Raw genomic sequence first — 107,645 nt, forward strand, 5'->3', positions numbered from 1 at the left:
TTCCAAGTCTTGAATGCAGATCTGGCACTTGGACTCATGGGTGCATGACAGCATTTGGATCTGAGAGCCTCTTTCAGTGTGAGCAGAGTCAGGTAGAAAGAAAGATAAGTGGAGGTGCCAGCACCAGAATACAGGTTGACAGGATACAGAAAGCTGTACAGGATAGTGCATTCCTAAGTGGGTAGAAATGGTAGGAGTGGAGATCCCTGCATGGAAGACAGCATCAAAAAGCACTTCAGAGTGTTGCCTGGTGACGTGCTGTGGAAAGAGCTGACCACCTGTCTAGTGAACCTCTAATATGGGACATCTTGCCTGGAAAACAAGGCAGAAGTACAAAACTAGGAACTGTTGTGTCACCTGCAGCCCTATGGTGTCTACCAGAAGAGGACTATCTGCTTGCCATGCCTGGCACTGAAACGTGGGTGAGGGGAAATGGTTTCCAGTGAATGACCTATTATCCTGGTAAGTGATATTGAGGGTCATGGCTTGGGACAATGACATCATTCAGGGATGATTTTATCTCCAATTTGTATTTTGATCTGTCCGTTTCATTATTCTTTTCACTATGTAGATTACCTTGGCATCTGCCTGAAATGAACTCAGACATTCTTAGCAGATTCTGAGGATATTTCAGGGCTGCTTTGAAGAGCAATTTAGAACAATTTTTGCCTAGCTTTTCTGAAGTAATGAGACAGAACTCTGACTCTGGTTACTAAAAGAATTATACTGGCAGCTAGTAATACTTCATTAAAATCTCTGATTGACAAAAAGAGGTTTTATTTAAAATACTCTTGGCGGGGTGGGGAGGGTTGACTAAATCCCAAACAAAGATTAAAGACACATATGTTAATTTTTTTTTTAATTAAATAACAAATGTTTGTGGATCACTTAAATAACAGATGGGCTCTTTAAATAGATTAGCTATTTAAATAAATTACTTTTAACTGTTCAAATAATTATTTACTTTAGTTATCTCTTGAATGTGTAAACTCCTAGGGTTCTGTTGCAAGTACAGATTTATTATTTTGGAAGACAAATCTAAGTTCATGGGAAGAGTGATTTCTTTTGTTCCTCTTCTGATTTCACTATCATATTTCTAGCCAAAGATGTTAGTTAAGGCACTGGACCAAGAGTGGCAAGGACCTTCAAAGAAATCCCTGAGTTCCGTGGACAGAGTGCCTTCTCATTCCACATGTGTACAAAAGTATATATCTAGAAAAACCTGCTGGGAATAGGATGACACACTTGACAGATACTGACCTTTAGTTGCCAGTAATGGGAGTAGATATTCAATGGACTTGGGCCTTTAAACACATCATATGAAAATAGTAAAGGCACATCTGTTTACAGCTACCTTTTTTCTTCTCAGTGTCTACAAGACAAGATGCCCCTTGGAAGGATTTTTAGGAAAGAATTAACCCCTGGTTTATTTATATCCTTTCCACAGCTAAAGAAACTGGTGAGAGAGTTGGCATGATACTTGAGTGCCTTGCTCTAAGCAGGCAGAGATTGCTCTTGTATCTCCAGTACTGCATGGGAGAGCTCTAGGTCTGTTTCCTCTCCCAGTGCTCTTCTATTTTCTTGGCTGCTCAGCCACAGATCTCTGCCCATTGCCCTCGTGATACCTTCCTGAACAAATGGTCTGTAAGCTTTGCCTGGCAGTACAGTCTGCTTTTTCCTCCTTGGCAGATGGGGAACCCGAAAGAGTTAGGGATTACATCATTACCCCGTCTTCCCTTTGCCACCATCCAAAGGGGTGACTCACATTTGTAAAATAAGAGCAGTTTGTTCTGTCTGCTCCAGAGGAGAGAGCTGGTAATAATTAATGCCTATCTTTTCCCAAAAGAGAGCTTGGAACATTTTGGAGAGGAGACTAGGTGGCCAGGCTGTTTTCCTCTGTGTAGGTGCAGGGGCATGTCACAGGCTGCCTGGGGGCTGAGTCAGCACAGAATTCAGGTGCCACAAGTGCCAAACCAATAGAGCAAGAGCACTGTCATCCTGCTGAACTGTGCAGACTCTCTGGGCATGGTGATAGCTGAGAGCTCCCAGGGGCTGCAGGGCTGGGTCCTGAGAGGAACATCAGCAGCGCTGAGCAGGCAGGAGGAGCCCTGAGGGGCCAGGCAACATCAGGCAGGCCCAGTGGTGCCCTTCCAACCCTCACACAGACACTAACATGTTTAATGACAGGGTGAAAATGTCAGTGTAGAGGCTTTGAGATTCAATTGCAGAATCACAGAACCTACTAGGGTGGAAAAGACCTTTGAGATCATCAAGCCCAACCAATGTATCTGTCAATATTGGTAGTGTGAAGCTGGTTGGCTTCTGAATGGTATTTTGTGCCTGCTGTTTTGCTGTCTAGTAGCTGGGTGAAGCTGAGTTTCCCATGTGATCACACACATCCAGGTGACAAGGCTTTACAGATTCTTGATGAGCTTGACATTTCTGAGACAGCAAAAGTGTAAACATAGTAAGCCCATGCAGCGCAGAAACTGAGGGTTTAGGAAATAGCAGATTGTGTGTATCTTTCCTGGTGCCAGAGGGAATACAGCAGATCTTTCACTTTGAAGTAACAGAACCACAGGATGGGTCAAGTTCTCAGGGACCAGAGTGGGTCATCTGGTCCAGCCTCCCTGGGTAATCAGGGTCACCCTAAAGCACATGGCACAGGATTTCATCCAAACAGTCCTTGAATATCTCCAGTGAGGGAGACTCCACAACTTCTCTGGGCAACCAGTGCATGCTCACCTGCACAGTAAAATAGTTCTTCCTTATTCCTTTTTCCTCATACTTGGGTGGAACTTTCTGTGCCTCAGTTTCTACTCCTTGTCCTCTTGGCCCAACCCTTCCCAAAGCTCACTGCAGTAGTTGGAGAAGGTTCCACTGATTGCAGCAAGTTTTTCTTCCTTTCTCAGTTATATTCCTGTAGGGCCTTAGATCTTTAGCTTTCTGCTCAGTCCATTTTCTAGTGGGAGAATGGCAAGGTCAAATGAGGCTGGAAGGGTCTGAGCTGCAGTCCATACCTTGAGCACAACTGTGGGAAATTACTTCCTCTCCTACTTCACTTGTTTTCCTTTTTTTGTCTGAGGAAGGTGTTGCTGTAGAGTTGTAGCCCTCAAACCTTTCATTGTAGAACATGGAAGGTTCTAATCAAAAACAGGGAAGGAAATCTGCAAGGATGTGTTCCCATGATAGGTCTGTCAAAGTAATAGTCAAATCTGTTTGATAATACAAACAGCATAAGTGAATCCTACAGTAGGGAAATCTAACAGTTAAAAGTGAAATATGAACAGATCAGTACCATGTCTTCTGTCTTTCTTCTATTCAGTGACTTTCCAGAACATTTTGAAGACAGATGACTCTCAAGAGCCAGCAACAAATTTTAGAGTTAAATTTTGCATGACACAGAAGGAATGTTTCCCCTTAAATTGCAATGTCCTAACAAGAGGACAGCTTGCCTGCTGAGGTCCAATGTCCATGACTCCATAGCCAGCCAGCCAGCTTGCTTTCCTCTTATTGACAGTATGATTTCCTCTCCCTCAACTGGTGGTTACACTGCATGACAAATTCACTGCCAGAAGCTCCAGGCAGTAAGGCACAGCATAGCCTGGGGAGATGTGAAAGCTTTCAGTCTCCAGGAGTGTCTGCTCACCTGATGCCACCTCTTGCTATAAAGCATGAATTTGCTGCTTAGAAGGAAGGGAGAGAGCCACGGTATAGCATGGATATCTCCTAAGGGAACGAAAAACCAGCGAGTGTTGTCCTAACAAAATTATTTGCATTGTGTGTCTGAGAAATAACCACCTGTAGATAGAGTGTGATGTGAGGCAGAGGCCTTGAGCTGAGAGAACACTGAGAATTTGAGGAGAAAATTCTTTGTGTTTGCTGGTTCTGTTCCTCTGGTTAATAGCTGTAGGAAAAAATATACCTATGATATCACATGAGATGTTTGAAATACCTATGGGGTTGATTCCATGGTTGGAATGAAGATTCCTAAAGAAAGCAGTTTTTCCAAAGAGGTCAGACCAATGCATTGTTCAGCAAGATTTGAGATGCCATTTAATATCCTGGAGTGTTCATGAGATATTCTCCATTGGAAATAAAATGCATATAGTTTTATATCATGCCACTGTTCTTGTAATGGTAGGTCAACAATGGCAAATCTGAAAAGATTTCAGTCTTTGAATGAAGTTGAAAGATTTTCCTGTTTTTTTGGAATGAAGTCAGAATTGCAGAGATTTCCATAAAAAGAGAAGGAAATGCTTCTTCTGGGTAAGCACATTCCCTCTACCAGTGGGATTACTTCGCAGGCAGTATGTTCAGGGTTTGGCCTTGATCCTTTGGGCTGTTGGTCATATTCACATGGCTTTTGCCACAGTCCCTGACTCAGGTGGCTGGCATTCATCCCAGCATTCCAGCAAAGAAGACCAGTGGTATGCTGAGATGCTGGTGATGCTTTGAGTAGAGATCAAACAACTACAGGTGTTTGAATTCCTGCTTATTGCAGAGCAGAAAAGCCTTGCAAAGTGAGGGCCTTGCTGCCCTTGTAAAATCCTTGCTCACTTCTGTTACTTTGGCTAACTAGAAAAGCATTCTGGGAATGACTCACCTAAACTAGAGGTGAAAAACAAGTTACATAATTGTAAAAAAATTATTAGAACCAATAAGTGCCCACACCGTGGGGCTCATAGTTAGTTACATCTAATGACTGTTCCTGTCGTAGTCTATGGTGGTTAGTTTAGCACATTTCTTGTGGCTCACAAGTATGTAAACTCATAACAAACTAACAGTTTTAGAAACCCTGGATTTTTGCAACAAAGTGTCTTCACCATACCATCCTAAAAATCATATGTTTAACACCGAAGCTGCTATGCTTCTCTGTGAAAGACATCACCTATCTAGCCAAGAACTTGGATCTCATGCTGTGATTCCAGCCTATTTCCCATGCTAGGAGATCACATGAGTAAACCATAGGAATGTGATTGGTGCCTCTGCCATATACAACATATAGAATTACTGTTTAGGGAAGGCATGTATCTTTCTTGGGAACATAATCTGAAGCACAATAGGTTATATCAGACTTTCACCTGTAATTAATCTCGGCAGGTTTTCCTGAGTAAACAAACTGATTTTCTACTGATGTATTCTGCCATAGGACTAACTGTAGTGTTTACGGCTTCTCAGAGCAGGATTTCCCACTCCTTTTCTTTTCTGTCTCATTGATTACCTTGTTTTCTGTTATTTTTGAGACAATGATCGGCACAGCTTATTTTTAAAAAGACCACTGCAAATTGGCATTATTGTTTTTCCTGGTTTCATAAACAAAAAAGCTTTCAATGTATCTCGTTCTGTAGTGCTACTCTTTTTTGTTCTTATTGACCTCAGATGGATTGATTGTTGCATAGGGGGTGCTTGGTTAGGCCACTGGTCTGAGAAAAGCCAGCACTGAAAATTGATGTCACTTGGGCTAGATACCCAAAATCCCAGACCAGCAGCCCGACCAGAGGAGCATGTCACTTGCATTCAGCTGCTATCACTGGGGAATTGTTAGGTCCTACACCTTTAAAAGAAGTGATTCCAGGCTTAGCTATTGGATTGTGTTCTTTCCCCTTGCTTCCAGATCAAATAAATCCTGTGAAAAGTGTTTTGCTGTCACAGCATGAAAAACAATGTGCTTTCGTGGTCTCTTAAAATATCTCAGGAAACACCAGCTCTCAGCTGCCCTGAAGGTATCTGCATGAATAAGAAATCTGAAGTGTGTGTCCCATTGATGCTCTGGATCCTGCTTATCTCATCCTGAAATAAATTTCATCTTTTAAATACAGAACTGGAATTTTCAAGTTTCATCCTCCTGGCAGGAACAGATGTTTTTGTGTCCTTTGCTGAGATATAATCTAACCTTTTTTGTACTAATTATGATTAAACATTAAAAATGGTACCTTGTAGGCTACTTCCCCATTTTTACAATTACAAGATAAAACACACTGGAAGGAGAACCAAAAGAGAACAGGACATGTCTTTACTTTGGCTGTGAAGCTTGTTTACCACTTCACAAGCCAAGCCTATTGTATGAGTGAGAATAATCCCTATGCCCTGAATAGAACTCCCTGCCTCTAAATCTAAATACAATTTGCAGAAGACAGGACTCCTTTGTTGCTGTGTCACTGTGGCAAAACAGCAGCACAGAGTAAGTGACTCCTGTGAGGTCACCAGCAGGACAGAACTGCCCTGCAGTCTCCTGGAGCTCAGGCTAATGCCCTGTACAGTCAGATGGAAGCATGGGACCAATGCTGGAGTTTTGTGGTAACCAAAGGATCCCTTGTAGTACCTGACTCAAGAAGGTGCTTCCTGTGGTGCAGGAATGTTACCAGCTATTGCCTCCTTCATGGTAAGAGGATGTAATTAGCTCTTATTAAAGCAATACTGAATCCTCTGTGGCTGCATATGAAAGAGTCTGCAGGGCACTTTTGTTCTGTACCTGCCTATATTGCTGCATCTGAAGCTGGTAATGGAAATGATGTGATCATGTTTGGGATATTTTGACTCCCCTGCTCTGCTGCATATGACAAAGGTAAAAAGTAAGGATGAGCTGTTCTGTGGGGGAAAGTCAGTGGAACGACATGAAAGCTCTTATCAATTTATGCTGCCTGGGAACTAAAACCAAAAAAATTTTTAGAGACACAAAGTTCACCCTTAATTTCAAGTGTAACAAGCCAGAGAAATGTCTATATTAAAAGGCAGCCATAAAACCTAGAAAGTTTCCTGATGCTGTGATTGACTGGTAGTTCAGATGGGGGTGGAAGAACCAGCTCCCTTTTGGAATAGTTTGGGAGGATTCTGAATTTGGATTTCTGCATCAAATGAGGATTTTTAAAGCATTTTTAAAACAAACAAATCTTTTATTTGTTTTAATGTGTTTTCAGTTATAAGGGGATCTCAGTTTTGGTTTTGCCTTCTCTCCCTCTTCTCTTTCTCCCCAGAAGTTACCAGAGAGTTGATCTGAACTGTGTTCCATCAACAATGAGAACATCTGTAAATTTCGTAAATGTTTACAAGTACTGTATTGAGTCTACCCAAGCCTTCTCCTATTAGTTTAGATTATTTCTGGTCACAATCATGCTCAGTATCTGGGCTCTGTCAATTAGATACAATACAAGGAAAGACAGAGAGATCAGGTTTTAAAATGTACCTTAAAGTATCTTTTGCACTGAAAAGTATCAAAGATATCTGTAAAAACCTGCTATGGATCAATAACTGGCAATTTGTCTTGTGAACTACTAAAGAAAAAATAATGCTGTTTCTTGTTCTATTGCACTCTATTTTGAGTCTCAGAAGAATTTTACTCTTTGAAGTTTGTGTACAGACTGATTGTAGTGTGTGTGTGGACCTGGAGTTATTCAGAATCAGGGGGCACTTGCTGAGGTGCAGGCAGCCTCCACTATCTTTCCGAGCTTGTTTATGTGTGTGGTGAATAATTTGTTTTGAGCTCAGAAACAAACTACAACCTCTTGCATGACTGTTATGTTCTTCTCTGAATTTTCCAGGAGCACACTGTTCCTACATTATCAGTTAAAAAAAAAATTTCACTTTCTATGCTAGTAAACATTTCAGTGCAAATTTTCATCCTCTGAGAGCTTATTATACAGCTGTTATTTATTGTATGTTTGAGAGAAAAAAGAAGTGACACTTTGTTTCTGGTCTTTAAAAATAAATGTAGCTTTTTTTTTTCTTTTGAAAAACAAAAATACTTTACAAAAAAAAATTTAAAAAAAAATTAACTTTCCAAGAACATGTACACCTCCTTTTATCAACAGACTTCTTTGGACAAGATGATTTAGGTAGGCAGTTATTCACTATATTCAATGGAATTGAAATTCTATTCTCCCTCACTTGGCTGTGTGTTTAGGTGTTGCCTTCCCAAAGCAAAAGGGACTTTACAGAAGATGCTTTGGGATCACTTGGGCTGGAATGTAACACATGGTGTCTATATTTGGCACAACAATGCTAGGCAACAGAAGACATCTTTCCAGTCTGCTATCATTACTTCAACCTACTCCCTACATCAGAAACAGGCTGATTGAACCCTTTTTTGTTAAAGCTCCAAACCGTGACTTGATTTAACAGAGAAAAATAAAAGCGAAGGTAGCTAAAGAAAATTTAAATAGCTGATGGTTTCCATTTGGATGGCTTGTATTTTCAAACATATACCTGCCTCAACTGTGTTGTGCTGTGTTCCTTGTATTTGGTAGATTATACTTGATGATCCCTTGCTTGTTTTTGTGGACTACTTGTTTACCTCTCCTTCCTCTAGCTGCAAAGCAAATCTCTAAATATATAGGAAGCTGACATCACATGCTCTTCCTTTTATATCTGTGTCCCTATGTATTTACATAATTGCTGGAAGTTATTAGCAGGAAGGATTGCCTAAAGAAGATTTTTGTGCAGAGAACACATAAACACTCATGGCATATTTTGTGGGGAGAGATCTCTCCTGTATAAAACATCCAGTTAAAGCTCTAAAAGACATTTGGATGGCTGCTTCTCAGCACCCAGATATTTGTACTGTTTTTTCTGTTAGTGGCTTAGATCTTGATGAGTTACATCTTACCAGGGAGAGGCCCCATACTGATGATGCCTCAATCAGGAGAGCAGATGATAACATACTTAATATACTTACTACTCTTTACATGGACAACTTAGTAAACTCCTGCAGCTGTCACTCAGAAATTATTGCACTTCATTCAATGGGTTGAAAAGTATCACCTGGCTGAGAATAGGGTCTCATGCTTAGAGATGTTCTTTGAGATTTATAGGCAAAAAACACTGCAAAAGGGTTAGCTATTTTTAGAAGATAAAAACAGTTTAGAATAATCAACTTTCTGGTGGGAGAGACTTTTGAATCTCCGCAGTTCATACAGGTTTATATAATGCCACATTTCTCTTTAAAACCACTTGGAAAAAAAATAATTTCAAGAAATTAAAGTAACTTTTCATGAGGGCTTTATTTTGGCTAAAACAAACTTAATACAAGCAAAATAATATGCTATATGAAATGTTCTTTTACCCTGTGTTCCATTGACACCAGAACAAATTCTTACTGTTTTAAATGCTATGTGTTCTGAAAGTCCTTCTTAAAGAATGTCATTATTTGTTCCATAATGGCAAAACAGCTGTGAGAATAAAGAAAATCAGACATGGAAAATCTAGTGGCATTTCATGCTCTTGTAGTTACACTGAAGGTAGTCAATCACCCTTTTTAAAGGTAGGTAAGGAAGTTTCCCACAGAAGGAAACGTATCTTATTGGATATTTCTACTGCTTCACACCCTGTTAGTCATTTACTATGTATGGCTTTGCGTCAAACTCCTCCACTGAAACACAGACTAAGGGTGGGAAAGTGGAGAAAATCCAGTCAGTTCACATAGTGCTTTGATTCTCTGATGCCCCTAGCTGATGCCACATTCTGAGCTGACTCTGTGAAGGGCTGCAGGAGTTTTCATAGGCAGCTGCTGGTCATGTTGTGCACCATCAGAAGAGAGGCCTGCACCTGTGATGCTGACTGACATGAAGACTGATATTGGCATTTCTATCTGCCCTATGTCTACAGAGTTGTGGTTTATAAACATTATTCACAAGGTATTTTGTGTACACAGTGCTCATTTATGTAAGATAAATCCTTGACGGAGGAAGAGAGTTACAAATATTTACCCTTTCTTCAGATACTTCTATCCTTGAGACAAACATGTGAATTTGTTTTTATAGTTAATGTTCTATAAAAATCCATTTACTGTACACTTAATTAATTTTTTACACCCGCTACCCAGTGCTAGGAGGCAGATCCTTCTTACTGACTCCAAAAAGCCATTGTCCCTTGAGGTTTCTGAAAGCATGAGTACCGCCCTCATCAGCATGAAAGCATGTGGTTTGAGGGGTGAGCCGGGGTTTGCTCCATATCTGCAGTGAGCTCTACCAGTGAGCCCCACCAGTGAGCCCGCTTTTCTTGCTAGGAATGATAGAGGGAATATCCACTACCTGCTGAATTATCCCTGCAAGACTAGTGCAGAGGATGTGGCTCTTACCTTGCAGCTTCCTGTCATTTGCACAATTCTTAGGAACACTTAATTCCTTTCTGGAAGTAAGTGAGTTGCCAGCAGAGCTAAGCCTTGTGGGGTTAGATTGATGAGGGGAAAACTGTTTTTCTGACTGCCCTTCTGTTTTTCTGCCTCCTAGCAAACAGCAGTCAATACAAGTAACTGCAGGAAGCAAGGTGATCTTTTATCTCCACAGAGGAAAGTTGAAAGGGGTTTCAGCTCCAGCTGAGTAAAATGCTGATGAAATGGAAACACAATTTCTGGTTGGACAAATCTAGGTAAGTGTTTCACATTTCCAAAACTTTTACTTTTTTGATAAATAAAATTGGAGTTAAAAATGCAGATTGAATTGCCCATGGCATCTATTTAAAAAAGATTTCTTTAGGAACAAAGAGGTACCTTTCCAGATTAAATACAAACTATAGTTTAAGAAAATGCTTCGGAAAAATCTGTTTTAAAATACAAAGAACAGTGTAAATCCAGCTCAAAGTTATGAAAGGCTTTTGTGTTGCAGGAGATTTGTCCATAAATTCCACACAGGCTTGTTCTAAATGTCATACTTGCAGACTTGTCTTCTTGTATTTGTTCCTTTGTCTTGGCAACTGAATTCAAAACATGCTTTTGTTAGCAGTCTTCTACACCTTGCAAATAAGAGTCAATGCAATTTTCTTAAGCAAGAAATTTGTGTGATGTGTTTAGGAAAAGTCCATGGATCAATTTTTTTCAGCCTAAAACTTGATTGCTTACCTCTGAATTCAAGTTAAGGTAAGCTCAGAGTATTGGCACTTTGACATCTATTTTCCTCTTTTGCTTTTACTCCACAGAAACATACTAACACACAGGTGTGAAGGCTGAAACTTTGTGTTAGTGGGTCTAAAGCTGGGGGAGAGTATTACAGTAAGCCTGCAGAATCCTTTTAGAGATGGCTGTAACCATAGCTTTGGCTGGGGTACTACACAAAAGCTTGTGCTTTGGTGATGGCTAAGAAATATTAGAAACACCAAAAGCTATGGCCTGGAGAGATCTTTATAACAGGAATGGGGTAGTCTTAGTGCCTGTTTGTTGGTTTAGGCTTGGGCCTGATAATAAGCAGGTGAGGGGCATTTGGGAAAAGCCCAAGGATTTATGCCTAAAAACTGTGCTTTTTGTCTGTAATTTCCTGTGCGGTGGCTGCTGAGTGACTTGGGGCATGCAGGTTATGAGTGCAGCTGGCCAGGTGCTGGTGTAAACAGACTCAGACTGAGCAGAGGAGAACCTGGCTACATGTTTGTCAGTGAGGCTGGCCTGCTCGTGTCAGAGCCTGTTGGATGGGCAGGGAGCACCTGTGCAGGGACCAGACCTGTGCCAATGGAAACTGCCAGGGTGGAAATTGGCAGAAAAGCAGTGCAGGATGCTGGGACATGCTGCAGGTTAATTTTTGTGGCCTAGGATATAGCTAACGCTCTGGATGAGTAGGATAAAATGCCTGATGCTTGGTAATGGGGATATTTTCTCCTATGTCTGGAGCCTGGCTGAGATGCTGGGTGCTGTGCTGTTTAGGGGCAGTGACCTTACAGAATCACAAGAAGTAGGAGGACGCAGAACTGACTTTAGGTCTAAACTGCCACCTTTCCTCAAGGAAGTCATATTCCCACACCCCAGCCCCACTCTCATAGCACAAGAAATTAAATAATTTGTCTGATGAAACCACAGAACTAAAGTCAAAGCTGCAGGTCACAGCAAATCAAGGATGTAAGGGCAGTTGTGCTCAGGTGACATGTGCTGTTCCTAGCTTTCCACTCACTGATTAGACAGTAAGAGACACCTAGTCCTCCTTTCATTCCCTGTGAGTTTTGTCTACTCCAACAACACTGAAAACATGTATATGGTACTAGTGACAGAGACAGGGCAATATGAGGGAGAAACAATTCACTGGATTCATAAGGTAAACTTTTCCCTACTAGGTTGGTATGGACATGTCAGTGATGATCTTGGTGCCTCTGCTTTTTGCTCCTTTTTAAGCCTTTGCTATTCAGCACTGAATTGTGTAGCTGCAAACATTACTGGGCTTGAAAGCACCATTAGCAGAAGTGGTAATTAAATAGACTCTCATATGTGCTCTCTCTGCCCAAGATCTGCTTGGTTGTGAACTTGGTGGTGAAGCAGAAGACTTCCTTAATCTGCTGCTGCTCTTTGCAGAGAAGTGAAAATGGAAGCAGAGAAACTTCCACCTACTAAACAAGAAAGGAGTGCCTGCCCTGGCTGCAAGAGCATTATTGTGGTGTGCATGGGATGTCAGTAAAGGCAGGGAATTCTGACTTTAACTAATTTTCTAGGAATGTCAGTGTACTCTGAGAAATGCTATGCTCCTTGCCATATGTATAGGGAAGCTTTGAACAGTTCTGGATATATTCTGAAGCTTAATCCTTCATCCTGTTCTCATTGAACAGGCCTTACTGAAAACTTTTGGTGGCTTTGTAAATCCTTCTCAGGTGTGGTATTCTCTTGGAGGTGACAAGTCTGCTGTCTCCTGGCTCCTCATGTTGCTGAAAGCCTGGACTGCTTTTATGTTTGCAGGCTTTGAGCTGTTGGAAACATTAGGTAGGTTCTCAAAAGACCTGAAGAAAGGCCTTTTTTTCTAGCACCTGTCTAACTGTGCCACTGTCCCAGGAAACCAAGCAGATGCCATCTGTAAAGGCTTTGCAGAGTCTCAGATTTTCTCCTATTCTGTGACTGGATGTTGCTGCCCAGATCCTTAGCTCTTACTTGATGCAGAAACTTGAAATGCAAGTAAGAAACCACAGTGGGGTCTGGCTGTGTGAAGCACAGGGAGCCTAAGAACATGAGAGGGTAAATGCCTCAGACATGACAGAAGAGGTATGTCTTTAGATGTATCACAGGCAGTAACTTACATTTATTCTTTCCACCAGGGAGGAATGTGATCTGTTCAGGAAGAAAGGAGGGCTACAGGTGAGGCTGAATCCAAGCAAAATCATGTCTATGGTTAACAGAATCATCAAAATGTTATCCTTGCTTTTTTTTCAGGATGTGAAAATGTATTCAGTGAGACTACTACACATGTGATCCATGTAATACAAAGATTCATTCAGGACTGATGACTCATTTCATGACTTGCTAGGGAAAGCTTCAGTCTTCCCAAAGCTCACAGCAGCTCTAATTTGGCATACACGCAAAAAGAAATTCTCATTGAGAGCTGAGTAGTATGGATAGCACTGCCAACATGTTACAGCCATACCAGATGTTTCACAGCTTTGCAAAATTGACTAGCATTGCCTACAGTGTGCTCTGGAAAACTGTTTGCTAGGTCAGAAAAGCATAAAATAATTATTGGACAGCAATGGAAGCAAGTATGCAGTGTTTGTGTCATGAACAGCCAAATCTATAAGGAAGTTTCAACTTATGTATTTTTTACTTCCCTTCAAGAGAGAAAATGTAAATACAACATGCTGCTAGTAATAGGTGATGAGTCAAGGGAGTAGATGAAAGGGAGAGCAGGGAATGAGGAAGAAAATCTATCTTACTTTTCTTGTCAATGTCTTATTCACAATGTGACTCTTGACTTCTGCTGAAGTTTGGTTCTTGTCCTCCATCTCAGGCTAAGAGAAAGTCAAAGCTAGAGAATACACTGAGGCATATTCAGCAACAAATACAAACATAAGGGTTTAGAATCTTGATTAATTGTTGGGAGATGGTAGAGCACCCCAGGCTACTTTTACTTGATGTGGCAGTCAGCAGAGTAGAGCATAATGTGCAGATGGGACCTTAGGTCCTTGCTCTGTTCCTACAGTAGTGTAGCTGCAGACTGCCTGTTTTTGCAGGCTGCAAACATCTCTATGTGCCTGAAACTGAGGTTCATGGCATTTTTTTCCTTCTGGAACTCTGGCTAGTGCTCTATTTAGATTACAGCTGCTCTCCAGCCCAGCTGAGGCAGTGATTGAAAAAGTAGCCCACAAAGTGTTGGTGACTAAGAATCTGAAATTTCCTTAAGATATATTCTGTTTACTGCTAATTAGTGTGCTCATGTAAATGGACCAGTTCAAAGAAGACATTTCAGAGGTAATTATTTTCCAAGAAATGTACTAGATTTCAAGAAAGAATTTTTGAAGGGGTGCCTGCAAATCCTGATTGGAATTTTCCATCAAAACAAGATGAATTGAGTAATCTCTAAGAAGACTTACTGTCTGTAATTACATGGTACAAAATCCAGCTGCCTTGACTGGCCTTGAGAAGGTCACCAAAGTCACATCCTCTGGTTGGTATATCTGTGCAAGCAGGTAACTGTAGTAGAGAGCTCAGGAAAACAGACTCAAGTTTCCAATTCAATCGCTCCAAGAACTTCTAGAACTGTGTTTCCAAAATGTGATCAATAGGCACCTGCAGATGAATGAAGCAGTAAATTTGAAAGTGTTGATTCCTGGGTCAGCAACTACAGCTTCTTGTGAGATTTTGACGTGAGTACACAGCTTTGGAGTTTATTCCTGGGTCATCCCAATGAAAAAAGAGAGGCAGGTGAGGACCCACCAGTTCCTTCATTTTCCCATAGGCTAGCCAACCTGTTTTGCAAGGGCAAACTTTGAATGTATCAAAAAATCAATACAGTCTAAAACTCCAGACTCACTATTGATTGTGTCTTTGAAATTCTCCTCTTGAATGGTCTGCTATTTTTGTTCATAATGGAGGCTGAAGTCACTCTTCTTGGTTCCTGTGGACTCTGTTAGTTCATTCCCAGGTCCTCCCACCCACTTAACTTCTGCTCACTTCATAATTACTTTTAAAAGGAATTATTTAACATTCTGCTGGAAATAATAGGAATCTTTTCTCTGCCCCATATCTACGAGGGGCAAACAATGCAGTGCTACTGGTGGTTGTCTCAATAATGGGATTTATTTTGTTAAGATATTAGAGAAAATATAATTCTTGGATACCTTTTATAAGGAGAACCTCAAGCTTATAAACACTGTAATACACCTGGCTGGTGAGATCTAAAACTTTTTTTTTTTAAAATTTACATCATTTTTCAATTTACAACTTGCTTTTCGTAGCAAAGGAGTTGAAAACTGCTGTAGATAACTTCTGCATTCCGTCTGCCATTTGTATTGTGAATGCAAGAAAAACAAATGTTAATGGACAACTAAAATAAATTGAACAGTAACTGAGTAATTTATATCTCCAAAACCCTTACTCTTTTTCTGCGTCAGATGTAAAACAGTACAGAATTTAGATGGTCAGCTTGAACTTTCTGGGATTTCATTGTCCATCACAATCTCTGTTAAAAAAACTCTGTCTTGGAAAATTAAGCCTGATTTTCATACTTATATGGTGTTATCTGTATTTAAATCATAGAACAAGCTAAAGTGGATATGTTCTTCCACTTTGTGGAACAATTTTTTTTGTGTGTGAAACAGTACCTGGTCTACAACAGACTGCAGGGCAGAACTGTTTGTGCTCCCCTTATGCAGAGGGACTCCACAGCTTAGAGGAAAACATATTTTAAAGATCAAGATTCTGCCTTTAAAAAAAAAATTCTTCTGATAGATCTTCTTTGGACTCAGCAAGACAGGGAGAATAGGAACTAAAGCATAATGACTAACCCTCTGGAGCAGACTACCTGATCTTATACGGGAGATTTTACTCCAGCATGTTGCATGGATATTACTTACAGATCAAGTGAGAATTTCTCTTGTCATTAAAGACAGAGGAATGGACAATATGAAGTGTTAGAACTCCTGTTTTGTGTGTTCTTTGGATCTAGCAGTATCTGGTGGGTATATGTCTGTCTGTCTCTTCAGTCTCAAAGACTCCAGGATCACTAAGAGTTGTTCACAATTTGGACAAAGGCTTTTGTATTTAAGAATTAGTATGCTGACTGCTGTGGCTGTCAAGTGTAGTCTTCACATCTGTGAATTAGTTCAGAACTCTAACTATTTCTCTCTGTAATATACACCTGAAGTCCTCCATTAGTAGAATAAATTTTATTCCCTTAGCCTTTCTTCATGTTTTAACACTAGTATTGCAAGAATTATTTCGTTGTAGACAGTCAGAGATCGTCTTACTTCACTAATGTCAATGCAAAATTATTAATTCTCATTGGAGTGAGAATACTCCCCAGGAGTATTTGCAAGTGCCCTGGAGTGCCAGACATTCAGCATGCAATGCTCAAGGTTCCCAGACTACTTACTTTTTTCCTCTCTGTGTTTTCCAGTGGCTTATGCTACATAAACTCTCTGTTTTTTCAGGAGAATCATGTCTGTTTGGTAAGGAACAGTTCTCAACAGCTATCAGCCTCATCTATCAAGAGCTTTGCATGCTAAAGCATGTCCAAAAGAACACAACACTTTGTCACGCCTCATCACAGCTCTCTTTTTCAGTCTTGCCAACACTGCTGCTGATTATTATGCCCCTCTACTTCTGAGGCCAGTGGATAGAGCTGTTCATATCTACCATGTTACCTCTTCTCAGAGAACAGTGGAATCAGTTTGTGCTCTTTTCCTCAGCACCAGGAAACAAACCTTTGTACACTCTCTGTTACTGGAGATTTGATTCAGAAATCTCAGTGGGATAACCACAACTAATTTCTCTTTTGTTGCCCTGAAGGTACAATAGAAACATGTGCAGATCAGCATCCTAGATTATTTCCCGGTCTGTGGCCACTGTGATGTGCCAGATAGGATTTTCTGACTCGCTCTGTTTGCTGTGAGGAAGTAGGACAGAGGCCATATTGTGGCTGGTCCTAGCAGCGAATCACTCAGTAGGGAAGGGAAAACAGGGGTTGTCCTCCTGGCTGAAGTTTTGTTCTTGGCTAGAGCACGCTTGTGTCACATGCCCTCCTGCACAGCAGTATGCCTGACTTGTGACCTCATGGTCAGTAGGCTTCTATTTGGGCAGGCAAAGGAAAGCTGAGGGTCATTTAGCAACTGAAGCCTGAATCCAATTGGATGCTGACTGAAAGCTGACCAGCGATGTGTCCTCTCTGCACTGCAGATCCTTCCAGGAAAGTGTGAGACTGCTGTGAGGGCACACTACCAGCACTTTGGGCAACATGTGCCTCTGACTGCCAGGCTGTCTGACCTGGTGAGTGAGATCTGATCCTTGCCTTATAAGAAAAGAGAAGTTTATCAGCCAAGCTTTTGGGCTAGTGGAGTGGTCAGAGGCATAGATTTGCCTTGATAAACACATTTGTAGGCAAGCTGTTCCTTTCAACTCTTCTTGGCTGTCCTCACTCGATGTATGAACCAGCTCCCTTCTGAATATCTCAGGCCAAACCCACAAACCACTCAACAAAGTGTAACTGCCCATGTAGCCCATTTAGACAAACCATTACTCAGAGTAACAAGAGTCATTTGTGTATGTTAGAATTTGTATTTGTTAAAGTATTATCCCTAAGGGAAATTTTTTTCTGGGAACTGATTAGCCAAGATTTCTGCAATGACATTAATATGCTTTAATAGCTTTAATCATGCTCTAAAGGGTCATCCGTATTTTTGACATTGCACTGAAAGTAATGCAATATGAAAAAAATAGAAATAGTATATTTGACGGTTTCTCCTTGCTGCAAATAAAAAAAATATATTTAGCATTGAAGAGCAATTTTCATCTAGGATTTATCTTGTTATTTGTAAAATAATCAGTCTGTTGTTGATTTAATGGAATTATAGCTGTGCTTAGAAGAATGGTACATGATGTTCAAAATGGACCATATTTGTGTCACCAAAATTACACCTGAGTCATGAATCTAGAAAGTAATTTGACAGAAAAATAACACATTTGATAGCAACAGAAAAAGCCCATTTCTTTCAGCACTTAGCAAAAGAAGTGGTGATGACAAAGGTATACATACTGGTGCCTTGTTTCTTGACAAAACCAAGGCTTTAGTTAATGTCAGTGCTGAACAACAGAGTAAAAAGGTTTTCTCAAACTTTGCAATTTGTGACAGCCTCACAGACAGTCAACAACTTCCATCAACCTCTATTGACACAACCTTGACCAATAACCTGCAGTGTCCCCTATGACTCTTTCGCTGTGTAATTACACAGAGTGTAATCTGCCAGTCCTCTCTTTGCGGTGACATTAATTTTCAGGTGGTCTGTAGTCCAACTTTGAATAGTACTCTGCACGGATTTGTATGTGCTGCTGAACTCTATCTTTTCCATTACAATCCAGAGCTCATCTGAGCTACCAGACTCATCACATAAGCCGTCACCAGTGGAGTTACAGGACACTGTTTTGTAGTTCCTTTGCTAGGAAGGCTGAAGAAGGGCTAGGTTCTGGCTGCAAGAAACAGACCAGAGAGCCCAGGCCTTTGCAGGTGGGAGAACAAGGCTTTGTCCACGGGCACAGAACCATGGTCTCCGTTCCCACCCCCGTGTGGGGCCTGCTGTCAGTGCCACCTGTGACATTCGATGTGTCCCTGCTCCGTGAAACACCACAGTGAGCTGCTGACATGCAGAGGTCAGCAAGCTGTGCCAAAATGAAGGATGGATACACAAAGCTATTGGGTCTGAGGCTGGAGAAAAGTATTTGGCCCAAAATCGAGTCTCTGGTCACTGCAGAGTAATGGTGAGCTGGTTCCAAATATGGGTTGTACATGCAAGCACACACATGCAGCTAACATGATGGGAAGGAGATGGCGGATTACTACCATTAACCATTTGTCAGATTCATGTCACTGAGTCCTCCAGAGAATTTGCAGGCTTAAAGGATGTGATAACATTAAACAGAGGAGGCATCAGCACAATCCACAGTTTTGTCCTGGCCCAGTGATGTGTCTGCCAGTATCAGTTCCTGAGAAAGCCTAGTCTTGATGTCACAAATGCAAGAGGGCAGTTAGAGGAAATGACACAGATTTTCACTAGAAGCATAGTTAACAGAACCTTTTACTTTCATTCTGCTGAAGGAGGCTTGCTGATATCCCTTACAATGATCCGTGGTATCACAGTTGACCCAGCTAAAATATCCATTCAGGGTCATTGTAGCACCTGAATGTCACCAGGTTTTGGGATATTGACAGAAGGGGTAAACTTTGCTGCAGAGGAGACATTTGATCCAGAAGTACATTACCAGTGCAAGGAATAAGGGAGTGTATGACTGATAAAGATAAGACCTGAGTCTGCTGGTAAGATAACACTGATACTGAGGTATAGAAGAAACAATGGGTAAGATTTCCATAGCAATTTCCCTACTTTGACTTGCCCAAGACTGCATGAATAAACTGCAAGAACAGAGACCCATGAAGAAGAAGAAAAGGGGAATGTGTATTGGGGGTGTCTGTATTAGGGGGCGATTTATATTAATTAGGCACTCTGGGAAGCCTGTACCTCTTGAGTACCTCAGCCAATGGGGAAAGAGAGAAGGAACCTGCAGCAGGGTAATTAGGATAAAAGAGGCTGCATTGTCCATCACTTTGAGAGACCCCCCATGGGAAATGCCCATGACTGTGGCTAGCACAGGTTTTTCCCACGAGAATTCTTCTTGTGTTTTATAAATAAAGATAAAGTTTGGATGTTATTGGAACAGTGTCCCAGAACTTGGGCAGTGCAGGCCTGGCCAATCAGGCCTGGGGGAAGGCTTCTGACTGACCAATCTGGGTGACTTTTGAGAACTCTATATATATGATGAAATCAAAACAATAAAGGTCATTCCTTCTTGCCACTGAGAACTGGAGCTTTCATTACTCTGCTAGCTGCTCAACAGCGACACAAGACCTTTCCCTTTATTCATGAATAAAGTTACAGGACTCCTCTGTCTGCTTTTTGGACATAAGCCTCTGGTATTTGTGGGTTAATTTTCCTGACACCAGCCTCCTCTTCTTCCTGAGCTGGGAGAGAACTGTCTTCATTTTAGAACTGGGGAAATGGCTTCTCTTGCCTCGCTGCTCTCATTTCAGTCTGCTGGCACTTTGAAGTCCATGTGTGCAAACTGCTTGCATATTCTCATCCTGTCTCAACAGCATGCAGTCCACTTGGCCATGTTTTTTTCACATCTATTCTTCACTTCTCATCAGTCCACCTGGGGTGTGGCTAACATCAGTGCTTAATCAGACAGCTTTTTGTAAACAATGAGATGAAATGAAACAAAGGCTCCATGTTTAAAACGTTTCTCCTTCTCTGTTGTGAAGTTCCTCCTTTGTCTTTTGATTGTTTGATTGTCTTTTCTTTGAGAGGAGAAAAGAGAGATACAGTTCAATGGAGACAGACATGCAAGCAAACAATAGCATTCTTATTAAAAATCAGAGGTTTATTGATAGTGAAGTGTTTGGTACTCAGAAGTAATATCCTGAATTATATAAAATACATATGCACTAGTATGCACAAGTCAGTGTGGAACAAACAGACATTTAAGAATATTGCTTGTGCCAATATTGTCCATGTGTGCCAAGTTAATCTTGTTCAGAAATGCTAACAGAAGTCATTGAGGTCTTCCACTCCCTCTCTCTGTCTTTCATAAAAACCTGGATCTTGGTGGGCATGCTTGGTGTTGGATTTGTCATAAAGGATGTGTTGTGGTTCCATACATGACCATGGTCTTGTTGTAGCATATCAAACTCACCCAAACTCACCACTCTGAAGTGCTGCCTGAGAGTCCTGTTGCTGCCTCAGCTTTTTGCATCATCTCCAGGAATCTGTGCTGTTGCTGTTGAGGCTACTCAGGATGCCCAAAAATAGTTGCCCAAATGTAACACAGTTTCTGTGTTTTCTGTATTTCTGAATGGAGAATAAAAAGGTGCATCTGCACAAGCACCATTCTACTGAACTTTTCACATTCTTCCTGATAACCTGTCTCCCACAGCCATGATCCATTAGGGAGAACATTTTCCATATGCTTCCTAATACAACATAAATATTTCAACACATGTGCAGAGAAAGAAGGAAGTTTCCACAGTGGATAATGTATCTTTAGACTATGGATGCATACAGAAATTGTTCACGTTGGACAAAATTTCATGGTGGCTATTTCTAAATATCTGACTGTACAAAGCAGTGCTGTCACTTTAGTGATTTTGAAATTGGTCAGACTTGAGAGGACAATACAATCTGACTTGCTTGAGTACAGACTTCTAAGAATGAGAGAAAATACCCAGGCAAGAAGAGGAACATTTTAAAGTTATTTTCTACTAAGTAAAACTTACAATTTATTGTTTTCTTTGATAGGACATCAAAGAAATGCTCATCAGCATAAGAACAGAACCAGCAGCTAGAGGAGGTAGACACTTCACTATGAAGAGGATTATTTGGGTCAGCTATCCTGTTGATGTCCATAAAATTGTACTATCAATAGCATTTGAGAGCATTATTCAATATCCTGCTAAAAGTTCTCAGGTCACTAGCAAAGAAAGTTTAAGTGTGTATCACTTCAAGTGCCAGAGCTGGGCTATTTAATGGAGTTTATATTATTCAGGTCTTTTTGTTTAAGAGTAAAATGATTTTATTTTCAGCATTTTGTATGTAACCACATACTGGAAGATCCTTAGGGATGCTGCTAGGTCCCAAGGAGAAAAATCGCTAGGTTTAAACAACTGTTTTTCTGAGAGCATATATTTTGATCAAAACTGAATCACAGAACATGCTGGGTTGGAAGGGACCCACAAAGATCATGAATACAGCTCCTGCTCCTGCACAGCGCCATCCCCAAGGGCCACATCATGTGTCTGAGAACATTGTCCAAACACTTCTTGAGCTCTGTCAGGCTTGCTGCTGTGACCATTTCCCTGAGGAGTCTGTTCCAGTGCCCAACCACTCTCTGGGTGAAGAGCCTTTTCCCAGTACCCAATCTCAACCTCCCCTGACTCAGCTTCAGGCCATTCCCCTGGGTCTGTCACTGGTCACAATAGTGAAGAGATCAATGTCTGCCCCTCCTCTTCGCCTCACAAGGAAGTTGTAACTGCAATGAGGTCTCCCCTCAGTCTCTTCCAGGCTGAACAGACAAAGTGACCTCAGGTGTTCCTCATATGGCTTCACCCCAAGGCCCTTCACGACTCTTGTCACCCTCCTTGGGATGTTCTCTAATGGCTTAATGTCATTTTTATATTGTGGCACCCAAACCTGCATGCAAACATGACTGTTTTTGATGTGGAGAACACCTAGTCCCTGCTTCTCTCCAGGTTGCCACTGGCAGAAAAACAAGGTGAGCAGCTGGCTATTGGTGGAATGGGCGGAAGTTTGTCAAAGAAAATGCTGCTCTCTCTCTTCCAGAAGCTGAGTGATGCAGACCATCTGTCTTCTAGTGAGACTGAGAGGAAGATGCTCATGGTAAAAGACTTTCAGATAGAGATCTGTAGCGTAAAGGAGTCAGCCAATGGAAAGATCAGACTCTTGCATAAACAGGGAAGTTGTTCACATAATTATCAGTCCTGGGGAAATCCTAATAAGAAATCTCTACCTCCCATCTTGTTTCTACCCATTACTCCTTACAAAAACAAGGAAGAGAATAGTAGTAAAATAGAAGTTCTTAGGGCATGATTCCATCTGATTCCAAGGGATGCCAGCTGTTCCCCTAAGCTGTGAGTGTTTAGGGAAGTGAAAGATCTCTTTCAGCATGGGAGACAAAAATCAGGGTAATGATGGATACTGAATCAGTGTCTCTCAAAACTGCAGAGGTTCTGGTGCACACTGCAACAATGTAGAGCTGTGTAGCAGGGCTGCAGGAAACTCACATTTTTAGTGCTGATGTTAAGAGACAGATTCCAAAATACTTAGGAGTTAGGAAGAAGGTTGACTATGTACACCTTGAACAATCTGAATATTCAGAGTAATCAAGATTACTGTTAATCAAAGGTCTCTGAGTTAAAAGAGAAGCCAGACAGTCTAATTTAAAGATCATGCAGGATAGTTGGATCCAGATAGTGATGTTCAGGCTGACTACTGGACAATTTCCTCCAGCTCGCAGGATTACCCATAGAGGGAAAGACAGATCATTCTAGAATCCTAGAATGGTTAGAGTTGCCAGGGACCATAAAGATCATCTAGCTCCAACTCCCCTGCCATGGGCAGGGACATCTTCCACTAATCCAGGTTACTACAAGCCCCCATCCAACACAGCCTTGAACACCTACAAGAATAGGGAGTCCCCAGCCTCTCTAGGCAATCTGTTCAGTGCCTCACCACCATTATAATTAAGAATTTCTCCCTAACATCTAATCTAAACCCAATATCTCTTAGTTTAAAGCCCTTCCCCCTCATGCTATCACTATGTGGCCTCTCAAACCACTGTGAAAGCCATCTTGAACCTTCCTGTAAGCCCTCTTCAAGTACTCCATTGACCAGGAAGATTTTCATGTCTTCTCTTAAATCCAGGTACGCCTGTTGCTGCAAGCCATCAGCAGGCTGGGAGGAGGAGGAGGACGCATTTTGTTTTCTCCCTTTCTTAGATATGATCTGGAAAACATGCTGTGAATTCTTCCTGCATCTTGCTTGCAGCTTACCCAAGTCACTACCCTCTAGGGTCACTTGCTGCCCTGCAGGAGCAAGTGACAATGCAAACATGTATCTGTGCTTCATCCAGCCTTCAGGACTTGTGGGTTTCCATCCCAGCCCCTACTCATTCTGCAAGAGAGGCAGGCTGGTCTGAGAGCTGCCAAAGTTATATGCACCATGTTGTTTGTATAGCAGAGAAAGTGTGATTGAAGGTGCAGTGTACAAAATGATCTGGCTGTTTTATGCTGTTCTGTGGCTGTCAGGGAGGGAACTTTACTTAGAGAAAAGAAGAAAGTTGGGACCCCTCCTCTTCATTTGAGCATCCCAGATTAAGAACTCTCCAAAACGTCTGTAAATACTAGTACATACCTGTACACCCTTAAATCCTGATTGGAGGTGTAGTTGAGTCTGCAGGATTTTCTCAAATCTGGCATCAGGTCAAGATTATCCTCAGGTTTGGCAGCAGGCCAGGTAGATGTGTTTAGTGGATATAGATGCCTGCAAGACTGCAGCAAAACTACTATGCAAAACCAGTAGAATTCCATGCAAGGAAGCTGAGTATGCCACCTGAGTTAGGGTGCTGTATTTAACATGAATTCTGCACTGTCCTCTGTGCATAGGATCCTCCTAGCCATGTTCCCACCAAGGAACATGGAACATTGCTGCTGTCAAAAGAAGTAAGAATGTGGCTGAACTGCTTGTGGTTCTTTCTCCAGAAACTCATCTGTGCTCAAAGCATGGGGATGAAATGGGTTGAGAATCTTAATTTGTAGCTTGGGTACTGGGTGATGTACATCACAGTGCATAGTTCAAGGCTGCTGCTCTGCCTGGCTTCTCAGGTCTGTATTAAGATGAATGGTGCTGAATTCAGAACAAAAGTGTCATTTCTTCTCTTGTGCAAAATGTATGCCTTTCCTTTGAACAAAAATGGCTGAAAGTCTGTGAGGAAAGACGTGCCTTAGCACTCCTTACTTCTTGGTCTTCTCTCCACAGCACGATGGACTCTACATAGATTTCTTGCTTCATTCCTTTAATCCTGCTCTTACTGTACCATCTGTTTCTGAGATACAAAATTTCATGGATCCCTTAGCAGATTCATTGGTTCCATGTTCCAGGAGATACCTGCTGTAAATTTAATTAGCATATGACATAGCTATTCCTTAACCATCCACAGAATAAGATAAGATCTTGAACCTGAACAACTGTTGCCACCTTCATAATACAGATTTAAATCTATTTTAAAAAATGGCTAGAAAACAGAACCTTTTTTTCAAAGTCTGTTGTAATTTTATAATGTTGCATACTTGGCAAGTGTGGTTGTGTTGCTATAGTGATCTTAAATTATGACCAGAATGAATTTTTACTCAAGGCTTATTTAGAACTTGTCTGGCTCAAAGCCATCTATCTGCTTCTCTGAGCCCTGGAAGAAACAGTTGGATCTCCACAAACATTTTCTCTGAGCCTTCCATTTTATAGTAATCTCATTGGCGTACTTTGAAATAATATTCTTTAAATGGGTTCCTGAAATACATTTGAATGAATCAAAAATAAAACTTCTGAGAGATACAGTACCAATTTCAAAAGTGTAGCAATCAGGGAGGTTTTCTCCTCTTGTTGCCAGAGAGACTGATATGTTAGTCACATCTTCAGATAGTTCTGAAGTCAGAGCAGTCAATCCTTTAGTTGGACAACGGGAAGTGGCAATAAAAAGAGTCCTGTTTTTTTAAAGAGCTTGTGTTTTTTACTGTACAATGTATGGGGACTCTCTGTATTCCTGTGTCGGGATCCTCTGTCTCATGGGACAAGGGAGTGAAAGAGTCAGGCCTGCTTTTATAAACTCCAGGCAATTGTGTATTTCGCTCATCATCCAAAGCTGATATCCCTGTCACCCTTCATGACAGTGATAACTGGACTGTACCATGAGTATTGGATCATTGACACTCGCGATCAGAAAATCCTTGGATGAAATCTCATGTGCAAAGTCTGGCAGTTGTTGTGGTCTTGCCCCGCATTGTCTATGTCAAGAATCTTGCAGAGAATGCTGTAGGCCATTGGAAATTTGGGAGGGCTAAGTAGGGTTGGACCTGTCCAATCTTGGCATGGTGCTGGACAGTTCTCTAAGTCTTGCAGTCAGGAACTGCCTTTTTACATGAGAGTACAGACCATGAGAAAGAAATTTTAGACCCTAGGGCTGTTCCTCAGATGAGGATCTCTTTATATTTATACTGCTGTGATTTATATATATTTATATTATTTATATTTATATTTATATTTATTATTTATATTTATATTTATCTTTATTTATGATGCCAAGATAATTACCAAGATAATTTTTTCTGTTCCACAGGCTTTCTTAATTTTCTTCTTGAGCTGTAGGCTGTCTGCTTCCAAGTCCAAATGGTCTGGCAATAACTTTGTCCTGTTTAGCTGCACTGCAGAACGTATTCAGGTGCCATTAGTTCTGCTTACTTCTATGCATACCCATTGTGCTTGTTACCATGTTGGAAAGGTCAATTTGACCATATGGTATTTATGGGGGATAAAATGCAGAAACCATTGACTCTCATCAGCCCTATACAAATGTATTTGCTCCAGCAAAACTTGCAAGGAATACCAAGTACATCAGCTTACTTAGAGAAGCCGCAAACTTGATAATGTCATTGATTTCAATTTGGTTTTGATCTCCAGTTGTGTGCTCTTTTGCATGTCTGTAGGACATGCAGTAGGAATGGCTTCTCTACAGATAGAGGAACACTTACATCCCACAGTAAGTTTAAATGTGCATTTAGCAGAATGCAGATCCCTGAAATCACTGAGGTTGAAGGGAAGTAGTTCAGTCTTGCGTGTGGGAATGCTGTTAACTTTCTTAGGTGAATTTAGCTCCATTCCTCTTTTCAACAGTTAATATTTGTGTCATAGAACTTATGATCCCTTAAAGGAATAAGTTCAGTGGACACATAATTATTTTGTGCTAATGCTGTTCCTTTATTTAAGTTCTAACACTGAAATTGATTGACTGTGAATAAATTTGGTCATTTATGGACAGATTGAAATATCAATCAAACAAACATTACGGGTTTTGTGAAGAAATAAAATTGGAGATGTGGGGAGTTAGACTTGGCTGGCTGCCAGATGTCCACCAAGACACTTTCTCACTCTTCCATCTCAAGAGGACAGAAGGGGAAAATAAAATAAAAAATCTTGTGTGTCAGTTAAAGACAAAGAGGGATCACTTAGCAGTTACTCCTAAGCCCACCACAGAAGGAAAAGAAATAGTTAAAAGCAGATGTACAGAGTTCTCCTGCTTGTTTTGCTGTTTTTTTAAACTGGCACCTTCCATAATTTTAGGTTCTAGTGTTAGAATTGATATTGCCTTTGTCCCGGGTTAATGATAAGACTCTCTCTCCTCCGAGAGCGAAGGGCCCCGACACCCCCTCCCCCACCCACAACAGAGCCTCTTAGATGGAAGTGAAGAAAAAACTATTTATTTAACAAAACCACGCAGAGTGCCCTACAAGGCACAGGGGAAGGGGAAAAAACAAGGTGAAAGGCAGTTATTCAACCTGATTAAAAAGTCCTTTTCTCAGACGCAGTCCCTCTCCTCCTCGCCCCCCACCCGGGGCCGGGTGGAGCTCCCTGGAGAGCTCTGCTGTCCTCTGGCCCTCCTGGGTCGCCGGGTGGCAAAGCAGATCGAAGAGAAGGGGTCCAAACGAGGAAAAAGAAGAAGAATGGAAAAAACGGGAGCAGAGCTCACTCCGACCCCCGTCCAGCACGCAGTCTCTGCCGGGCGACGAATCCTCCCCCGGAGCGAGGCTTGGAGAAAATGTTTTCAAAACAACCCGCGTTTCTCTCTGCGGCTGGGTGCAGTTAAAGAGACAGGACCACACATTTTTACACATTTTTTTCTTTCTTGGGCATATAAGCCAACGATAGGGGATAAAGGATTATCATATCATCAATCCAAGACACCTTACATGCTTATGTTTAAGTAAAAAGTGAAATATTACATTTTTCGCTGAAAATAGGAGCTGGGTTTTCATGTTTTAAATGCAGCAAATTTGCCTTTTGGTGGATTTACCTGTTACCCCCCCAAAAGTAGCATTATGTAATTAAATATTTCACTTTATGTAATGTTTAAATTGTAGACCCAAGCAGTCCAAAGAGGTGTATGCCATGGAAAGAAGCAACAGTGCTCATACTTTGGACAATGAGGAAGTCAGGGCTCTGAAACAGGCTGCAAAGTGCATGCAGTTTCGACCTATCCTACAACTAGCAAACTGCAGCCTTCAAGCTTAGAGATATTGTCCAGGCTGAAATATGAATTATATTATTACTACCCCAGCACAGACTGCTCCAGGCCTAAAAATGGTGTAGTAAAGACTTCAAAATTCAAGCTCAAATAAACAATATGTGTTGTGACAATAGCTGTAGTTTTCCCACCCATTTCTTCCTTAATGTATTTACCAGGGAAAATATTGTGGTAAAAGCTGCAGGTCCCCCACCTATTTCTTAATGTGCATACTTGTCACCTGTTGTCCTGCCTTCCCCACCCTTGGGTTTCCCTATTGGTTCCTGTACCCTAACTCTGCCCATGTACTGCCCCTGTGCCCAGAGATCACTGGGACAATGTGCTGTGCCCACCCTCTGTCTGCCTAGAAAACCCCTCACCCTCCTCCACATTGTTGTCTATGCACATGTCTGTGCATGTGGATGTCTGTGCATGGTCTGTGCACATAGTCTGTGCATGTGGATGTCTGTGCATGGTCTGTGCACATAGTCTGTGCATGTGGATGTCTGTGCATGGTCTGTGCATGTGGATGTCTGTGTATGGTCTGTGCACATAGTCTGTGCATGTGGATGTCTGTGTATGGTCTGTGCATGTGGATGTCTGTGCATGTGGATGTCTGTGTATGGTCTGTGCACATAGTCTGTGCATGTGGATGTCTGTGTATGGTCTGTGCACATAGTCTGTGCATGTGGATGTCTGTGCATGTGGATGTCTGTGCATGGTCTGTGCACATAGTTTGTGCATGTGGATGTCTGTGTATGGTCTGTGCACATAGTTTGTGCATGTGGATGTCTGTGTATGGTCTGTGCATGTGGATGTCTGTGTATGGTCTGTGCATGTAGTCTGTGCATGTGGATGTCTGTGCATGGTCTGTGCACATAGTTTGTGCATGTGGATGTCTGTGCATGGTCTGTGCACATAGTTTGTGCATGTGGATGTCTGTGCATGGTCTGTGCACATAGTCTGTGCATGTGGATGTCTGTGCATGGTCTGTGCACATAGTCTGTGCATGTGGATGTCTGTGCATGGTCTGTGCACATAGTTTGTGCATGTGGATGTCTGTGTATGGTCTGTGCACTTAGTTTGTGCATGTGGATGTCTGTGCATGGTCTGTGCACTTAGTTTGTGCATGTGGATGTCTGTGCATGGTCTGTGCACATAGTTTGTGCATGTGGATGTCTATGCATGGTCTATGCACACAGTCTGTGCACCACATGTGTCTGTGCACGTGAGGCCTTCGCCCATGAGGCATCTCTGCCTCTGGGAGGTCTTTGGCCTCTGGTGCAGCCATGTGAACAAAACCTTCCATGGACACTCTGCACAGACCCTCCTTGCTTCCTTCATCACTGCTGGTTGTGCAAGCAGATGAAACCAGAGCTAGCCTTATGGCTTCCTGGCCAGTGGGAGCGCAGAGTCCAGGAGAGTTTGGTGCGCTGAGGCACTGAACCAGGCTGGGCAGAGAAGCTCTCAGTAAGGTCTGCTACATCATCCTTCAAACCACAACAAATATGTGAACCACAAGGCATGCAGAAATTAAGTGACTTATCAAGGTCATCTTGGAAATTCATTTAAGAGCCAGGGATTGTAGCCAGTTCAACAGACTGAATTGCAGTGCTCTTGGCAAAATTCTTGAGCAGCTTGTTGGCTGAAGTCAAGGCAAGGACACTGCCCCCATGCAGCCTCTTTCATCAATAACACACATAAACTATTGGCCTGGTAAGATGTCAAGTGGTGGAACTCTACCTTGACAGGTGGTCAACTCTACCTTGACAGCTCTTGACAGGTGACCTCTGGTTCTGGGAGGCATCACCTGAATTTTTGTTTACCCTGAAGAGCAAAGTTACTGTTTTTGTTACCTGTTCTTGCTAGCTGCTGGTAGCCAGCAGGCACACCTGCCAGCTCATCCTCCCACTTGCTTTACTCTGTCTTAACTTCTTGGTGAAAGAAGAGTCTGTGGATAGCAATAGCTCAATAATGGCTGTTGTTTGTGCCTATCAACCACAGAGTCTCAGCAGCAGCCATTCAGGCACTTTCAGACTGGAAGCCTGCATTTGTATAACACCCATTTTATATGTCAGGGAACAAGTGTGGGAGTTAAATAGGGGAATCAATGCCTTGACAAGAAAGTATTTTCTTCCCAAGGTACTTTCTTCCCCAGGCAACTTCCATTTGAGTGTGCTTGGTAGAACAAGCTGCCTTGTGCAAGGCAGGTCAAGCACTGTCTCTTCTTTGAGAGCAATGAGCAGCTGGGCTGGTCTTACCTCCATTTCAGTGGGTTTGACCACTGCTTGTTCTCATGTCAGTCTGAGGTGAAAGGGGGAGACAGGGGTTAAGTAGAAATATACCTATCAACAGAGAAATAGTTCCCATCTGAAACCCCAAGGTGGAAAAATACTTAGAGGCTGTGGTATTTCACTTTAGAACCCTACCTTCACTTTCACAGACTTTGCTGAAAATGTGAAGAAAGCAAGCTGCGCAATGGAAAAGGCCTAACGGGTGATGAGCCATTAACAGAGGAGTTTGGCAGATCCTAGTGAAGTGTTGAGCAACTCTTTCCTAGTAGTAAGTTAATATTAAAACTCTTTGTAGAGCCTTTGCTCTAGTATTGAAGGGCTTACTTTAGGTTTGTCACTTAAGTATCATTATAAATTGTTTTTGGGTACTTAAAATATTTTATTAACTATCAGATTGAAAAGTGTATAAGGTGTGTAACCCTTGGGTAGAAAGGTGCAAGTTATTCTTCAATAGAAGTATTCCACTTAATTATCTACTGTTAAAAACTTTTACCAATAAAAAAGCTAATTGCTAAATGAGGATAGAAGAATGAGGGGTTTTTTACAGAAGGAAAGGGAAAGTGCCCTTATGTGCAGGCCTCATGAAGAGGCAATTTGTTTATTTTCAGGGTCTCTGCCTTCCATCAGACATGGGACAGTGAATAACAGTTCCGTGGGCCTGTCCCTGTCTGTCCCTCTGTCTAGAAGGCAATGGATTGTCTGTCTCTGGACATTTGAGTGTGAGGTAACCACAAGAACAAACCCACAGCATCAGCGACACAAACAGATTTTTAAATGGGATGCAAAAAGCAGGGTGTTAGCAATTTCTCTTTTGGGACTGCTATTCTGTAATAGGCACACATAGCTGTGTGGGAGCTGTCCCTGCCAGTCCAGGCTATGCTGACACCACAGGGGAACTCCACACTTGTGATGACTTTCCACATGCTTGGACTCTGCTGGGCAGCACTACAGGAACAGCCCTGTGTGGGATGCTGAAGGTCTCTGTGGGCCTCTTGCCCACTAGAGGCTCTTTTTTCACTGGGTCTTGCTTTCTAATATAGTGGGCAATGATCTCTAGAAGCTTATTCAGTGAAATCTTTTACTCTTTTAATCCATAACTGGATTAAAAGTGATCATCTGGTTGTATCCTTGAAATCATGGGTGAAACTTCTGAATTCTGATGAGCAGGTATCCTCATTCCTTCTATTTCTTTGAGCCACATTTCCAATTTTCTCAAACAGGGAAAAAAGAAAACTTTATTATTTTTAGACATCCAAGATTAGATTCTTACTTAATCCCATTAATATAGGAGTTTGGACTTTAAAGAAAAGCATCCCCCCAAAAAATGAGACCCATTATGAAGAGATGAGAAATGAAAAGCCCATCTACTGCTCAGCAAAAACATGGGGATGTTTTCCAGCTAACTGGTCTGTGGGAAAGTCTGTTGCCTAGATTGATTTACTTAGGGCAAGATTCTCACTAAAGACACCCATTCTCTTTTTAAAATTAATTAAATTTCCTTCCCCCCCCCCCGCCCACCCCAGATAATAATCTTAACATTTATTGTGATACCCAGCTTTTAACTTCCCTAAATTGCAGAGTTTTACACCTCTGGGAGTAACGAATTATTTTGTTCTGGTAGTAAACACAGAAGTATTGAAAAATAATTATTTTCTGGGTGCTTTTTACATTTTCTTCATCATAAACTCTACTATCCTATTCCTTTTTTCAAAGTATTCTACAGAATTTTCATGTACCTCTTCCTCCATTCTGATCTATTTTAAAAGCAAAATTGTTTTCTCAAAATCAATATCTGGAATGTTTCCTCTACAAACAGAGTATATTAATACAATTATAATTTCAACCACACTTGTAATTTCAAACTGTACTTCACAAAAATTCTCAGAAAAGCTGTGTATCCCTGAGAGTGTACTTTGCAGTGAATTCGCTCTTTACAAATTCTTGCCTAGCTGTACTCTGTGCTCTCTGACCTTAGAGGGGAACCTGGAATCATCAAAATTGCGTGTAAAGTGTGATTGCGTGTAAAATTGCGTAAAGTGTGATTTTACCGTGGTTTACAGTGCAAGAACAGGGCTTAAACATAGTATTGAAGGGACACAAGGGCATCCTGCTGATGAGGTAGGGAGCAGAGTTATAACTCCATGAGTCATCTATAAATCTGCAGCACCACATTATTGCTTGATAACTTACAAATGCTGTAGTGGAAAATGCATCACCTCAACAATGAGAATAATAAAACTCTTCCCTCTATATCCTTAAAGGCAAGTCTTTTATTCTGTGGTGCATTGGTAGGCAAACATGGCTTTGGGATGAGGCATGTCTCTGGCACTGCAAAGTGTTGGAAAGGGTGGGAAATCTGTTTCCTTGGGAGGAGTTTCGGATTGGCCTGTTCATTTGGGCTCACCTTGACATCAACATTGCAGTTTGTGTCCTTTCCTCACTCTTCCCACCTTGGCTCCATTCAGCAAACGGAGTATGGTCAGATGTGCCCCACAGATCACAGAATCACAGCACATCCTGAGTTGGAAGGGACCCCCAATGATCACTGGTGTCCAATTTCTGGTCCTGCACAGGATACCCCAACAATCCCCCCCTGTGCCTGAGAGCATTGTCCAAACTGTCTTTGAATTCAGACAGGCTTGGGGCTGTGACCACTTCCCTGAAGAGCCTGTTATTCAACACTTTGATTGATTTCTATCTCTCATAAACCAGCACCCTTTCCTCATCACTGCTTGTTTTTTGGCAGTGATGTCTCTTAAAAAGCCATAAAGAAAATCAACCAATTCTGCATGGAAATAGTGTGACCTATTATAGGAGATGATACAAATCAAGTGTTTACACATAGTGTAAGAGGAGTGAGTTAGTCCCTGGAAGAGTTAATGGTGTGTCTGTTCCACAGAGATAGAGTCTCAACTATGAAATGTGATTGCATTTAATTATTTGACTATTTAGGTGTTCAAATTTGGAAACAAATTCATCAGCTGATGCAGGTGTAAAGTAATGCTTTGTACTGGAACAAAGTCTTCCCCAGCTACAACAGTGGGCTGCAAGAACCAATTTGGAGTATACCAGGTATTCACTTAAGGCCTTTCCCCAGACAGAACTGGAATATTCTGCAAAAATTTTGCCCCTGTCCAGTGCTTATCTATTCTCAAAAGTTTCTATTTGATGCCAGAGGGAGCATGGATAGTGTCTGTTCTCTTCTAAAGAAGAAATCTGAAATGAGGAGTGTTTGGCATACTGTAACTGTCCTTATTTGGGGAAGCTTTGAATAAAACTGGCTTATTTATTTAGTTATGTTGGGCTTTTAGACTTCACAGAGAGAGAAAGAAGCAAAAATGAAGTAAGAGAAGGAAAATTGATGTAGAGTGATTGTAGTCATATTAGTCAAACTGGAGTGCATAGATTTGTATATATGCCTGCATGAAGAATCTTGTCTTCAAATTGATTCAAAGTAAAAACATTAAATCATGCAAAATGACAAATGTGGAAATGGCTGAAGCTACACTCCTTGTCTATTTTGCTTTCTTTCTTAAGAGAGAAACCATATGTTATGTCAGACAGTGAAAGCTAAATTAATATATACCAAAGAGGATAATATGACTGCTGTAAAAGCCCACAGATTGTGAATTGTATTTTATAATGTGATTTGAAGAAAGTAATTGCTTTACATAAGCTAAAGAAACATCAGACAAAATGGTAAACAACATATAATTTGTTAAATGGAAGAATCACTTAGGGTTCTGTGGCCAGACTGTAGGTGAAGTTCATGATCCCTGGTGGTACTGGCAAGTTTGTATGGGTTTAACCAAAATGCATCAACCTATCGGTACATATGGCAAAGAGCAGCATACCAGGATAAAAGCCTGGTAAGGTGCTCCACCTTGGGGTGTTGTCTGTCTTTCCCATTTTATGTTGCTTCCATCATGCTGCCTGGCTCTGGAAAACTGTATTGCCATGCAGGATATTCCCTCCAGGCACACTTGAGTCAAAATAGTTCCCTTGTCACTTGCTGGACAGCTATAGAAACTGGGTTTCTGGTGTTAGGGTTGCTGGTATTATCAGGGGAAACCATGGGGCATTTGGACCTTGGGCATCCTGCCTTCACAAAGGCGTTCACAACAATATCACAAAGTCACAGCTACTGTCAGGCTCCAGCTCTCTGTCCTTCAGCTGCTGATAAGCAACATCAGAGGTGATTGGTGTTCTGTCCTCTCTCTAGAATGTCTTGGGTGTTGTCCACTGCCAGAGCAGATAAAATCTGTGCTCCTCACAAGCAGAACTTATGCTCTCTGAGAGAAAAACATATGTGATCCAGCATGCCAGCAGTCTTGAATTCAAGCAGTTCCTGGGACACTAGGAAAAGGAACGTGGTGATTGCTTATTTGATTTCCCTCCATGGGTACTACTGGGCAAAGTGCTCCATCAGGAATCTAGGAGCATTACAATTACACTGAATGATCTGTCATGACTTCCTCAAAGGACTGGATAGACACTGGCTGACAACTTCTCTTGCTACATCCTTCCAAGATTGAACGATCTCCTTGCAAAGAAAGGACAGGTTTGCAGCTTGTCCAGGGGATTTCTTCCCAGTAGGAATGTGGACCAGAAAGGTAATCGCCAAAACACATAGCTGAACTTTTTACTGGGCTCATATAAAGATATGAAAACTATAAATATTCATGTCTTTATATGAACCCATATTCTTGAGTATGAAGCTTCCAGAAAAATCACACACCAATTTATCTTTTCTTTAACAAGTCTAATACAAATTAAAAGTACATATTTTATTAAAACCGTACACACATTTATTTAAAAATTAAGTAATGTGGTCTCATCAGGAACTCTTTTAGTATGAAGGGCAGGGCTAATTGCTGTGAAACCAACAAAGTCACTGGTGGAAGAGTTAGGAGTTCACTATTACAAACACCATGTTTATCCTTGTTCTGCTGTTCATATTCCTGTGGAAATAAGAGAAGAAAAGGAATTCCAAATAAGCAGGAGAATGCTTTTTAGCTCATGACAGTGCTGCAGAGAGATAACAAAAAAGCAGTAGAATGCTGTTTTCCTGATCCTTCTGGAAAGTAACCAGTACTTACCAGACCTGCAGTAGCAAGTGGGTTCCAACTTGCTTATTTGGATGACTGAGCATTGACTTGAAGGGAGACATTAGGACTTGTTGAATCATTATATATTTCTTACAAATCTACGTTGTGACCTAATTGGGCCCCACTTTTCTCAGACATTTATGTACACAGTTAGGTCCTCTTAGATAGAACATGGCTATGGTCGTTAACACTGCCATAGATTCTCAAAAATTATTTTGACTTTTACTATTCCCTGTGAGACTCACCAGAGGGGGGGATTGCTTTTCCCCCTGATTTCAGTTTTTGTAATGTCCTGCTTAGTTATTAGGGAGGTAGGGAGGCTCAAAGGGAAAGATAAACTAGGGTGACTTTTTATAGCTGTTGAATTTTTAGGACAACCTGTATTACACCAGTCTCAGGTTTAGGAAACACAGTGACATTTTTAGCTTCAGTTCATAGCTTAAAAATGACTGAATGTCCCTCAATTCAGTAGCAGTTGTCAAACCTAGCAGAAGATCAAAAATAAATGGAAATCAGGATAACTGGTTTGCATTCTGACTGAGGCAAAGAACAACAGTGGAAATATCCTGATACACATACTGTTTTTTCCTCTTAGTAATCAACACCTTGCATTACCCATACTGTGTTGTTTTTTGATGCTTGGCTCTGATCTAGAGTGAATGAAAATGTTCTGCATCTGTGAATCTTGGCAAAGTGTGAGCCATCACGGTTCGGGACATAAAAGATGGATGCACCTCGTATTGTATTGGGCCTCACTGCAAGTGAATGGTGCCTCTTCTTTCCTCATTATCCCCTTGGAGCTAATTGTGCTCATTTATTTGTATGGTCACAGCTCTGCAACAGTCCATCTGCTACGAAGACATGCTGGTGTTAAACAACCTGCTCTCCTGCATTGCCTGGGAGAAATTCAGGACACATGATTCCTTGCCAGGAATTATGTTCTGATCTGAGAAGTGTCCACATGCTTCATATCTTTAAGAGAGAGGACTTTTTTAGTAGAAGGACTGGCCATGAAAATGTGGAGCCCACTACAGCTTGACCAATAAAACATACCTCGCTGAAATTCAGCAGATCTCTCAAATGAAATTTGGTAGTGAAAGGAAAATGTTGCAGCAGAAGACTGATGGGAAAAGAAAGAAATATTTGGCTGTCTGTGTGGATAATGGCAAATGGGATGGGGAGAAAGATTTTTGAGATTTTCTACATGCAGCAGGATTTGAAATTAAACAAAAAAATTTGAGTATGAAAATCTTGTGCAAATGGGTATGTAGGGACTATGCGGGTGGTGAGAATTGGGCTTTTAAATTCTCATTACTAATATATATTGACAGGGATTTCATATGGTCAAGACAATGTATTGCATTGGCCTCTTTAATAAGTCACCTCTGGGCTGGTAGGATTTCATGCACAGGCCAAGTTGAAGAGAAGGGGACAACATTGGTATGATGTATGACACATTGGGACTGACCCCATTTGCTTCCAAATCATAGGCAAGGTAGGTCACCAGAAAATAACAGGTCACTGATCAAAACCAAGAAAATGATGTATAAATTAGTCAATTAAAAAAATTACTGGCAAAGTTATTCTTTTCAAAGCATACACTCCTGTGCTGTTCTGTTAGCCACCCCAGGAATCTCAGGGCTAGAAATAACCTTTGTCAAATGGAAGTATAGAATCTCATATGGCTTCAGGAATCTAGAATCTGGGTCAGAGAAAGGAACAGTAAACTTTGTAAAGTTGATGATACATGATATATCCTGACAGAAGAAAAATTCTCACCAGGAGCACTAATACTAAAATTATTCCAATACTCACTGTCAATTAAGGTGAGGCCTCCACCTACACAGAATTTCAGGTTGCTGCTTTCTGTAAACACCTCATCTCCAGATGTTAATGGAATCTGGAATGTCAAAATCAAGTAGGTATCATGGACATACTTTGTCAGATATATTCTTGTGAAGAACAATGCTCGTGTTGCCCTGAACCCCCATTGCCTGTAAAATTCAGCATGAAATGAGATCATATGGCAATATCTAGGGGCAGGAAATGCAAAGATTTTTACCATAGCTCAGGTATTAGACACCATACAGCAAAGAGAAAGGATGATGCTTTCCCAGTGTTGGCCACAATACATTCCCAGGAACAGTGTGGAAAAGCTTTTATTCAAGTGTAGAATGAAGAATTTTCCCAGACAGAACAGACTTGTTTTTTGGACTGTGTTCTCAATAATACAGCCCAGGATTTTCCTGCATTGAAGGTGGTAATAAGTATAATAAGCTTCTGAGATGAGGGAAAGATTCACTGCTTAAACGACTCTCAAAGTAAACCCCCTTGAGATAAAGATGCAGAATTTTACCATCAAAGTGTTTTGCTACTGACTGGGAGAAGACTGCTGTGGCTAGGCATGCGCTCTGGTCCCAGATACTGAGACCAGGGATCTGCACCTCACTGTTCCTACTATAACTAGTTCCTATTCCTGTAAAGATAACTGGACTCTAATCTGGGCTGTTGAATTCTAGTCACTCTTCTGCTTTATCTTGGTGATATTTTTAAGGACAAATTAGTTTCTGAAATGAAAAATATATAGTTTGGTGTCCCTCACGTCACTCACTTCAACATGCAAGATCTTCTCCCCTTATCTTATTACTCGTATTTGAGTTATTTTTTTGTTTGTTTTCTGGTTAAATTGTATGTAGAAAATGCCAGTCTGATGCTAAAGGAAATAATCAGTCTTATATTTTTCTGCTACCTCCCTTCAACCAAAAAAACCCCATAAAACCAAAACCCGACCGCAAAAGCTTGACAAGCTGAAAACACACAACCTTTCCTAAAAAAATCTCTCATCTTGTTGCACACTTTCGGTCCTTGTGTCCATGCATGAGATGCTGAATGCAGTTTATCATTTATGGAACAAATAAATAAAAGGCATTAAATCTTTGGACACTGTGTCCATTAAAAGTTTGGACACTGGCAAGTGGTGCCCACTGTTCACGTGCTGGGCTGGGCCCATTTCTGGTGGTGGCTCACAGCTGCTCACAGGGTGATCAGTGCAAGACAAAAGTGTGCCATGCACAGTGAACAGCTGTCTTGCATGGTGGATGGTGCTCTGGCTGGCTGCAAAGCACAGCATGGTCAAACTCTCTGTGCTCACTGTAATTCTAACTGTAATCCAACAAATCAAGGAGAAACTTATGCAAGTCTCTCATGATGCTCTACTGATATTTGAAATCTCTTTTATGAAGTTTTTTTGCAGCCCATGTTGCACATCTGACACTAGATACTCCTGCCTCTGCACTAACATTGCAGCTGCTTTTCAAATGCAAAGCAACTCCAACACATCCAGATGTCAGTGTGTTTCTAGCCTGCAAGAGCAAGGAAACAGAGGCTGTGCCCATGGCTTGGTGGCACAGATTAAAACTTTCCTGTTGTTTCCTTCTTGCCTTTAAGTATGTCCACTTGAATACTGTGCCTCATTGTGATCTCTCAAGTGAAGTGGGAAGGTGTTTGTGGTTTCCTTCAACCATCCACTTGAATATGCAGCTCTTGTTTCCTGGGAGGTAAAAAGATGTCATCTCTGCATCCTGTTTTTTCCCCTCTTCACCCTGGGATGTAGCTGAAAGGCTGACTTTTCACAGCAAGCCTTGATGAGGACACAAAAATCAGTAGCTATAAGCTAAGATAGTAATGTTTTGTATTGACGTATGAACCAGATGCTAGAATGCCTTGGCAAACTCTATCCTTTGGAAGCAACTAATTTTCCTTCATGTCTGAATTGGCATTTTTGTCAGCTAATAATTAGGCAGAATTTTGCTCATTTGTTCTTACAGAATAAGGACTAAGGAGAAGAAATGATTTCACTTTTGCAAGGTATATGCTAATTTTTTGGTAGTTTTGGAAATAATAGTTGTACTGATGTCTGGTTTCTTCAGTCTCCTACTATAGGTGCAGAATCAGTTCATACAGCACTAAGATGAGATTTTCAAATTCTCAAGGCAGCTGCCTCATATCATGCCTGGGAAGGGGAAGGCATTTGCAGAAAAGGCTGCTAGAACAATCTTCCCCTTGCTTACTGAGGGGCTTTGGAGCGTTGAGGAGGTGAAACATTTTTTTTTTTTACCCTCTGACACTTCAAGAGCAAAACCATCTCAATTCTCAGCTGCTGAAATTGGCATGCAAAGGCTGTGTGTGCCTGACTTTGCATTTTCTAGAGGAAACACATGGTCTACCCAGTGATAGTGGAAAAGGTCAGGTATTTATTACCCAAATAATGCACTAGGAATGGAACAACACAGTGTTTTGCTTCCTCCTATGCATTAAACTGGAAAGCAACTTCAAAGATATGTTGCTCAGGGCCTTGCCGTCTCTTTCAGGTGCTAGCTAACAGCTGGATTATGCTGGAGAAATCCACTCATCAGATGAGTGTGGAGTTTGAGTAATCAATCCATAGATGTCCAAGGCTGTACTGTCTTCAGGAATGTGCTGTTCTGCCCCCAAGGGGAATAGAACAGTCAAAACCTGCAAATACTTGAGGCTGAATGCAGCAACTGAAGTCAGAGGGTCTGCAAATACTCACTGCATTTTATTTGTAAATGACATATTTTGCATGGAAATTTGTGTAAGTGAGACCCTGATGTCCTATAGAAGCACATGGCAGTGGGTTTTGGGTAAAGGGTGAAAGGGAAGGAAGGAGGGAAGGAGGGAAAGAGGGAAGGAGGGAAGGAGGGAGGGAGGGAAGGAGGGAGGGAGGGAGAGGGAAGGGGGAGGGAGGGAGGGAGGGAAGGAAGGAAGGAAGGAAGGAAGGAAGGAAGGAAGGAAGGAAGAAAGGAAGGAAGGAAGGAAGGAAGGAAGGAAGGAAGGAAGGAAGGGAAGGAAGGAAGGAAGGAAGGAAGGAAGGAGGGAGGGAGGGAGGAGGGAGGGAGGGAGGGAGGGAGGAAGGGAGGGAGGAAGGAAGGAAGGAAGGAAGGAAGGAAGAAGGAAGGAAGGAAGGAAGGAAGGAAGGAAGGGAGGGAGGGAGGGAGGGAGGGAGGGAGGGAGGGAGGTAGGGAGGGAGGGAGGGAGGAAGGAAGGAAGGAAGGAAGGAAGGAAGGAAGGAAGGAAGGAAGGAAGGAAGGAAGGAAGGAAGGAAGGAAGGAAGGAAGGAAGGAAGGAAGGCATTTGCATCACTCAGAGATAAATCTGAAGTGAACTGCCTATCTCTAAAATGAACACGCAGGAGGAAGATTTGATAGACAGATGGGCACAGAAATAACCTGTGTTTATTTTATTGTTAGAGAAATAGTAATTATAGAGATTATATCTGAGTAAATTCAAGCTGAAGGGAACTTCTTGGGAATACTAGATCCTCCTCTGTGTAGAATGTATTTTCAGCACTCTTCTGCTTACAAAAAGAATGATTTTCTGCTGTTGACATACCAAGAATAACTATGGGTAAAACCCACTGGATTTTAAGCTGTCTGTAAAGCAGGCAAAATATTAGTTTTTTCCCTCTGATTAATATAACCAGTGAGAGAAAATGCACCCTCTGGATCTAGAGAAAATGAATTTATTATTGTCCTCCTGATGTTTTAAGAGCTGAAGGTAGGAAACTAAGTGGAAGAAAATTAATACTGTTCAAAATTACACAAGAAATTGCATTGACAATTTTTAAAGTGAAAATACAGCAGAAGCTAGTTAAGTTTCAGGCCTTTAAGACACACATTTTTCTTGAGGCAGCAAAGGGATGACTATAATTAGTTTTCATTCATTTTTTGGTGGGTTGGTACAGAAGCGAAACACCCACTGAACCACTTGCTCACTCCCACCACCCAACTGGGAAAGAAAGGAGAGAGTAGGAAGAATGAAAGTGAAGCTCATGAGTGAGGTAAAAACAGGGGTGGTGTTTACCAGTTACCATTATGGGAAAAAACAGCTTGATCTGGGAAAATGAGCTTAATTGATTGCCAATCTAAATAGATTTACTTTGTTTGTTATGTGTATATACCAGTAATATTTATATAGGCATATAAAATATAAATAATTTATACATATCTTTTTGTAAATATGAAAATACATACCTTATGCAATTCTGTAGTATATATCATTATATGACTATGACATTGCTATTAGAATACAATTATGTATATATAAAATATGTGACTATGCAAATATGGAATTATTGATTTGGCCTTTGGAAACCAACATGACAAAGAATCAAGCATTTACCAGATTGGTGAAAACTCTAGTCTTCCTTCCTTCCCCTTGCTCACCTTCATTCCTTGAACCTGTGTTGTGGAGTGGGTCTGTTGGAGATGCTTGAAAGTGTCCAAGTCTGTGACAGGACATCCCTGGCCCCTCCCCTCACTGACCATGTTACAGCCCACTGCTGCCAGAACCTGGACACCTGTATCCAATACACTTGGCAATGTAAAGAAAGTCAAAAACCCCCACCATTTCCCCCATAAAACTCCAGCAAAAGCTTTTAGTTATTCTAAGATTATGGAGAGTCTATGGAGAGATGCATGGACCTGTTTGTTATAAAAATTGTTAAAAGGTCCAAGTTTTAAAAAAACCTGGTAATTGCTAATAAATCTGTAAATGAAAGAGGAAAATACCATTTAAATAGCAACTTCATTGCCTGAAAAATTTAATCAAACTCATAGTCTTAAGGCAGACAAGTCAAAATTTCCCCTTTGTTCTTTGAATAAGTTTTCAAAACATAAAATTCCATATACAACCGGAAATACGGGAAAGAAGTGTATGCAGAAAGTAATTAGCTTGAGAAGAGATGAACAGGAGTAATAGGTCTACTGCACAATTTGTAACTTAATTAGATCTTTGGCAAGATTCAGTTTCAAGAGAGAGAGTAATAGATGAAGATTTTTGAGAAACATGCAGAAGCAATATTAAGTGCTCCAGGAAAATAATTGACTCAACTTTTCGTTGCTGTAATTTTGGATGCAGAAGAATGTAGACCAGCTTTGAGGAGCTATTGTTTTCCATCCTATATCAACCAAAATTTAAGCCTCTTCAGCTTATTCCATGACTAGTGCTGGAGGGTTGAGGCTAAAAATTATGTGGTAGGGGAATGGTATGAAGTTGGGGCACAAGCTGGAGCAAAACATAAAACTGATATCCAAAGACAATGAGGAGAAGGAAAAAGAAGTAAACAGGAAAGAGAGACAGGCAGCAGGAAAAAAAGCAAGGGAGAGTGTTGTGGAGGACATTTTTACTGTGGCAACTGAATACTACAATATGCAATTTTGAAGATGAGCAATGTTACCTGACTCAGGAGGCTGTTGTCAACACATGGAACCAGGAATTCCATTGATTTTACTTCTTCCTGCAAACCTAACAAAGCAGACTTCTCAATGCAGGTGTCTAGGCTTTGGTGGGAATTGTATTCTCTTCCTCTGCATGCTTAAGTGTCCTAGAGGTACCTATCTGGGTACCTGGCCAGGACAGACACAGCTATTTGATGTTTCTTGGAGGATTTGCTTTAGCCCCTTGTCAAAGGAAGAGTCTTCTATCCTTCTTGGGAGTCCAAGTTCACTTGAATTAGCAGTTTTGATGGGCACTTAAGGACTGTCTGATTTTCAGGTGGTGTGAATTGCTGGTGAAGCTCTGAGCCAGGGTTGAACTCCAAAACTGGGTTGGATTGCCTACTAGAAATAAATATGCGATGCGGTGTAGAGAGATTATTAATCCAAAATACAGTGACCTCCTATCATGTAGCTGTATCACAGCGTTGTGTGAGAATTATATCATTCAGCTGTACAAGGACTCAGGAGTCCTTGCTGTTGAATGAAAAAACTTTCTGTGCCTTTCACTGATATGTCATTTGAGTATCCAAATTTCACAGCTGTGTCTGAAAATATGAGGTGGTAAATTTGGCAATTTTCTTTTCTGCTGCTGAGTTCTGCACAACGTTAAAACAAATCCACCCCAAAGCATTGTTTCCCAAGCTGGAGTTACTTGGAGTACTTCAGTGACAAAATTTTTCCTCACCCTTAGGAACTTTTTTAAACCCTCAAATGTATATTTCACCTTATTTATCAATATGTTTGAGCAAGGGAAATGTTTCTTTTTGTTCTGATGGATTCTTATCTGTTCCCTTTTACTTATTACAGGCAAACCCCTAATACATCAGATTAATTACTTTAGCCATTGGTATTCCCAACCACTCCTTCAATAGAACACACATTTGCCATGGAAAATTATTTATTCGAAGATGCTTTCAGTGTCTTAGAGACAATCTTATACAGGCACTTCCAATTGTTTTGCCTGTATTTTCCATAAAAAGAGAGAGATCCTCTCAATGGTTAAGGATTTTTAGCTCCTATTTTTCATGTATCTGTAGTTTTGGTGTGTAGCTCTGGGCTCCATATAAAGTGCTAAAAGCCCTGTTCTCAGCATTTTAGACAAAACAATTCCTTTCAGTTGGAAAATCCAAGGACACTACTACCTCAGAGTCCCGAGATATGTGAACAATGAGGGAGGGAGCAAGCTTGGGGTGATTGACATCATCACCTGAAGGTGTAATTGGAGAATTGAGGCCCAATGTGTTAATACACAGAACTTATAAAATGTGAAGAACTTGTGACTCCTCATCCATTTTGGGTGTAGCCTCTTGAGTAGGCTCTGTCTTTCCTAAATGCACCTAAAGGCCTTTAATAAATTAATATTTTTCTATTTTCCTGACTTTGTCTGGCCTTCTTTTTTCGGAAGCCCTGTTTTAGGCATCACTCTTTTCTGAAGGAGTTTTGGACTGTGTCTCCAGATAAAGGACACCTCTCTCTAAGGCCTGGGAGCCTAGATCTTGTGCACACAGGTAGTGTCCTCTCGTCCCCAAAGGGTGATGACTCAATCCCTGCTAGTGGTGCATTTCTCACAGTCCTTCAGACTCTGTTATGTGCATACCATCTGCCCTGCCACCGACTGCCACAGAACATCCTGTACCCTGAGCAGCAGCACTGGCAGGTGAAGTTGTAAAGGGTCCAGCGGGGTCCGGCCGCCTGGCCCCAACGAGCTTCCGGGGCTTCGGGAGACCTCGGGGGCCTCACCTGGCCCAAGCTCTCAGCCCTCCCGGCTGTTCGGCTCTGTCCAGAGGCGGCTGCAGTCAGCCTCGGTGTTCCCAGGGTCGCTCCTTTGGAGCGGCAGGGACCACGCGGCGGAGGCGGGGGCCTGCCGGGCAGGAACGCCGTGGAGTCGCTGGTCGCTTCCCGTGATAAAGAGAGTGCTACGAGTTGAGAGTCAGCAGTGTGCAGTTTATTCAGGAGAAGCGGCGCGGGGGAGGCACACTGGGGGCTCTCGGGTGGGGCGGTCCACGCAGCTGCCGGGCGCAGAACCCGGCGGGGCTGGGGTCGCGGCCACACCACACCGAGAGAACAAAGGGAAGGGGTTTTTAGGGGGAAATACGGGGTTTCCCTGGGAGGAACAACAGGGGCGGAGCCAACGGGGCTCCGGGACAACATGAGGGACAAGCGGGGGAGCAAATGAAATATAAGTAGGGAGGGGATTACAAGCAACTCATGGGGAAAGCCCGGCAGCAGAACATTCTAGTGTGGGCAAGCAGCGGGGGCGGTGATAGGGGCGGGGAAGCAAACCTTAAACCAATAAGCTTAGGAAAACTTTCCAGGGGAGGGAGAGAGCGGATTACGGCCCGGCCTCCTCCGAGTCCCAGGCGATGGCATCCTCGGCAGCGTCCCCGTGGATTACGCCGACCGCCGGCCTCGGGGACTCGGGATCCGCAGCATCGGGCCGCCGCACCCCCACACCTCCCCCTTCTTTACTAAATAAGGAGCGAATATGCTTAACTAAATATTTCTTAATCAATGCAAATGAAGCAGCAATTAAAGCAATAGCCAATAAAACAATAATGCAGTCTTTTAAAAGCGTGGCTCCCCATTCGGGCAGTCCCAGTCCTTTCAGTGCTTTGTGGGCCCATCCTCCGACGGTGGAAAGCGTGGAGTTCACAGCATGACGGACGCCATCCACGGTGCTTTCAAACCAGAGGCTGCTCTCGAAGGTGATGTTTCTTATCAAGGCGTCCATATCCTGCAGCTTCTGGTGGATGCTACGGCTCCTGGAGGATAGGTTGAAGCAGCAGAGCCCCTCAAACTGTTGACAGCCATGTCCATGCGCAAGGAGCAAAAAATCAACGGATACACATTTGCTCCTGGTTCATGGCACGGGCTGAAGTCACCCAGACGTTGGAGCTAGGCTGCCTCACAACCCACGGTTGGACTGGGACGATGGTCAAGAGGAGGAGGAAAAGGTGCGCGAGGGTGACGGTGCGCATCTTGGCCACTGAATGTGGAGATAAACAAAACAGCATTAACATAAGAAACACGTGTTGGGGTAGGAGGAGGAGGGAGGACGGAAAGGCCATAGGGAAGAGGGGGAAGGAAAGTGGGAGGCTGGCTCAGGGAACTGCGGGATGGACTCTTGGTGACTCAGACGCTCTGCTTGCTAGTGTGGGGTCGGAGGCGGCGAGGTGAGGAAGGTGGAGTCTCCGCCTTCTTCTTGCGGCGCCAGTGGGCCGATGTCACGTCCTTTGGCTCCGGTCTCGGGGAGAGTGGCCCTGCTTTTAGGAAAGGCTTGACAAATTTAGCTGGGACCCATCGTGGCCCTTCAGAGGTGGAGACGCAGCAATAGCCACGCCCCCAGATGATAAGTGGGAAGGGACCCACGATCTTTAGGGAGTCCGGTTCCTTGATCAGGACACGGGGGCGCTCCTTCAGCTTGGCTCGCGTGTGGTTGGCAAAGTGGCGAACCACCGGGGGGTCTGGCTCCTTATCTGAGCAATTGAGAAAATTTAGAGTAAAAAGAGCCCTGGCGAGCCGATTTGCCGGGGTCTCTGTTTCTGGTCCCCCCTTTTGCTGCTGAAGCACCCTCTTGAGGGACCGATGGGCCCTTTCCACCAGGGCTTGACCCGTGGCTGAGTGGGGAATCCCGGTGGTGTGGGAAATGCCCCACTGGAGGAAAAATTTCCTCACTGGTCCAGAGGTGTAACACGGACCGTTGTCCGTCTTAACCTCTTTAGGAATACCCAGGACGGCGAAGGCCTGCAGGAAGTGCGAAATCGCATCCTTCGCCTTTCCCCCGAATGTGCGGTGGCAAAGATCGCGCCTGAAAAGGTGTCTACGCTCACGTGTACATATTTTAGTCGGCCAAATTCAGGCACGTGCGTGACATCTGACTGCCAAAGCTCCCCACTATTAAGCCCTCTGGGGTTGATTCCAGACCCCATGGATGTAATCTGGAGGGGTTGACAATGGGGACAGGCCGCCACAATGGCCTTGGCTTGGTCCACTGTTAACTCAAACATTCGCCTCAAGGCCGGGACATTTTGGTGAAAGAGTGCATGGCTCAGCGATGCCTGCTGGAATCGATCAGGCACGTTGGCAACATGCACGGGCGCAGCGAGCGCGTCTGCCACCCTATTCCCTTCTGTGATTGGACCCGGAAGGTCAGTGTGTGAACGCACATGCATCACGTAGAAGGGTTGGTCACGGTGGGAAATGGCTGTCTTGAGCCTCTTGACCAAGCAATTAATTTTTGGGTTGGAGGAGCCGGACAGCCAACTGTCCTCAGCCCTTGAAACGATCCCCGCTACATAGGCCGAATCAGTAACCAGATTGAAGGGTCCCGGAAAGCGCTCAAATGCTCTGACGGCGGCTGCGAGCTCGGCCACCTGGGCGGACCCAGAAATGATCTCGACATCGCAATCCCACCGCTCTGTCGAGGGGTTCCACCAGGCGATCACCGATTTTCCTGATGTGCCCGAGCCGTCAGTGAAAAGTGTCGGAGCACTGAGGGGTGTCCGACTTTGGACCCGGTCAAGAACAATTTTTAGTTCAGATATTGCGAATATCTTATGTTTTGGAAACCAGGTAACAACCTGGCCGGGAAACGATTCAAGTGCTAGCTGCATCTCCTCACTCTTTAGCAAGGCGAATTCGAATGATTTTGTATCAAATGGAACGTGGATGTATGCGAACTCACGTCCTGCTAGGGTGGACAGGCGGGACCTCGCTCGTCTAACAAGCTGCGCCGTTTTGTCCAGTGGCGAAACTAAAACTTTGGGGGACGAGATAGGCAGGAAGACCCACTCAACAATGAGCAGTCGGTTCTCCATGTCTTTCAGGTCCCATTGAAAGATGAGCCCGTGCAGGTGGGGCATTTTACCTAGGATGGCCAAATTGAAGGGCAATTTGGGGTCGCATCGGTGAACGCGACATGTTTTCAGGGCGTTCTGTACCTTTCTGATGGATTCCCGCGCTTCCGGGGTCAGTGTCCTTGGGGAGGTCAGGTCGCGATCTCCACACAGGAGGGAAAACAGCGGGACCAGGTCTTCCGAGGAGATGCCGATCAGGGGCCGAATCCAGTTGATGGCACCACAGAGCTGGTGCATTTCCTGCAGGTTAGATGGATTGTCAATAATTTTGATCGGCAAGGGTGTTATTGTTTGCTCCTCAATTTTTGCTCCCAGGTATCTCCACGGCGCCGTCACCTGGACCTTGGAGGGTTGGATCTCAAACCCTTCGCTCTCTAGGGCCCCCACGACTCTAGAGAGTGCTGTCCGCAAGATGGCTTCGGTTGGCGAACAGACCAATACATCATCCATATAATGGACAATGATTGACTCACTCGTGACCTCTCGCACTGGTGCGAGAATGCTGTCCACATACCACTGGCAAATGGTGGGGGAGTTTTTCATCCCTTGCGGGAGCACTCGCCAGTGATAGCGGCGCATTGGGCGTTCCCTGTTGGTGGAGGGAACTGAAAAAGCGAACCTGGGCGCATCGTCTGGGTGCAGGGGGATCTGGAAGAAGCAGTCCTTTATGTCCACCACTGCAATCTTCCAGTCCCGCGGGAGCATTGAAGGTGATGGCAACCCGGGCTGGAGAGGCCCCATGTCCTCAATGACTTCGTTTATTTTTCTGAGGTCATGGAGGAGCCTCCATTTGGTCCCTCCCGCCTTCTTGATAACGAAGACGGGCGAGTTCCATGGACTGGTCGAGGGCACGATGTGCCCCTTCTCCAGTTGCTCCTCAACGAGCTCTTCGAGCGCTCTTAATTTGTGTATAGGCAAAGGCCACTGGTCGACCCAGACAGGTTTATTAGTGAGCCAATTCAATGGCTGGGTCGGGCGCTCACCAGTGACCCCAATCAAAAAATCCCGAGCCGGAGCCAATTTGACTCGGGCACCCCATTGGGACATAGTGTCTCTCCCCCACAGGTTGAATCCCGAGTTGATGATGAATGGCCGCACGGTGGCGATGCGACCCTCGGGGCCTTCAATTAGAACGGGGATGGAACTCCGCTCTGCAGGAGTATATCCTCCCACACCTTTCAACGACTGAGCCACAGGCTCCTTGGCCCATGCCGACGGCCAACTCGCCGAGGAGATGACCGTGACATCCGCACCAGTGTCAATCATGCCAGTAAGGGAGATGTTGCTTCCCCTCTGGGAAAGGCCACAAGTAAGCATTGGCCTGTCCTTACCAACCGCCTCGGACCAGGCAACCAGCGGTCGTTCCGTGAGGATAGCGTGGAACGGGATGACCTTGATCCTGGCCACGACCTGATTCCTAGAGAGGATAAGAGGGGGGTCAGCAACTTCAACCTGGAGTGGAAAGAACCCCTCTGCATCCACTCTGATCAAGGAAGGGATGATGGCAATCCCTTTGGGTCCGGCGTCCGCATCTGAAATGGCAAGGACAAGAGTGTCAGGAAAGTCACACTTTAGCTTAACAAGAAAGGAGTCACATCCGGGTATGGTACAGTCATCGTCGACCCACGCCTGCTGGAAATCTGTGGGGTCGAGGCCGGCCGGTGGCTGTTGGCAGCGTGAGGCCGGCATCTCACGCTGCGCTCTCAGTTTCCCTGGCCAGCAGGGAAGGGAGGTGGAAACGAGGAAGGGTCAGTTAGGGACATGGGGGAAGGACGCTGGGCGCGGGCAGGGGCAGGAGCAGGAGAGCGGGAGAACTTGGAAATTTCCTCGACCGGCGTGGGGCAGTCTGCGGCGAAGTGTCCTCTTTTGCCACACCGGTTACAGGTGGCATAGGTGTTTCGGATGGCCAGTGCCTGAGAGGTGTTAGCATTCAGCGCCTTGACAGCAGCCAGGCGCCGACAGGCACTGACCATCTGGGCGATGGTCGGCCGTGGGTCATGTGGCAGGGACAATATGATTTCTTTGCAGATGGTGTTGGATCTGGTGATTGCCCCGTCCACAAGCAGCTGCTCCCTGATGGTGTGGTCAGGGACCTGACGATCGATGGCCTGTTTTAATTTATCAACAAAACTGGGGAAGGCCTCGTCAGGCCCTTGGAATATCTCCAAGTAGGGGATGGTAGGGGCATCCACCGGAGGGATACCAAGCAGTACCCTCTCCGCTGCACCAGCGAGAGACACTAGAATGTCTATGGGTATCTCTCGGGCTTGCGTCTGGGGTTTAGAATAATCCCCCTCACCCAACAACAACTCGAAGGTGGGGCCGTTTGGAGTGCCGTGCCCAGGAAGCAGTCGCTCTAGCCCCCTGATCTGCCTTTTCCACTCGTCCTCCCACTCTTGGTATTCAACGGGGGACAGTAGACAAGGCATCACTAATTTGATGTCGGAGGGAACTAGAGGGACGCCGGTGAGAGTGGCGTGAAGGACTGCTCTGAAATAGTTCGAGTCCCGGCCAAACTCCTTTTGCGTTTTGGCCAGGTCTTTGAGCGCGGCTCTATCAAAGGGCTCCCACCGTGGGTGATCGCGTTGCCCCGAAACGCGGACTGGTGCGGCGAAGGGGGCCTGGAGGCTCTCCGGTTCCAGATCCAGGTGACAACCTTTCCCAGCCAAGCCGGAGGACCCATCCAAGATGGCCTCCTTCCGGTCAGGGACCGTTGGAGGACCAACAAAGATGGCCTCCTTCCGGTCAGGGACCGTTGGAGGACCAACAAAGATGGCCTCCTTCCGGTCATCGTGGGAAAGGGGATCCAAGATGGCGGCCTTCCGGCGGACGCCAGAAGGGTAGCCGTGGGAACCGGGAAGACCCGCCTCCGGGGAGGGGTTAGGAAGGGGCGGATCATAGGGAGGGGCGACTGACGAAGGTCCCGGGGAGGAGTCGAGGAAGAGGTGGGGTTTCGGTGGGAAAGGGGAGGTAGGCGGGGTAGGGATAAAGGGGTTGGGCGCAGGGGCGGAGGGTCCGAGGGAGGGGGTGTGCCCGCACGGTGATGGATAGGCCGCCCAGGGGGAGGGATCAGGGAAGGGGCTCGGCGGGAAAGCCGAAGAAGCAGCGGGAACGGGAGAATTATAGGGAGAAGGGATGGGGGATGGGAAAGCCACGCGGCAGGCGCCATCCTGCTGCCAGCCGCCGCTCCTTCGTGGCTCTCCGGGGAGACAAAAGGATACACAGCGGGGATTGCGGGGGACTACCAGGGACGAATCAACTCGGGAAGAGGGGGTAGGAGAGACAGAACCGGGGGTGCCCGAGAGGGTCGCGCGTTCTCCCTCCCAGGCAGGGGACGAAGTGACCGCGGGGGCGCCGGAGACTAGATGAGAACTCCGGGTCCGCGGACGTTCTGAGCCGCCGCGGTCGCCTCGAGAAGGACAGGGGCTGGGGTTAGTTGAGGAACGGGCAGACGGGGAAGGGTTAGCAGGGACTCCCGCGCTCCGAAGGGAGGGACGGAAAGCGTGGAAAATCTGCGTTAAAATCCCGAAAAACTGGTCCACTCGCTTGTCCCCCCGGGACAAAAGCTGGTTCATGCGCGAGCGGACCCCACGCCAAAAATCGATGGAATTAGCATCTTGGGGAGAAACATCGGGAAATTCGGCAAAAATAAATTTAACAAAGCGTTTTAGGAGCGGGGAGGGAAAAGAAAATTTCGCTACTCGGAGGGAGGTTTTAACGGAAACATAAAATTCTCGTTGCTTTTTGGTTAGGGTAACTCCCATCTTTTCCACCCGAGATAGAGGTTAGCCGAACCAAACTCTCACCCGACCGATCCGAACGAAAAATTAAATGAAAAGAGGGCAAGCTAGGGAACCCCTTTCCCTACCAACTCACCCGAACACAAAGCGGTGCGGTCGGTTCACGGGGCTCACGGGGCTGGCGGTGCCGGCGAGGAGCACCTCTCGATGTAGTCCAGGGAGGGTGCTGCAACTCGCCGGGTGGCGGAACAACAGATCTCCACTCTTCCCTTCCAAGGAGCGAAAGCAGGTTCGGAGGGTCACGTTGACGGCGCCACTTGAAGTTGTAAGGGTCCAGCGGGGTCCGGCCGCCTGGCCCCAACGAGCTTCCGGGGCTTCGGGAGACCTCGGGGGCCTCACCTGGCCCAAGCTCTCAGCCCTCCCGGCTGTTCGGCTCTGTCCAGAGGCGGCTGCAGTCAGCCTCGGTGTTCCCAGGGTCGCTCCTTTGGAGCGGCGGGGACCACGCGGCGGAGGCGGGTGCCTGCCGGGCAGGAACGCCGTGGAGTCGCTGGTCGCTTCCCGTGATAAAGAGAGTGCTACGAGTTGAGAGTCAGCAGTGTGCAGTTTATTCAGGAGAAGCGGCGCGGGGGAGGCACACGGGGGGCTCTCGGGTGGGGCGGTCCACGCAGCTGCCGGGCGCAGAACCCGGCGGGGCTGGGGTCGCGGCCACACCACACCGAGAGAACAAAGGGAAGGGGTTTTTAGGGGGAAATACGGGGTTTCCCGGGGAGGAACAGCAGGGGTGGAGCCAACGGGGCTCCGGGACAACATGAGGGACAAGCGGGGGAGCAAATGAAATATAAGTAGGGAGGGGATTACAAGCAACTCATGGGGGAAGCCCGGCAGTAGAACATTCTAGTGTGGGCAAGCAGCGGGGGCGGTGATAGGGGCGGGGAAGCAAACCTTAAACCAATAAGCTTAGGAAAACTTTCCAGGGGAGGGAGAGAGCGGTTTACGGCCCGGCCTCCTCCGAGTCCCAGGCGATGGCATCCTCGGCAGCGTCCCCGTGGATTACGCCGACCGCCGGCCTCGGGGACTCGGGATCCGCAGCATCGGGCCGCCGCACCCCCACAGGCAGGCACTGTGCAGCTCCTCTCATATGTTTTTTCCAGCACCTTTTTGGGATGTTCCTGTTTCTGGCCCTTGGAACTTGTCTCTGAGCCTGTTGGGCAGCCCCAGACAAAGGTCTTGGCCCACCATGCTGCTGAGTGCCCTTGGAGGTGACAGGAGCATGCCAAGCCTGGCCTAAGCATGTGCCCAGGATGCAGAGGGCTCTGGGGTCTCCTGTCTTCAGGATCTTGGAGCTGTGAGCTGCTGGTTGGCAGAGCAGACATCCAGCAGAGCTGCCTTTTTGGTTCTCATGGAGGAGAAACTAAGGGAATGTCTCAGCAGCCTCTCGAGAAAGTAAATCTGTACTATAACCAGGTCTACTGAAGACTCTGCTCCCCTTCTCCACATCTTTACTGTATTTACCCAAGGATTTTGGGCTTTGTCTAAACAACAGCAAGGACAATGACATGCAAGTGTACTCCTGACATTGAATAAGGCACCACTGGGAGAAAGGTCTCCAGCATTAGTGCCACAACACTGTTGTTCTGCTTTGAGTCAGAACTGATGACACCATGTAGACGCTGTAGCTGTTCTCTGTTGGTGTACCAATATTTGGGAGTACTTGCAGCTACAGGGAGAATTTCCTACCAAGGAAGACACTATGATTCTCCTTGGAGCTGGATCACACAGCTTTATTGGTGAACAAAGTGAATATTTGTCAAAGCGCAGCTTTGACAAATGTGAGGAAATTAAACTGAATTGAGCACAGAAATACGTAGTTAGTTTCTACCAACTACAAGTACTTTTTTTCCCCTTTTCTTAGCATTATTGTTACTGCTAAGTTATCAAATTCTATCTTTCTTGTATTTAATCCACTTCCTTTTTTTCCTGTGGCAATTAAGTGAAAGCCACCTGTGTCTAAGGAACTATTATAATTCATACTTTTGTTGTGGAACTGGCTGTCACAGGATTTTGTCAGAATTGTAAGATGTCTCAGGATGGGATTGAAAACTCTTTGTTCCTGGGCACCCAGGAATATGCTTATTCCTGGGTACTTTAACAAATGTATTTCCATAGTCCAATATTTCAGTGCAGGAAGATTTTTAAGGCTTCTCTTGGCAGATGTTTAGGATGTATAATAAAATGAAGAGTCACTTTGCCCTTCACTTAGACATCTATTGTAGGCTGCAAGTGGGGACAGGATGCCCTAGCAGCAGTTTTTAATTTGATTCAAGAAAGCTGCTTTTGTGTTCATAGCTGAATGGTGCCAGCCCATTAATTTTTTACTGCAATATATTCCTTTCCTGAGTTTTGTTCTATTATGGCTACATAGTTTGAGCTGATATTACAAGGGACTGTCTCTGTGTTCTGCCATCTTTGGATATTATAGAATTCTTCTGGATGCAGACTTGGTATTTAAATTTTTATATCAGTTTCTCTCAGTACTATGGCTCTTTCACAGCCAGGATACTGCATGGATTTTCATAGCTCATGGATATTTGCTACTGCAATAAAGCAGGGAATAGTCTTCTTCTAGTCAGGAACAGTGGTATTATGATATTTCCATATTCAAAGTACAAGAAATGGATCTGCTTCTCTTTCCTCTGAAACAATCAGCTAAAAAAAAAGTAACTTTCCTCCAGGTTTGGTTTGGGTGTAGTGCAAAGAACGAATGCACTGGAAACAGTGATATCTGTCAGCATTTCCATCATTACTCAGGCCATCAGATCAAGTGGAACTGACAGTCTGCTGAAAACTGTATAGGTATATGGAAGCTGCTTAAGCTGCTTCTCAGAATCATGTGACCAATTTTGGTCTCATATTTCATTTTTTTCAACACCAGAAAGGAGCAGAGGAAATTAAAGGACACAGGACGAAAAAAAAAACCCAAAACCCCCAAAAATAAACAAACAAACAAACAAAAAACCCAAACCCCAACCCCCCCCAAACAAACAAAAAAACCCCAAAACCAAAAAACCAAACAAAACCCAAACCAACCAAACAAAAAAACCCCCACAAACAAACAAACAAACAAACAAAAACCCCCCGGCAGATTTTGGCTTTAGAAAAAGATAATATATATATTGGTGACATTTGTTAAATTAACAATGAGGGTTCAAATAATTTCTCATTTTTTATTCAGATATAATCTCTCTCTGTGATGTCCCTAACATTTGCCCTGTCAGGCTGAAAGACCAGGTGTCAAAAAAAAATTTTCTGGTTTTGGTTGCTCCATGTGGTGGGATAACCATGCTGTGGACCCACAGGAAATCCCCAGTTATTTCACAGTCTTCCTCCCATTGTACCATCTTCAGTGCGTTAGAAAACACATGTTCATTATAATTCTTCTTCCTTATGTATGGTTCATCTTTTCTATGGGTACTTGAAATAAACTGATTCTGAAGCCTTTTTGAGAAGGGAAGAATAATATATTTCTTTTTGTATTTGATTTCTGTAGCAAAACAGATAAAAAAAATTAAAACCTGAGAATTAGTGGTATGTCCCTCTCTTTGTGCTTCATTACATTACTATGAATTATCCTTACTGCTCAATTCCCCATAATAAATTAATACTTTTCATGACAGAGACTCTTTCTCTCCTCCCCAAAACATAGACCCCACTGCAAGATAGTCAGTTAAGTTTGAGTTTTGGCCTTTGAGATATGTTGCAGAAGATTCTGAAATAACAGGACATCCCAGTTGGAAATGTAAGATTCTTAGTTTCAAAGTGCTTGAAATGAACATTTTGAACTCATACAAAAGCTTTTTCCAGAATTTAATTCAAGATTATTTATTCTTCCTGAAATGACAAGTCTGTGTGTCAGATTTCCACTTCTAGTACTTTGGTCATTCAAAACCATTTGCTTGGAGATTGTCCTGCCAAACTTCAGCCCCCTTCTTCTTTTCTGTGTCCCTTTGCTTGTCCTTCACAGGATGTAACCACAGCTCTGCTGCTGAGAGGATGCTCTGCTGTCGCTTCTATCCTTATGCTGTACAGAAGAGGTGATTTTCTAGAAGCATATGACTGAACTGGGTTAGGGAAAGTGTGCACTCTGCATAGGAAAACCCAGATCTGAGGTGCTAAGCCTCTCTTTCAGCCTTTCTAAAGTGCTTTGTCCATGGCCTTCCCGGCAGCGATAGCTCCAACACCTGCAAACATCTTCATGAATCAGGGACATTTAAGAGACCTATCTTTTGAGTGTGATGGTGGGGGAAAAAAAAAATTAAAAATAAGCAGGGGAGCTGTGTTGGGGATCACAGTGTGAGCCAGAAAAGCATAGGGGTGGGAGGAGAAAGTGTAGTCAGCTATGCAAGAAAAAACTTGGAGTAGAAAGCAGGCCACCAGGACCACAAATGAAATGGGATTTTGGGCAGCCTGCTGCAAACATAACCTATTCACTTTTCAGCTACATCTGCAAAGACCCCTCTTTATGGACTAGGTCCCATTTTATGTTAACCAAAGAGTGCACAAGGTCTCCAAAACTGGAAGTGCCAGCTTGCAAGAGTTAATGAAAAAGACTGGCCAGTGGTAATTCCAGTGTAGAATGGCCAAAGAACAATAAGAAAGTCTGTACTGAGTTACAAGAAGAGTCTCTGGGTTGGGAATCAGAGGGCAAAAGAGACGGTAGAAATCCAGTCATTGACAGAAAGCTCTGTACATGGGAAAATAGGCAGTGCACAGTGAAGCTGTGTTACCACTTGCCAAGCTGGATGGCTGATCAGATCTGTCACCACTAACATCCTTCAAAGCTCTTCCTATTTTCTCTCTGCCAGGATGTAAGCTGGGATCCCAAACTGCTTGCTCAGGGAAGAATCTGCACTGCTACTTCTTGCAAGCACAAAAAACACATGAACTCTGCTGAAGAGCAATATGTTTTTGGGAATCCCTTTAAACTTCCATTGTACCTATATCTGTACTGCAGCCAGGGCTATTTCTGGCTTAAAGGAAGAGGTAGTATTTTTCCTCTAGCCTGCTATTAGTGTTTTTTAAGTGACTGCTGTTTTTTTTTCATGAGGAAACTTCTAGATTTCACATAGCATTTAATATCCTTTCATATTTTGGTTCAGATCCCCGCATGGACCACTTGATAAGAATATGTTCTCCTTGGCTTTAAGAAGGCAGACACCTCTAATTCTATACCAGAGGACCCAGATTTCTGTTCACTCTGAGAAGCTCAGCTGTAAACTCTCCACGTCTTGTGGCTGCATCTGCGTGTGCACTCTGTTTTGTCCTTAGAAGACAGAGCATCTGCATTAGCTAAGTTTGTTCTAATGGTACACATAGGTGCAGCTGTTCTAAAGGCAAACAGAGTACACTAGCCCTCCTCACATGGTGCTTTTGCCCGTTTTGCCTTGTCCAGCTAGTGGCTTTGCTGATTGGAGCAGCCTAGATGCTTGACTGTGTTAAGTCATCTGTGAGGAAGTGTGAAAGAAAATGGACTTAATTAAGACTGAGGAATATTTTCCTTTGTGAATTTAATAGGTCAAAACTGTTTATAGGGATAAAAATAATTTCAAGGATATTTCCCATGAGACACTGGACAGTGGCTTTAGGCAATGGGAGAGACACATTTCCTCCTCCTTTGAATTTTGCTCATTTGATGAAGTTTCCAATTCTATCTTTCTGAGAGCAGTTTGTAAGAGCTTAGTATTCACATGGAAGGCTCAGCATGTTCCTGGTGATGCCTGGTCTGAAGGATCTTTGACATTTTCCTATAGTTGCTTTTTTAAGATTTTTCTTTTACCTAGATTTTTTTGTGATTGATGTGGAATGACCACATGTACTTATTCCATCTAGATCACTATTCCAGTCTGCCTTGTGCCAGGGCAAAGACTGTAATATATTTTTCAAAATTATTATTTCCTCTTCTCTGTGCTTGTAGTACTGGATCAGATTCTACCTTATAGCTGTGACATCAATAACATCACTCTACCCCAGACTGCTCATGGGAAAGTCTCTGTTGCTTTGAGCTCTTTGTTTCTGGATTAAGAATAATGGCCATTGGATTAAGAACAATGAGTATTTTTAGTTTCATTATGACAGTAAGTGCTGCTTCGATAGTTTCTGTTCTCTTCCACTTTCTAATTTTTTGTTCATTTTTCCACATTTTTGCTGAAGCTTTCAAAAAGTATTTGCCACAAAGCATGGCTTCCAGCCTAATTTCTCCTTCCCAGTAAAAAATTCCTTTATTCTGGCATGAACTGATTAAACAGTGCCCAATGTCAAGTACCACTGATGTTTTGGAAAAAACCCATGAAATCAGAAACAGGGAAATTATGCCTGTTTTTGACTCTTTGGATAGCTCCAAGAAGCATTTATGTTTTTATATTTTGTTAGACAGAGCACAGCTGAAATAGACAAAGCAGTTTAAGTTGATTTATCAGATGTACTGGGTCTATAATAAAGACCTTGCTTTCAAACATCTGACGATGTTTTTTGTGTCAGAAGTAGTCCTTTCATTGTTGAGCTTACACCTGTACTCAGTGATTTACAGGACTGCATGTACAACTGCTTCAGTGCCCTCAGACTTGACTGACAGATCTTTACATTCCAAACTGTTTAACTTGTACTTAGGGAGAAACAACCTGCACTTGTAAACACTCTTTCTATAGCAATTTCCATGATTCAACTTGTACCTCCCAACCTTCACAAGAGCACTACAAAGTCATATAGAAAATAAAAAGCATATAAAGCAGAAGAAGGTATAACACTTTGAAACCACTTCTTTCCTGAGGTCACCGTGGTTTCCTTTCAGACAGCTCTCTAAAGAATGCTCAGAAAATGTCTGTGAGTTTAATCAGGTGACTTATAGAGAGATTTTTTTTCTTTGTCTTAAATCATGTGTAGTCAGAGGTCCTTTCAAGATTAACCAGCAAATAGCTGTGAGGATGCTGTGAGGAAAACAGACTGTGAGGATGCTGTGAGCACACTAATGAAGAAACTCTAACAACAGAAAGAGGCAGAAGTTGAATTGTATGGATTGCTGTGTGCCCTCCCATATCTGTCACTGCAAAGTTAAAACTTTGCAAGGAGTTGAAAATAGAAGTGCTAGTTATCATGGACTGGCAGAAAGCTGACAGATAAAGCTTTGTGATTCCTTACACTCCTGCTTCCTGAAGGAGAGATCGAAGGCTGTCTAATGATGTTACATGAACTTAGGACGAGGCATTTAAAAAGTCAAAATTATCTGTATGTCCTTTGTGTGCTTCTTTTTCTTGTTCCCATTTGATGCTAATGTCTATCATAACCCTCACACTGACAGAATAAAATGCACTTTAAGCCTTCAGGCCTTATGAAGAACAAAATTGCCTCTTTGAGACAAGGCACTTTAAGTGCACCACTCCCTACAGAGTGGCAAAAATAATGAGCAGATACTGAAGTACTCAGGATTGCTATGCACTCTGCCAGCAGCTGCATATTCCCAGGAGTTAAAATTGCATGTACATCATATGAAGGACCGGTAACATGGATTTTCAGGTGTGGGGACAGATATTCATTAGTAAATACTATCTGGCAAACAGCAGAAAAATTGGAAGGTGTCTCATATTTTCCATTGCAAGTCAGTGGAGGGGACAGAGAGTACGACTTTTAGAGAGGTGTCTGAAGAAAAAGAAAACCTCTTGATCAGCCTGTGAATGAAGATGTGAAGGGGCACTTGCATTGCCTCTACATCTACCTGGACATTTCAAGAGAAAACTGGTCAATTCTCTTAGTTTTTATCAAAGAATATCCAAGGGGTTGATTGATTTATTAAGTATACATAATTATTGAAGGAACGATACATTCAGAATCCAGACTGGAGCTTCTGTGAAGGATTTTATAAGTGCATAATGACAAAAGGAAGGCCAGTAAAAATGTGGGCCTAGTGCTGAATGAAGTGGGAGTCCTGCTGAGATTGGACATTGTAAAACTTGAGTACATAATGCCTTCCTAGCCCCAGACTTTACTGGCAAGACTGGCCTTCAGAAATCCCAGGGCCCAGAGACTGGAGAAACTCTGGAGGAAAGAGCATGGCTGAAAAGATCAAGTCAGAGAATATTTATGCAAACTGGGCATAGAGAAGTCCATGAGTCCTGATGTGATACATCTGCAAGTACTGAGGAAGCTGGCTCAGCACTGTTGAGACCACATGAGTGCTGAAATTGGGTTCCATTTGTGGAATCACCAGTGCAAGACAGATATGGACATACTGGGGGGAGTCCAGCAAAGTATCACTATGGCATTAAAGGGACTGGGGCATTTCTCACATGAGGAAGGATTTAGAGAGCTGGGACTGCTGAGCTTGGAGAAGAGATGATTCAGGAGGGAATGTTATCAATGCATGCAGAAGCCTGAAGGGAGGCTGGAAAGAAATGAAGCCAGGCTCTTTCCAGTGCTGCCCAGTGAGAGGTCTAGAGGCAGTGGGTGCTAAATGAAACACAGAAGATTCCTCTTGAATACCAGGAAGTAATTTTTCAGTGTAGGGCTGATAAAACATTGGCACAGGTCACACAGAGAGACTGTGCATTCTGCCTCCTTGGAAATCTTCAAAAGCCACTTGATGTGGTCCTGGGCAACTGACTCTACCTGGCCCTGTGTGAGGAGAGGGAGCTGGACATCCAGAGGTCCCTTTCTACCTCAGCCATCCTCTGAGTCTATGACGCTCTTATCAGCATTACAACAGATAAACTACTAAATATGACTAAGTGCTTTCCAACATCCAAAATAATAACCTCCAAAAGCCCACATCCCCTCCACGTTCACACAATTACATGCAGTTCCCTCCAGCACTTTGGACATGTGAGTTTCATGCATTTCCCTTTCCTGGCAATGTGATTCTCCTGCCACGTTTGCCCTCTGCACTGCAGGAGATATAGACAATCTTTTGGGGGGCTTATGCTGCTCCATAAAGCCCATATATGCCCACTCTAGTGGCAAAGGTGCCACATGGTCCCTGTGCACGGGGGTGGGCTTGCATGCCATCGAGCCCCAGCCAGCTGCAGTGCAGTTCTATCAGTGGGGAGGCTGATCTTCCAGGCTGTGGAGACGCCTTCGTCTGTGATGAAGGGTGTGGTACCAGCAGTGCTGTTTCTTGCAATGCCAAACTTGGCCTGATTGCTGCTCTTCCTCACTGCTCCCCTCCAGGAGGGCTCCCCATCACCACAATTTCATGCTCCTTTCCTGCTTTTCTATTTGACTCTCCCAGTGTGCAGAAGTTGCTTGGTAATCTGGTTATGGTTTGATCTGTCTGATGGTCATCCTCCTCTTGAACGCTGGGGTACAAGCCATTTCAGGCAATTTTGAGTGTGTCATGTGCACACACAGTTTTCACTCACATTTTCATGTTACCAGTTTTACTAGGAAGGGGGGATGGGGTGTGAGCCGTTCTCACAGAGAAAATACAGAGAAGACAGGTACAGACTTTTTCTGGATGGTGAGAAAATAAAAGATGGTGGCCATAAATTTACAGGAAATCCTCATCTGATGTGTGGAAAAATGTCTTTCCCTTGACAGCTGTGCAGCCCACAAGAGAAGTGGGGAGATCACTGAAAGCATCCAGTGTTTTACCGGAGAAGTCCCCAAGCAAGCTTATCTAGTTGACCCTGATTTAAGCAAAGGAAGAGTACTGGAGAGTGCTGGAAATCTCCCCCAGCCTATGTTCTTGAGTAAATGGCAAATATGTGGAAAATGTCAATGTTGTGAAATATTATTCTACAGCAAATGATAGTGATAGGTCAAAATATTTTGATTCTGCTTAAAAAGCAGATTCTCAGCATTTCATTTTAGAATTAATGTAATATTTGGGTTTGATTTGAACAGAGAACTCATACTGTCAAACTCATCTCTGTGCAATGCTGCCAAAACACCACATTCTGCAATTCTGCAAATAAAGGTTCTCAAGATACATAATGCCCTTTTCTCAGAATAAGGTACTCATAATCCAGGTGGGGAACCCAAATCAAACAGTGTAAGAGAGACAGGGCAGAGTAACAAGCAAACTAAAGGTCTGAAGGGTTGCCATACTCATACAAAAACAAATAGAGCAAGCCAGAGCTGGCTCAGACAGAAAAAATTGTGTTGCTGATTAAAACCAGAACATTTCCATGTTGCTTGGAACACAACATAAGAGGCAATTTTTATATTTTTTTTTAAGACAGCGATATGAAAACAGTGTTTTATGAATAATTGCACTGTTTTTTCACCTTCCTTGATGGAAAAATCCTGAGTATATCCTGCAGTATATCCACCACCCTCTTACAGTGTTTATCATAAGTGTCATAATTTTAAAAGCTCAAATACATTCCAACTGTCTAACAAGAACTTGTAAAATATCACCATCAGACCACATAATACATAAAGTGTTCTGGGCTTCCAGTCTATTGGTAATTATTAATGCCTCCAGAAGGGTTGTGACCTGATGTCAGGATAGATTTGTCAACACAGAAATCTTTCCTGTGTTTTTAAAGCTGAAATTGAAAACTAGAAAACCTACAGAGCTTTTAAAAAGCATTAATTAGCACTGAATTTCTCACTTTACTGGAGAACTTTGCAAATTGCTACTTGACACAAATGTGAGCCAACAGGGAGAGTAGAGTCCCTTTCAGAGCTGGCATATATGTTAAATGTAATCTGCACAGTATTTAGTCTTCCAAAATCCCTTGTAAAATGTTTTTCAGCATTTGAAACTAAAAATTTGACATGTCCTCAGCTAAAATTAATGGATAAAGCGTCACTTTCCCTTTCTGAAATCTCCAAAAATATTTTACAAAAATAAATTTTTGCTGCCAAGTGGTTACAGGGTGTTTGTTTTTGTTGTTGTTGTTGCTTATTTTGTTCCTGTTAGTTTGTTTCTTTATTTTCTTTTGTGTGTTTTTTTTTTGTTTGTTTTAAAAAGCACTCATTTATTCATCATCTTTGTATGAAGACTTTGCTTGCAGTAAAAAACGACCTTAAAATTCTTCATTCTATCTTTTAAACCATAAAGTCAATCTCTGGTGCAATGAGTGCTAACCCTACCATAAGGAGTTGGTGCTTGTTTCACAGAAATTCAGCACACTTGCTATGCATGGATCTCTGCGATGCTTTGAATCTGCTAGATATTGTCTCAGTAATGGAACTGAACCAGAATTTTCTATTTATGGGGAAAGTCACTGTTGCAGAAGACCTCTGACTCACACAAAAACGAACTAGAATTTTTAGCTCAACATGTTGATGTTTTGCTTTCTTTCTTTTAGGATGCAATCTAGGAGAATTCAGAGTTGCCCAGAGAGGATTTCCATATAATTCAATGTATCAATCCTCCAGCATTGCAGTTAGCACAACAATATTTCTCTGAATGCCTGCTGAACTGTCTCCATGTATATAATGGGAGAGGTGTATTGATTGTCTAAGGATAATGTGAGGCACTTTGTCTCCCTTCCTAACTTTCTTGAGCAGAGATATTCCTGTTTACTTGGAGTTTAGAACAATTGCAAAGGACGACTAAAGGCAATCCTCTCAAACAGTAAGACCCTGTCAGCTGGAGTCTTCTGCGAAGAGGAAGCAATCTATAGGTGGTGTGTTGTCATTGTGTAACCTCATGCATCTCTTATTCTCCAACCCTCCCTCCCTCCCTCCCTCCCTCCCTCCCTCCCTCCCTCCCTTCCTCCCTCCCTCCCTCCCTCCCTCCCCTCCCTCCCTCCCTCCCTCCCTCCCTCCCTCCCTCCCCTCCCTCCCTCCCTCCCTCCCTCCCTCCCTCCCTTCATCTCATGGATGTCTGTGGCTTTGAAGATATAATTGTATCTTAAATGTACGGCAAAACTGACTAAAATACTGTCTTTTGTAGCAACATGCTCATGGATTATTCTAGGCACTACTGTGTTTTGTATTTGAGGCTAGCCTTTTTCTCAGACCAGTGTTTTGTGCTGGATGTACCCAAGATGGTGATGAAGTGTGAGCTGAAGTTTGCATGCTGGCTGCCTTGTGGGAGAAGAGGCTTTGTTCTACACTGCTCATTACCAAGGGCCCTTGGATGTCCTTTATGCAGTGCAGACAACTGTACCAGTCTGGCATTTCCACATTGAATATTCCTCACACTTTCAGGGCATGCTGAGGTTGAAGACGTTTGGAGAAAGTTTATTTCTAGTAGTCTATCATCTCTTAGGACATTTACAAGAATAAAAGTAAAGGTGTGGCACCAGCCTTGAGGACCCAGTGAGCTTGTTCTTGCCTCTTGAGTAGTACTGCTGGAAGGGAAAAGCAGTACCTTCTGCTTTGATTGTGCTGTGATGATCTTGCAAGGAGACAAACCTGGCAAACTTTGTTTGGCTTGGTTACAGTTCCATTTCTGCATTGGGAAACACATGGTTCATACCCAGGCTTGGTGTGGTAGGCATGAAGCTAGATCCTTTACAGAACATCCAGAAACCCTTCTGCACCCAGATCTTGTATCTTTTTGGAGCTAGCTCCTTTTCTGAGGTGCGAAAGAAATGCAGGATACAGAGGGGTCCTGCAGCTGAAGATGATTTCTTCCTGTAATGCCTAGTCATGTTAACAAGTCTGGAAATGCAGATATTTACAAAAAGAATTGTATCTATTTTTGCCCTTTTGTGTCAAGAAGCCCTAAGGCTGTTCAGATGCTCTTTTATCTTCTCTCTTGCGTGACTAGCTAATGGTTCTTACAAGGTCACAAGGAAATGGAAAGCAGCTGTGCTTCTCTTGGCTAAGCATTGAGACATCCTGAAAGAGACACGTACGTGGTGTTAGTGGCATGAAGAAAGATGCCACAGGAAAATGAACACAGGAAAATATGAATCCAGAGGAGAATTTCTAAACAACTCCATGGATTCTGACTCTGATGGTTAAAAGGTTTCCAAAACTGCATTATCATTTCATTATATGACAACTACAGGGGAAAACAAAGGTACACAAAAAAATGGTCTGCTGCTGTACAGCGTTTTTTTTGATACCTCATTTATTGCCTGTGACTTATAAAGGTCTTCTGCTTAATTTCTGGGTCTGCAGAGAAAGATGGATATCCCTGCCTGAAGAGAATGCCATTGTCTTTCTCAGGCTGCTGTATTTCTCTGTAACTTCAAGTGAATGCAATTTTTCTTAGGCAAATATTGAATATAAATATAGAAAACCCATTCAATGGACATAAATTTCATAATATAATAAATACTGAAGGTAACTACATTTGATAACATTTGGTCAAATGATTTACATCTCTTCTACATTTTCAGGAACTGGCTAAACATGACCTGTGAAAGGCTGTTTTGAAAAACCTAGCCACAGTGGCTCAGGAAGCATCAGCCTGATGCCCATGTACATACTCCAGCAAAAAATATCCTTGTGCTTTTCCTTTATATACCAAAGTTATTTCAGTGACTAGTTTACTGGGAGTTGAGGAATCTGGCTGAATCTGGGAGAAAGAGAAGCAGAACATATTTTTTCCTGTGTAATAGGAGTTATTTTGAGGTCTTGAAATCCAGTGGTCACCTCAGGGCTATTAAACCCATTTGCTTATTGGTTGTGTTAATTGTTTTAAAAAAAATCAGTTTCAGGATGGAAAGTCTGTTCTGATTTTTTTCCCTCTATATGTATTCAAAAGACTTTAAGCAGACAATATAAATAAAAGCAGATTTTAAAAAGCTGTACTATAGACTTGTAATTAATTTCAATTTCTGTTGAAACATGACTTGACCTAATAGCATAGGTAAAAACCTGTTTTGTGTTAAGAAAACCAGGTATCATTTTTGTTAAATGAAAGGAAGGTTTTCTCTCTGTATGTTCGGTAATTGCCATAGATTTCTGATTAACAACAATAAAATAAAATTGAAAAAAAGATCCTAAACCTGTATTTCAAAGGTAACTCTTATAAAAAGCAGAGTGACCAGAAGGGTGAAGGAGGTGATTCTTCCCCTTTACTCCACCCTGGTGAGACCCACCTGGAGCTCTGCATCTAGCTCTGGGGTCCCAGCATAGGAAGGACATGGATGTGTTGGAGTGAGTCCAGTGGAGGGACACCAAGGTGATTAGAGGGATGGAACACCTCTTGTGTGAGGAAAGACTCAGAGAATTGGGACTGTTCAGCCTGGAGAGGAGAAGGCATCAGGATGACCTAATTGCACCCTTCCAGTACCTGAAGAGAACTTGCAGAGAAGATGGAGAAGGACTGTTTGGAAGGGTAGGTCAAGGACAGATCAAGGAGGAATGGGCTCAAATTGAAAGAGTAGTTTTAGATTACATATTAGAAAGAAATTCTTTGCTATGAGGGTGGTGAGGCACTGGGATAGGTTGCCACAGAAGGTGTGGATGCTCCATCCCTGGAAGTGTTCAAGCCCAGGTTGGATAGGGCTCTGAGCAAGCTGGTCTAGCCATGGCAGGGGTGTTGGAACTAGATAACTGCAAGTTCCCCTTCCAACCCAAACCATTCTATGATTCTATGATTCTATGATTCTATGATTCTATGATTCTGTGATTCTATGATTCTATGATTCTATGATTCTATGATTCTGTGATAAACATAAAACAAGGCTGATGTGTGCTTACAGCATTTTGTCCTGCTTCCTCATCCAGAAGCTTCTGCCCCATTATGCCTGACCCAGCCCAAATGAAATAACTAAACTGTCTCAGGGCCAAAGTCTTTATTACTCCCCAGTGAATTTATCCAAGAAAGCTTGCTCAAAATCGTAAGAAATCAATCTGAAGTACTATGATTTCCTAACAATTAAGAAGAGTGGATCAAGTTTCAACAAGAGAAACCTAGACCTGAGGAAAATATTCTACAAGAAAGATAGTGGGGTACTGGGTTGGAATGGTGAAAGGATGATGAAAGTCTTGCTGGAGAGCATGTTAGCTACATATTTTTCAGAGGAATGTCTTACACAAAGCCAACTATCATGATTTCAGAGTGGGAGACAATCAGCCACAACACTCCTCTATCTCTTTTCAATATTTCTGTAGCACAATAATTTGAGAAGGGCATGAATCTTTTAATTTTATGAGTATTTAATCTTGATTACAGCTTCATACTTAAATGGGCTTCAATGGGAAGGTTAAATTACTCTGTTGAGAAATATTTGGAAGATCTGTCTCTCAGAATAATCATGTCCTGCATGTGTGCTGTAAAATGCCTTAGACCAAACCATACCCAGCAAACCACTACTTCCTATGGGGATCTCACTCTCTGTTCCCACAAGGAACTACACAGGAAACAGGTTTTTATGCATGTATGCTGTGTATGCTGATTGAAGGAGATGCATGAGAATCCTTGCTTGTAAGTGTTTGGATACCTATCATACCAAGGATACAAGAAGGGAGGGAGGTGATCCCTCTTGTGGAAACAGGGGATGAAGGTGACTAAGCCCAGAACAGCAGGCCAGCTGGGCACAGGCACTTCTGACAAGTCAGCAGCTCCTGGTAGCAAACTGGTAGTGTCTTGGATGCTCTCAGACTGTGACAGACTTCAGCTCTCTAAGAAAGAAAAGGCAAGTGCCCACCAGAAATGTTTGCGTAGCTCCAGAAGATGACTTAGTTCACTTGTGTTAGGATGACAGCATGAACCCCTTCCCCCCTGAACTTTGATGTATCTTTAAACTGAAACGTTCCTTAACAGTGAAAGTTTCAAAGAAATCCCATGCATTCTACCATCCTTCAGAAACAATTACCACCCCCCGCTACCCCCTAAAATACTAGCCGGTCTTGTCAGGTTGGGTTTATTCCTGTAGCTGCTCCTGTCCCTACTAGGTCAGACATTTAAGAGAAGACAATGATGCCATACCAATAACTGATAAATCAAGAAGATTCATAAAGCTGTGGATAAAATTGAAGGAGAATTAAAAGTGGTGAAGAAACTGTTATACTCATGGAATTAGAATTCTTTTTTTCCTGATTGCATGACAAGAAGTTCTCAAAGATTTTCCCTGAAATGTGTACCTAGTGACAGCTGTGTCTGTCATCCTTATGTAATGACTACATTTAAAACCTTCCTGTAAGTACAAGCTACATTTATAAGGGTAATAAGAAACAGCAATTATTACTTTTTCCTTTACAGTCAGTTTTTAGACTTCAATTTGATTTGAAAGAATATTACAGTGACGCCTTCTACATCATTAGAGTTACAGTTCTGTGACCATTTCCACTACAAAGTCTGATTTTAAGGAAATTAACTCAACTACAAATATTTACACTGGGAAGATTTTTGAGAAAAGGAATCTTCAAGAATGAGGAATAGGAATATAAATAAAGTTATTCTTTTTCAGGCCTACTGATGAATTAAAGCCTTTTTCTGGCTGTCTTAATGATGAATAGTGCATCTGTCACACAGTATGAGCTCCTGTAGCAGCACATTGTAGGATACTGCTCAGTGTAGAACTGCTGAATGAACTGTGCTGACCTCATTAGACAATAAAGAGGGTTTTGGGGGTGCATCCAGAGCTGTGATGCTGATATACTGGTGTTCTAGTAACCAGAATCCCAGCTCAAGAAAAGGCCAATCAAGCAAATCAATGGGGGCTGGAGAGGAGCAGAGCATAGGGTTCCTAACGCAGCAGCAATGCCACTGATGATATTAACCATGGTTTCATTTAGTTTGGACCATACTGAGCAGGAACTGTGTAAATGAAGCTAATAAATTCTGTCCCTTCTCAAATCAGTGTCAGTGTTGTCCTCCTGAGTTACAAGTCTTCTGCCACCAAGTCTAGAGCAATAAAGTCAGGCTTTCTTCCCAGGAAAGCCAGTAAATTATGTTTGCAATACCTTTTCTAAAACATATTACTGGCCATTTTTTAAAATTAGTGTTAAAAACACATTCTCCTTCATTCCCCAGGCAGTTACTATTCAAACCCTTCTAACTGAGTCAAATAACAGTAACTGAAGTGTTAACAACATCCTTAGGTTAATAGATCTTTTTCTAGCCTGAATACAGCATGTGAGCAAAGGGTGACAAAGAGTGGCTCATGTGCCTTTCTGTTCAGAGATTCAGTAAGCTGAGGCTTCCTGCGCTCCAGGCAGTGCATTCCTTCTTCCAGGACTCAAGCACTGCTTCAAAAGGGCATCCCAGCTTTGGTCAGAGCTACAGGCATTATTTTGTGTTGCACAGAGTTCCCTTATCATAGCTATCCAGCTCTAAGGAGGCAACAGGTAGTCAGAATCTGTGCTGGTGCATATGACTAATGGGATGTGTGTTACCAGCCGGTTAGCAGCACTACAAATAGAGTAGACAGATGCTACTCTACACAATGTCTACATGCACTTTCACAGTGTGATGTGGGCCACAGTCAATCATCTGGGCTGCCAGACACATTCAAAATTAATTCAGGTGCTTGGATCTAGAAATAGCTAGATCTCAAAGCCACCTTAGTGAGATTTGCAGTAGGGCAATCCAGCACTGCAAGTCTGACTGTTCCCAGACTCCTAGGGTCCATTGAAAAGCACCTTCTTTTTTAGGACATTCACAGGAGATTCTCCCTGAAGAAAAAAATGTAAACAAAGCCTGTCTTGTTTCCAAGGACAGAACTTAGCAAATTAACTGTTCTATTCTTCTCTGGGAAACAATGATTTTTCTCTGTGCTAAGCCCGTGACTCCTGACCAAGTGACCAAGCCAACAAGCAATCGCAACTGGTAGCAAAAATTGTTCATCAGGCACAGTAAAGCTGCCTCTTGAAGGCACTACTGTTGGTAATGGGAATTTAGTGCCTCCAGTGGGTTCATATACCATTGGGCAATATCCACTCTTTTCACTTCTGCGCAGTTTCCTATCTCTAGGTAGCTAGCAAGAACCTGCTATGACTCTCCTAATGGATTTTGGTTTTGTGTATCAGGGAAAAGAAGTCTTGCAGTTCAGCAAAAGTGATTATACTCTTGGAAAAATTGAATCTTCACCCTGTTGACAGCTTAGAAAGTCCCAATGTATCTGGTATCATTTGTCATAACAATGATAAGTCATAAATGCTTTGTTTCTGAATTGAGCTCTCTGTATTTTAAAGGCAGGTATTTTTTCTTTGCATCTTAAACAGTAATGCTCCTAATAAAGGATAATTATTCCATAAAAATCATACTCTTTTCTTCTTGTATCATAAAACAAACACTTTTTGTCCAGCTCCACGCTACTACTTTTGAGTGATTATGTTCTTACTACTGCAATGTTTGAGAAAGCTCAGTGCAGTGTTTCCGCTGACTTCAGCAGCTCTTGCATCAAACATTTATATTTGGAACTTAGTTCCTAAAGATACTGCTTCGGTAAACTTTCTAGTTCTGTCACTCAGGACCATTTCCTCCCATCTTCTCTCCCTCAAGAATGGCTCTTGTAACACACTAAGATCCATTCATATGAAGAAAAAGCTTGAACGTGAAGGGAGCAGAGAAAAAATGGTGCCATAAAAGTGTTAAATCTTTAAAAACATTATCTTTCCTTTTGGTTTTGACTAAATGCATCAATTTTTCATTTGGGTCTCTTGCAACAAAGTCTCAAGCAACAAAACCCACTATTCTGAGGCTGCCACTAAAAAGATGCCCAGCTGTGCCTCTGGTGATGGAATTCTTTTGACTAACCCTCCTTGGAATCTGGAGGCACAAAATGTATATGTGTGTGTATGTATGTATGAGCTGAATCTTATGCTGGTTGTAAACAAAGTTATGAAAATAAAAACCTTCTTCTGCTGGTAGGAGAACTTTATTTGTTAGATGTTCATCTATGACACTAAATTAATGTTACTATTTGTACAGATTCTAGCATAACAAGAGATGTGATACATTTTTCTGTTTGTACCACACCAGGTCAAACACATTGGACAAAACTTGTCTCCATGTTAATTTTCACTGACAGGACATTTGTGTCAGCCTGTAAGGTACTTTAGACTATAGGCACAAGTTTATTGTCCCTAAATTTGCATGTGTGTTTGACTTTCTGTTATTTACTAATTTTTGCTAGACTTTTCAAAGTGTCTGAAATTGAGTGCATTGAATGTGATCAGCTGTAAGCAAAATAAAGATAATAATTAGGTGAGAGGCTCAATGTGAGCTCTTTCCTGCACTCTCCACTCCTGGTGGATTGTGAAGAACACTCTTTGTCTCTCTGAGAAATTACATCACTAGAATATTTACCCTTCTTCCTCACTTTTCTTGAAAATTTTAAAAAGCCACCTGTATAGTAACAAGGTTTATTTTCTCAAATTAGTCTTTCAATTCTGTCTGGGATTTTATTGATAGAGAATAGGGTTATGAATTAATCAAGACTGAAATATAACAATCAGCAATTATTTGAAATCTAAACTTTCTTTAAGTTATACATGACAGGAGGAAATTCCTCCTGCATCTACAAGTGCAGTCTTTGACTCTGGGGCATAGAACACACCTTTTAGCAATATTCAGTGATCAAATTTCACAGAAGACTTGTGGATTTTAACACGCTGCCTTTAGTTAATTAATTTCTTATTATCAGCTGTCCTTCTGCTGGCTGCAAGTCCACATGAATGTGGAAAAGGCCTAATGTGGGAAGGCACTACTGGTTTTGTGGGTCTGTCTGTACTGCAAGAGAGAAGGTAAATATGAGGTCTTAACTCCTAAGACAGAGTACAGATTTTGTCTCTTCTCTTTCCAGATCTCAGGGGAACATCTGCAATTTAGCCCAGGCCCAGCACATTTGAAGTTTTCACCATACATCACATTTCCTTGAGTTTGTGCATGAGGACAGCAACTGCATAACACATGGACCATTCAACAGATGGTCCCTCAAATCATGAAGCCAGTAGCTGGGAAATGTGATTGCTTGCTGGAGTTGAGAGTCCTGTCATTTATTAGAGCAATCACAGGGGGAAATCCTGATAGGACTTCAGGAGTCACTCAATAGAGAGGAACAAGCAGCATTCTGTGGGCAGGTGCTGTGTGTTTCTGAGGCAGCTTGCCAGGATTACTCAGAGTGCCTTAAAACAAAAGCAAAGCCCTGCCCTCAGGTGAATTACTTGCATACTGTTTATGAGCAAACCATTCCTGTGACTCCTGGTACAATCATCTCCTGTTTATGGCTTCCAGAGCAGTATCAGAACAGTGCCTGTCCTAAGAATTTACAGGAAATGTAGACAGGATTAATTCCAGGTGAAGAAAGACAGTAGAAGGGTATAATTTGGGACATTCTGTCAGAGGAACAGATTGTGCACACAACTGGGCTTGCTTGAGTGTACAGAAGTAAGGCCTGGGTTGTGTGGGAGGCCAACCTTTTTGGATGCTGACTTACTGACTAGAACAATTATTGTTTTCTCACAAGAAGTAGTTACGTTTCTAGTTCAGTCTTTGGCTCTTTCACTGTGCTGGGTAGTGTTTCTAGAGGATCAAGCAATTGCCACAGAAGTGAAGGAAGATACAAAGAGCTCTGGGACATAGATAAGAAGCAGTGGTTGCCTTCATTCTGTGCAACAGTCAGCAAAACAGATGATCTGTCCAGCACTAGGTAGGACAGAAGGGATATGTCTGCCCTTGAAACAGATACCATTTATTTGAGAAAGGTTGCTGTATGACAAAATGCAGACCTACATTTTTAGGGCTAAAGTGCTCTACTTCTAGACTTTGAGACACTGTGTGTGTCCTGAGGGAACAAATCTTTATAGAAATAGAAGATCTTACAGGATTCATCAAATCATGGTCTTTCCAGTTTAGAACCCCAACAAAGCACTCCAGGGCCCACGCTAGGGACTTCAGCTAAAAGAGAAGAAGTTCAAGAGCCAGTCCTTGTGGAAAGGTCTATTGAACAAAATGTGGGCAATGAATAAAGAGGCTGTGACATTGACGTGTATACCATTTTGGAAACTGAGTACTTTGTGTTCACTTTGGGTTTTTTGATGCCAAGCTTGTATTTTGATGGGCTTGTGTGAGATGAGTTCCCGGGACATACTTGTGACATGCTTCTGCTTCACATTTAGGAGTTCAATTTGTGGCACTGCTTCCAACTTTACTGACTCTGTTTCAGACCTGAGAAAGGGTGTGTATGCCCAAAATGCAAAGCATATAACACAAATTGAAGATAGTTCTCTTCCTCCCCTTTTTTCAGCAATGGCCATTCTGCAGAGACTGATCCAAGGTTTGGGGGAGTCCCCCACAACTGGAGAAGTAGGAAGTTTTTTTCTGTGATGGCTCAGGTGGAAATCCCAGTTGCTGATGGAATTGTCATCTTTGTGCCTGCACTAGTAATAGCCAAATTCTTTCTCTCTCTTGGTTATATGTGTGATCTTTAACACACTATTAATTTCATTTTGTTGAGACACTAAGAATAAAATTAATTTTCTGGTTTTGCTAAAATTGATTTTTGCCTAATAAATACCACTAATAGTGAAAGATATTCTTGTACAGAGATAATTGTGTCACAGAAGAGAATTAAGAAACAGACAAAAACCTTTCTGTCTTTCAAAGGTTATGCCCATGTCTTGATAATCACACATGCCCTGAGTCTGGCTAATTGATATTATTGAAACCACAGCTAGCAGGACAAATTGTATTTCTGATGTGTTAATGAAAATGAAATTAGAAACTCAAAAAGTCAAAACCCCATTTCAGTTCACACACAATTTACTCTTGCGTCTATTTCAGCATATTCAGTAGCTAATGATCATATTCTCTTCCTTTCATCCAGACAGTTTGATGAGGTCAATGAATGTGCAGGAAAAGTCCCCATATTTAGCATTCAAAGAAAGGCATAGTTTTGGAAAAGGAGGCAGCTGTCAACTGGAGCTTTTTCTTCTTTTTGTCCTGTAAAATTCAGCTGTGTGATTAGCTCTTTTTGCTGCTGAGATTAATAAAATATGGTTCTGGTGTTCTGCAATGAAGATGCCCAATTTTTTCTTCAGCTGCATTTATTGCATTTACATATGAAAATGCTGTTCAAATCCTGGCCTAAAATGATCTGTTCATCAAGATCATATTTCTTGCACTTGCTATGTGTTTGATTTAGCGAGGGTTTTATGTGATCTGACCCCATTTTCTTCTTCACACTAGTGAATTTGGGCCTCTCCTAAAGATGGAGCACTATTAAACATATTTGCAGATGTGTTTCATCCTTCAGAAAGCAGAAAACCAACTGCTGCAAGGCAGTGTATCTCAGTGGTCAGGTTCTGACACCCAGAACTTCTTGAAGTTTGCTTGAAGGATGTGCAGGTACATTGTGTATTTCAGAGCGTGGGGCACACTTGACAGACACTTTCCTAATTTGAAAGATATCCACATGAGCTAGCAGTGGCAAGCATGTGAGTCTTGAGATGTTATCTCTGTGGGACACATAGATGCTCCCAGTTTTCCAAAGACACAACTTATCAGCTTCTCTTGAAGGTATCTTCAAGGCCTGCTGTTGGTTGAAGCACTGAAACAAGGGCTGGATTGCAAGCCTCAAGTGAGAGTCTGTGACTTCTAAGTGCTTTTCCTTGCTCCACACTAAAAACACCTGGCACATGTGGGTGCTTTACTAAGTGATATGTGTCTGAAACACTTGAGACCAGGGAGGCAAGTGCTGGTCGATCTGCTTGGTCTGTTTTGACTAGGGAGGAAGAACTAGCTTTGGGACAAGTACAAACTGAATGTGGGAACTGTGATTAACTTCAGATATAGACTGAATTTTCTGGGTGGAAATAAAAATTCATCTGTGGCTTTAAGGGTCCAGAGGTTTGTGCTTTAATTCTTATAATCTCTTCCAAGTGTTGGAGTGCTGAGTCAGCTGGGCAGGAAGTACACAAGACAATGAATGACTGATTGGCTACTCCATGGATTTTCCTGCATCTCTGTTTACCTTAGTGAAAGGAAGTCTTGGAATGCAATGAACACTGTTAACATGATTAGACTTCTTCCATGAAGGGGCAGTGGAGCTGAAGGAGGTGGAGTGAAGAAAATGAAGTCTATTTCTGTGACATCCCAAAAGTCAAGGTACTTCCCATTTTCCATATATAATGGCTATATATTCCACTGGCTAGTGGACAGTTCAATTCTGGATGTCATTCTGTCATTGCATCTGGCCTTCATATGTGAAATGTCTTACAAGATGAGGTAATCTGAACTACCATTCTAGAAGATTGTCTGTACTAGAAGACTGATGCCTCTTCACAAGCAGGCATGTGAGGAAGCCTGGTTACCTGGCAGATACACAACAAACTGCTTGTAATCTCTAAAGCAACAACTGAGATAGCCAAGCACTCACAGCATGTAGCAAGACCTGTAGTCTTATCCTTGTTAGTATCAAAATTATTTTTTTCATCTGGTTTCTTGTGCTTGCCACTTATATTAATTTTGATCAGTTGAATAAAATATGTGAGACTCTTTCTCTTCTCTGGTTCAGGTGGGCATCATAAGTCAATGTCCTTCAAAAGAACAGCTTTACCATTAATAGCCTGCTGGGCTGATGCTGGTCCTTCATTTCAGACTTTCCAGAGATTGATTCAAGGAAACTTCAAGCAGTGGCTTGTGCTAAAGACCTTCAGAAAGCTGATTGTGATGCCTTCATTTTGGCATTCCGTTTTCCCCAGGCTGTTTCCTTGCCTCCAGTTCTACACTTTTCAGTTTCTTTAGGTTCATAAAGAGCTGCTTGCATGTAATTTCCTGCACCTGTTGAAAATCACATGACTTAAAAATACTGCAACTAAGTCTAGAAATGCAGTTGTCTTCATGTAGAATCCCTCAAGGCAAGGAAAGAGTCAGGTCTGTAACCTAGCAGCAATTAAAAGATGGAAGTTGTTGATTCTCTGTCTTGCTGTAGTGGAGAAGAAAGTCCATATGTTTATGATAAACACTTTAAATATTATAGATTTTGCAACTGAAATTGAACACATATTTAATTTAGTATTTTTTTCCCTTTCCCTTTTCTCCCTCATAGTGTCACTATAAGGCAAAGATAAGGCTCTTTGAGTGCTTTAACTGCATTTTCGTATACTAAGATTTAATTTTAAGTACAACCCTAACTTCCCGGCTTTTCTTATGCCTATTCCTGCATAATTACACCATCTGTGCAATTTAATTCACTAATATGTACTCTGCCCTTTAACTCCATTTAAATGTCACTTGTGGGAATTCAAACTGTACTTTAACAACACAAACCACCTGATGGCTTAAAATTGAGGGGTTTTACTCATGCTGCGGCTTTATAAATGAGCAATCAAGTTACTTAACAACTGCTCCCAGAGCTGACTTCCCTCTAAGTTTGCTTGCAAGGGAAATTAGTTTGATCTTAATTTCTAGAAAGTCCTTTCCCAAGCACTGTCTTCCTTTGGAGCTGTGCTGGCCATTAGACTGCTTCTGGTCAGCTTACCAGCACTGAGGAATAAATTGGCTATGCTTTCAAACTGTGCTGGTACAATGTTAAGTGTACGACTACAATAACATCTGTTCTCTCATCCACAATCTAAATGGACTGCAAGGTTTTTCTTAGGGTAGAATTCTACCTGTGTCATAGAGAAACAAGTCCTTCCAGCAATGAAATCAGTCTTGAGATATTCTGACAAGAAAATCTCAAGGACAGGAGAATATTTGATGCTGCAGTGGCAGCTGCAGGTAGTGGCAATCCCTCTCTACCAATAGATTTGCTTGTGAATTCTCTCTCTGTTGGGCTGAACTTTTAATGAGCTTGACTTTTGCTCATAATATATAGTATTACACATGTTTATGTCTTTTTTAAGTCTTTGAGGAATATAAAATAAATATTTTTGATTGTTTACACTAATAAAAGAAAGTGTTTTAAAATTATTCTCACCCTAGGGGGAAGGGGTCTAACTTTTGCTGTTTGGCACTTATAAACAAAATAGTTTTCTTCCTGAGCTCAATCCTGTAGGTACATCGTGAATTCTGATTCAGGATTTGAGAATGCCTTACCTACCTCAGGTTTTAGTAATCCAGACAAATGTGCCTATAGAAAGAAAGCACATACAATCCTTACAAATATTTCATTGAGTCTCTTTGAGCCTTTGCTCCATTCTCCTCATCTATATTCTTTGAGCTGTCCTTACCGGTTGTTGCCTTAGAACTTGAGCCCTTGAGATGGTTTAGAGGCTACAGCTCCTCTCCTCTCCTGTCTCTAGATGAAATGCTTTAGAAAAAAATATAGCTGCCTCTGTGTCTTTCCAGTTCTTTGCCTCTCTTTCTGACATTTCTCCCTTGACTGACTATGCAGAAGAGAGTCAGCAGACTAATCTACAAACACTCTCTCATGCCTTGTCTATTCAGTCTGGAGGAGATTTTGAAATTCCATGATGTGCTTTTCTGCTGCCAGGATTTGCTGTCTGATTTTCCCACCAGGAACTCCTCTGCAGATGGGCAGGTACACACACTTGTATCATCCTGCTTAGCTGTTTTCATTACAAAGCTCAACTGTCTGCTCCCCACAGATTCACCACATCCTGGGTTCTATGGTCTGACAAATATTACTTTTAGGAACATCTAAAGAATTGGCATTTAGGAGGTTTTAAACACTTAGGCCACCTGATTTGAGTAACTCTATATTGTCCAAATGGCAATCAGTATAAAATGGAATCCCTCGGAGTTCTGCATTGTGACTAGCATGGTTCAATATTTTTATCAATGACATGGGCAGTGTGATTGAGTGCACTCTCAACAAGTTTGTGGATGATGGCAAATTTGAGTGATGCAGTTGATATGCTGGAGAGAAGGAATGCCATCCAGAAGGACATGGATACACTTGAGGAGTAGTGCCGTGTGAATCTCTAAGTTCAACAAGACCAAGAGCAAGGACCTGCATATGGATGGGGAGATTAGTACAGGCTAGGGGATGAATAGATTGAGAGCAAGCCTGAGAAGAAGGACCTGGGAATATTAGTAGATGAAAAATTAGATATGAGCTGGTAAATTTCACTTGTGGTCACAAAAGTCTGTTGTATCCTGGGCTGCATCCAAATCATCATGGCCAGCAGAGCGAGAGAGGGGATTCTGCCCCACTGCTGCACTCTGGTGAGACCCCATCTGGAGTGCTGTGTCTTCTCTGTGTCTCCCAGTACAAGTATCTATTGGAGTAGATCCAGAGGAGGACCATGAGGATGATCAGAGGGCTGGAATATCTCTCCTACGAAAGTAGAAAAAGCTCCAGGAGACCTTATTGTGACCTTTGCATGTATAAATGGGTCTTATAAGAAAGATAGAGCCACTTTTTACCAGAACCTGTAGTGACAGGACAAAGGATAACCATTTTAAACTAAAAGAGGTTTAAATTTGATGCAAAGAAGACCTTTTTATGGTGAGGCTGTCAAGATACTGCAATAGGTTACCCAAAGAAGCAATGGATTCCCCATTCCCAAAAGTGCTTTAGGTCAGGTTAGAAAGTACTTTGAACAACCTGCTCTATTGAAGGATAACCCTGCCCATGGTAAAGAGGTTGGACTTAATAATCTTTATAGAACCATTCCAACCCAAGCCTTTGATGCATCTATTATTGTGTGACTCCATGATCTCTGCCATGGGACACATATCTCTTGTGCCAACTGAAACAAACATGCTCAGATGAGCTCCTCCTTCCTTTCTTTGCCCAGCTGCCATGTGTTCTCATGTTTGTTGCCCTCCTTTGGACACATTTTAATATTTTTTTTATATCCTTCTTGTATCGCAAAGCCAAAAACTGCTCACAACCCCCGATGTGAAGCTGCACCAATCTAAATATTATGGGATGACCACTATTTTGGACTCCTGAGATATAGTGTGCTTAATGCAATACTTAAAGCACACTGTTGACTCACACTGAATAAATCATCAAGGGAACCCCATAATTCCCTTTCTGCGGTGCTGCATTCCAGTCTCTAGTCCCTAAAACTGTACAAACATCCAGGATACACCACCACAAGAGCTGAATCTTTGGGCACTTATCTTTGTTAAAATTTTTAAGATTGGTGAATCCTAGCATTCCACTCTATGCTCAAGGGAATCCACATCCTAGCTCAGTATTGTTGCAAACCTGCTTTAATGCGCACTAAGCTCTGGTGTCCAGGTCACTGACAAAAACATGGAAGAGAGCAGGGCCTGAAATTGAGCTCTGGGGAATTGGAATTGACTGGTCAGTATGTGTTACCTTGTTTGTTACAACTCTTTGAGCAAGACACTTCAAGGCAGCTGTTCAGGCAGTATACTGTGTATGTGGATGCTGGGCATCTTGTCTGGAAGGATGCAGTGAAAGTCAGTGTCAAAAGCTTTGTTAAAATAAAAAACCCACACATCCACTGCCTTTCTTTTATCTGCTAGATGTGTAACCTTTTCATAAAAGGGCATTTTCATAAAAGAGTATTAAGTTATCAAGGCATGACTGTCCCTTCATAAACCCATGTTTGCTTTGACCAGTGACTGCATTTCCTCTGAAGTGCTTTTCAATAACTCCCGGAATAATCTTCTCCATAATTTTACCAGACACTGAATGGAGACTGACAGGCCTGTAATTACCAGGGTCTTCTTTCCTGCCCTTCTTGAAAATAGGAATAATATTTGCTAGCTTCCTGTTGACTGAGACCTCTTCATATTCACAACGCGGTTGATAAATAGTGACAGCCTGCAATACCATCAGCCATCTCTTTCAGTATCCTGGGATGAATCCTGTTGGGCCCCACTGACTTCTGTGCCTTCATCTGCAGCAGCAAATTCAGTACAAATTTAAAGCTGAATGGGAGTGTATAACTCTCACTGCTGTGGCCCTCCACCCAAAGCACCAGAGGTCACAGGGCCCTCCATAGATGATAGAGACAGATATGAAGAAGGAATGAAATGCCTCTGTTTTATTATAATCTCTGTTTGTGAAGTGACCAACCTTATCATGCAATGGTCAAGTTTTTTTCTGTTAAAATACAAATACTTTAAAAAGCCTTTCTGCCATCTGCCCAGATGCTCAGCTCCAGCTGAGCCTTGGCCATGTGAATATTCTCTCTAGAGCATTTCAGCAGTATTCCTGTGTGGCCTAAACTTTCTTCCAAAGACCATAAAAATTCTTTTTCCTCCAAGGTCCAGAAGGAAGTTCTTGTCCAGCCAAGCCAAACTGCTGCCTTGCTTGATTGAATTTTTATGTGTACTTCTGCCCCTGCATTCTCAAAAGATGGCTCTTACAGAATGACCAGCATTTTTGAACTCCAATGCCCTTGAAAACCAATTCCCAGGGGAACTTAGTAGCCAGTTTCTTGAGCAGTCTAAAGTTTGCTCTTCCAAAATGCATGGTAGTAGCTCTGCTGACGGTTTTCTGCATATCACCACAGTCTTTAAACTTAATCTATTAATGATTGCTGTGGCCATGTCAGCCACCAATCATCGCAGCACCCACAAGACCATTTTTATTTACTGACAACACATCTGGGGAGTTGAATTTTTCCATAAGAACAACTGATCTAGAAATTTCCCTTGACTCTTAACAGCATAATCATTACTGTCACCATCTTGACTGGGTCACCTGTTGTAGACCCCCAGAATCACTTCCACTTTGTATTTTTTTTTCCTTTCCTGAGCCACAAGCAATCAGAGAACATTGCATTTTCAGTGGTGTTGACTCAGATTAAATTCAGACTTGCAAACCTGGCAAACAGCAGTTTGCCACACATAACTCTCCCACCATTTTCAAAACATTTTGCTGGCATCTTGCTCTAAAAGCATGTTTTCAGTGGTGCATGCGATAGTTTTCATGTTTACAGTCTCTCTCATGATTTTCCTTTATACTAATACTTCTGCAGGGATCCAGAAAGTAGAGATAAACTGTATCTCAGGTAGTTCTTCAAAGCTGTGAACATGATGTCACCTAAAATAGAAATTGCTCGTATCCAGTTTACAGTGACACAGTATGGCCATTATTGATTCTTTAGGTAAGAAGATTGGTACATTGAGTAAAGGGATAAGCTGTTCTCTGTCCTCAGAGGAACAGAGAACTGGAAATGTATTTTAAAAGCCACAAGGGTAATTTAATTAATGAAGACATTAAGAGAAACTTCTGGGTAGCAAATAAAGTTCTGTTCATGCCACTTGTTTTTAGAATTTTCCAGATGGTCCTCCAGCCCCCAACCCAAACTTGAGCAAAGCCCTCATTTTCTGTATCCTGGATGAGTGCAACAGCAGCTTCTTTCATCCTGATCACAGGTCTATCCTGATTTTCCAGAGGAGCACTCAGGTATTTGCATAAACCCAACAGTGTGTTAGGATTAATGAAGTTGTAAAAGAGCATAGAAAGCTATGTTGCATTTATTCACTCCATGCTGTGCATCAGCTCTGTGTGCTAATCAGAAGAATATTAAGATTATATATTTATGTTAATTATGATAAAGCAAGAAGACAATTTGATTAATGTTAGCAACTTAGTTTTTCCAGGTGATCTACTTACGCAGAAAATAAATAACCAGAACCTAAGAGCCTTAGGGCAGGTTTAATTCATTCTTGTAGAAAAAGGTTTTAATCCTGCTTACTGGTAGTCAAAATAATAATCATGTTACATACAATTCACAAATGTGCTGTCAAAGCAAACAGGATTGTAATTAAAGACTATTCTTTCAGGGAATTTTATTTTATGACATCCCATGATAAACATAATTAAACTTCTTGGGAAGCTGGATACTTAAGCTGAGCTAGAATTAGCCTGTGAGATATCAAAAATGCTGCAGCTGAGGTATGAAAAAGAACTTTGGATCTGTGACAGCTGGAAACAAGTGAGACTTGTATGAAAAATTCCTTTTCCCTGGTAGCCTCTTGTCAAACCAGAGCAGAAAACCCTTATTCTTGTGGGTGTCTTTCCATCAAGAGAATTAGGTATGGTGGGGAAAAATCTAAACGCTGACAGTTAATGCTATCTTCCTACGAAAAAAATTGAGCTTCAGCCAGTTCACAACTTCACTGGAAAGCCATTTCAAGTGAGATTCTTATTTGGCCTCGTCTCTTTGAGATCCCCAGGTGCTGCAAAATGGACCTAAAAGGGACCCTGAAAGACCATCTGCATCGCTCACCCTGAACAGACACCATTTTAAGAAGTGCTACTTTTGCCTCTTTGCTGTCACAAAAGCTGAACAAATTTTTCCCACTACAATACAGAAGAAGGCACCAGCCACATTCTGGTCCCCCTTAAACTGATACCAGAAATAACCTGCTAGCTGCAAGTCCAGCTAAGACTAGCCTACTGCCTCAAGAATGAAAGAGTTGTGAGAAACAAACACAAGAAAGAATGGCTTCTTTGAGGAGTGAGAATTAAAAGTCTGAGTTCAAGGAAGTTTTCTTAGTTTGAGTTCTCTTAATAAGCAGGATTGAAAAAAAAATCATTCTATAGATGAAAAGAGCATTGCATCTGCAGGAGAATGAGCCAAGCCCCCTGGAGAGGCTGGCTGTCAGAGTTGTCTTGCTGTACAGCAGATACTCACAGCCAGATCTGTGGAAAGCCGGCTTTCCACTATAAACTGTCATGCATATCTGTCACTCTCAAAGAACTGCCAGAGGTCCCTGAGCCAGCATGCTCCTCAGGTTTCTTTCTCTTCTCAATTTTACACAGACCATGAACAAAAGTGTGTGATTGGAAAATTGAAGATAACCTTGTCCATATCAGTACTTCTTTGTCTTGCCTTTCTTCTGCAGCGGATGATCGATGCTGAAAATCCAGAGCTCTCATATTACAGACCTTTTGGGAGGTTGGGATCTGGTTCCTAACAGTCTGCTTTTCCAGTTCAAAACTAAATCAGCTTCTCATCTGAACTGTGGTAGTTAAGAGTTTTTCGATTTTGTTGCTTTTCATTGATGAGGTAACTTGGTGTCACACATAGAAAGTAGCAGAAAAACTACATAATTTTTATAAATTTCTACTTTTTATCTACAAGACAATGTCTAATTATACTGTAACATAATTTTAATATCCACACTTACTAGTGGTTTCACATAAACAGAAGATTAACCACAGTATGGAAATCTATTTCTGCATCAATTCAGAATCATTAATGGTCTCAAGTCACAAAAATGTAGGCTAAGATTTGCATAGCCCCTCTAGCTCTTAAATGAAAACATTTAAGCTCCAATGAGAGACCCAGCCACATGTATTGAGTATGAAAGATAAGGGACACTAATCTTGAAAATGTAATTAATAATCGAGTTTGGATTAATTAGTTGTACATTACCCAAAAAGCATATTTAGTGTAATGACACTGTAATTGGAGTTTGATTCCTTTGTAATCACATCCTGTCATCTGATGCACAGTGCTGGCACATCTTCAAAGCCCTTTTCAAATACATATTTTACGATAGATCTGGTGTTGCTAGAAGCCTGTGCCTTTCTACTCTGTTTTTGTCTTGCAAAACCATTGTCTGCTTTGCATTCTGTCTCCCTTAGAAATCTCCAACACTAAAATGATTAGATTAAATTATTTTGTGCTGGTTTACCAGAGCTTCAGTCTGAATGAGGGTCAGCTGTTGAAAACTGCAGTCCAGTGGTGTCAGAGCTTTGGCACTGAGAAGGGTGCAGAAGGACACCTTTCTCTTGTCAGTCTTTGTGTGAACTCCCATGGTGCTCTGAGGGGGGAGAGCAGCAAGCTGGAGTGAGCTCCTTATACTGGCACTGGACTTGGAGGATCCTTGGGAATCTGCAATCCAAGCAGGAAAACTGCTCTATTCTGGAAAGGCTAAGACCCATTGCTGCAGCTGGCAACCTGTATCTCCAAAAGGGCAACAAAGCAGTGCAATCCTGGTTTTGAACAGGCTGCTGACCTTCTCTTTAAATGAGAATGGGAGTGCTACTAGCATGAGACAAAGTGCCTGTACCATGTCCAGTTTCTCCTGCCAAGACTTGTTGAGCAGAGGTCTCCACAGAGCTATAAGGAGACCAGGGTACATTTTTTTGTCTTGGGTCCTGAATAGCCATGAAGAGCTGTAATTCTCAATATTTCCCCTATTCACAGCTCTCTAGAATGTAAATACAAGGATATTGTGTTTGACTTTTTAAAAAAATTGTTCAAAGGACCAGACTATGCACTTCAATCCACTTCTAAAACCACATTCTTAGTCACAGCATATACTCTTGAGTATAGTTTTGTTTGTCACTTTTGAACCAAATCCAGACAGAGTAGTGCACACAAATCAGGCAAATCCTTGTAAAATGTGACTTGTTTTTGGTTTCACATTCTTAGTATCTTGGTCTTCTGTAAGCTGTTGACACCTCTGAAGGATGGGATGCCATCCAGAGGGACCTGTACAAGCTCAAGGAGTGGGCACTCTTGAGGTCCAAGCTCAAGGAGTGAGAATCTCATGAGGTTTAACAAGAAAAAATACAAGGTGCTGCACTTGGGTCAGAGTACCAACAGAGCTACCTACACAGGCTGGGGATGAACAGATTGACAGCCACCCTGTGAGAAGGACTTGGGGTGCTGGTGGGTGAGAGGCTGGACATGACCCAGCCATGTGCACTGCCAGCCCAGAGAGCCAAACGTGTCCTGGGCTGCATCCAGAGCAGTGTGGGCAGCAGGGAAGGGAGGGGATTCTGCCCCTCTGCTCTGCTCTGCTCTGCTCTGCTCTGCTCTGCTCTGCTCTGCTCTGATGAGACCCCATCTGGAAAACTGCATCTGGTTCTGTAGTCCCCAGCACAGAAAGGATGTGGATGTGTTGGAGCAAGTCCAGAGAATGCCACCAAGATGATCAGAGGGATGGATGGCCTCTTATATGGAGAAAGGCTGAGAGAGTTGAGACTGTTCAGCATGGAGAAGAGAAGGCTTTGTGGTGACTTTACTGTGGCCTTTCAGTATCTGAAAAGAACTTAAAGAAAAGGTAGAGAGGGACTGTGTACAAGGGCGTGTAGTGAAAGAACAGGGAGGAATGGGTTTAAATTGAAAGAGAATACGTTTAGATTAGATATTAGGAAGAAATTCTTTATTATGAGGATGATGAGGCACTGGGACAGGTTGTCCAGAGCCCCACCCCTGGCAATTTTCAAGGCCAGGTTGGATGGATCTTGAGCAACCTGCTCCAGTTGAGGGTGTCCCAGCAGGGGCTTGTAACTAGATGATCTTCAAGGTCCCCTTCAAACCCAAACCATTCTGTGATTCAATGAAGCCAGACTCTAATCTGGAATGTGCTCTGAAACATGAGACTGTCTCCTCATAGTCCTTCTTCCACAACAATGTACTGTGTTGGAGAGCCATTGAAAGTCTCTGTCTATGGGAAAGAATGTCTGGTGAATGATGCTACTTAGAAGTCAATCTGTTCCTTCTTAGCGGGATGCTGGAAAAATGCATTGCAGTTGTTTATGAAGAGGGAGACGAGGGTGGTCCTTATTTAAAAGAGAATGTTTTGATCACCATTTTTTGTCTTTGTGTGACATGACAGAATGAAGTAGGAAACACCACTCTGTCCAGCCCTGTCTGTCCAGTAACACAATAGAAGCATACACATGGATAAAACTGTCAGTGGCAAAACAATGCATTTAGGAATGCAGGATTTCTGTAGAGTGTTGCATACAAAGGGGATTGTCTGTGTCAGGTTTCTTCTCATTGCAGTGGTGTTTAAGCCATTGTAAATTGGTTTGCTGTGACTAGCAAACACCTACCTGGTAAGTGCTAAACTTAAAAGGGTCACTTGAACATGATTTGAGCCTCTTACTGTGCTTGATGACCTGGAGATGAGTAAGGAAGAAGAATAGTTTGTCATTGTCAGGAGATTGGGACAAGGACTGAAGTCTCTCTCATTGCAGCTACCTGTGTAATTGGAGAGTAGAAGTATGGGAATTAAGGGAGTAGCCTGGATAGTGGGAATGGAGAAGTGGACAAGTGAGTCTTTTGGCTTCTGTCACACATCTGAGGAATATAGATTCTCCTCCCCAGGTGTCAACAGTGTCCTATTGTCCATGAGCAGCTGCTCCCGTGCTGTCCAGCTGTCTTCGTGGATGTTCACTATGACATACTAAAAAGCAGTGGTAAATGAGAAAGTCTGTTTCGTTCCCAGAGGCAAGCTCTTCCATTCCTGACAAAACTCTATGCTGTGGATTAACCTCTACAACTGCTTGCTTGCTCACTCTGCCTCGACTATGATGGGAAAGAGAATCGAAGAATAAAAGTGATAAAACTCAAGGGTTGAGTTAAAGACAGTTTAATAGGAAAAATATAAGATTCATGATCAAGCAAAGCAAAATAAGAAATATTTTCTCTACTTCCCATCAGCTATTGCTCAGCCATTTCCAAAAAAGCAGGTCTTTATCATTTGTAACAGTTAATGGAGATGACAAATACCATAAGTCTGAAATTACCCCTTCCTCCTTCTTTCCCCTAGATTTTTCACTGTATGTGGTGCCATATGGTATGGAATATCCCTTCAGTCACTGGGATCAGCTGTCCCAAGTGTATCACATTCCAACTTCTTGTGCACTCCCTGTCTGCTCACTTGTGGGGTGGTGTGATGAACAGAAAATGCCCTGAAGGTTGTTGTGAATGGGTGGTTAAGATTGCTTAAAGAAACCCTGTCAAAGGTATCAGCAAAAGCAATTTTATAACGAATCTGTGGAAGCACAACAAAGTTGTAAGGCAAGGTTCACTCTGTTACCACACAGATAAAGCACACAAAGCAGAGCTGGATTAGAGTCAGCCTGGAATGATGCACAACAGCAACTGGGGATGCAGAAGGGTGAGGATGGAGAATGTGAGGGTGCAGAGGGGGAACAGAGACCTTCCCACTGAGTCACAAGGTTCACAGTTGATCCGCTTGCCAAACAGCCTTGGAAATGCTCCATGCTTTGTGTCTGAAGGATTTGGCAGCACTTAATCATTGACTAATTTAACTCTTACGGAAGGATTCCATGGGATTTATTATAACCACAACGGTAACCTAATTTTGAATCCAAGATGGCAACATTGATGCTACACTTGCTGTAAAGTATTGAAGTCAGTTTTCACACACACACACTTATATATTCAAATGTCTGTGTGTGTGTGTGCATGTGTACAAAGCACCTGTGGAAAACTCCCCAAGTTCAGTGAAATGCACACTTTGGATGCCTTTGCATCTCTCAGTGGGCAAAGGCTTGAGCCTCAAGGAGGGGATACCAACCCAGGGCCCACTGTCAGTTTTCAGTGAAGTTCTTTCAGGTTCTCAAACCTGTGGGTTGATGAGCACCCAGAGGCACATTCTGCTCCAAGAGAGGGGCTGCACAGCCTCTGGGGCCAAGAGACCTCACGTGGAATCCCCGTTCACAGGTTGTGAGAGGCTTGGCTTTAGTCTTCCATCAATTTCTATCCTGGATTCAGTCCAGGTCAGTAATTTTCCTCAAAAGTCCAATAATGATAATATTATTTCACTCTAGTTGTGATTCAGACAAAATAAGTTTTCAAGGCTATTCATTAGAAAACAGAAATTTGTTAGGCCACAAAAGTTATGGGGAACAGGCAATGTTATTGATTGTTATGCTCAAGGGGAGCTTTACTATCCAGCAGCCATTAATTAGGACCAAGGCTTAACAAGAATTCCTGAGATCATAGAGCAGCCTGAGGAGATGGGGGCAGGAGGAATGATCACAACACTTTGCAAGCACTGCTCAGCAATATCTAAAAAACTCCTACCTTACCAACACATTTTTGATCACAGATCTAAAACATAACACCACATGATCTCCCGTAAGGAAATTTAACTCTATCACAGCCAAATCCAGTACTCCCTACCTACATTCTGGCCCATCTCTGCTGGGCCTATAGATGGGTAGCACCACAGTTCACCACAGTGAGCCTGACAAATGAAGGGGTCCATGAGCTGGGCTGTTTGGAAAGGATGTTGGACTCTTGTGTTTTCCTAATCAGCACCGATGATAATTCTAACATAGTCTGCATGGTCTGTTTTCATATGGAAAGCATGCTTGATAATACTTTCTTCTCCTGTGCTAACTTTTAGTTGTATTTTATACTTTCAGGCATGGATGTAAAAATATATTCTGCCTTCTTTCTTGTACAGTGGCTTTTGGAACTTTTTATACTGCTATCTGTGATGCTAGGCATAGAAAACCAGTTATACTTGTGGGTTAGTACATCTGTGTGCATTAGATCACTTCCTTGGCCCTCAGTGATCTCTGCAAACTGCTCAATTTCTTTGTCTTATCAGCCCTGTTCTGAAGTAACATCTCTCTGGTGTAATTCCAGGTCCCATTTTTTGACTATCTTGGGACTGTTTTCAGAGTACCTAATTAATTCCCAGCTGGTATGAATACACATATCTCTTCCAGCACTTTACAGTGCAACCTCTGAAGACACTGGTAGATCCACCCATGTGGATACCACCTATCTCCAATATCAAAATTGGAAGACAGTGACTCCCTGCCAGTGCAGAAATGAAGCTTGAGACAAACTCAGACAAAGTACATGCTCATGTAGAGAGATTTTCACTTAATGAATATCTGGGGCTCTTACAAATAGAAGAAACAACATAGGCAGAACTTGTGGCCTCACTCATAGAGTCATAGAAGATCTCAGTTTGGGAGAAATATTGAGTCCAGCTTCCTGCTTTCCACAAGTCCTAAAATTAATCCATGTCATGGCTAAGGATTGTCGAGATGCTGCTTCAACTCTGTCTGATAAGCTTTGTGCTGTGACCACTCTTCTGGGGGACATATTCCAGTGGGTCCCTAGCTTCTCAGTAAGAAGTCCTTTCCCAGCAACAAGCTGGTTATATATTGCGGCTTTGAAAAGAGAAAACAGATTCCCTTACTGAATATGAAGAGTGTATCTCAGTCTCATCAACCCAAAGGAGCAAGTTTCTCCCACTAGAAGTTACATGGATACATATTAAAAGCTGTTTCATACTAACTGACAAAAACCATTCATGGAATATGACCTATCTGAGCCACATTCCCATGGTCTCAAAAGTTACTCTACCCCTTTGCCATTGGGTTGAAACAGAAGTTGTACAAGGTGACGTCAGTATCCTCAAACAAGTCATCAGCTGTACGAAATCCGAGTCCTACCCTCCCAGCTCCAAGAAGTAAATGAATCCTGCGTTTGCTGCTTACTTTGAAATATAGCAGATAAAAAGCCATACAGAACTTTTCTTTCTGGAAATAAAGTTTAGAAAAGTTTTCATTATAGTTATTTGCATTTTTAATGAAATAAATGTGGCTGTGAATGAATATTGTCCTGGTTTATTCTGCTAACTCATTTTCCTCAATGAATTTATGGCAAGGGAAAAGAGAAAGAAGAGCTCTCACTCTCCCTGTGCTAGCATGGTATGACAGGAAGGAAGTGTTAGAAATGTGTGTTGGGTTCACATGTCCACATTTTGGTAGTGAGTGGATGGGAGAGGCTGCAGGGGTGGCATCTGTGAGGAGGCTTGGTGCTGCTGTGTGCCAGACTCACTGCAGAGCAGAGCCAAGTCCCACAGCTGAGCCCCACAGCTGAACAACAATATCTTTGGGAAGGCAGCTAGGAAAGGGCAGAAAATGCTACTTAGCAGTTTTAAGAGTGAAGAATTGGAAAAATATGGAAGAAACAGCCCTGTAAACACCAAAGGGAGACAAGGAGAAAGGGCATTAGAGCCGAGAAGAGTAGCTGTGGAGGACCTCAGTGGGTCAGGTATCCACAGTATTCACAGCCCATTGAGAACCCCACACTGCAGCAGGTGGAGATATCCTGAAAGGACCTTCAGCTGTGAAGAGCTCACGTCACAGCAGAATCTTGGCAGGAGCTGCAGCCCATGGGGAGGAGCCCACGCAGGAACAGGTTTTCTGGAGCCTGTGGGGAACCCACACAGAAGCAGTTCATGAAGGACTGTATCTTGTGGGGAGGGACTCCATACTGAAGCAGGGGAAAAGTGTGACTAGGAAAAAGCAGCGGAGAGGATCTGTCATGGACTGATTGTAACCCTTCTCTGTGTCATTTTCAAAGGGAGGAATTGAGACTGAAGGAGAAAATTTGATCAGGAAAAGAAGTGGTAGGATCAGGGAAGGTGTTTTAGCTTTGTCTTTGTTTCTCACCATCATGCTCTATTTTGAATCAGTAATAAATGATATTGTTTTCTTCAAGTTGAATCTGTATCACCCATGGTGGTAATTGGTAGGTGATTTCCCTGTCTTTATTTTAACTCTGGAGGTTACTCATCTAATTTTCTCTCCCTGTCCTGTTAAGGAGGCAGTGTGAGAGATGGGCTGCATGGGAGTTTGGCAATCAGCCACTGCTAACCTACTGCAAAAAAAAGAAATAAAAATACTTGCTTAGAAGATTTCCAGTATTGATCTAGATTTTATCTGCTTGATAAATCCTCTTCCAAAGATTTTCAAAGTTCCAGTATTTCCTAATTATTATGAGCACATGTTCATAAAATTCTCTATTAATGCTTTCAATCATATTTAGAAAAGCCTGAAGGTTCCAGATGGAAAGCAGAGGAGATAGTGTGATTTTCTGAAGAACCACAGTTCTTAGCTGGGTACAATGAGATATCTCTGTCATTCTGGTGCATATTACTCTCAGCCTTCTAGATGTCTTAACTTTCTGCCAGCCTTGACTTCCCAATTTGTTCTGCAGTTCTCTGCCTCATGGAAGAAGAGGAGGCCATAAAGACGTGTTTAGCCTTCCTGATGGCCCCTTTAACAGGAACAACAGGAAGGCAGACAGAATTGTGAAGAAACTGACTAAGGAAAAGGCTTGTGAGTGTAAGAAACTCAAAGAGACTCCAAAACACAGGGCTGTGCAGTGGCTGCATGCAGCTGAGAAAGTGATCTGCACAGAGTGGTGGCTGACTACTGTGATCTGCCATAAAAGGGAAGGTGAGTAGACAACTGAACAAGGGACAGGGCAGGAGGGATTCTTCTCACACAGAAACACCTCTGTTTCAAACTCGGTCCCTCTGTGATGAGACCTCCATACTGTACAAGGGAGATAGTAAGTTTGGCTGAGGAGCAGGCTTGGGAAATCCTTCTTTGGTGTCTAGCAAACTGCTATACAAGTAGGACTTGGGGCTTTCCATAAGTTACAGAACACAGATAGATTGTTGTTGATTTTCACTTTTGTAGCTGTAGGCAAAATAGTCTCTAATTTTAAGCAAGAGGAGACAATATTAATAAAATTACTCAATACGATATGCTTTCAGCATTTTAAATGAAATTCAAGATGCAGGAAAGCTCTCATCTGTTTCCATATTTCACTTGGGATGAAATCATCATATAAACTTTAATAAATAAGCATTTCTGGATAAAATAAACCAATATTTTTGTGGGTTACTAGTCTCCGGAAAGAAACTCTACAAACAACTTATAATTAGTGTTTCAACTCATATGGTTTGGGAATTATTTGAATTCATTAGAGATTTTAGACATAGTGAAGCTATGAGCTGTTTCTGCAAAGGCACAAGAGCAGCTCAGAAGTAATATCTGAGGTCCCAATTTTGTGTCAACCTTTGATCTGACTTTCCCTTGTGGAAGAATTTTGGAAGTTGAGTCATAAAATTAAAAGTTTGGGCATATGGGTCTGATTCTCACAGCAAGACCTTCCCTTTCTCCCTGGAGGCAGCACTGACTCTTCTTTGTCAAAACCCAGGTGTGGACTTATGTGCTCTGTAGACTTTGTCCCTTGTCCTGGTGTTAATTGGTCTGTATGGTGTGATGGTAGAGTCTCTCTGCCTTTTTTTTTTTTGGCAAGTCAAGTGTCCAGCTCAGTTTTAGGAAACTCTTGACATGTCTGGGACACATGCCTGGGATGAAAAAACATCACAGCGTAAAATTAGTAATGCCATCAGAGAAATGCAAAGAAGCCTTCCTGAAAGAAGGATTAAACAGAAAAAGCTATTTTAGGGAACTCATATTTTGAGCAACTCTTTTGTAGCCTGGACTCCAGGTCTGGTTGCCAGTTCTATCCCATTTAGATAGTAAGATTTTGAGGGAGAACTTCTGTCCTGTAACACTTAATGCACAGCCCTTAGCCCCCAGATCCCAGAAATGGCAAACATTACATTATTTTTTTTCATTTCAATTCCCTTCCATAGCAGAGGAACAATGGTGTCTCTCTCCTTTTAGAGAAAAAAAAGGAAAATAAGCCTATAAAGGTCACAGAAAATAGAGCCTACATTTATAGAAAATAAATGCAATAAACTAGGGCCTTTGCAGGACTCCAGCTAATGTAGGGACAGTCTCTGGTTGCTATAACAGATGATGTTGATGCTGTTTTGCCGTTGTTATTATCAAGAAACACTCAGACACTTATACAAAATGTAGGTAAGGCTGAATCTCCTTCTGTCTTTGAAATGGAGCAGGAATGAAATTTATTACTGTACTACCTATACCTGCTGTTCTAATTAAGATATTATCAGCTTTCCTATTGTAAAGCCAAATTAAAAAAAAAAAAAAGTAGCCACAATTGAATGAATGAACACAGTAAATACTTGATCCATCAATCGTGACTTCTGTCTCAAAACTCAGGTTATGCATTCCAGGCCCTACAAACTTCCTTTGGTGCACACATGTTCATGACCCATTAACAGCCCTGTCAGAGGTTTTATGATGCTTGCACACCTGGAATCCTCACATCCCTGCTTGGTCCTTAGTCGCCTCTACTAACACTTTTCAAGCTCAAACAGATCCCCTCTGCTGCAGCTGAAGACACTGAATTTCCCATGAGTATGTTTGTGTGTGGCTCCCATTTAACAGAAGAGACATTTGAGTCACAAGACAGAAGTATGGAGACAAGTCTGGCTTAGTGGAGATGTTCTTGTCTGCATCAAGCAAAGTTGACAAGCTTTTATGCACTAGCTGAGAAATTTGCTTTCTCTTTATTTCTTCTTCACATACATTCTGTTCTCTGGAATTAAAACCCTTTTTTCTTAAATTGAGATTAAAAAGAAAAAGAAGGCATTTGGTTGCCTAGAATCTCCACCTTTACAGCCATTAAGGAGACACTATTTCTAAGCCAGCTTTGTGAAAATATCTTTGAAAAAGACTACAAAAATTTATTATCTTCTTACTGCTTTCAAAGTGTAATAGCTAATATTTTAACACAATCAACAGCTGCGCACTTTTAGGTATGGTGTATCAAATGCCTCATTTTTTATGTGTTTTCCTCTCTCTTCTGGCCAGTCTTGGTTTGCCACAAATAACGTTTCTGGTTCACCTCAAAGTCTAATTATACAACAGCTGATCCACAACCTGGTGTGGAATGTGCCATAAAATTGGTCAAAAACCTTGACTGTATTTTTAAAGAGAAAGATAGGTTGGGATTTTATTTCTCCTTTATGTGTGAACTTTTCATTTGACCCTGATTTGAGTGGGAAAAATGTGTTGCATGGAAACCAGCTGTCTTTGAAATAGTTAATACTGTGCTTCATTAGGATTACTTAAGCTTTAGGCTATGTGATATTCTATGGTATACAGATGTGTCTGGAGAGATGTCATTATTTATGTGTGGTATTTCTCACTTTTATTTGTGTTCATGCATGATGAAGGAAAGAGAAATATGATTGCTGGCTGTGGCTAGAATTTAAAAATACTTGGGCTTGATTTTGTTATAGTTAATATTTCAGTTTGTCTTTTTCTTTCTTGTTCAGTTTAAATTAGCTTAGGCTGACACCAATATCGATCTGCAGATAGTAGATGGTACATTTTTAATCTGAATATTTTAAGCATTTTTATTTTTTATGTCCTTACTAGCTGGGCAAGTACATGTATATAATTTTTTTTCAAAAAAGCATATCAGCTAGTTTACATGTGGAAATTGAAAGCTTGAAATACAAACTGATCCTAAAAGCCTTTAGAGTGCCCTGGCTGTGCTGAGCAAACATTGCTCAAGCATGGAAAATATAGTTAGCATGTGCATGTGTAAGAGGAGCAGTACTAGTTTATTCTTTCAGGATATGGTTTCTAATTGTGTACATTGGATATGGACAGGATATGTTTCTCAGATGAAAATGTGTATTTTAGAGTACTTTATCTGAAGAAAATATTTTCTTTCACCAGGCACCCTGAAGAACCTTTAAGAACCAAATTTCAGAGATTATTCTCATCAGGTTTCTGTTATGCAATGCTGGCAGAGGGTGGAAATGGAAAAAGAAAACATTAAATTTCAAAGCTGATGAAAGACAGTTTCTGAGCTATTGCACTGGACAGTCCACAGAAAGTATTGAGTCCTCTTAGTACTTGTATGGTCTCTGCTCTCAGCCATGTCCCATCAGACAATTACAGAAGCATTTAGGCTGGAAGGGGCCTCTTGAGATCCTCTTCCTTTCCCTTCTTGAAATGGGAAAGTAGCATTTGCTTTCTTCCAGTCTTCAGGAACCTCCCCCTTTCTCTATGACCTTTCCAAGATAACCAAGAGTGGCCTTCCAGTGGCCCCAGATCAGATCCTCCACACTTGCGTGAGCATCCTCTCAGGTTTCCTGGGCTTGCAGATCCAGTTCAACTGCTCCCTGACCTGCTTCTGCTCTGCTGAGTGTGAGTCTTCCTTGCTCAAGATTTTTTGTTCTCAAGGGTCTGAAGCTCCTGATTATTGGTTTTATAAATAACAATTGAGGCAAGGAAGGCAGTGAATACCTCCACTTTTTCCATGAACTTATTCACCATGGTCCCTCTCCTGTTAGTGGAGACAACACATTTTCCCTAGTCATACCTTCTTATGTTGGTATACTTGTAGAAGGTCTTCCTGTTGTGCCTCACTAGATTCAATTCTGGTGGGTTTTGACTTTCCTAGCCCCACCCCTACACTCTGTGAGAGCATCTCTGTGCTCCTCCTGGGTCATATGCACCCACTTCCACCTCCTTTTTGTGTTTGAGTTCAGGCATAGGCTCCTTATTCATCAAGGCTTCCTCCTGCCTTTGTTTGATTTCCTCCTTTACAGTGTAGTTCTTCATAAAATTTTAGGGTGGATCATTGAATATAAGCCATTTGTTATGGATCCCTCTTCTCACCAGAATTGTATCTTTAGGGACTTTTCCAAGCAGATACCTGAAAAGAATAAAGGTTGCCCTCCTGAAGTCCATCTTGCTGGCCCTACTTTTTAATTCACTACCTCCTCTCAGAATCCTGAAATCCATGATCTCATTGCTTCTGCATGAGGATTGTGCCCAGCTTTCACAAATTCACAACAAATTCTTCCTTGATTATAAGGATCAGCTTCAGCAGACCTTCTTTGCTGGTTCCTCAAATACCTCTATCAAGAATATGCTCTGTTTTTTCCTAGGTATCCTGAATCTGAGCCTCCAGCAAGCAACAAGCCTTCCTTGATGGAAAGTCACCTTGGGGGCCTCCATCACCTGTAGTAGAGTCTCCTGTGACTCCCACTATCACTCACTGCTTCCTTCTGGAGGTACTGAGAGGCTCAGACTCAGCTGCAAGCAAAGATCATTTGGCATCCCTTCCTCACCAGCATGGAGTTCAGTGAATGTATTCTCTATCTGAAAGTCTTTAGGTGGGGCAGGACCTTCCTCTTAAGGTGAGTCATCACCAGCTTCCAGCCTTCATTGTGATCAAAGTTTTCATTTTCACAGGCACAGTTTCTTCCTCTCCCTTTGCTACAGCTGAAGGGTCAAACTCTTGAAACTGCAGTATGTTAGACATGATGTCCTTCTTGTCCTTTCTGATGTATGGTATGCTGACCTTCTCTGACAGTGCATTCATGGAGTTAGAGCTGAGCACTCAGATGCTCTTGTGTAGCTGAATGAAGTCCTGTTGCTGCAAAGAAGCACTGCAGATGTCACATCCCAGACTGGTGGGAAGTATATATTTCCTGTTGATGATATGCAGAAGTTAACTTCTTCATGATGACATCTGGAAAGCTGGTTAACCTAGGTGCTGAGCTGCACTTGGAACTATTCTTACACATACAGATATTATTTTCTCTCTTGTAGCTGTTACTAGGTTTATGTCCTCCAGGCTCTTGGATTTTTCAAAGCTAGTGATATGTCTTTCTGTAAAGATGAGTCCGTCTTTTTGTTTGTAGTTAGTGCTAAATGACAGAGAAATGACAGAGGGCTCAGTTGGGTGCTTCTTCAGAAAGAAAGATTGCAAAACATGTCTGTGCTTTACCTGTCTGGATTGATCCAGCAAGGCCAGATGGAGCCCTGGGGCAATGTCAGAATTACTGTAGGTAGTACCTGTTCACCTGAAAACATACAAGAAGTCAATCTGAGGAAAGAGACTGCAGAATACATGGGAGCTATTCAAGTGAACATCTGCCATTAATGGCTTCAAGGATGTGGGAATTATCTATTGAGAGCTCTGATGTGCAACTCTCAAGCCAAGATGGGATTCATTAAAACCTTGGCTGAAGAGTGAGACCATGATGTCCTAAACCAAGATAATTGCTTAATTTCTCTAAGCTAAATATCTGTCATCTCTATTTAGGGTTTGGGTTTTTTTGGTAATTTAGATTGGAAATGAGACCATGGTATTTTAACAAAGGGTTTCTTGCTGGAACTGGCTACGTCCTTCAAGATGAATGAATTACTGCATGCTTTCTTATGTACTGTAAATCACTTGCAAGGAAGCTCAGTTCTTATGCTGGCATTCTTTCTTGGTGCAAAACATTATCATCATTACTTCCCTGGTCTTGATTGAATCCACAGACCTGTGTTAACTACTTCACATTCCTCTCACAACAGTGAACTGAGGCTATCATGGAAATGTAAGTGCATTTCTGATGTGCACCAGTCAAATTAAAATGTGTGTAGTTTGGGCAGATTCAGACCTGTTTTCACTAGTAAATGAGCTTGTATCTCACTACTGATGGGCAACAAGAAATTTAACAAGGTTTAGAGGGGAAAAGAATTTTCTGTACTGCTGGAATAAGTACCAGAGTTAAACAAAAGGGAACCAAGAAAAAGGTCCTTTCTGTAGAACTTTCCATCTGTCCTCTCTTCCAAATGACTCCTGCTACTTCACTCAACTGGATCTTCTCTGCAATGCTTCATATTTATTCTCCTGATACAGCTGAAAATATTCTTTAATATAGTTAGTGAATAAGCTTACACAAATTATGGCAAAGCAGGGCATGGAGCCCACGTTTGCAGATGCATGAAGAAGATATAGTATCCTCAGAGGACTTTTTCCACCCACCATGGTGAAACAACAACCATATTTAGGAAAGTAGAACATGAAGAAAGAGACAGAGTGGATAGGCTGACATTTTGCTTTCCTAAAATCCATGAGTGAATTTTCTCTGTACTGTAAATGGGACAGGTTCTTTTTGACACTGATGACATACTGAATCTAATAATAATTAAATGTTTTGCTCTGACATCCAGTGGAATCAGTGGAAAATCTTTTAGTAAGAGTGCATCCTCTTGTTGGCAGAGGACAGCATTACAACTTTCATGTTTTGATTCCTCATCCTCTCTTGTACAGAAAAGGTGTCTGAGATGGGATTTCCTTGTCTGCTCAAGGGTAACTGAAAACTCTCATCCTTCTGTTTGCAAATCTCAGTCTTGTTGGTGCCAGAAATCGCATATAAACAAATAATCATAGCAATTATATATAGATAGATCACAGATAGAGTATAAGAATCCTTTGCATTTCTATGAATCTCAGGTAAAAATGTAAGTGAAGAGGGAGTCCTGACATGGTGAAGAGGAATGTAAAACTCACAAGTAAAAAGCAAGTGTACTCCTGATGAGATTTACATTGAACATCCTGAAAGTAGGGGATTCTCTGTGAGTAGAGCACATCATTTATGCTGCTGCAGTACTCACAGTAGTTAATAGAGCAATAGGCATCTCAGCTACTTGGAGCTGAAAATACATTTGTGGCTAGTGTCAAATTATATTAATTTATTCTCTTTTTTCATCTGGGTTCACCTGAAGGTTGGGTGATATATTTGGTCTGCTTTGAGGATGATTTCTGAGCTTATAATTTTCTTTTCAGGAAGTAGAAAATAATTGTGTAAAATATATAAATAGATATGTAAGCATAGGAATATATGTCATGAATTATAATTTCCATAGTGATGTGGGACCCATAAATGTTTAAAAAATCAGGTGGTGTATATAGTCAACTCATAAAACAAGTAGATTAATTCCTGCTTCTGTCATTATGAGTGACCTTGGAAAACTACTGTGTTTTGCCTCCTTGAGAACAGTTGTGCCCAAGGAGCCTGTGCCAGTCCTTGTTCAACCCTTTGCCCCTACTATACTGTCTTTCTACCATGCTTAGGAAAAAAACACATTCATAGGTTTTGGTGTGGTCTCTGCAATGGAACTACTTGAATGTTGTCATCCTCAAGCACTTATTGAATCATTGCTTCCACCAGGAAGTGCTGCTGGAAGAAGATAGGTTAGCAGCATGCTGATGGGTCATAAAACTGCTGCTCTGAAATGTGTGTTCTGACCAACAGGTAAAGGCAAAGGCAAATGCACCACAATGCCCAGTTTTTAATGTACATTGCACCCAGCTGTTCACGTCTTTGTTGGATTAAAAGCAGGTCTAATATTTAAGTTCCCAAATGACTGTGATGGAGACAGCTTTGAAAATGCAATGAAGGAAGTGTTCAGAACCCTTGCCAGCTATGTCTCCAGGGTGTGAAGAATCTCCTCTCTATGTGATACCAAGCTTTGTCTGACCATGTGTCAGACAAATGGCCATGAGCTGTGTTCAATACATCAGCTTATTTTAAGTCTGGAAAATCTGGATGTGTGGCCCAATATGATGTGAGCACATCCCCCTTCTCATTTAGCTGGGTTAGTTAAAGAGTGTATATGACTAAGACCAAGATCAGCCCCTTTGCTGATAAGAGCTCTATTGAGGAAAGGTAGAAAAAAGAGTATGCTCCTCTTTTGCCTTAGGAGCTACTTTTTCTTGAAGCTTTACTGCAGTGCCCTACCTGCCACCCATACCATAACAGTGCAGCAGCCATATCTGTGCCAGACCTTATACTTTGTCTGTCCTGACCCTGGCATAGATACAACAGCTTGGCTTCCTGGTTCAGGCTCAGACCTGCCTCATCATTACAGAAGTGCTGGTTGATCAATGGGCTCTTTCTGGTCTTCAGGAATGTCTCTGGCCCTGACACTGACCTGGACCTGCTGCTCTGCATCCCGGCTCCCTGTAGGTGATGTACCTGTTCATGTCTGCCTTGTTCCTCTGCTCTAGTCTCCACTCACTTTCCTTTAAAGAGCAGCCTTTTTGTTGCTTTCTGACACAAAGTTGTCAATTAATATTAAGTATAAGGACAAAATGGATCATATGTTTTCTTTTCTACTATGTATTAAGGGACGTTAAGCGTGGTCTTGCTGACTACCCAGCACTCACACACTCATCTCAGAGGCACCACTCACAGGCCCTGCAAATACCAGCATGGATTGTCCACTCACCTGATACCCCAGCTCAGAACTGAGCCTCCCCTGCTCATCAGCTGGTATCAGCTAGCAGATGGCCAGTGAATAGACACACTCACACACTCCCCATGCATAGCAGGTTTTGGGGAAGGTACAAACACTCACCCCTTCCTGCAGCAGGCACCAGGCACGAGGGCTGTGACCTGTGCTCCCTCTCCAGCCAGCAGTGCTGAGCCATGCACTCACACTGGTCACCCCAGAAGCTTTTTCTTCAGGGTACAAACTGTTCCTGCCCCAGTTGCTGGAGGTTAAAGACCCCCTCACTCCAGCTGCTGCCACTGAGACACCTGACTCTCTCCAAAGCCAACACCACTGGCCAGAGGCACCCACAGCCCTGCTCTGACTGCAGCAGCTGCTCCCCACTCCCCACACACTGCTCCCCCAGCAGCTGGCACTGAGCCCTTGCTGTCCTCACATGCCTGGGACAGAGAGTGAGGTCGTGCAGAGGTGGCTGAGAACAGCAGGACACACTGCAGGGATTGGGTGCAGAGCTCTGCAGGACAAGCACTGAGCAGCCACAGCCCACAGCCAACAGGCTTTCTGCACCCTTGTCTGCCCACCCCACCTCTCTGGTCCTCCTGCTCCCTCTTTTCTGCACCCTCCTCCTTGGCTGGCATAGTCCCACTGACCCACTCCAGCCTCCTGGATACTCAAGTTTCCTTCCTTATCCTTGGCAAATTGCCAGATTTGCCTACGGACTCTTGATAGCTCATCAGCTGGTGTGGCTGACCAGGTTTGTTTGTATAGGGACAAACTTAAGGAGAAGTCCTTATGATTTGTCAGTCTGGTTTTTGTCTCTATAAGTTCTTATTTATGGCTCCTTTGACCAGATACCCTAAAGGAGGAGAGACTCTCCTTCTGCATACCCTTAACAGTACTCAGTTGAATGACATAGGAGTTACCCCAAGAAGGTTTATCAAGATAAACCTGCAGAACACAGGGTTAACTACTAGGAAAAAAAATAAGGAAAGGTAAAAAGTTTGTAAAGCAATTGGAGGTGAGTCATGGGACAAGCCTTTTCTCCTGTTTTAAAAACTCACTTGTCATTTTGTATGGTAAAGTCAGATGTCTTCACTTCTACAAGTAATTTCATTTTAATTAGCTTTAAGTTCACAGCTACGAAAACCTTACTTTAATATAGACTTTGAGAAGCTAAAATTGAGGTGAAAAGTCAGGTTTATAAAACCCTGAGTAATTTTGCAGTGATCAAAGCTTCATATATTTATTCTCTACTTGCTTCATTTTTATAAGAAATGGTTCTTTTTAGATTGTCTCTTTTTAAAAATTCTCAGAAATTTTTGCTTCTTTTATAAAAGGCGATATTTTAAATATAAAAAAAATCCATTTTAGCTCTAGTTAATTGGATACTAAAGTGAAATAACTTGTACAGAAGTTTTTTAAAAGTGTAATATTAAAAACTAAGCAGGAACTGGCCTTTTGTTTTGCCTACCCTCCAGAAAAAAAACCCTTACAAATAAAAAATTCCAAAAAACAAACCAAACCAATCAACAAACAACCAAAATCAAAACCAGAAAATCAAAACCCCAAACCAACCAACCAACCAACTAAAAGAACTGACCAGAATATTTTTTCCTTGACATGATCTTTGCTGACCCATCTAGACAGCTGTATAATGATATTTGATTTTTTTTTATCTGCATTCAGATGGAAGAAAGTATGGCTTTCCTTGTACAATTCTTGATGCGAAATGTGTAATGTGTAATTTTAGTAACCTACCCACTTCAACCTGTTTGTCTGAAGGGAGTTAATAGGAGTGGGATCTATGCAGAGGAAACGGTGTTGCAAGAAAGGTCAATTAAAATGGAATCAGCTTAAGTTTTGAAAGGCTTAGAAAGAAAGAGAATTTAATCTCTTCTATCACAAGTTTTTGCCTGTCAGAAACATTTTTAAGCATATAGTCTCATTTCTCTTCTTGTAAAAGAAACAAAATGTTGACCCAATCATTTCTTTCAGCAATTTTGTCTCAATACAAGCACTTGAAAGATTTTTTGTGTCTTTAGAAGCGGCTACTAGCAATGTTCTGAAATGAGTCATCGTTTCTGGTTACTCTGCTCTTGTGTCAACGTGACTGGCAGTGTTCGACCTGACTGTTGCATGCAGCAGCAGATCTGGGTTGTCCTGGTACATGGGGAGAAACTGCTTTCAGTGTGATCATTAAACAGGACTCACTTGAGCACTTCTGCAAAACCAGTCCAATGTCTTCAACACCAGGGTTCCGCAGGAAAGAGAAGACAGCAAATTTAGTGACATCCCTGGGAACTGTGTGCCTAGAAAATGTCATCAGACTGAATGTCTGTATATCTCTGTGTCTCAGCAAGGTCCTAGGGAGGTGGGCCAAAGGATGGGAATGGCTGGCTTAGAATAGCTCAATTGTCCTGGTGACTGTCACTGTTTCACTTTAAGTATTCTCAGATGTCTTACTGAGACTCATACTGAGTGAGGCTCACAGGCTAAGTGAATCCTCAGCAGTTTTCAGATGAAACAAAATCTGGGAGGAATGACTGAATACCAGATGGTTCAGACGGACTTTCTCTTCCATGGGCACTGGCACAAGGGTGGCTTGTGTAGCCCCTGTATGAGCAACACCAACTCATCTAAGTAGCAAACTGGTAGTTTCTACATCAAGGGGCAAACCTCATGCTGCCATTGCTTATTCTCATCAGGACTAAAAAATTCAGAAGTGAATGGAAATCATCTCAGCAAGAGGGCTAGAACAGGATTCTTCTCTTGTGACTGCAGCTCTTAGTTCAGGGCAGAAGCTTGTCTTGATCAACTGTGTCAGGAGATGTGTGACCTTGGGTCACATGGCACATAAGAACTTTGGCTACACAAAACTTTTCTAAAGGAACAGAGAAGACAGACAAGGGGGATGTGTGCAGCAGTACATTATTTCTCCGCTGAGGAGAGGCATTGGTCCTGAAACTGCAGTAAAGTTCCAACATGAGACTACCTTCATGCATGCAGGTAATACATGGCCTATGCAAATGGCACTGTGCATGGTAAAAGCAGAGTGTTGGTCACAGACCTCACAATATGAGGGTTAGATGATTTATCCACATTTCCATGACCAGTTGTAGTGGGTTCGGCTCAGTCCCACACAGCAACTCACTCCCTCACTCCTCACTAAGTGGAATGTGAAAGAGTATCAAAAGGTTAAACATGGGAAGACCTGGGAGTTGAGATAGAGACACTTTAACAAATAAAACAAAAGCTGTACTTGCAAGTAAAGCAAAACAAGGAATTCTTTCACTGCTTCTCAAAGGCAGCAGGTGTTCAGCCATCCCCAGGAGATCAGGGATGTTGTCTGTCCATTACATGTAAAAGTTATTCAGAAGACCAACATTATAACCCTGAACATCCCTACCTTCCTCCTTCTTCCCCCTGGATTTTATTGCTTAGCATGGTGTATGGAATTTTCCTTTGATCAGTTGGGGTCCGCTGTCCTGCTGTGTCACCTCAATTTCTTGTGCACTTCCAGCCTGCTCACTGTGATGCAGTGTGACAAATAGAGAAGGTTCTGACCCTGTGCAAACATCCCTCAGAAATAACTGAAATACCACTATGTTACCAAAATTTTTTGGTCAAAAATCCAAAACATTGCACCACACTAACTGCTATAAGGAAAATTAACTTCATCCCACCCCAAACCACTACACCAGTAACGGCACCCTGGAATTCAGCCTAGTTATCCAGAATCCAAGAACAGAGTTTTCTTGGAAGAATAAACAGGCCTTCTTCCTTTAATATCACACTCAACACATTCCTTTATTTACTGAAACTGAAAGTCTTAGCAGCTTTCTGCACAAGCTTTACTGTGTACCTTGCAGAGAGGTCTACCTAGTTCAACAGGGACGTTTTCCCCTGTGACACATAACTGCACTGCTATTTCTTCCCTATGGACATCTGTTGTGCTTTCTCCACAGTGTCAGGACTAAGAGTCTAGCTGATAAACCTACTAGATGTAGCTTTAAGCTTTATCTGACAAACATTCAGAATTGTGCCTCTGTCAGAAATAATCCACCCTGACAACGTGCCACCACCACTTTTTGGATCGATGGCAGATTTAAAGGAGGATTCATTAAACAAGGCTCCGCTTGTAGTAAGTATTGTTTGATTGTCTATTTCCTACTCTGCTGGCATTATTTCTTGTTTTGAGAAGAGTCTACTGCAGGCTGATGGGGTCTATCCAGGAAGGGGAAGAGCATCTTTGTAGGCTTGCCAGGCTGAGGAAGAGGGCTTTAAACTCAGGGTGTTGGGAGATGGGAAACTCTGTCCATTCCACTCCAACCAGCTTGTCAATGTCAGCAAGAGACCCCAGAGCTTGGAGCAGGATCAGAGGTCAGGAGGAGAACACCTGAAAATCCACAGAGGAATTCCTGACACTCCAGCCAGTAAGTTGGCTTAACTGGAGACCAAATTTAGATGCCTTTATGCAAACACACACAGAGCATGGGGAATGAACAAGAGGAGTTATGGATGTGTGCCTGCTTGGAGGGACGTGATCTTATTGAGATAACAGAGATGTGAAGAGCTGCCTCCTTGAATGGAGTGTTGGAATGGAAGGATGCAGTTTCTTCAGAGAGGACAGGAAAGGGAGACAAGGGGATGAAGTTACAGGATGGGAGGCAATGGCTTCAAGGCAAAGGAGAGTAGTTTTAGATGAGAGGTTAGGAAAAAATTCTTTACTTTTGAATATGAGGGTGGTGAGGCACTGAACAGGTTGCCCAGAGAAGTTGTGGATGCCTCATCCCTGGAGAGGCCCATAGCCAGGTTGGCTGGAGCTCTGAGCAACCTGGTCTCATGGAAGGCACCCCCGCCCATGGCAGGAGGGTTGAAACTAGGTGATCTTTAAGATCCCCTTTGAACCCAAATAATGTAATGATTTTATGATGATGATAAAAAAATATGGTTTTGGTGTTATTTCTCCCTGCGTGTTGCAGTTTTGAATCGGATTAAAATGCTTCTGGCCAGTCAGATGAAGCAGACCTGGATGCGGCAGACAGGAAGGTTCCTGAGAATTACCACTACAGGTAATGTATCTCTATTTCAGTGATATTGAAGAATTCAGCAATTCTTTCCCTGCTTCTCCTGCTGTTCCTTCCTTCCCCAACACGAGTCAGGATCTGATTCTAAGATTGGAGTTAAGCTTTGATGTGACAATACAGAAGCCTGTCCACCACAGCCCAGGTGTGCTACATCACATATGATCTTAGCTGTAACTTCATCTTCAGTATTCTTGGGCCAAATTCTTTCCAAACTATGCTCCAGCCTCCCTTTAAAGCCCCCAAAAGGGAGCAAGAGAAACCTCTGGAAATTTTATGGTAATTCCTCCTTTATACATTGTCTCTTGTCTTCTTATCTGGTTGCAGGAATATACATGTGAAAATATCACTGTAAATTCCTTTGAGTAGGACTGGTAACTACCTGACAATCTGGGAGTACTGATATGCTCCACCCATTCCTGAAAGACTGACAACAATGTCAGACCTGTTTGATTTCAGCTGGCAGCTAAGGGATGTTATTCACCTATGATGCTTTATGTACCACAAAAGGTGAGCTCACACAATCCATCCAGAGCAAATAATCAATGTGCTATTTCGTATTTACAAAGAAGCATGAGCCTTAAAAAATGAAAAGGGTAAAGTAAAAAAAAATCCATAATACTGAAAAGCTCACAAGGGAAGACACAGTTTGCTCACTGCAGGAGTTCAATTCTCCAAGCTTTTGGTAGTGATTTTGTTTGAGTGTAATTGCTTTTGTGAATCAGGCAGTCACATGATGCAATAAGCAAAACAGTAAATCAGTTCAAGCAGTGATGTACCTTATAATTAAGCAATGCAAGTAATCAACCTAAAATGGGACCCACATGAAATTAGTGTCATCAAGCAATAACTCAATCACAGCTCTGTATCCAATGTTGCCATCATGTGGAAAAGGTTGTTTAATTATTAAGCCCATCAATTTTGAAATTTCTAGTAAGACCTGGGCAATACCCCATCAGAAAACAGAACTACTTTCCAGTTAGTAGTTTCTTTTACTGTTGAACTGGTAGAAGACACTTTTGTCTTCTCTGAAGCGGCAGGAGAATTGGCTTTTTAACAGTGTCTGTGTCTTTGCTCTGAAAGCCTTTATTTTAAAAGGAGGAACACTGTGTTCCTATCCTTTTTATTCCTCTCCAAAAGCTCATCTAGTCTCAGAAGCTGACAAAGGCATCCTACCATGGTATTTCACAATCTTTCCTAGGGAGAAAAATATCAGATTCTTACCTTTGGCTGAATGGAATCCCTTTCCACAAATAAAGCTGTTTTAGACTTCTTTGTGATCAAAGTAACTCCTTGTAAAATTAAAAGAAAAGCTTTTGTGAAGCAAAATTTCTTTTGTGGTTGAAAATATTTTCCTTCTAGAAACAGGAAACAGAAATGAGCAATAACTTTTTAAATCAATAGATTTTATCTGCAACATTTTCGGCTGAAGTTTTTGATTTTTAGGTGGTTTTGACAGAAATGTATAAGGTTTAATTTTTTTAGTTTAACATTTCTTGAACTGTGTGAAAACTTAAGCAAAAATAATTTGGAAAAAAAAAAGAAAAAAAGCACAATTAAACTAAAGTAAGGAAGTCCTTTTATAGAAACTGTCTTGAAAGATATTATCATCATGCAGGTTTTATTTCAATTCTCTTTTCTAGGTGTGGGGTTTAACACCGTTCTCACAAAGTTGCATTTATTTCCTTGGGAGTTAAGTTCTCATTAGTGTTTGCTTGGTAGATGCTGCTTCATTTATTTCAGTTTCTGCCTTCTGTGATATTTTAAGCCGCAGCCTCCATGAAGTCAGAAGAACTCTCATCTCAGCTGCATCACAGGGGGTGTCCTTTTTAGACAGCTAAATATATCACCATGACTTGAATTTTCTTCTGGGATTTGTGAATTGAATAGATGGGGTTCTCCATTCCCTCTGGATTGATACACAATTGAGAAAGCTTGATCTTTACCTGCTGAATATCCATTTTATTCTAGCCTGACAATAATTCAGTCCCAGAACTCTAATGAGATTTCCCAAACTTTTTTGTCTGCTAATTACATGGTTTTATCCTATGCTGGGAGTCTAAGAGGGAGATGGTCAGCAATTAACTATGACATTTCTGCTGGTTTTCTGTCCCAAAATGACCTGACATGTCCCTCTAATCTTCTCCTTGGGTCTTCAGGTCATCTGCACCATGTTATTCTGTACTTTTCCACTAATATATGCTGTAGGAGACAACTCTAACAAAACTCTGTGCAAGACCTTATGAGAGGGTGAGGGACTATTTTTAAACTGTCTCTAAGTAGGTTAAAACTTGGCACTTAGAGTTTCACATCCAGTCACCAGCACCAAGATGAGTGTGCCCAGCTGCTCTGACTAAGATCAGTGGTGTATGACAGAGGACACTTCTGAGTCTCCACTCCATCTCTTGGGTTTGTTGTGGTAGGTTCTTGGACTGACTGGTTTCCATACACTTCAGGAATCCCAGCTATTTCACACTGACACTTACTCAAACGCTCATGAATAATAAACAAGATAAGCCCACAGTCCTTTTTTCCTGATTTTCAGATAATTTTAAGAGTGCAGTCTGTCTTCTTGTTGAGATAGGAGAAAAAGAACCAGCATAAGTTATGCTACAACTGTGTTGCCATCTTCCTTTTAGGAAGAGTGTCAGTGACAGGTCAGGTAAGGCTGTGGCCTTACAAGAGCACTAATTTTCTGGGGTCATTTCAAAAAACACCCGTTTGGCAGTGTTTAGCAGTTTAGTTGTTGTTTCTTATGTCCTTGGTTACCAAAACAGTCTGTTTATGTAGAACTTCCTCGGCTGTTTCTTGGGTGCATGCACACATACACAAATGTACACTTTTTTAATATTTATCTTTCAAACACATTGTTCTATTTCTGTTAAAAATCTTTATAGAGTGACCTCAAAAGCAGTGCTTCACCATTGAAGCCAGTAATTTTTTCAGAGCCTCAGCCTTATTCACCTCCAAAAATACAGGATACTGCCAGGATCTGAGAGTCAGAGGACTCCATTTATAAGACATTGGTAGCACAAAAAATTATTACTTTTATTCTTTTTACTAGAAAAAATTCTAAGCTTTTGTAAGGATGAAGCTTTCTGAGAAGGAACTAGATGTGACCTGCAAGTTATTCCCACTGCCACGACACTGCTCTTCACCTTAACAAATATTGAATCTCAGCATCCTATTCTGCAGTTCCTGGAAGTGAGATCAGCTCTTCACACATAAGTGCTCTTTCCTGGGTATCTGCACACTTCTGAGTTGACAGGAGAGATGTATAGCCATATCCGTTGCGCTAGCTAATAGATGAACACGGTCCAGTCTAGGCAAGATTTCCCTTGGGATGCAAGCTAAAATCCAGTGTCTGGCTCTGGTCTGGCCTTACATGGGCAGTGGAATCCCACATGTTCCTTGAAGTCTCTGTTCATGAAAATACTTCATCCATGCATGATCATGTATGTGTCTGCTCTGATCCTGAGAGGATCATATGGGACTGACACCTGGTCTAGAGCCAGGACTGTGAAGATCACACATCTCATTTGAAAGTGAAACGGCACATCAAGAGAAGCCTGGTCGTGTGCTTGGAGATGTGGCTTTGCTCCTGCCTCCATCACCAAGTGAGTTGGCATAGATTCCCTCTGGATACACTACCGTTCTTCTCATGGGGCAAACTCCTTTCATGCCCTCCTTTAGTAATGATCTCAACCCTTCTACTTGACCTTGCTGATAAACTTCAGATATCTGAATTTGTGGTACATACGGTATTGTTAATATTGGATCTGCTGGTTCATATTAGGAGCAAGAGTTTGCTCTACGCTCATTTCTAGACACATGTGTTCAAATTCTGCTCATGCAGAAAGGTGATGCCTTTCGTGTTTTGCTTACCTTTTCTCTCCATGATGCAAGACTGTCTTCATGGGTATATCTTTATCAGTGGTGAAAGAAATACACGTCCAATGAATTTTCAATAAACAAATAATGCAATTTGAAATCCATGCACATAACAGGCAGCAGACTTTTAGTGCCTCCCAAAGTTCAATTTCTAGTTTTTATTTAATTTTCTAGTGACAGTGCAGTCTCATATGGCATGGAGCAGAAGGAAAATCTCATATCCACAAGTGTACATTCATTTAAAGGTAGCTTATAAAGTAATTTTGTGACAGGGGTAGCTCCAAGTGGAAAAAAAGTGCAGAGAAGATTAATTCAAGTCTCTCACCATTTCA

General features: G+C 42.4%; 2 long non-coding RNA genes across 2 annotated transcripts; both read left to right on the forward strand.

The window, feature by feature from the left end:
* The first annotated feature begins 6,236 nt into the window (after positions 1-6,236).
* LOC146424615 (uncharacterized) lies at positions 6,237-62,762 on the forward strand. The gene is made up of 3 exons (XR_014846721.1): positions 6,237-6,385; positions 10,227-10,365; positions 62,384-62,762. It is a non-coding gene; the product is annotated as an uncharacterized LOC146424615 (long non-coding RNA).
* Positions 17,008-21,363, forward strand: LOC146424616 (uncharacterized). The gene is made up of 2 exons (XR_014846722.1): positions 17,008-17,158; positions 21,235-21,363. It is a non-coding gene; the product is annotated as an uncharacterized LOC146424616 (long non-coding RNA).
* Positions 62,763-107,645: the final 44,883 nt, after the last annotated feature.

This window comes from Lichenostomus cassidix, chromosome Z (genome assembly GCF_008360975.1).
Source record: "Lichenostomus cassidix isolate B80296 chromosome Z, HeHo_3.0, whole genome shotgun sequence".
NCBI classification, from domain to species: Eukaryota; Metazoa; Chordata; class Aves; order Passeriformes; family Meliphagidae; genus Lichenostomus; species Lichenostomus cassidix.